General features: G+C 42.2%; 1 protein-coding gene across 3 annotated transcripts; it reads left to right on the top strand.

Annotated features, from left to right (window-relative positions):
- Positions 1 to 31,662: 31,662 nt before the first annotated feature.
- LOC125464991 (protein tyrosine phosphatase type IVA 2-like) lies at positions 31,663 to 142,030 on the top strand. Of its 3 annotated transcripts, XM_048558006.2 has the most exons (7): positions 31,663 to 31,852; positions 104,474 to 104,846; positions 104,930 to 105,049; positions 114,293 to 114,385; positions 135,438 to 135,568; positions 138,757 to 138,831; positions 141,536 to 142,030. In XM_048558006.2, the coding sequence occupies exons 3-7, from the start codon at positions 104,954 to 104,956 to the stop codon at positions 141,645 to 141,647; spliced, it is 507 nt and encodes a 168-aa protein (XP_048413963.1). In that variant the 5' UTR covers positions 31,663 to 31,852; positions 104,474 to 104,846; positions 104,930 to 104,953; the 3' UTR covers positions 141,648 to 142,030. The 3 variants fall into 3 exon arrangements, with proteins under 3 accessions (XP_048413963.1, XP_048413961.1, XP_048413962.1); XM_048558004.2 differs by having other exon boundaries at positions 31,672 to 31,852; positions 104,474 to 105,049; XM_048558005.2 differs by lacking the exon at positions 31,663 to 31,852 and adding an exon at positions 103,150 to 103,251 and having other exon boundaries at positions 104,474 to 105,049.
- Positions 142,031 to 144,179: the final 2,149 nt, after the last annotated feature.

Below are 144,179 nucleotides of genomic sequence, written 5' to 3'. Positions count from 1 at the left end.
AATGCTGTTAAATGATTGGGCCTTTACTCATTAGAAATTAGGAGAATAAGAGACAACCTTATTGAAACATAAAGGATTCTTAAAAGGACTTGGTAGGGTAAATGCGAAGATGTTTACCCTTAGAATCAGAGGGCATATTCTCAGAATAAGGAGTTCCACATTTAAGATAGAGACAAGATGGAATTTCTTCTCTCAGAAGATAGTGGGTCTTCAGATTATCAGATCAATCATGGTCTCATTGAATGATTCAGCAGAGTCTGATGGGCTGAATGACCTACTTTTGCTCCTACACCCCAAGGTTTTATACTACAACCTCAGTGTCATCAAGGTTTACATACCATTTAAAAGTAAAATACTGCGGATGCTGGCAATCTGAAATAAAAACAAAATGCTGGAAAAACTCTGAGTGGTGGGTGAGGGGGAAAAAATTTAGAAAAAAAATAAAGGACCTGAAGGATACATTTTCATGGAAAGGGTGGTGTGTGTCTGTAATAAGGTGTCAGAGGACGTGGTGGAGGTTTGTTGGACTAAAAGGGTCTATTTTCATGCTCTATGACTCAAAACCTTGCAGCATCTGAGGAGTGAGAAACCGAGTTAACATTTTGAGTCCAACACGACTTCCTCTGAACAGAAACGGAGTTAATGTTTCAAATCTAATATCTTTCTCTGAAGAGGAGTCACACTGGTCTAACCATTTACTCTGCCAGATCTACTGAGCTTCCCCAGTACTTTGTTTTTATGTGCAACATACATTTGCCTTCCTGCTCCACTTGTAGAATAACTTCCTGTGATTTTATACTAACGAAACAAACCCAAACCACTCATTTGATTGCCAATATTTACTCAACTTTTACCTTGCAAAAACATCTGCTTTTTTTTTCTCCTATCTAAGTGAACAATTTCACAAATCCTTACATTATATCGACCTTCTTGCTCAGTTACCGAACTGGTCTATACATCCTTGGCAGCCTTTTTGTGTGCCCCTCACAGTTTACTCTCCAACCTGTTTAGGCCAGTAAACTTAGGTGCAGTTCTCTCAACTATGTCGTGTTACAGATGGAAAGAAAAAAGGCTGAAGCACTGATCTTTATGGCACTCCACTAGTTTCATCCTGCCACTCTGAAAAGGACGAATTATACAAAAAAAAAGTCAAACCATCCCTTTTCTGTTGAGTCCAAGTCCTATATAATTTGCAATTTCCCTCCCATAAATATTTATTAAACATGGAAGTGAGTTTGCTCGCTGAGCTGGAAGGTTCGTTTTCAGACGTTTCGTCACCATACTAGGTAACATCATCAGTGAGCCTCCAACGAAGGCTTCGTCGGAGGCTCACTGATGATCTTACCTAGTATGGTGACGAAACATCTGAAAACGAACCTTCCAGCTCAGCGAGCAAACTCACATTCAGAACCTCAACCTGCGCTACAAATCTTCTCACAATTTATTAAACATGTTGAACTCATTTTCCAGTTTTGGAAATACACCAAAGCTTTATCCTGCACAAGTTTCCAAATATTAATGCTCTTATTATGTTGTAGGATAATGTAGTGGACTGTTTAATTATTAAAAAAATTCATTCACAGTTTGTGAGCATAACTGACTAGGCCAGCGTTTATTGCCATCCTTAATTGCTCTGAGGGCAGTTGAGAGGCAATCACATCGTAGGAGGGCTGGAATCAAATGTAGGCCAGACCAGGTGAGAATGGTAGATTTCCTTCCCTAAAGGACATTACTGAACGAGATAGGTTTTTCTGACAATGAATTGATGGTTATCATTAGACTCTTAATTCCAGATTTTTTAATAGACCAAATTCAAACTCCACCATTAGTCCTTACTAGGGTCTCTGGATTAATGGACTAGCCTTCATACCACTAGATCATTGCCTTCCCCACAATATAATTTTCTTATCCAACACAGATTCGCATCACATTTTTAATAGGTGTACGTTACTAATAATTTTCATAGCGTAATTACTTGTGCATGAAGGAACATACCTGTTATTCTTTAATATTACGCATTTCCTAATCTAGCAGAAAGAGTAAAGTCTGTTAATCTGTGCCAAAAAAAATCAAACAATTTAATATTCAAAATTATTCATCATGTGATTCAATGGAAGACTGTAACAATTTATAGTAATAGTCATGAAGGGAGATTAGGATGTGCTGTGACAACACTGATCTGCTAACTGATTTAGTTTCCTAATTACACTGAAAGTATTTCAGGTCAGCTGCGGAAAACCTTTGGTACAGGGAGTACAGTTTGTTCCCCTCAGCAAGAAATCAGAATGATCAAAAGGTAGGAACACAATAGCATCTAAGCTTTATCATTAGAAGGTTTAGTTTAAAGTACTCCATCAATTTGGCATCAAGAATGACAAAATTGATTACAAAGTTATTTCCTATGAAAATCTTGATGTAAATCCATTTTGCTCTGCTGTTTGATTCCAGACCTAGAAATAATCTTGATTTCTACTTCTTTCTAAGAAATTGAGTTTTCATCACTAATGCCACAGGCATTGGGCGCATCACTTTGATCACTTGTCATCATGACATCATCTACCTTAAATGATAAACACCTCCAACTTCCGAATGTTAACCCACAGAACACTGAACTGTCTCCAACTCATGCCTACACTGTATTGTGCTACTGTTAACCACTGTCCAGCAGCAGGGAGAAGGATAATCTTGATCAATATCAGTGATGAAAACATAACTGAGGTAGGGAGTATGTACTTTGGGAACACATACCCAGGCTGCTACTAACCAACTTTCAACCTCATTTGATGTCAGAGTTGATCACAATTTTATTTGTAAGGAAGAGCTCAGAAATACGTAATTCAGTAGCTCTGAAACCTCACAATCCCACACTAGCAAAGAGGGACATTTTGTGAGCAGCAAATAAATTATTTGGGCTTGTCCTAGGATTAAGGTAAAAGTCACCAATAGGAGTAGTTGCAGGTGGAATAAAAAGGAAATAAGAAACTTAGTCATGGTAACTTCTTAGTTCTTTTTGGGCAAAACAAAAAAATACATGGTTTGAAAGTAATAGTGTTAAAACTTTGACCTACTTGTGAAGTGGGCTAATTCGATGCATTTTATCTAAGCCAGCTTTTAATGATCTTTGTGGGCTCCCAATATTATATGACTGTTGCATCAGATTGGGAGTTTGCTATTTGAACCAAGTGGGTGCTGGTGAGCCTTTGTAGAATTTCAATGCTTGCTACAGTTTAAAGGAGCCAGAATCAAAACTATATTGGCTCTGAAGCATTTTAGGATGCTGTCAGGTCATGACAGGAATAAATGCAAATTGCAGAAGAGGTTCATCAGGATGTTGCTTGTGCTGGTCCATTTCAACTAAGAAGAGAAAGTAGATAAACTGGGCTTGTTTTCCTTACAGCAGAGAAGGCTGAGGGGAGACCTGTTGAGGTGGACAAAATTATGAGGGATACATACAGGGTCAATAGAAAGAAACATGTCCCCTTTCTAGAGGGATCAATAACCCGGAAATACAGATTTATTGAGGACAGGAAGTTCAAATAGCATTTAAGGAGAAGTTTTTCCCTCCGACAGGGTGATGTGTATCTGGAATTCACTGCTTGAAATGGGGCAGGTGATCATTTGAAGTTCCATACCATACAAAGCTACCTGCTAATTACAAAAACAAGGGAACAGAGTAGGGTGAGAGATAATAGGGACTGCAGATGCTGGAGAATCTGAGATCACAAGGTGTGGAGCTGGATGAACACAGCAGGCCAAGCAGCATCTTAGGAGCAGTAAGGCTGACCTTTCAGGCCTAGACCCTTCATCAGAAATGGGGGACGGGTAGAGAGTTCTGAAATAAATAGGGAGAGAAGGGAAGGAGATGCGGTGGGGGGGGAGGTGGGTTGGAGATTTTAAAACTTGTGAAGTCCACATTGATACCATTGGGTTGCAGTGTTCCCAAGCAGAATGTGAGTTGCTGTTCCTGCAATCTTCGGGTGGCGTCACTGTGTTACTGTAGGAGGCCTAGGATGGACATGTCGTATGAGGAATGGGGCGGGGGGGTGGGAAGTTGAAATGGTTCGCAACCTGGAGGTGCAGCTGTTTATTGCGAACTGAATGTAGGTGTTCTGCAAAGCGGTCCCCAAGCCTCCGCTTCGTTTCCCCAGTGTAGAGGAGGCCACAACGGGTACAGCGGATGCAATATACCACATTGGCAGATGTGCATGTGAACATCTGCTTGATGTGGAAAGTCTTCTTGGGACCTGGAATGGGGGTGAGGGAGGTGGTGTGGGGGCAGGTGTAGCACTTCCTGCAGTTGCAGGGGAAACTGCCGGGTGTGGTGGGGCTGGAAGGGAGTGTGGAGCAGACACGGGAGTCACGGAAAGAGTGGTCCCTCCGGAAAGCAGACAACAGTAGGGAGGGAAAATGTCTTTGGTGGTGGGGTTGGATTGCAGATGGCGATAGTATCAGAGGATGACGCATTGGGTTTGGAGGTTGGTGGGGTGGTATGCGAGGACGAGGTGGATTCTCTTTTGGCGTTTATTGTGGGGACAAGGTGTGGAGGGATGAGTTGCGGGAAATGTGGGAGACAGGGTCGAGGGCATTCTCGACCACTGCGGGGGTGGGGGGTTGCGGTCCTTGAAAGGCGAGGACATCTGAGATGTGCGGGAGTGGAATGCTTCATCCTGGCAGCAGATACGGCGGCGGCGAAGGAATTGGGAATATCGGATGGCATTTTTGCAGGAATGTGGGCAGGAGGAGGTGTATTCTAAGTAGCCGTGGGAGTCGGTGGGCTTTAAACGGACACCAGTTTCTAGGTGGTTGCCTGAGATGGAGACAGAGGGGTCCAGGAAGATGAGGGATGTGTTGGAGATGGTCCTGGTGAACTTGAGGTTGGGGTGGAAGGTGTTGGTGAAGTGGATGAACTGTTTGAGCTCCTTGTGGGAGCACAAGGCAACGCTGATACACTCATCAATGTAACAGAGGAAGATGTGGTGTTTAGGGCCAGTGTAGGTGCGGAAGAGGGAGGTTCCATGTAACTTACAAAGAGGCAGGCATAGCTTGGGCCCAGTGGGTGCCCATGGCCACCCCCTTTGTCTGTAGGAAGTGGGAGGAATTGAAAAAGAAGTGGTTGAGGGTGAGGATGAGTTCGGCTAAGCGGGTGAGGGTGTCAGTGGAGGGGGACTGGTCGGGTCTGCGGGACAGGAAGAAGCAGAAGGCCTTTAGGCCATCTGCTTGGAGAATACAGGTGTAGAGGGACTGGATGTCCATGGTAAAAATGAGGCCTGGGGGCCAGGGAATTGGAAGCTCTGGAGGAGGTGGAGGGTGCGGGTGGTGTCATGGACGTAGATAATGAGTTTTTTTAGATTAGATTTACTGCAGTGTGGAAACAGGCCCTTCGGCCCAACAAGTCCACACTGCCCCTTGAAGCATCCCACCCAGACCCATTCCCCTATAACCCATATACCCCTGAACACTACGGGCAATTTCCCATGGCCGATCCACCTAGCCTGCACATCGTTGGCCTGTGGGAGGAAACCGGAGCACCTGGAGGAAACCCACGCAGACACTGGGAGAACGTGAAAACTCCACACAGACAGTTACCTGAGGCTGGAATCGAACCTGGTTCCCTGGCGCTGTGAGGCTGCAGTGCTAACCACTGAGCCACCGTGCCACCTTAAACTCCTGGACTAAGGGGGAGAAAATGGAGTTCAGATATGTGAAGATGAGTTCGGTGGGGCAGAAGCAGGTGGAGACAATGGGTCGAACAGGGCAGGTTTGAGGATTTTGGGAAGGAGTTAGAAGCGGGCAGTGCGGGGTTGGGGAACGATGAAGTTGGAGGCTGTGGGTGGGAGGTCACCTGAGGTGATGAGGATGTGGATGGTTTGGGAGATGATGGTTTGATTCTCGGGGGTGGGGTCATGATCCAGGAGATGGTAGGAGGTGGTGTCAGAGAGTTGGCACCTGGCCTCATCGATGTAGAGGTCAGTGCACCATACTTCAACTGTGCCTCCCTCGTCCGCGAGTTTTATAGTGAGGTTGGGATTGGAGCGGAGGGCTGTACGTTCTGCGGGGGAGAGGTTGAGGCAATTGATGTCTCAACGACAGTTGGAGATGTAGAGGTTTCCCCACAACTCATCTCTCACACCCCGTCCCTGCAATAACAACCAAAAGAGAATCCCCCTCGTCCTCACATACCACCCCACCAACCTCCGCATCCAACGTATCATCCTCCGACATTTCCGCCACCTGCAATCCGACCCTAAAGACATTTTTCCCTCCCCACCATTGTCTGCTGTCCGAAAGCACCACTCTCTCCATGACTCCCCTGTCCGCTCCACGCTCCCCTCCAGCCCCACCACACCCAGCACTTTTCCCTGCAACAGCAGGAAATGCTAACCAGTCCCCACACCTCCTTGCTCACCCCCATCCCAGGCCCCAAAATGATTTTCCACATCAAGCAGAGGTTCACCTACACATCCGCGAGTGTTGTATACTGCATCCGCTGTACCTATTGTGGCCTCCTCTACATCGGGGAATTCAAGGGGAGGTTTGGGGACCACTTTGCAGAACGCCTACGCTCAATTCGCAATAAACAGCTGCACCTTCCAGTCGCAAACCATTTCAACTCCCCCTCCCATTCCTCAGATGACATGTCCATCATGGGCCTCCTGCAGTGCCACAACGACGTCACCTGAAGGTTGTAGGAACAGCAACTCATATTCCACTTGGAAACCCTGCAGCCCAAAGGTATCGATGTGGATTTCACAAGCTTCAAAATCTCACCTCCTGCCACTGTATCCCAAAACCAGACCAGGTCGTCCCCTCCTCCCTAACCTGTTCTTCCTCTCACCTATCCCCTCCTCCCACCTCAAGCCGCAACCCCATTTCCTACCTACTAACCTCATCCTGCCCCCTTAACCTGTCTGTCCTCCCTGGACTGACCTATCTCCTCCCTACCTCCCCACCTACATTCACCTTTCCTGGCTCCATCTCCACCTCTTCAACTTGTCTGTCTCCTCTCCAACTATCTTCTGCTCTATCCATCTTCAATCCGCCTCTACTTCTATCCCAATTTATTTCAGAACTCTCTTCCCCTCCCCCATTTCTGATGAAGGGTCTAGGCCCAAAACTTAAGCTTTCCTGCTCCTAAGATGCTGCTTGTCTTGCAGTGTTCATCCAGCACCATACCTTGTGATACTACAATAGGAAGGTGCTAAATGACCAACATGGACCCAATAGACCGATGGGTGCTTTTTGTGCAACAAAACTCCACAACTACTGGGACAAATCCTACCAACAATGTTAGTGATGATACATATAAACACGCCAAAACTGATGTCTCAGCCTTTGTGGCAGAGGTAGTGTCCCTACCTATGAGCTAGGAGGCTTGGATTCAACTTTCACTTGCTTCAGAAGTGTGTAGTATCAGCTCCGAACATGTAGATTCAAAAATAATTGCAAAACTAATGAACAGGAAAAGACCAGCTGCTCCATCAAGTCTTCCCGACACCATGATAGACGCAGCATCACGGCATCTCAGGTTACCTCTAAGTCTTCACCTTTAAATTTAAAAAAAACCCAACTCATTGAGTTGAAGAAATCATAGTTCTTCAGGCTGAATTATTTTTACAGTTTGTCTCTAGATATTTTCAAGGTGACTGTATCACCATGTAAGGGGACCCAAATTATGAGCCAAGTTCCAGATTCAGTCTGACTATTGCTGTCCTTTGTGTTACATTGAATGGCTTGGGTAATAATGTTAACTCCCCTTTATCTTTGTTGGCCATGAACCCTCTGTAATTTATGTACAATAAAACATCGATCTTCACCTCTCTCAACCTCTTTCAGTATTCCTCCATGCAGAGAACAGCTAGCCAGAAGGGTTCAGCTCATCCCCCTTAAATTAATCCAATGCAAAAGAGAAGCAAAGAATTTGCCCACAGGGTTTGAGCCAAGAGAGATGCAGGCAGCAGTGTCAGGAAGTAGCCAGTACTGTGAATGGTATATAAATATGGTTATCGGCACAAGCAAGGCTAGAAACGTTAAGCAAAGCCTTACAAGATTACATTTATAATAGCCATCAGCTATTTATTTGTTGAAGTCAGGAAATTGCTTTTGATCAGTGAAACAGAACATTGCCATTTGTAAGATTTAGCTGGAAGCAATTCTAGCCTTACAATTATATTTACAGTCCCCTAAGATACTCACATTGGCTCGAAGTATAAAATGTGTGCTCCTATCAGCAAGACAACTGCATTTACTTAACAGCTTTAATGTAATAAAACATCTAGAAAGTCCTTCACTGGAACACAGCAAGATGCACACAATTAATGGAAAGAAACCTTGGAGTGCAGGTTCATAGTTCCTTGAAAGTGAAGTCATACGTCAACAGGACAGCGGTGGTGTTTGGTATGCTTGCCTTTATTGGTCAAAGTATAGAAGTTGGGAGGTCATGTTGTGACTGTATAGGACATTAGTTAGGCCACTTATGGCATACTGCATTAAATTCTGATCTCCCAGATATAGGAAAGATGTTGCAAAACTGGAAAGGGCTCAGAAAAGATTTACAAGGATGTTGCCAGGGTTGGAGGGTTTGTGCTACAGGGACAGGCTGATCAGGCTGGGGCTATTTTCCCTGGGGCGTCAGAGGGTTGACCGTATAGGGGTGAGCTAAATGGCCCCATTTAGAATACTGCGTCCAATTTTGGGCCCCACACCTCAGGAAGGACATACTGGCCCTGGAGCGTGTCAAGCGGAGATTCATACGGATGATCCCTGAAATGGTAGGTTTAACGTATGAGGAACAGCTAAGGATCCTGGGATTGTATTCATTCGAGTTTAGAAGGGTTGAGGGGAGATCTAATAGAAACTTACAAGATAATGTATGGCTTAGAAAGGGTGGACGCTGGGAAGTTGTTTCCGTTAGATGGCAGTAGGATCTGTGGGCACAGCCTTAGAATTAGAGGGGGTCAATTTAGAACAGAAATGAGGAGACATTTCTTCAGCCAGAGAGTGGAGGAGGCCGGGACATTAGATGCCTTCAAGGCAGAGATCGATAGATTCTTGATCTCACAAGGAATCAAGGGCTACGGGGAGAGTGCAGGGAAGTGGAGCTGAAATGCCCATCAGCCATGATTTAAGTGGCGGAGTGGACTCGATGGGCCAAATGGCCTTACTTCCACTCTATGTCCTATGGTATAGAAGTTTATAAAATCACAAGGGACATGGAGAGGGTGAACAGTCAAGGCCAGGGAATCCAAAACCAGAGGGCATTGGTTTAAGTTGAGAGGGTAAAACTTTGAAAGGGACAACTTTTTCACACAGAAATGGGTGTGCGAATGGAACTATCTGCCAGAGAAAAATGGGGGAGGCTAGTACAATTACAACATTTAAAAGGCATCCGGATGGATACATGAATAGAAAGGGTTTAAGAGGGACATGGGCCAAATGCTAGCAACTGGGGCTAAATTCATTTAAGATGTCTGGTCAGCATGGCCTAGTCAGAACAAAGAACTTGTTTCCATGTTATACATCTCTATGGCTATTAGGAAATAAATTTTGAAACTGAATCATATTTGAAAATATTATACCTGATGACTAAAAGCTTGGTCACCAAATAGAAGATTTTCTTTTTGTCTCAAAAAGGAGTAAAGAGTAGTAGAGAGTGGAAATTTATTTTTCATTATTGATCCAGCAATTCCATAAGGAATCTTCCTACACTCTTGTTAATTTTCTCCGGTTGTGGAACTTTCTTGATCTATGCTCTCATAATGGATTACTTAAAGAAAAATATGATACTTATGGAAGGATACTTTCTTGGACTTGGTGAGCAACTCTCCCTCAGAACAAATACGTTAACATGTCAGCAATGGGGTAAATTTAATGTCCTTGTGCAGGAACTTGGATATGAGACCAAGTATGTACACGGTTTAAATTGTGACCCTGAGGAATCTTGTAAATTTCCACTATACAAAATAGTTTAGTTATGATTGTAACCGCAGAATGATGACTGTTGGAAACTGTTCCACCTGATGTTTGATCAACCGCATTCAGCAAGTGTTGCCATGGTGAATAATCATAAAGCTCTATTTGACCCATATTCTTATGTTTCCTACATTACTGAAGTTGCTCTGCAGCTAAAACTAATGAATGCAGACAAAAGCCACGAAAGAAGTCTGCATCACGACTCAGGTTGCTTGAATTGACATGTCTTGATAGCAATGTAAACGTCAAGGTTACTTACCAGTAAATTTCAGGCTTCCAATCTTGCTCGCTTACATTTGAGTATTTGGCTATTTATTTGGTTAAAGGTGACAAGGCTTGAAAATACAGCATGTAATGAGGAGGTAGTAACAGACGTCAGAGAACAGAGACACAAAGTCACGTGCCTGTCTATGTTACCAGAGCAAAATAGAGTGTTACATTTTGTAACGAAAAATAAAGCCAGACACAGAGATGAAATGGTATGAATGCTAAAGGGTGCAGAAACAGAGACACTTGGGGGAATAGTTTTGCTACATACAGGCATCAAGGAGAAAAGCAAGGTCGTAATGCTGATACTTTATGAATCACTTCTTAGACATTGCTGCAGCATTGTGTTCAATTCAGGGTACTACACTTCAAGAAGAATGGATATCAAGGCTTTGAAAAGTGAATTTACCAAAATGGTTCCAGAGGTAAAGGGACTTTGGATAATATGGAAAAGCTAAAGAAACTGAAATTATTCTCATAGGGCAGAGAAGGCTAAGCGAAGGCTAATACTTGACAGAAATATTGAAACAAAAACTGAAATTGCTGGGGAAGCTCAGAAAGTCTGACAGCATTTAGAGAGAAAGTGGAGTTACAGTTTTGATTCAAGTCATCCTTCTCGAGAACTGAACATTTTCAGGAATTTTTATAGTGTTAACAGGGAAAAACTGTTACCACTGACATGAAAATTAGTAACAAGAGACAATCCAGAAGGGATTTATGCAGCAAATGATTATCATCTAGAATTCACTGCCTAAAAAGGTGGTTGAAGCAGATTTAGTAGTGACTTTTGAACAGAAATAGATACATACGGGAAAAGGCGACATTTGCAAGGCTTTAAGAGGAGGAGAGTTGAACTAATTGGATAGCTCTTTCAAACAGTCACCAAAGGTACAATGGGTTGAATGGCCTTTTTTCCCTACAGTAAATTCTGTGTGGCACATATGCATTGTTAACTGAACACTAGGTGGTCAGGGGTATCACTAAATTCGACCATAATGTTCAATAGGCTTTGGAAATAAAAATACTAATCCCGCAATTTTAAGTGGTTGTTAAGATATAATAATCAGAAGCTTCCAGCATGCAATGGGAATGTGATTGCACAGGATGGCAGAGAACGATTTTAGCATCAATTGTTGAAATCACCTTGATTCTAAACTTGTCTTTAGCAGGTAGCTAATGCCTTCACTGCCCGTTCTTCACTACATATTGTCATCCTATTCAACAGTATTTCACAATTAATACTCAGCCTACTCAAAGATAGTAAACAATGACAATAGTTTAAAATAGCCTGAAAGTTGTTTTAGGAAGTACCTTTAAGGTTGATATATTTGTTGATTTTCAGGTTGGGTGTGTAAAGGTGGGCAAAATTCTGGCTCCACAAATCAAGCCTTTAAAAAATGGCTGCCTGCACTTCCTGTTTTTGGCTGTATTGGAATTTGGGCCAGGCGATCCAGGAAAGCTGCCTGGATTTTGAGGCAGACTGGGTGGCCCTGAAGCTCCAGCACCGCATCCATAATTTAAAAGAAAGTAGAATATAAAAATATTCCTACAGCCCTCATCATTCATTCTACACATCCGAGATGCCCCATCCATGACACCCCATACAACCTAATGTTCTCTGTCCATCCCCATAGCTCCTCATTTCCCCCGTGAACTTAACTTCAGCTCACGTCAACCTATAGTTCCACCTTTTTCTCCTCACACCGCATGCCAATTAGTACCCAAGCATACTAGGCAAAGAATAAACTTCTGTTACTTAACACTATTTTGTAGGCTACAGTCTGTGAAAAGCACTCTCATTCATAACAGTATTTTGACAGTTCTTAACAAATTTGAAACTTTGTTGAAGGCTTTACGGTTGCATCCTTTAGACACATTGACACATTCTTCTCTGCTGTCAACAATTCCCAAAGAATATCTGATGCACTGTTTCAGTCTTTCAGCTACATTATTGCTTTCTTCTTCTCTTTCCTTTACTCAAAAAGAATGTCATGTTTTGACTTTGTTTTTAGAATTGCTCACTATATTGTTAATGTATGTTAGAGAACAGGGTTTAAATAGGTTCTGACAAAAGCCTAAAAATTGAGCAATGTTTTGGCAAAAGCTAACTTGACATAAACCGCAGTGTTTACACCAATGTTATTGTCCACAAAACAACACCAGTTATTATCTTAGATTAGATTTTGCTGTCAACTTTATAAATAATAGGTCACAAGTACCAATTCTCCTTACTGTCTTTAAAACCCACAATAATTGATAAACTACAATGATAAATTGAGGTTCCGAAGAAAGGGGACAATAATTAATTTTACAACCGATTAACTAATGCCACTTGGACATTGGCCTCTCTTGAATGATACTGTCAGTTACTGTAATAGTTTAAAATGATTTGGGTTTGGCACTCATAGCTTATGAGGAAATGAGGCAAGCCAAGTAGATCAAGTTTCACGGGGAAATTTAGGAGACAGTGATAACTGAATCAAAGTTTAGAATGACAAGCAATTCAGAGGAAGAATAATTAACTGGGGGGAATAGACAACTTCAACAGGGCAAGAATGAACTGGGACAAAGGTTGACAGGATAAATGGTACCTTTGAAGAGATAGTTCAGGTGTATCTTGAATGTATAATACTCCTAATAAGATGGGTGAACTCGTGGCATAAATATAAGTGAATGTATTTGGTTTAACAGCCATTATCAAGATATGGACCAGTATCTTGTGAAGTCAGTCTTTGCTAGAACAATTGTACTATTTTTGTGTCACTAACTGGTATGCTTTGCTTTGGTTCCTTCATTTGAAAATGTAATAAGAATGCTGTCACAACTTACCTGACAAATTAGGGAAGGTGAATTGGGGGATCAAGTGCCTAAAGCAACAACTATGGATCTCTATTTAAGGGGACCACTGCAGGACTCAATAGTAGCAGTGATTACAGCATTGGGGGCACCAGTGGGAAGATGCACAGGCCTGTGGAATGATTGGAAAGTATGGAAAGACATACCTCCCTGACCACCCTCTTGGCTCTCAAGACTTATTCCTGAAGGTGATGATTGATGCACTAAGGAGATGAAGAAAAGTCCTATTTCATGACTGTGACATGGGGAAACCAGCAGCCAGCCTCAACTAGGTACAGCTACAGATTGCAGAGTCTGTCAGGATTGAACGTGTTGTCCAATCAGCACTAGAAGAATGGTTCAATAACCTCAAGGTCCAGCAAGGTGACTGTCCTGAAACTCTTAGATAACAGACACAACGCTCTCACCTCCCCTATGCTTCTGCACATCACTGCTTTGATTGATACTCACTGCTATCTCACACATTGGCTTTGCTCCAGTCTGCTCCTCAAATCTCCATTTTAACAGATGACACACGCAAGTTCCCCAATTTATTGACCCCTCACTCTCACTGCTCAGTGTCTACACTCCATCAGCAGAAATTGGTCTAATTCTTCAGTATAATAATAACAGCACAGGTCGATTTAATCACACTGTGTTGGATAGTGGTTGCACTTTAACAGTATATGAACAAACTGTTTAAAATAGGGACAGGCATAGGTCTTTAGTGCAGGAATAAACTTAAGTCCTGTAAGACTGCTTTGCCATTGAATAAGAGCATGACTGACCTAAGTGTGGTCTCAAACCCACTTTTCCATCTGCCAGCCAGATCCTTTGACTCTTATCAAAGCTCTACCTCACTCATTCTTGAATAAATTCAATGGTTCAGCCTCCAATGCTTTCTGAGTAAGAGAATTCAACAGAACAATAACCCACAGTAAAAAAACCTCACTGCTTGTGGACAAAACACATTCTTGGTACCTGCTTTATCAAGTCTCTTCAGGATTATGTGGCCTTAGTGAAATGCACACAAGAAATAGGAGGAATAGATAATTTGGCCCCTCAAGCCTGCTTCTATTTAGCAAGATCATGAGTGATCTGTCTAGCTTCAATTCCTCTTTTATGCAGCTCCTCATAGCGCTCAACTCCCCAATATTTTGAAAAACTACCTCCTCTTTCAAAACTTCATGATTTAGCCTCTACAACTCTCTAGGCTAATGAATTCCAGACATTCATGATCCTCTGGGAAAAGAAATTCCATACTGTCCTCAGCATGGACTCCACTTCTGAAGCGAACAGCCAACACTTGCTGCAATTGTGGTCACCATGGATTACACTAGTGTCCATCAGTATCACGTGCTAAAGCTGCCATCTCTATTCTATGTAATTAATCAATTTAGGTAATAACATGCTGATTTCAACAATTTGACCTAAATGAAAAGAGACACAGAAGAAGCACCTACAAATTACCTGTTTTCCTGTTACATCACACATCTGACAGATAGAAACAAGTCTAAAGAGCTCTCTGCCACAGGTTTTTTACTCTCCCAGTCCCACTACCCTTCTCATCCTTCTACTTGTCTTTATGAGGGTGCTGTCACCAGTGTCTCATTTTTTGCTTACTCCATTGTCTTTCCTGCTCTTTATGAAGCTGCTGTGCCTGCTTTGTCAATCTTGCACACTCTTTACAAAGCCCCATCTCTGCTCTCACCCACTGATTCAGAACATCAGGGTTGTCTTCCCACTCTTCCTTTAAGGCATTGGTGACAATCTCCAGGTCTTCCTCTCTTTTAGGTGACGGTAATGTGTGATTGAGGAAGTGCTCTATAAGATCTTAGCCAAGCAACCAAATACCAAGTTATTTCTGAAGAATCACTGGACTCGAAACATTAACTCCGATTTCTCTGCACAGGTGCTGCCAGATCTGCTGCGTTTCACCAGCAATTGCTGTTTTTGTTTCAAATACCATGTTAAGCTGCCAGATTTACTGGGCTTTTCCAGCAACTTTGTTTTTGTTCCTGACAGTGAAGAAAGGCCTTTCTTGATGAAAATTTCCAGCGTCATCATCATCTTTTATTTAAGATTTCCAGCACCCGTGTTTTCTGGTCTTGCATCGTAAAAATGATAAGCTGACCCTTTTTAAAGATCATGATTGAGGACAAAGTATTGGACCAAAACAAAAGCAGAAATTGTTGAAAAATCTCAGTAGATCTGGCAGCATCTGTAGAGTGAAATCAGAGTTAAAGTTTCGGGTCCAGTGACACTTGTGCAGAATTTCCAGCAATTTCTATTTGTGTTTCAGATTCCCAACACCTGCAGTTCTTTTGTTTTTATTTTGTCAAGAATTGGTCAGACATTATAATAACTACCCTAGTCTTCCTCAAAGTTTTTTTGGGAACATTTATGATCGTTTAAGAGGACACATGGGAAACTGGTTAACATCTTAATCTGAAGGTGTTGCCTCTGATCATACAGCATTCTATTTGTTCTTAAATGTCACTGTAGATGATGTGCACAATTCTTTGGAATAGGACTTAAACAATTTTCTGAGCCCACTGGACAGCTACCAAGCACTACTACTGGTTCTTCCTGATCCTACTATTCTTTCCAAAATATATACAGCCCTGGATGTGAGTTTACTCACTGAGCTAGGTTAGTTTTCAGACATTTTGGTCACCATTCCAGGCAACATCATTAGTAAGCCTCTGACGAAGCGCTGGTGTTATTTTCCGCTTTCAATTTATCTGGTTAGGTTTCCTTGGGTTGGTGATGTCATGTCCTGTATTGGTGATGTCATTTCCTGTATTGGTGATGTCATTTCCTGGTCTTTTTCTCAGGGGATGGTTGATTGGCTCCAAATCAATCTACCATCCCCTGAGAAAAAGAACAGGAAATGACATCACCAATCTACCAACCCGAGAAAAAGAACAGGAAATGACATCACCAACCCAAGGAAACCTAACCAGATAAATAGAAAGCGGGACATAACACCAGTGCTTTGTTGAAGGCTCACTGATGATGTTAGCTAGAATGGTGACAAAACATCTGGGAACAAACCGGCAAGCTCAGTGAACCAGCTTACATCTCGAACACAATAAAGACCCACTCTCTTGTGGACTGAGAGGACGAGAGTGCAGTCTTGGAGGTGAAAGGAGGACGTCAGGTTGGCTGTGCACCCTTGCGACCAGTGGATCTTAATGCTGGCTTCGGCCTAACGCTGGTTCAGGGGAGCAGCCAACCTGCAACGATGGCTGCGGCAAGTGCTCGTGCCCCAGGTCAGGGGGTCCGGAACACCATCCGTGTTTCCGTAAAGAAGGTGGATGAAGGTGCACCTGTGGACCGCACCTTCTTCGTGAAGAGGGTCCTGTTGGACTGTTGTGGGTTCGCTGCTGCGGACATTTACTGCCTGCAGGATTTCCCCGGAGGGGGTTTTTACGATGTGACCTTCCGGAGTGCCAAGCTTTGCGAGCGCTTCCTGGAGGTTTTCAAGGAGAAAGGAGGTGAGGGCCCCCTCTCTGTATTGACCGCTGTCCCACTGTTTGTGATGCCAGCACAGAGGAGCCGTATGGTGACTGTACACATGTACAACCCACATGTGCCAGCAGTTGATGTCCTGACCTTCCTCGGAAGGTATGTGAAGGTGGAAGGGGACCTAACTGACATGGTGGACCCCTTTGGCATCTGGACGAGTAAGAGGCAGGTCAAGGTGACGCTGAGGATGGGCGCAGACGGGAATGTCGCACACCCACCGTCCAGCTTCGCGATCGGCGGGAGCAGGGGCTACCTGACCTATGCAGGGCAACCTAAAGTCTGCCATGCCTGTGGTAGGTCAGGTCACATGGCGGCCGACTGCAAAGTCACCATCTGCAGGAACTGCAGGGAGGAGGGACACCTTGCAAAGGATTGCCCACGAGAGAGAAGCTGCAACCTTTGCGGGGAAGCGGGCCACTTCTATAGGGCATGCCCGCGGCGGGGTACCACCTACGCCCAGGTCGCCGGCAGGGGAAATGCGGGGCCAGCCCCCCCGGAGGAGAGGAAGGCACCAGGGCCCAGCAAGGACCCCACTAATGTGCAGGAGGGCCAGGCCGTGCAGGAGGGCCCAGCCCTGCAGGATGGGCCCGAGGCCAGCAAAGCACCTCTGCAGGCTCCAATCCCCCCCGACAACCCGGAGCCAATGGAGGCGGCGACAGGCGACCCAGGGGAGTGGACTACAGTCCGGAAAGCGAGGAGGAAGGTGCGTCGACGGGCCCAGGAACCGCAACAATCAGGAGGGAAGAGACAGCTACAGGGGGGCTATAAGAGCTCCTCTGACGAGGAGGATTTGGAGAGGGCCCACCCGAAGCAGAAGTTAAAGGTCTCGAGGGGGAAGGAAAGCAGCACCCCACTTCCAGGTGACGGGAGGCGTCCTGAGGCTCACTCCGACACCCAGTCAAGTGCCGCTGGAGCACTGGAGGGCCCCCCGGAACTTCCAGGCGGGAAGGAGGAAACAGCACGTCCCCAGCCTGATCCGGAGCCGGACCCTCCTGCCTCCGCACCCCTGACGGGGGGATGCCACCCGGAAGGCAGCACAGACGGTTTCCTGAGCCCAGAGAGCGTCCAGCAGTTAGCCCGGGCAATGGGCATGAAGGGACAGATGGAGGGGCTGGACCTTGGACTCGGGGAGGGTACTGCGGTCACTGCCCACAATGGGGGTACGAATTGCGAGCATTAATGTGCGCAGCGTCAAGTCAACCGCGAGATGTGTGTCCACGTTGGCCTACCTGACCACCATCAAGGCGGACCTCCTGTTTCTGCAGGAGTGCGGGATACCGCACCTCGGCAGGTACGGGAAATGGTCCGGCGCCTGGACCTGTGGGCCTTCGATCTGGTCGGGGGGTAACGACTGTCGCTCCTCGGGCCTGGCTATTCTGCTGCGGGGGCACAACTTCACCATCTCTCAAGTTCAGGAGGTGGTGGGGGGGCGCCTCCTAGTGGCTGACATCACCTACAGGAACGCTCCCCTGAGGCTGATCAACGTGTACGCCCCAGTGGTACGGAGTGAGCGGTTGGACGTCCTGCAGCGGCTTCCACCCCTGCTGGCTACGTCCAGGCCGGTCATCCTAGGCGGAGACTTCAACTGCATCATTGATGCAGATGGAAGATCCGGCGTGGGGACAGCGGGTGGGGGGAGTCAACTGGACGTCACGTCCAGATTCCTGATGGGCACGGTGAAGGACGCCAAGCTGCTCGACGTCTTCAGCACCCCTGCAGACTGAGCGCAGCAGAGGTACACCTGGTCGCGGCCAGACGGGTCTATCCGCTCAAGGATAGACTTCCTGTTTGTGTCACGGACGTTCTCGGTCAGATCCACTGGTGTCGAGCCGGTGTTCTTCTCTGACCACTGCCTCCTGTTGGCCGACTGTCACTTACAGGACGACCAGCCGGCCGGCAAGGGGACGTGGAAGCTCAACACGACTCTGTTGACCCCAGAGAATGTCGAGGAGCTTAAGAGGGAGTACACCGGTTGGAGAACCGTGAAACCCCTCTGAGTCTCCAGGCGACTGGTGGGAGACGGTGAAGGAGAACATCAAGAGGTTCTTTGTCCTCAAGGGTGTTCAGAAGGCAAGAGAGAGGCGGGGAAAGCTGTCGCGACTCCAGAAAAGGGTGCAGAACCTGCTCCTTCTGCAGTTGATGGGGGTCGATGTCACGGAGGACCTCCGCGAGGTGAGGGGCCAGCAAGCCTCGCTCTTCGCCGCGGAGGCCTCCAGGATAATCTTCCAGTCCAGGGTCCGCTCTGTGGAGCAGGACGAGACGTGCTCGCGTTTCTTCTTTCAGAAGGTGCACAAAGAGAGCTCTGTGCTTAGCCGGCTGAAGGAGGACGACGGCTCGGTGACGTCGTCTCGGCCCGACGTTTTGAGGATCAGCAGATCCTTCTATGCCGGACTGTACGACACGAAGCCCACGGACAGCACGGCCTGCGAGTCGTTCCTGTCGTCTATCACGGAGGTCTTAGACGACGGCACGAGGGAGTGGCTGGACCGGCCGATATCCCTGGACGAGCTGACCAGAGCCCTCATGTCCTTGCAGAGGAATAGGACTCCCGGAAGCGATGGCTTACCAGTCGAGCTGTATTCTGCTCTGTGGGGCCTGGTCGGCCAGGACCTGCTGGAGGTGTACGATAGTGCACTTCGGGCAGGGGAAATGTGCAAGTCCATGAGGAAGGGCATCATCACCCTCATTTACAAGAGGAAGGGGGAGAGGGAAGAAATTAAGAATTGGCGTCCCATTTCACTTTTGAACGTGGACTACAAAATCCTGGCCAAGGTCATTGCCAACCGGGTCAGGTCTGTCCTGGAGTCGGTGATTCACCCTGACCAAACCTGTGCTGTGCCGGGCAGGAAGATCGCTGAGAGCCTCGCGCTCATCAGGGATACGATCGCCTACGTACAGGACAGGCGGGTGGACACCTGCCTCGTCAGCCTGGACCAGGAGAAGGCCTTCGACAGGGTCTCTCATGCTTACATGAGGGACGTCCTCTCCAAATTGGGGTTCGGGGAGGGCATCTGCAATTGGATCCGGCTGCTCTACGCCAACATCGTTAGCGCAGTCTCGATCAACGGGTGGGAATCAGACAGTTTTCCTGTTAGATCTGGAGTCAGGCAGGGCTGCCCGCTCTCTCCTGCCTTGTTCGTGTGCTGTGTGGAGCCCTTCGCCGCCTCCATCAGGAAGGACGTGAGCCTGAAGGGCGTGACTATCCCAGGCAGTGGAGGCCTTCAGGTCAAGACCTCCCTGTACATGGACGATGTCGCCGTCTTCTGCACCGATCGTCGGTCGGTGAGTAGGCTGTTGGACATCTGCGGCCAGTTTGAACTGGCCTCGGGTGCCAAAGTCAATCGGGGTAAGAGCGAGGTCATGTTCTTCGGGAACTGGGACGACCGCTCCTTCATCCCCTTCACCGTCAGGACAGACTACCTGAAGGTGCTGGGTGTTTGGTTTGGTGGAGCTGGGGCATGCACTAAGACTTGGGAGGAGCGTATCTCCAAATTTAAGCAGAAGCTGGGCAGGTGGACGCTCCGGTCCCTCTCCATCGCGGGTAAGAACCTGGTTGTCAGGTGCGAGGGGCTTTCGGTACTGTTGTATGTGGCACAGGCCTGGCCTATTACCTGGACCTGCGCCGCTGCGGTCACCCGGGCCATCTTCCACTTCATTTGGGGGTCGAGGATGGACCGGGTCCGCAGAGATACCATGTACAAAGACCTGGGAAATGGGGGAAAGGGCGTACCGAACGCCACCCTCACCCTGACGGCTACCTTTGTGTGTGGCTGCATCAAGCTGTGCGTAGATCCTCAGTACGCAAACACCAAGTGTCACTACTTACTGAGGTTCTACCTGTCCCCGGTGTTGCGAAGGATGGGCCTGGCCTCGTTGCCGCGGAACGCTCCGAGTAGTTGGACCGTTCCGTACCACCTGTCCTTCGTGGAGAAATTTTTGAAAGGAAACACCTTTGACCACAAGGCCGTCAGGCAGTGGTCAGCACGTAGTATCCTCAGGACCCTTCGGGAAAAGGAGAGGGTGGATCCCGTCGTGTGGTTCCCCACGCAGACTGCCAAAGTCGTTTGGCAGAATGCCTCATCGCCAGAACTTTCAAACAAGCACAAGGACATTGCTTGGCTGGCGGTGAGAGGGGCTCTGCCAGTGAGATCCTTTATGCATGCCCGGAATCTCTGCACCACCGCACGCTGCCCTCGAGGTGGCTGCGGGGGGGACGAGACTGTCGATCACCTCCTTCTGGAGTGTGCCTATGCGCAGGAGGTCTGGAGGGGGATGCAGTGGTATTTGTCGAGGTTCGTCCCGAGCAGCTCCGTGACGCGGGACTCCGTGCTCTACGGGCTGTTTCCGGGGACGCACACCGAGACCAACATCAACTGCGCCTGGAGGACCATCAATGCGGTGAAAGACGCTCTTTGGTCTGCCTGCAACTTGCTGGTCTGCCAGCTGAAAGAACTGACCCCGACCGAGTGTTGCAGACTGGCGCACTCCAAGGTCCAGGGCTACGTGCTGAGGGACGCGCTAAAGCTTGGGGCAGCCGCCGCCAAGGCGCGGTGGGGAAAGACCACCGTATGAGCCCCCTCGTCCAGAAAAGGGAAAAGAATCCTATCTGGTAACTGGGCCCAGCTGGCGCCTTCCCCAACTGGTCAGGGGGCAAACTGGGACTGTGCGGGGTGACGACTGCCGGGGCAGTTTCTTTGCTTGGTTTCTTTTTTCTCTGTTTTGTTTTTTTTTCCCTTTAGTTGGTGTACGTACCCCCAGGTAACCCGGAGTGGCTTGCATGACTGGGTAGGTGTATAAATGTTTTATTTTTTTGTACATTCTACGAATAAAGTATATTTTTTCAAATAAAAAAAAAGGTGACAAAACATCTGGGAACAAACCGGCAAGCTCAGTGAACTAGCTTACATCTTGAACACAATAAAGACCCACTCTCTTGTGTGCCGAGAGGAGGAGAGTGCTATCTTGGAGGTGAAAGGAGGACGTCGGGTTGGCAGTGCACCCTTGCGACCAGTGGGTCTTAATGCTGGCTTCGGCCTAACGCTGGTTCAGGGGAGCAGCCAACCTGCAACAATGGCTGCGGCAAGTGCTCGTGCCCCAGGTCAGGGGGTCTGGAGCACCATCCGTGTTTCTGTAAAGAAGGTGGATGAAGGTGCGCCTGTAGACCGCACCTTCTTCATGAAGAGGGTCCTGTTGGACTGTTGTGGGTTCGCTGCTGCGGACATTTACTGCCTGCAGGATTTCCCCGGAGTAGGTTTTTACGACGTGACCTTCAGGAGTGCCAAGCTTTGCGAGCGCTTCCTGGAGGTTTTCAAGGAGGAAGGAGGTGAGGGCCCCCTCTCTGTATTGACTGCTGTCCCACTGTTTGTGATGCCAGCACAGAGGAGCCGTATGGTGACTGTGCACATGTACAACCCGCATGTGCCAGTAGTTGATGTCCTGAACTTCCTCGGAAGGTACGTGAAGGTGGAAGGGGACCCAACTGACATCGTGGACCCCTTTGACATCTGGACGAGTAAGAGGCAGGTCAAGGTGACGCTGAGGATGGGCGCAGACGGGGATGTCGCACACCCACCGTCCAGCTTCGCGATCGGTGGGAGCAGGGGCTACCTGATCAATGCAGGGCAACCTAAATTCTGCCATGCCTGTGGTAGGTCAGGTCACATGGCGGCCGACTGCAAAGCCACCATCTGCAGGGAGGAGGGACACCTTGCAAAGGATTGCCCACGAGAGAGAAGCTGCAACCTTTGCAGGGAAGCAGGCCACTTCTATAGGGCATGCCCGCGGCGGGGTACCACCTACGCCCAGGTCGCCGGCAGGGGAAATGCGGGGCCAGACCCCCCCGGAGGAGAGGAAGGCACCAGGGCCCAGCAAGGACCCCACTAATGTGCAGGAGGGCCAGGCTGTGCAGGAGGGATGGGCCCGAGGCCAGCAAAGCACCCCTGCAGGCTCCGATCCCCCCCGACAACCCGGAGCCAATGGAGGCAGCGACAGGCGACCCAGGGGAGTGGACAACAGTCCGGAAAGCGAGGAGGAAGGTGCGTCGACGGGCCCAGGAACCGCAATCATCAGGGGGTCTATAAGAGCTCCTCTGACGAGGAGGATTCGGAGAGGGCCCACCCGAAGCTGAAGTTAAAGGTCTCGAGGGGGAAGGAAAGCAGCACCCCGCTTCCAGGTGACGGGAGGCGTCCTGACGCTCCCTCCGACACCCAGTCAAGTGCCGCTGGAGCACTGGAGGGCCCCCCGGAACTTCCAGGCGGGAAGGAGGAAACAGCGCGTCCCCAGCCTGACCCGGAGCCGGACCCTCCTGCCTCCGCACCCCTGACGGGGGGATGCCACCCGGAAGACAGCACGGACGGTTTCCTGAGCCCGGAGAGCGTTCAGCAGTTAGCCCGGGCAATGGGCATGAAGGGACAGATGGAGGGGCTGGACCTTGGACTTGGGGAGGGTACTGCGGTCACTGCCCACAATGGGGGTACGAGTTGCGAACATTAATGTGCGCAGCGTCAAGTCAACCGCGAGATGTGTGTCCACGTTGGCCTACCTGACCACCATCGAGGCGGACCTCCTGTTTCTGCAGGAGTGCGGGATACCGCACCTCGGCAGGTACGGGAAATGGTCCGGCACCTGGACCTGTGGGCCTTCGATCTGGTCGGGGGGTAACGACTGTCGCTCCTCAGGCCTGGCTATTCTGCTGCGGGGGCGCGACTTCACCATCTCAAGTTCAGGAGGTGGTGGGGGGGGCGCCTCCTAGTGGTATGACATCACCTACAGGAATCCTCCCCTGAGGCTGATCAACGTGTAGGCCCCAGCGGTACGGAGTGAGCGGTTGGCCGTCCTGCAGCGGCTTCCACCCCTGCTGGCTACGTCCAGGCCGGTCATCCTAGGCGGAGACTTCAACTGCATCATTGATGCAGATGGAAGATCCGGCGTGGGGACAGCAGGTGGGGGGAGTCAACTGGACGTCACGTCCAGATTCCTGATGGGCACGGTGAAGGACGCCAAGATGCTCGACGTCTTCAGCACCCCTGCAGACGGAGCGCAGCAGAGGTACACCTGGTCGAGGCCAGATGGGTCTATCCGCTCAAGGATAGACTTCCTGTTTGTGTCACGGACGTTCTCGGTCAGGTCAACCGGCATCGAGCCGGTGTTCTTCTCTGACCACTGCCTCCTGCTGGCCAACTCTCACTTACAGGACGACCAGCCGGCCGACAAGGGGACGTGGAAGCTCAACACGACTCTGACCCCAGAGAACGTAGAGGAGCTTAAGAGGGAGTACGCCGATTGGAGAACCGTGAAACCCCTCTGAGTCTCCAGGCGACTGGTGGGAGACGGTGAAGGAGAACATCAAGAGGTTCTTTGTCCTCGAGGGTGTTCAGAAGGCAAGAGAGAGGCGGGGAAAGCTGTCGCGACTCCAGAAAAGGGTGCAGAACCTGCTCCTTCTGCAGTTGATGGGGGTCGATGTCATGGAGGACCTCCGCGAGGTGAGGGGCCAGCAATACTCGCTCTTCGCCACGGAAGCCTCCGGGATAATCTTCCGGTCCAGGGTCCGCTCCGTGGAGCGGGACGAGACGTGTTCGCGTTTCTTCTTTCAGAAGGTGCACAAAGAGAGCTCTGTGCTTAGCCAGCTGAAGGAGGACGATGGCTCGGTGACGTCGTCTCGGCCCGACATTTTGAGGATCAGCAGATCCTTCTATGCCGGACTGTACAACACGAAGCCCACGGACAGCACGGCCTCCGCGTCGTTCCTGTCGTCTATCACGGAGGTCTTAGACGACGGCACGAGGGAGTAGCTGGACTGGCCAATATCCCTGGACGAGCTGACCAGAGCCCTCAAGTCCTTGGAGAGGAATAGGACTCCCAGAAGCAACGGCTTACCGGTTGAGCTGTATTCCGCTCTGTGGGACCTGGTCGGCCAGGACCTGCTGGAGGTGTACGATAGTGCGCTTCGGGCAAGGGAAATGTGCAAGTCCATGAGGAAGGGCATCATCACCCTCATTTACAAGAGGAGGGGGGAGAGGGAAGAAATTAAGAATTGGCGTCCCATTTCACTTTTGAACGTGGACTACAAAATCCTGGCCAAGGTCATAGCCAACCGGGTCAGGTCTGTCCTGGAGCCAGTGATTCACCCTGACCAAACCTGTGCTGTGCCGGGCAGGAAGATTGCCGAGAGCCTCGCGCTCATCAGGGATACGATCGCCTACGTACAGGACAGGCGGGTGGACACCTGCCTCGTCAGCCTGGACCAGGAGAAGGCCTTTGACAGGGTCTCTCATGCTTACATGAGGGACGTCCTCACCAAATTGGGGTTCGGGGAGGGCATCCGCAATTGGATCCGGCTGCTCTACGCCAACATCGTTAGCGCAGTCTAGATCAACGGGTGGGAATCAGACAGTTTTCCTGTTAGATCTGGAGTCAGGCAGGGCTGCCCGCTCTCTCCTGCCTTGTTCGTGTGCTGTGTGGAGCCCTTCACTGCATCCATCAGGAAGGACGTGAGCCTGAAGAGCATGACTATCCCAGGCAGCGGAGGCCTTCAGGTTAAGACCTCCCTGTACATGGACGATGTCGCCGTCTTCTGCACCGATCGTCGGTCAGTGAGTAGACTATTGGACATCTGTGGCCAGTTTGAACTGGCCTTGAGTGCCAAAGTCAATAGGGGTAAGAGCGAGGTCATGTTCTTCGGGAACTGGGACGACCGCTCCTTCTTCCCCTTCACCGTCAGGACAGACTACCTGAAGGTGCTGGGTATTTGGTTCGGTGGAGCTGGGGCGTGCACTAAGACTTGGGAGGAGCGTATCACCAAATTGAAGCAGAAACTGGGCAGGTGGACGCTCCAGTCCCTCTCCATCGCGGGTAAGAACCTGGTTGTCAGGTGCGAGGGGCTTTCGGTACTGTTGTATGTGGCACAGGCCTGGCCTATTCCCTGGACCTGCGCCGCTGCGGTCACCCGGGCCATCTTCCACTTCATTTGGGGGTCGATGATGGACCGGGTCCGCAGGGACACCATGTACAAAGACCTGGGAAATGGGGGGAAAGGGCGTACCGAACGCCACCCTCGCCCTGACGACTACCTTTGTGTGCGGCTGCATCAAGCTGTGCGTAGATCCTCAGTACGCAAACACCAAGTGTCACTACTTACTGAGGTTCTACCTGTCCCCGGTGTTGCGAAGGATGGGCCTGGCCTCGTTGCCGCGGAATGCTCCGAGTAGTTGGACCGTTCCGTACCACCTGTCCTTCGTGGAGAAATTTTTGAAAGGAAACACCTTTGACCACAAGGCTGTCAGGCAGTGGTCAGCACGTAGTATCCTCGGAACCCTTCAGGAAAAGGAGAGGGTGGATCCCGTCGTGTGGTTCCCCACGCAGACTGCCAAAGTCGTTTGGCAGAATGCCTCAATCGCCAGAACTTTCAAACAAGCACAAGGACATTGCTTGGCTCGCGGTGAGAGGGGCTCTGCCAGTGAGATCCTTTATGCATGCCCGGAATCTCTGCACCACCGCACGCTGCCCTCGAGGTGGCTGCGGGGGGGACGAGACTGTCGATCACCTCCTTCTGGAGTGTGCCTATGCGCAGGAGGTCTGGAGGGGGATGCAGTGGTATTTGTCGAGGTTCATCCCGAGCAGCTCCGTGAAGCAGGACTCCGTGCTCTACGGGCTGTTTCTGGGGACGCACACCGAGACCAACATCAACTGCGCCTGGAGGACCATCAATGCGGTGAAAGACGCTTTTTAGTCTGCCCGCAACTTGCTGGTCTGCCAGCTGAAAGAACTGACCCCGACTGAGTGTTGCAGACTGGCGCACTCCAAGGTCCAGGACTACGTGCTGAGGGACGCGCTAAAGCTTGGGGCAGCCACCGCCAAGACGCAGTGGGGAAAGACCACCGTATGAACCCCCTTGTCCAGAATAGGAAAAAGAACCCTATCTGGTAACTGGGCCCAGCTGGCATCTTCCCCAACTGGTCAGGGGGCCAACTGGGACTGTGCCGGGTGACGACTGCCGGGGTGGTTTCTTTGCTTTGTTTTTTTTTCCTCTTTTTTTTCCCTTTAGTTGGTGTACGTACCCCCTGGGTAACCCAGAGCGTCTTGCATGACCGGGTAAGTGTATAAATATGTTTTTTTTTGTACATGTTATGAATAAAGTATTTTTTTCAAACTTTAATTGACAAAACATCTGAAAACTAACCTTCCAGCTCAGTGAGCAAACTCACATCCAGAACCTCAACCTGAGCTACAAATCTTCTCAAAACTCGCTAATATACAGCCCTACGTCCAGGTAGACAACTACCCCACCTTGCAAACACGTCTTTACAATACACATGGCTATCAACTTTCTGGAGAATCGTCCCTTATATTAATAACTTATTCTCACTTCAAGACTGCATCTTTATACCACCATTCCTTCTTCAGTTTCAAAATTGTTTCTTCTGTAAATTCAGACAATTTATAAATATTAGTTCTACCGGCCTTTTGCTTCTTTTCCAATAATATTGGGACAAGCGGGCAAACAAACATTCAGCAAGAATGTACAGAACTGGAAAATACAAGACTAGAAGACAAACAAGCAGATAAAGGCCATTCAATCCATAGGGTCTGCTTTGCCATTCAATAACAGCAGGGCTCAGACAATCTTTAACTCCACTTCACTGTCTTTTCCCCGTAACTCTCAATTCCCTTACTGATTAAGAATGTCAGTAGCGAATATACTTAACAAGCATTCTCTACAGCTATCTGTGATAGAGAATTCCATAGATTCACTACCCTCTAAAGGAAGAATTTCTTCTTCATCATTGTCTTAAATATGCGACTACTTATTCTGAGGCTAAATCCCTGATCCTAGACTCTACCAAAAGAGAAAACAACCATTTTGCATTTACCTCTAAGTTCTCTAATAATCTTGCATTTTTCAATTAGATTGACTCTCCAGTGAGTACAGACCCAAAATATATAATTTCTCCTCATAAGATGGTGTATCCATACCTGGAATCAGCTTCGTGAATTTTCTCTGGACTGCTTCCAATACTAGTGTATCTTTCCTTGGATGAAGGGCCTAAACATGCTTACAGTATTAAGAAAGAATTAGCTATTCTTTAGTTTATTTCCTTTGAAAGAAAAGCTAACAGTCCATTTGGCTCCCCATTACCTGCTGAATAGGACGCTTGCTTTTGAGTTTCACGTATATGGATTCCCAAATCCCTCTGACTTATGGATTTCTTCAGTCTCCCTTCATTTTAAATAACGTACCACTTCTCTATTTATTGTAAGAAAGTGCATAACTTCAGATTGTCCCCACATATTATTAACTCAAGCCAAGTTTTTGCTCACTCACTTAAATCTGCCTATATCCATCTACAGACATGGTGTAATCCTCACTGCGAAGCTACTTTTGTGTCATCTGCAAACTTGGTGATTGTACATTCACTTTCTCTAAACAAATACTTTATATAGTAAATAATTATGGCCCAGAATTGAACCCTGTGGCACACCATCCTCCATATGAGCCCCTTTATCCTGACTCTCTGCCTTCTATTAGCTGAACAGTCAGCTGTCCAAGGTAATATTTTATCCCCAACACTATCCTACCTCATTCAGTAGCCTTTGCAATGTGGTACCTTATCAAGTGCCTTTCGAAAACTAAACCTACACTGCAACCTTAAACTCTGAAATTGATCTCTAGTACGCCCTCTCTTCACTGTACCTTTACTGTTGTTTAATGAAATTCACCACAATAGGAATTTCCTTTTGGATCACTTCCTGTCCTCCCTACCTTTTAGCACCTCTTTAAAAATCCATCTTTGGCCAATCATTTAGTCATCCTTTCTAATACTTTTGCTCTGGGTTTATTAGTTACGTCTGTCAGATTGCATTGTCCTGGTCAGAAAAATTTCTTTGGTGTTTCCATTACAAAGGTTTTAAAACTTTTTTCCCTTTCAGGTGCATTGATTACCATTTGTTCCAAATGGACTATCATAATTTTGCTTCAGCTACATGGCTAAATGCCTTGATTTAAGTGGCTGACACAGGACAATTTTACAACTGAATTTGTAATTTTTTAAACTTCCTATCACCAAAGTGGATAAATGACATTCAAATGGTAGGAGCAGTGTAACAATGGTAGCAAGTGATAAGGAGCAAGAAATTATATAGAATATTCAGTATGGAGAAATGCCTTAATAGTCTTCACACAAGACATTAGTAATATACTCAGAGCAGAAGTGAGGTGACACTTGAAGGGTCTCCAACATTTCTGCTTGTGGAAACCGTCTCTATTCACTCTAGCAGAATCATTGATGATCGAGTCATAGTCACACAGCAAAAACAAAAACAGACCCTTCAGTCTAACTAGTCCATGACAACCGTCATCCCAAACTAAACCAGTCCCACCTGCTTGCACTTGGCCCATATCCCATTCAACATTTCTTATCCATTTACTTACATACATATCCTTAGAGTTGTAACTTTAACCCTATGCATGATTTCCTCTGGAAGTTCATTCCATACACAAACCATTGACTTAAAAAAAAAATTGACCCTCATGTCTTTTTGAAGTCTTTCACCGTGAAATACTCCACCCACGGAAAAGACACTTGCTATCACCTTGTCTACAACCATGATGATTTTATCAACCTCCTACATCCTAGATGATCCAGCGTCTCCTTACAACTCAAACCTTCCATTCCCAGCAACATTCTGGTAAATCTCTTCTCCCCAGCTTAATAATATCCTTCCAATAACTGGGCAACCAAAACTGTATCAGTACACAAGAGGCCTCAGCAACATTTTGTACAACATCAACATAATATCCCAACTCTTCTACTCAAAGGTCTGAGCAATGAAAGCATACATGCTAAACACGTTCTTATGTGTGATATAAAGCTCAAAAGAATTACTTACATGAACCCCTGGGTCTCTACCACACTACCCAAGGCCCTATTTTTAACTGTATAACTCCTGCCCTTGTTTGGTTTACCAAACTGCAATACCTCACATTTATACAAGTTAAACTCCAGCTGCAACTCTTTAGCCCATTGACCCAACTGATCAAGATTTCTTTGTAATCTCAGAGAACCTTCTTCAATGTCCAATTTGGGTGTTATCCACAAACTTGTTAATCATACCATCTATTTTCTCATCTAAGTAACGTATATTAAACAACATAAGTAGACCAAGCACCAATCCCTGTAGAACAACGACTAGTACCCAGTCCAGAAAACAACCTTCCACCATCACACTCTGACTCCTGCAATTAATCCAATTTTGTATCCAATTGGCAGCTCACTCTGAATTCCATGTGATCTAACTTTACTAATCAGTCTACCACACAGAGCCTGTCAAAGGCAACTAAACAATGTCTACTACTTTGCGCTCAATCTTCCTGGTTCCTTCCTCAAAAAATTCAATCAATTTGAGACCCATTATTTCCCCCACAAAAAAAATGCCGACTATCACTAACCATTCACTTCCTCTCCAAACGTATATAAATCCTACCTTCCACAATCTCTTCCAACAACTTACCCACCACTAAAGTCAGCCTTACAGGTAGTTCCCAGGCTTCTCCTCACGTGCCTTCTTAAACAATGGCACAACATTAGCCACTCTTTGGTCATCTGGCATCTCATCCATTGTTATACATGATACAAGTATTTCTGCAAGGGGCACTGCAATTTCCTCCCTAACTTCCCATAATGTCTTGGAGATTTTTAAACCTTTATATTTTCTAAGGCCGCCAACATTTCCCCTTCTGTAATGTGAACTGGGTTCAAAATATCAATATTTATTGCCCAGTTCTTTAGCCTCCATTTCTTTCTCCACAGTTAAAACTGATGCAAAATATTCATCTCCCATCTCCTGAGGCTTAATACAAAGACGATCTCTTTGATCTTTACAGGGTCCTACTCTCTCTCTCTCTCTCTCGTTGATGTTTAACCGCACTAACCTTCTTTGCTCTACTCTAAGGTGAGCAAAGCAGCGCTTCTCAAACCCATCCATATGACTGGAGGCCCTGATCCCCAGCAGCATTCCAGTTGATAACGAAGTTTGGAGCTGGATGAACACAGCAGGCTAAGCAGCATTTTAGAAGCACAAAAGCTGACGTTTTGGGCCTAGACCCTTCACCAGCTCATCCCTGCCTCCCTAATCTGTTCTTCCTCTCACCTATTCCCTCAAGCCACATCCCACCCCCTTGACCTGCTTGTCCTCCCCAGACTTACCTATCCCCTCCCTACCTCCCCACTTATACTCTCACCTTTACTGGCTCCATCCCCACCCCTTTAACTTGTCTGTCTCTTCTCCACCTATCTTCTCCTCTATCCATCTTCAATCCACCTCCCCCTCTCTCCCTATTTATTTCAGAACTCTCTCCCCGTCCCCCTCTCTGATGAAGGGTCTAGGCCCATAACATCAGCTTTTGTGCTCCTGAGATGCTGCTTGGCCTGCTGTGTTCATCCAGCTCCACACGTTGTTATCTTGGATTCTCCAGCATCTGCAGTTCTCACTATCTCGCATTCCAGTTGATGTTCCTTTTAATGCCCTCTCGCGGGTGTTGTGAGCGACAGGGAGGGCCTCACACAAGTAGCAGTCTTTGCAGTGACTGATTCCCATCTTAGGCCTCAAGCTCTCAGCAGGAAAACCATGCGTTTAGGCGGGAATGTATCAACGCCATTTGCAAAGGCGGTCCTGACACCCTGGCGTAGACAAAAGCAGTTCTAACTACCATACCCACCACTGCCACCGTCCTTGCTGACAGGCGACCCTGAGATAAATTTGAGGGAGGTCAACAATTAAACTGGAAACCTTTCAATCAAATACTGGAGCGCGTTCCCGACCTTAATCGAGTTGACATGCGCCGAGTTTGACAGGCAACCACGAGCATCATGCCGACTGTTTCCGAGTGCGTTCGGGAAGACACGAGTCGTTCGGGGGCAGGTTCGGGTTGTTCGTGGGGGCTCGGGTGCGGCTTGGGGCGTTCGGCAGGACTCGGGAGCAGTTCGGGGTGTTCGTTGGGAGACTCAGGAGCGGCTTGGGGCGTTCGGGAGAGGTTCGGGTCGTTCGTACGGGACTCGGGAGCAGTTCGGGATGCCTCGGGAAGAATTCGGCCCCGGTTCGGAAGTACTCGGTAGCTGTTCCGGGGGACTCGGCAGCCGCTGGTAGCCGCCAGTCTTCCTGAGCGGTCAGAGAGAGTGTGTGAGGTGGCTGCTGTGCGAATCGTTGTTCGAAACCGCACGGTGCTCAGCAGTTTTCAATGACTGGCCTGATTACTGTGAGTATCGTTGGGCTGTGCATGTGCTGGTTTTTAGGCCTGAAGGAAAGGCCGCCGTTTGTCCTGAGACTTTCTCCTGTCCGGAGCCTTTAGCTTTTGGCGTGGGGTGCCGGTCAGCCCGGAGAAACAGGCCCGTGTTATCGGCTTCCGGAGAGTGGAGGGTGGCGGCTGCTTGTGGAACAGAATCCGCGGGTATCGAGTGAGTGGTTGTCTTGGGGGCCTGGGCCCCGGCCGAGGGAGGCTGTGGGTAGCGCGTCCGAGAGGACACAGAGGCCCGGGAAGTCAGACGGAGGGAAGGTAGCTCTCGTACACTACCGGTCGAGAGGAGTTCATTTTGATCGCTGCTCGTTGCAGTGTATCTCCGGATCGCGATCCGTGTTACCGGGGAGTGAGTGATCACTAGCTGCGGCTTGGCCATGGAAAGGGAAGAGGATGTGGATTAGCTAATATTTAATTTCTGTGGCTGGTTGAGAGACGGTTGGTAAGGAAGTCAGGAAGGAACTAGAAGCGGGAGAAATCTGACTGGATCGGGGCAGAAAGCTTCGTGGCGAATGTATTGTGTGTTTGGCAGGAATTGGTGACTTTGGATCTATGTTTCCCAAAGCTCTCTACCCTTACGATTTTCTCATTTCGTGCCTGAGTTCTCTTGATACAGATTAATTGCAAGGATAACTCAATAACTTCATGTTGTATCATGTACCCACTAATACGGTAGAAGGGTAACGAGCAATTCCAGTACTACAGTTTATGTGGGACCACGTGTGAAATGTCGGCTGGATTGGTGAAGAAGAGCATGCGGGTATGTCAGCAGGAAACATGAAGTTGGGTATAGAGGAACAGACGTGCATGCAGTGATTAGATAGGTTCCACCCATGTTTGGTGTAATACAGTTGTAGAATATTTATAAAGAGTGGATTTATAACTTTTTCAGTGAATAATGCATAGAAGAAATCTATCAATAATGCAAGGGAGGGAAATAGTTTTATAATAAGTGATGAAAGGAAGTAGTGGTACAGGGTCAAGGTCATGCACTGGGATTGAGTATGCACGTGATAACTGAGCTCCTGAGCCATGTCCAATGTGGAACAAGATCTTTGCAGGGGAAAGCATGTTCAATGAACAGTGGCCTGGAATAGAGAAGGCAAATGCACAATGACTGTTGAAATTTATTGCCTAATGTATATGCAAAGTAAATTACAAATCTATAATGAGAACATCCTAGTGTAGGGGAAAGTGTGTGGTGAGATGATTTGGAACAGAGGGGGTTGAGTCAGTGTGGGATGTCCTGAGGGTTGGTGTGGACTTGTTGGGCCAATGGGCCTGTCTCCACCCTAGGGATTCTATGAATTATAGCTAGGAGTTCATTATTAAGGGAAAATGTGTTTTTAAACAAAACGAAGGCATAAACTAACGTTGAAAAGGCCCATTTTTAATCTTTGAAAGAAATTTAACTGTATATTTTAAGGATGTTTTGAGTGTCATTTTAATGTAACCAGTTTGATATGTATCTAAACTTAATACACTTGAAGATGCTAATGGTTGCTTTATTCTCCATTGTTATAGAATCTGTTTTATTCCAAACTGTAAATATCTATAACCCTGATGTAAAATTATTTTCAACATTCAATTTTTAACAATAGTGTTATGGTGTGGATAAAACTGGTGCCTTGTATCTCTATGTATTTTATGTCATTGATTCACATAGATCAGAAGAGATTTCCTAACAAACCAGTTCAGGTATCTCAAAAACAGAAGTTGCAGGAAAAGCTCAGCAGGTCTGGCAGCATTTGTTCAGAAAAAGTCAGTATTAACGTTTCTGATCCGATGACCATTCCTCCAGAATTGGAGTTCAGGACCCCAGGTCAACCACTCACTCGACACCTGCGGATTCTGCTCCAGTTTGGGGACTGCTTTGTGGAAGACCTATGCTCGGGTTTGTGACAAACAACTCCCAGTTGTGAACCATTTCAACTCCCCCTCCCACTCCTTGGACGACATGTCCATCCTGGGCCTCCTGCAGTGCCACAACGATGCCACCCAAAGGTTGCAGGAATAGCACCTCATATTTCGCTAGGGAACCCTGCAGCCCAGTGGTATCAATGTGGACTTCACAAGCTTTAAAATCTCCCCTCCTGCATCCCAAAACAAGCCCAGCTCATCCCCACCTCCCTAACCTGTCCTCCCTCCTCCTATCCCAAGCCCCATCCCCATCTCCTGACCAGCCTCATCCCGCCCCCTTGATCTGTCTTCTCCTCTATCCATCGCTGATCTGCCTCCCCCTCTCTTCCTATTAAGTTCAGATTCACCTTCCCCTCTTCCATTTTTGAAGAAGGGTCTAGACCCGAAACGTCAGCTTTCTTGCTTGTCTAATGCTGTATGGTCTGCTGTGTTTATCCAGCTCTACACCTTGTTATCTCAGATTCTCCAGCATCAGCAGTTACCACTATCACTGCAAGAACTCTGTTTTTTATTCAACCTATTTTCCTAACCAACCTGATCAAAGATGTTATTACACACATTTAGAGCAGTTGTGACTTGAAGCCAGATGTCTCGATTCAGGGGTAGGGATACCCTCTGTGCACCCCAAGAGGGCCCCTGTTTTCTAACAACCTATTCTTGTGTAACATAGTACACCTGGTCACTCTGCATCCCAAATTTCTTTCAAGTAATGGTGCTATAATTGTGGTCCTGCATTTTATATTGAGGTCTGTCTGCTGAAATGAGTTGCTGGGTGGCCTTTGTGTGAAATGGTGTACTTTAAATAGACAGAAACAAGATGGCAGGCAGAGAATCCAGAATTAAAAGCAAGACTTGATTCTCTATAGAGTTTACTCAAGTGATAGTACACTAAACTGCTTTCTCCAGAGAGTTAACATGAGAGTATAATAGAGGGTGGTTGTTTAGTGATTTCTGGTTCAGATGAGTTTATGGACTGTGATCATAAAACACTTGTGGTTTTTAAAACAAAATTTATATTTTTATGATGCCTTTCTCAATCTCAGTGTGTCTTAAAGGACTTTACAGCCAGCAAAGTAGTTTGAATTGTCACCCTTCTAATCTATGTCCCAAGATTACACTGACTTTTTATTCTTCTGCATTGAAGAGTATAAACAATATGTTGTGAACTGAGGTTAGCTAATTTACTCCTAACATTGAACAATTGTCAACAGTCATTATTCTTTATGATACCGTGACACTGCATTTGCAAAAGTTGATGAGTAATTGAGGTTGATGTGAGCTTATCAAATAGAAATGTGTAGTTGCTGAGGAAGGGTGGTCAGTAAATTGATTCCCTGTAACTCATGAGCAGCAGCTACTTAAGACTTTCCCTGAATGTAAGTGTATTTTTTGGATCTGGTTATCATTTACCAAAGGGGAAAACCTGATTGTCAATCTAACTATATAAAGGAAAAAAGACGATGGTCGAATGTGGTATAACTGCTATCGTAACAAACTGCTGCTTTGTCTTTCAATGGCTCTAAATCTTTCGAAGAATTGTTTACTGCTCTAAATAATTGTCAATGTGTTTGCTACAGGGACCTCTTTTTGACTCCATTATAAACTGCTTACTTTTACTTATTTAATAGGAAAATAAGTAATGAAAGTTACAAGTTCTACTGTATTTTTGTGCTAAGAGGTTGCAGCTGCACTTAAACTCAAACTTGTTCTTAAGGTTAACAAGATAGCAAGGTGTAGAGCTGGATGAACATAGCACGCCAAGCAGCGTCAGAGGGACAGGAAGGCTGACGTTTTGGGCCTAGACTCCTCTTCATTTTTCTGAGGAACACTTCATGCACCTGAGGGACTGGGTAAACAGTTAGCTTCTTGTCCTCTTTGATATGAGAACTTCTACAATTTAAAAAAACATGTAAACAGTCAACTTCAGCACAGATGAAGTTAAATTGAGGTTAGAAGGAAGCTCTGACTGTAATGCTATGTATAAGCCAGTATTAACAATGTGTGGAGATGCATAATGCTGGATTCAGGGTTTTGGATGGCTCAAGCTAATGGCATGTTACTGACCAAAGTGTATGGGAGCTTAATGCTTATCAGCTGCCTATATGTTCTCTGCACAGCGAAGCACAGGTTTGCGAGCTACTGTCTTGTGTGCCAGACTCTGTTATTTTAGTGGCCTATAGTCTTCCTCCGCTCAATGATTGTGTGGAAATACTCTTCCAATGCTTTATGCATTGGCTTCTTCTAATGCGTTCTATTATGAAGATTCTAGAGGAAAGTGGGTGGGCGCTGTCAATAGTAGAATTTTCAGTCTAGAAAGACAATCAGCAAAATGAATAGCATATGAGATCTGAGAAATCCCTTACCTAAACTGGAATATTTTGGGATTTAAATAAGAACAAAAAGAACCCTCACATCAGGTGGTATCTGTGGAGAGAAAAAACACTAATGTTTCAGGTTGACGATCTTGCGCATTTTTACCTCTGGCTAGTTTTTCATGTATTAGAATTAAGATCTGTTATTGTAATTTCCCTACAGTGAAGGAAAGTAAAGGCTTAGGTTAGGAAGAGTTGGGGAGTGAAAAACAGGATATAGCATGTTCCTGGAGGAACTTATTGTATAAAAGTAACCTAAATCTAATTTAGGATTACCAGCTGTTGAAAACTTACAACTTGACACTTTTTTAAGTTTGCTGTTCGTTGCAAATTTTTTTTGGCTTAACATAATCCGTTGTCTGCAATGAATTACTGGAAAAAATGAAAGTTTGTAGATGGAATACCTTTAGTGTTTTATGAATGGCATGATAAGCTATCTTTGGAGCCAGATGTTACAAAGGTGGGAGAAGTGAGGAACTGAAAGCTTTTAATATAATTCAAATATAATTCTGCATTTTTGATAGGATGTTGCCATTTAAGTTTCCTTGTCATAACCTATTTACATTGATCACATTTGTTTACTATAAGTTTGTGCCTTGTTTTTACTATCTTCTGGTGGAACTTGCATGAAGGAAATTTCTAATAAGAAAGATTGAAAATAGCTTAGAGAGATCCATAACTGTAAAATGCTGTTTTTGTATGCCATTGTAAAGCTTTCAGCCAGAGGGTCTAGCACTAATAACTGCCAGTTTCGTAGAAGGGAGAATGCGCTGGTTCCGTGCTAAAGCTGGTAAATGGTGAATATAATTGGTTTCTTGTGAGTGCTGTAATAAAAGCAGAAACCAATCTGATCTTAATCAGACTACCTTGGTGATGTGTTTTAATAAATCACCTGTGTTGATAGTCATGTGGTATTTTAATACAACCATTTAAATGTTGTTTTGGGCGCTAGCATAGCCAGAGTTTTTGAGGAGGATTGCAATAACTTGTATGTCTCTTGTGCGTTTAAATGTTGCTTCTGGAAATGTTTCATTGCTTTCTTTTTTGTGCAAACATGACTTCATCCAGCTTTACCTAGTTAAGAGAGAGCCAAAATAAGAGTGGGATAAATTGTTCAATCAAAGGCATGACCTTGGTGACAACTGAAGCACTGACCAAAATTCATATTCAAAATCTAAGAGATTGCTTAACATTGTGTGACATATTTGCCAGTGCAATCAATTAGTAAGTTAGCTTGGAGCATAATCTTTAAAACTGAATCATATTTTGGATGCTAAGCATGCATCATAGTGATGAGAAAAAGTTGGGGGTCCATTGATATTCTAGATAACTTTTAGGGAGTCAGGCTTGCATTTCAAATATTTTCCAGCTGTTATACTGAAACTCTGTTTTAAACTTTTATTGTCCATGCATTGTTAGCTCCGGTTGCAGAACAGTTAAAGAAGAAGTGCTAACTTTTGAGTCCTCATCTTCCACTGAGTATACTTAAGCTTGTTTGAGGAGCTTTACCAGGCCATCCGACATTTAACTGTACAGATTAATTTCCAGCAAGTATGTATGCCTTGTAGATTCATGCAGGATTTGTTTTTAAGTACTCAGTGAGCCATTTCAAACTCTTACACCCAACTGCCAGAAGTGGAAGTGGCTTTTAAATCTCTTGTTGCTGATACAGCTTTGAACAACAGATTAACATCTCTCTCTGTTAGAGCAAAACAACTGCATTTAGCAATATTATGGTTTTGCCTGCAGTCTCATCTGTCAAATGGAGCCAGCTAGATCGGTGGAGATAAGATTATATGTAATTATTTAACTCGTATTGAAAATCCACTGTCTGGAAGATTTAATTCTGTCCAATGACAATTCTTGAACACCTAAAATATCTTTTTGGAAAGTATAAGAATAATTAGTGTTTAGTGACTGCTTTGTATTTGTGTTCTCTTAAGTTTAGTTGGCTGGATGTCTGGTATATACTGCAGAATGATGCCAACATGTGGGATCAATTCCCACACCAGCTGATGTCACTGCAAAGGTCCTAAATTATCAATTGCACTCATCGCCTGAGTCGAAGTGACCCTCAGGTTAAACCACCTCCAATCGTCTCTCTTAGAGCAGTTGTGTGGCCCTCTGGGACTTATGGTGTTTTTCTTCAAGTTTTTTTTATCTTTCACAATCACAGAATCTTGTGTTTCTTTTTATTGTGCTGTGGAATTTGGGTATCACTGGCAAGGCCAACATTTGTTATCCATCCCTAATTGTCCTGACTGGTTGCTAGCAACTAATTTATATACCATATTGCTACATCTTGTGGAGGCCAGACCAGGTGATTTCATTCATTAAATGGCGTATGTGAGCTTCTTCAACAAGTAACAGTATCATGGCCACCATTATTGAGACTAATGTTTATTCCGTTTAACTTCCACCAGCTGCAATTGTGGGATTTTAACCTGTGTCCCTAGAGTATTAAACTTAGCCTCCAGATCGTTAGTGTCATTGCCACGATGTTACCATCTGAACCTGAGTGGATCTAATGTAATAAAATAATTCTTAACTGAAATGTGTTGGGACTTGATGTTGAGGATGTGCAGGACATTGGGGCAACTTTTGGAGTACTGTGTACAATTCTGGTCACCTTGCTATAGGAAGGATGCTATTAGAGAAGACTCAGAAAAGACTCACGAGGAATCTACTGAGACTGGAGGATTTGACTTATCGAGATAGGCTGGGACAAAATTCCACTGCATGGGAGGTTGAGGGGTGACCTATAATATAGAAGTTTGTGAAATCGTAAGGCGCATAGATAAGGCAAATAGCAAATGTCTTTTCTCTAGAGTAGGGGAGTTCAAAACTAAAGGCCATTTTTTCTGAGGATGAAAGGAGAAATATTTAAAAGGGACCTGAGGGGCAACTTTACGTACGAACTACCCTCTGCATGCAAATGAACTGTTGGAGGACCTGCTGGATGCAGGAGCAGTTAAAGCATTCAAAAGACATTTGGTCAAGTATGTGAATAGGAAAGTTTTAAGAGGGATATAGGCCAAACACTGGTAAATGGGACTAGATATAGTGTCATGGAATTGTACAGCATGGAAGCCAGACCCTTCAGTTCATGCCCCACTGCATTCCCAAACTTAAACCAGTCACACCTGCCTGCTCTTGGCCCATATCCCTCTGAACCTTTCTTATTCATGAATTTATTGCAGTGTCTTTCAAAGATAACACTACCTGCATCCACCACTTCCTCTGTTAGTTCCTTCCACACATGAACCACTCTGTATCAGAAGGCTGCCCTGATCTCCTTTCTAAATCTTTCTCTTCTCACCTGGTAACTGTTTTCTGAACCCTGTTCTATTTAGTAATATCCTTGTCATAACAGGGCAACTCGAACTGCACACAGTCCTCCCAAAGAGGCCTCACCAACATCTTGTACATCCTGAGCACCATGTCTCAACTCCTATACTCAAAGGTCTGAGCAATGAAAGCAAGCGAGCTAAACACCTTGGCTTCCTGTGATGCAAATTTCAAAGAATTATATACCTTTCCACCTCGGGCCCTGCCATTAATTGTTTAAGTTCGGCTGCTTGTTTTTTGTACCAAATTCAATACCTCACATTTATCCAAACTAAACTCTGCCTGCCACTCAGCCCACTGACCCAATTGATTAAGATTTCTTCATAATCTTAGATAACCCTCTTCACTGTCCACTATGTCACCAGTTTTGGTGTCATATGCAAACCTACGGACCATGGCCCCCTAAATTCTCATTCAAATCACTTGTATAACAAGCAAGCAAAAGTGGACGCAGAGATAATCAGGTGTAGAGCTGGATAAACACAGCAAACCAAGCAGCATCAGAGGAGCAGGAAAGCTCATGTTTTGGGCCTAGACCCTTCTTCAGAAATGGGGAGGGGAAGGGATTCTGAAATAGAGGGAGAGGTGGATAGAAGATGGATAAAGGAGAAGATAGGTGGAAAGGAGACAGACAGGTCAAAGATTGGGGGTGGAGCCAGTAAAGGTGAGTGTAGGGAGGGGCTTGTTTAGTCCAGGGAGGACGGACAGGTCAAGGGGGCACGATGAGGCTGGTCAAGAGATGGGGATGGGGTTTGGGGTAGGAGGAAGGGATAGTTGAGGGAGGCAGGGATGAGCTAGGCTGGTTCTGGGATGCTGTTGAGGAAGGGGAGATTTTGAAGCTTGTGAAATCATTGATACCATTGGGCTGCAGGGTTCCCATCGGAATATGAGGTGCTGTTCCTGCAACCTTCAGGTGGCATCATTGTGGCACTGCAGGAGGCCCAGGATGGACATGTCGTCCAAAGAGTGGGAGGGGGAGTTGAAATGGTTCACGACTGGGAGGTGCAGTTGTTTAGTGCAAATCAAGCGTAGGTGTTCTGCAAAGCGGTCCCCAAGCCTCCGTTTGGCTTCCCCGATGTAGAGGAAGGTACATCTGGAACAGTGGATACAGTATAGCACATTAGCAGGTGTGCAAGTGAACAGATGTGGAAAGTCATCTTGGAGCCTGGGATGGGGGTCGGGGGGAGGTGGAGGGGCAAGTGTAGCACTTCCTGCGGTTGTGAGGACAAGTGCTCGGAGTGTGGAGTGGACAAGGGAGTCATGGAGACAGTAGTCCTTCCAGAAAGCAGATAAGGGTGGGGAAGGAAAAATGTCTATGGTGGTGGGGTCGGATTGCAGATCCAAGTATGGGAGGATGATGCGTTGTATCCGGAGGTTGGTGGGGTGGTACGTGAGAATGAGGGGTTTCAGTTTAGGTTGTTACTGTGGGGAGGGGTGTGAGGATGAATTGTGGGAGACGTGGTCAAGGGCATTCTCAACCACTGCGGGGGGTGAAGTTGTGGTCCTTGAAAAACGAGGAAATCCAAGACGTTCGGGAGTGGAATGTCTCATCAGGCGAGCAGGATGCGGTCGAGGCAAAGGAAGTGAGAATAGGAGGTGGCAGTTTTGCAGGAAGGTTTATGAGAGGAGGTGTATTCTAGGTAGCTGAGAGAGTTGAGAGGCTTGAAATGGATATTGGTTTCCAGGGGGCTGCCAGAGATGGAAACAGAGGTCCAGGAAGGAGAGAGAGGTGTCAAAGATGGTCCAAGTGAGATTAAGGTTGGAGTGGAAGGTGTTGAAGTGGATGAATTGTTTGCGCTCCTCATGGGAGCACGAGGCGCTGCCAATACAGTAATCAATGTAACGGAGGAAGAGGTGGGGTTCAGGGCTAGTGTGGCAATGGAAGAGCGATTGTTCCGTGTTCCTACAAAGAGGCAAGCATAGCTTGGGCCCATGCGGATACCTATGGCCACCCCCTTTTTAGGAAATGGGAGGAATTAAAAGAGAAGTTAAGGGTGAGGACAAGCTCAGCTAAGTGGACGAGGGTCTCAATGGAGGGGGAGTGGTCAGGCCTACGGGACAGGAAGAAATAGAGGGCCTTTGGCCCATCTACATGGGGACTGCAGGTACATAGGGACTGGATGTCCATGGTAAAGATGAGGTGTTGGGAACTGGGGAATCGGAGGAGGTGGAGGGCATGGGTGGTGTCATGGATGTAGGTGGGGAGTTGCTGGACAGGGGGGGAGAAAATAGACTTGTGATAAGTAGAGATAAGTTCGGTGGGGCAGGAGCAGGCGGAGACAATGGGTTGCCTAGGGCAGTCAGGTTTGTGGATTTTGGGAAGGAGATAGAAACAGGTAGTGCTGGTTTGGGGAATGATGAGGTTGGAGGCTGTGGGTGAGAGGTCACCTGAAGTGGAAAATGTGGATGGTTTGGGAGATGATGTTTTCATGATTGGGTTGGGGTCATGATCAAGGGGGATGGTAAGGGGAGGTGTCAGAGAGCTGGTGTCTGGCCTCGGCGATGTAGAGGTCCATGCGCCATACTACAACTGCGCCTCCCTTGTCTGTGGGTTTTATGGTGAGGTTGGGATTGGAGCAGGGGTGAGGGGGTGGAGAGGTTGTGTCGATTGATGTCTCAGTGGCAGTTGGAGACGAAGAGGCCGAGGTAGGGTAGGAGGCCTTGGATGCAGTACTCGTCCCTTTAGTTTCGGAAGATTGGACAGAATGGACAAGTTAGACGGGTTGGTCTGTTTCCATGATGTATGACTCTGATTAAAATATGAAACTGCCTCATCTTAAAGATGAGGCAAGTGACCAAAAGCTTGGACAAAGTCAGATTTTAAGTGTGCCTTAAATGAGAAAAAAGCAAGCTGGAGAGGTGAGGAAGCTGAAGGAGGTAATTGCAGATTTGGGACCCACACAGTTGATGTAATAATTAAAATCTGGGATGCTTAAGTGTGTAGAATTAGAGGAGCATGGATTTCTTGGAGAATTATGACTGGAGGAGATGTTCAAACTGGGGAAGCACAGGCTATGTTGAGTTTTGAAAGCAAAGATGAGAATTTTGAAGAATTTTAGATGCTTAGATGATATGTGAGATTTGACTTCACACCTAAATCTTCGATGCCAACTTTCTGAGCCAAGTATGTCAGCTGAGAATGTAAGAAACATATGTCAGAACTTAAGAATCAGGAGCACGAGTAAGTCATCTGGCCCCTTGAGCCCATTTTGCTGTTCAGTAAGATCATGGTTGATCTTTTTGTGGCCTCAGTTCCACTTACCCACCTTTTCACATATCACTTAATTCTTCTACTGTTCAAAAAATGATCTATCTTAGTTTTAAAAGCATGCAATGAGGAAGCCTCAACTACTTCATTGGGCACGGAATTCTACAGATTCACAACTCTTTGGATGAAGAAGTTCTTCCTCAATTCAATCCTAAATCTGCTCCCCCTAATTTTGAATTGATGCCCTCTTGCTCTAGTTTCACCTGTCAGTTGAAACATCGCTCCTGCTTCTATCTTACCTATTCCCTTTATAATTTTGTTTCTGTAAGATCCTCCCTCATTCTTCGAAATTCCAATGAATATAATCCCTGTCTACTCAGTCTCTCCTCGTACATCAATCCTCTCAACTCTAATCAACCTAGTGAATCTCCTCTGCACCCCCTCCAGTACCAGTAAATCCTTTCTCAAGTAAGGGGAGCAAAACTGCATGCAGTACTGTAGGTGTGGCCTCACCACCCTACATAGCTGCAACAGCTGCTTTTAAACTCAATCCCTATAGCAATGGAGGGAAAAATTCCATCTGTTGTACCTGCAAACTATACTTCTGCGATCTATGCACAAAGACAGTCGGGTCCCTTTGCATGACTGTGTGCTGCAGTTTTTTACTGTTCAAGTAATAGTCCTTTTTATAGTTATTCCTACCAAAATGGATGACTTCTCATTTATCTACATTGTACTCTCACTGCCAGACCTTTAATTGAGGTGGAAAATAATGTACATTCCTCTGTAAACTTTACTCTACCACTCATCTCAGTGCCATCCGAAAATGTTGGCACTATGTGGTCCCCAACTCCAAAACATGTATGTAAATTGTAAAATTGTAATCTGTCAGAATGCAAATGTTTTCAAAATTGGTTGTCCTCATATAGATGTGTGACAATGATTATCCCTGAAAACATTCTTGTAAATAAGCCTTTGTCCCAGATCTTGACTCCGACCTTGTGAGTTGGCACCAGTTAACAAATGCATTCTAAGTGGATAAGCATACTTAGTTGGAATGGGCTTTTTTAAATTCACCTGTGGGATGGGGTCGCTGGCTGGTCAGCATTTATTACCCTATCCCTATGAAGGTGATGGTGAGCTGCTTCTTGAACTGGTCCAGTCCATGTGCATTAGATGTACACACAATGCAGGGAATTGCAGAATTTTGACCCTGAAACAATGAATGAACAGCCATATATTTCCAGGTCAGGAGAATGTCTTGGAGGGGAATTTGCAAGTATCTGCTTCTCTTGTCCCTTTTGATGGAAATGATCATGAGTTTGGAAAATGCTCTTTAAGGATTTTTGGTAAATTTCAGTGGTGTATCTTGTACATAAGCATTAATGTACACTAAGTGACAGTGGTGGGGGAAGTGGATGTTTGTGGAAGTGATGCCAGTCAAGTGGCTGTTTTGTCCTGGATGGTGTCAAGCATTTTGAATGTTGGAGCTGCACCCTTTGTGTGGCAAGTGGGGAGTATTCCATCACACTCCTGACTGATAGATGGTGGATAGGTTTTAGAGAGTCAGGAGATGATCACAAGTATTTCTGGCCTCTGACCTGCTGTTTAAGCACTATTCATGTGGTGAGCCCAGGTTAGTTTGTGGCAACCCCCATGATGTTATTAATTGGTGGGGGGGGGGGCGGATCTTCAGTGATGCTAACAACAGTGAATTTCAGGAGGCTGCAGTTACATTGTCTCTTATTGAAGATGGGGAAGGCCTGGCTTTTGTGTAGCACAAATGGTACTTGTCACCCCAGACTTATCATTTGTCCATATCCCCTATTGAATTTGAATGATCTACTGCTTCACTCTAAATGTGGCCTTGACGTCAAGGACTGTACTCACCGTTGAAGTTCAGCTCTTTTTTTGCCCATGTTTAAACCAAGGCTGTAATGAGGTCAAGAAACTGGGCAGTCCTGGTGGAACCCAAACTGGGTCTCACTGAGCAAGTTGTTCCTTAACGGATGCTGCTTGCTAGCACTGTTGATGACCCCTTCTACCACTTTACTAATGATCAAGAGTAGACTAATGGGGTGGTAACTGGTTGGGTTGGATTGTTTGAGATAGTAGGAACTGTAGATGCTGGAGAATCCGAGATAACAAGGTGTAGGGCTGGGTGAACACAGCTGGCCTAGCAGGCAAGCTGACATTTCAGGCCTAGACCCCTGAAGAAGGGTCTAGGCCTGAAATGTCAGCTTTCCTGCTCCTCTGATGCTGCTTGCCCTACACCTTGTCATCTTGGGTTGGATTGTGCTGCTTTTGGTATACAGGATGCAGCTGGGCAATTTTCCACATTGTCAGGTTGATGCCAATGTTGTAACTGTACTGGGAGAGCTTGGCTCAGGAAGCAAGTTCTGGAGCACAAGACTTCAGCACAATTGCCAGAATGTTGTCAGTACACATAGCGTGTATGCTTTATAGTGTCAACAATCATTTCTCAATATAATATGGAGTGAACGGCATTGGCTGAAAACTGGCATCTGTGAAATTGGGGACCACTGGAGAGGCTGACATGAAATCATCCACTTAGCACTTCTGGTTGAAAATTGTAAGAATGCCTCAGCCACATCATTTGCGCTGATGTTTTAGGCTCTTCTATCATTGGGTGTTCTTGTGCTGCCTCCAGTGAGTTTAATTGTCTGCCGCTATACATGGCCAGATGTGGGAGGATTATAGAACTTAAATCTGATCCATTGATTGTGTCTGCTTAGCTCCGTTACTTGCGAAAGGTGCTTGGTATGAAAGTAGTTCTGTTTGGTGGCTTTGTGAGGTTGACACGTTTTTAGATGTGCCTGTTGCTACTCCACTCCTCTTAAGACAGGGGATTAACCCTACGTCAGATGGTAATGGGTGAGTTGGGGATATGTTGGACCACGAAGCAGGTTGTGCTGGAGTACAATTCTGCTGCTGTTGATGGCTAAGGCATAGTGCCTCATGAGTGCCCAGTATTGAGTTGTTTGGTATGTTCAAAGCACGGTGTTCGTGCCACACAACATGACGGAGGGTATTCTCAATGTTAAGGCAGGCTTTTGTCTGTTGTGGTTACTCACTGTCGTGCACAGATGCATCTTGTTTTGCTGATTTTGTTGGTTCCCTCAGCTGCTTTATATCCAGTCTAGCAGCTGTGTCCTTTTGTTCTAATCAGATCCCAACCATTTGTGCTGCTGCTGAACCACTCTTGGGCATTGAGATCCCCCACCTGGAACAAATTCTGTGCTCTTGTTATCCTCAATACTTTCTCCAAGTGTTGTTCAACATGGTGGAGTATTGATTCATCAGCTGAGGGAGGATGGTTCTTGGTAACAAGCAGGAGGTTTTCTGGTCCATATTTAACTTGAAGCCATGAGATATCATGGGGTTCATGAAGACTCCCAGGGCTACTCCCTCATGATTTGTGTATCACTAAGCACCACCTCTGGATCTGCCCTGCCAATGGGACAGGACATATGCAGGGATGGGAATGGTGTTGGCGATTTTCTGGGATGCTGTCTGTAAGGTATGATTCCATGAGTATGACTCTGACTGTGTCATGCTGCTGCTGTTGTTTATGAGGCTGATCTCCCAATTTTGGCACTAACTCCATATGTTAGTGAGGAGGACTTTGCAGGGTCGACAAGGCTGTTTCTGCCATTGTCTTTTCCAGTGTCAAGGTTGATGCCAAGTGATCTGTCCGGTTTTCACTTCTTTGAAACTTTGTAGCGATCGATATAACTGAGTGGCTTACTCGGTAATTTCAGAGGCAAGTTGTGATTCACCCACATTGCTGTGTTTTGGAGTCACATGTAGGCCAGACCAAGTGAGGATCATAAAGTTATAATATCCCTAAAGTGTGAAAGCAAGTTGTTCAGCCTATCAAGTTAATATCTATTTTCCAAAGAGCATCCCACCAATAACCATCCCTACCCCCTCCCAGTAGCCCTGCATTTCCAGTGGCCCATCCACCTAACCTGCACATCTTTGGACTGTGGGAGGGAACTGGAGCGCGTAGAGGAAACCCCCATAGGCATGGAGAGAATATGCAAACTTCAGTGGGTGGTAGGTTGCCTTCCCTGAAGGACATCAGTTAGCCAGGGAGTTTTTTTTTATGATCAGCAATGGTCCATGGTCATAAGTAAATTATTAATTGCTGATTTTTAAAAATTGAATTCAAATTTCACCGTCTTCCATGGTGGGCTTTGAACCTTGATATCCAAAACAGTAGTTGAGTTTCTGGATTCATTGTCTAGTCATATTTTGCCTTGGCCATCCCCTCCAATGCATTTTTGGCAGAGTGGTGGTGAACCTACCTCTAGACCAGGAGGCCTTAAAAGCTATAAGCCTCTAGGACAGCTTGAGCAAAAGCTTATGTTTGGCAACAAAGTAACAACTAGAATATTTGTGACACTTGAGTTAGGGAAATATCTTTCTAGTGGCATCCTTCAAATTGGTCCAGCTGCAGTTTAAGACCTGTGAGTGCAGTGCTGCCAGAGATGTTGAGAAGCCTGGTACGAAGAACATCCCTCTCCCATCCTCTGTGTGAAAAGTCAAAAAAACCCAGAAGAATTTTAATATAATTAAAGACATAAATCCACTTGATCAGCTATTGAATCAAAGATCAACTATTGCTTGGCAGATGGCATTATTTCATTATTGCTAAAATCAAAGAGCTTTGAGAAATAATCTGTAGCTTGTGGTCTAATCTGCAGAATTTTTCTGTCCACACACAGTATTTGTGTCAAATCGCTATCTGTTTTATTTACGAAATGATTGATTGTGCATGTATTGGGTTTAAAGCACTCTGGCTTAAGCAGTGTAATGAACTCATCAAATTGTTGCCTTTGTTGAAAACTAGTTTTGTCTGCAATAAATAGTGAGTTTCCTGTTAATGATGAAACCCAGTGTGAATTACGGTTGCCCTGAGCAGCAGTACATCAAACAGATTGATCATCTTGAGGGTTTAATTGGGTTTTTGGAGTAGACAGCATGATTTGTTTAAAAGATTTATTAAAAAATGTTAGTGGCATATGGATGTTACTGGCTAGGCCAACATACTGCCTATACGTAATTGCCCTGAGCGCAGTTACTAGTCAGCAACATTGCTGTACATCTAGAGTCATGTGTAGGTTCAAGTTGGGTGGTAGGTTTGCCTTTGTAAAAGACATTAGATTGGCCTTTACAACAAATGACAGTGGTTGTGTAGTTGCCTTTCAGATATCTTTTAAACCATTCTTTTCCATGAAATTCAAATCTTGCCATTGCCTTGGAATTCAAATTCGTTCCAATTAATCTGGGGTTCTGATTAACTAGTTGCATGAGATTGCCTCTACACCACTGCTTCTTTAACGCATAAGATTTAACTTGCTGTTGGTCTGATGTGCAAATAACAGGTTATAGAGCATAGAACATTACAGCGCAGTACAGGCCCTTCGGCCCACAATGTTGCGCCAAACTTTGGCCCTAAACCTAAGGTCTATCTAACCTCCACCCTTACCTTATACTATCATCCTGATGCCTATCTAATAGCCGCTTAAATGACCCGAATGAGGTTGACTCCACTACCCTCTCCGGCAATGCATTCCACACCCCACCACTCTCTGAGTAAAGAGCCTACCTCTGATGTCTGCCCAATATCTACCTCCACTCACTTTAAAACTATGTCCCCTCGTAAAAGCTACCTACACCCTAGGAAAAAGTCTCTGGCTGTCTATGTCATTTGAGTTTTTCTTATTTAAAATGTAGTTCATGATTTTAGTTATAACAGCATCTAATTAAATTGTGGAAAAATTTGATTTTGGCTTTGCTTGTTATCTCATCTATTTTCAGGGCCTTATGTAGTTATTGGCTGTTAACAGGAATAATAATTGGTATTGACCAGTCTTGCGTCTGTTTCCAAAAGCAGATTTGGGAAGACAGGCTGGATCTAACTGAGTGAAATTGAATAGCAAACTATTATAGGAATAGTGCCAGATGACTGGAGGATAGCAAATGTGGTTCCCCTGTTCAAGAAGGGGAGTAGAGACAACCCTGGTAATTATAGACCAGTGAGCCTTAGCTCAGTTGTTGGTAAAGTGTTGGAAAAGATTATGAGGGATAGGATTTATAATCATCTAGAAAAAAATAAATCGATTAGGGATAGTCAGCACGGTTTTGTGAGGGGAAGGTCGTGCCTCACAAACCTTATTGAGTTCTTTGAGAAGGTGACCAAACAGGTAGATGTGACTAAACCGTTTGATGTGGTGTATATGGATTTCAGCAAGGCGTTCGATAAGGTTCCCCACAATAGGCGATTGTACAAAATGCGGAGGAATGGAATTGTGGGAGATAGCAGTTTGGATCGGAAATTGGCTTGCTGAAAGAAGACACAGGGTGATAGTTGATGGGAAATGTTCATCCTAGAGACCAGTTACTAATGGTGTACCTCAAGGGTCGGTGTTGGGTCCACTGCTGTTTGTCATTTTTATAAATGACCTGGATGAGGGTGTAGAAGGATGGGTTAGTAAATTTGCAGACGACACTAAGGTCAGTGGAGTTGTGGATAGTGACGAAGGATGTTGTAGGTTGCAGAGAGACATAGATAAGCTGCAGAGCTGGGCTGAGAGGTGGCAAACGGAGTTCAATGCAGACAAGTGTGAGGTGATGCACTTTGGTAGGAGTAACCGGAAGGCAAAATACAGGGCTAATGGTAAGATTCTTAGTAGTGTAGATGAGCAGAGAGATCTCGGTGTCCATGTACACAGATCCTTGAAAGTTGCCACCCAGGTTGACAGGGCTGTTAAGAAGGCATACAGTGTTTTAGCTTTTATTAATAGAGGGATCGAGTTCCGGAACCAAGAGGTTATGGTGAAGCTGTAAAAACTCTGGTGCGGCCGCACTTGGAGTATCGTGTACAGTCCTGGTCACCGCATTATGAGAAGGTTGTGGAAGCTTTGGAAAGGGTGCAGTGGAGATTTACGAGGATGTTGCCTGGTATGGAGGGAAGGTCTTATGAGGAAAGGCTGAGGGACTTGAGGCTGTTTTTGTTAGAGAGAAGAAAGTTGAGAGGTGACTTAATTGAAACATATAAAATAATCAGAGGGTTAGATAGGGTGGATAGGGAGAGCCTTTTTCCTCGGTGACGGTGAGCACGAGGGGGCATAGCTTTAAATTGAGGGGTGAAAGATATCAGACAGATGTCAGAGGTAGTTTCTTTACTCAGAGTAGTAAGGGAATGGAACGCTTTGCCTGCAACGGTAGTAGATTCGCCAACTTTAGGTACATTTAAGTCGTCATTGGACAAGGATATGGACGTACATGGAATAGTGTAGGTTTGATGGGCTTGAGATCGGTATGACAGGTCGGCACAACATCGAGGGCCAAAGGGCCTGTACTATGCTGTAATGTTCTGTGTTTTATTATAATTGCTGTGATTTAGGTCAAACTCTAAGCTCTGGCATCTTAAAGGTGTTTGAATGGAGTTGACAGTGTCACTTGTCAGGTATAAGTAAGGTTCTCCATTTTGGTTAAGGAATAGAAAAGCAACTTACAATCTAATTGAAGAGAAGCTTCAATATCCTTTTGAAGCAGTGTGATCTGGTATCTTTGCATGAATCACAGAAAACTAGTATGCATGTGCAGCAGGTCATAAGGAAGCCAAATGGAATTTTGGCATGCATTGACAAAAGAATAAAGTATAAAAGTTTTGAACTGTTGCTACAAATGTGCAAGGCATTGGTGAGACTGCACCTGGAGTAATGAATTCCATTTTGATCCCCTTACTTGAGGAGAGATGTATTGGAGGTAGTTCATGGCGGGATTCACTAGATTGATTCCAGAGACAAAAAGGTTTCTTAAGAATGATTGAGCTATTTGGACCTGTACACTCTAGTGTTTAGAAGAATGAGAGGATACCCATTTGATGTATAAACAAAGTGGTTGCAGAAAAGATGTTGCCTCATGTGGAAATCTAGAATGAGAAGTCTAGGATAAGGGGTAGGAGATTTAAAACAGATAAGGTCAAATTACTTCTCTGAGGATTGTGAATCTAGGAATTCATTATCCTGGAGTGTAGTGCATGCTCGGACGTTGAATATATTTGAGGGGGACATTGCCAGATTTTTAATTAGTAATGGATTGAAGGATTATGGAAAGTGAAAGTGAAGTTGCATTTGAGATGGGATTGACCAGGATAATTTTTTTTATATTCCCCCTCTCCCCCTCTCCCCCTCTCCCCCTCTCCCCCTCTCCCCCTCTCCCCCTCTCCCCCTCTCCCCCTCTCCCCCTCTCCCCCTCTCCCCCTCTCCCCCTCTCCCCCTCTCCCATAGGTATGCTTCTAGTTCTTATGCCCTGGGTTTACAGTCAGTTTTATAATAGAATAGAAATTTAAAAACTAAAATATTAGTTCTAACATTTTATAACATTTATGATTCTCCGTAACCACGTTACCCAAGTCCTGTTTATAAAATTGTTGGACTGGCTGGTGGCTGCTCTGGTTGATACATCAAAAGGCTATAATTATTGGCTCATTGGTTAATTTGCAGCCTGATCTGCCAAATCAGAGTTATTTAAAGCTTGTTCTTCTGTAATTTACAACAAAAGATGTCTGAAATAAGGTATAGCAGTGCCCTTTTTTTTTTGCTCACTTAAGGCTGTCCTCTGTGACCTATGTAATTGAGCAAATTTATGGAATTGATGAAATAAGCAAGGTTTTTGGATCACTTTTCAGTTAAAATGAAAACAATAAACAGTTTCATGCTTTCAGTCTTTGCTCTATTTCGGACTGGACATTTATGGTTAGGAACCGGTTCCTGTCCTTTTAAGAAAAATATTCCATCAACAATCATACCACCTAATTAAATCTATTTCTGATTCCCTCATTCCTTTCTGCTTGTTGACACTGAGTCAGTACCACTAAAATGACAGACAGGAAAAATGACTTTAGTGCTTTATTTTACATTTTGGGGTTTGTGGATTATGTTTGCTGAAGGTGAAGTAAACAATGTGCATATGAATTCCTTTTTGGGTGGTGAGGTGGTGTGGTGGTGTTCAACACAAGATCTACAGAAACATCAGAGAAACTGCAACGTTTTCTTGTCAGTTTAACTTGAGTAACAGTAAACCTTTTAGAAACTGTCATCCAGGACTCAACTGACAGGTACTTGAATGAGTGTGCATTAATTAAGGAAAGACAGGATTTGTTCAAGGCAAATGTTTTGTCTTAATGATCTCCGCAGCAGCTAACAGCTTTTTAAAAGAATTCCCAGTGACTTTTTTTATAAAGAAACATTGCAGGACAGGTGTTAGCTAAGGATAGGTCCTTCAGGGACTAGCGCAGTGATAAATTTTGTTAGGAATAATGAGGCATGGCAATATAAAATAAAGGATATAAACTGTATGGGGAGGTACAATAGAAGAAATGTGGGCTATATGTACACACATCTTGATGAAGATATTGCAAGTTGAGAAAGCAGTTTGAAAAACATTTGGGTTCCTGAGTTTTAGTAAAACGTGGATTACAATAAACCTCTACTAATTCCAGATGTGGCCTCAGCTGAGGGGCCTTGAAGATGCAGAGAATGTTTGTTTGCTAGAATGCTACCTTGGTTGAAGGACTTTTGGGGAGACTAAAGAATTTGGGATTGTTGCTTTTAGAGAAAGTTAGGGAGATTCAAGGAAATGTTCGACTTGTGAAGCATTTTGATAGAGCAAGCAGGATAAACCTTTTCGTTGGCACTAGACTTGATAACCTAAGGTTGTTGATTAATGGTAATTGACAAAAAAGGACAGATATGTAATGAGAGTTTTATTTTGCATACTTAGTTATAATCTTGAACGTGCTGCCTGAACTGGTGGAAGACAAAGAATCAGCAATAACTTTAAAGTGGAATAGGAAGCAGGATTATGGGGGGGAGAAGTGGGGGGTTGGGGAGAAGAAGCAGCATGGGACTAAGATTAATAAGTATCTCTTACAAATAGTCAGCATAAGTGAAAGGGACCAAATGACTGAGCTTTAAAGCTTAAAAGGCTATAAAGTTTTAAATTAAGGTCTGCTCCGACAATGAAAGCTTGTATATGAGAACTCGTTTTAAAAAAAAGTCTTTTTTTAGCCATTCTCTTTGTCTCCTGTGGTACAATTTTTAACCAATAAATAGTAACCAGTATTGGTTGATTTGGTTTTCTCTCAAATGTCCCAGTTGTTAAGTTCTTCGGTGCCTTCCTCGTCTGACCATTCTTTGAGCCCACTCTAAGAGTGATGCTGAGCTTTTTGACGCTGAACTGAGAAGCACAGCTGTGGCCAATCTGTCCTTGTGTAACACGGACACTTGCATACTTTCCAACAAACTAGGGTCTCCCTGCCTCCACATCTTTCTCTTTCTCTATTCTCCCCCAACAATCCCCTCTGTCATTCACAGTTCCCCCGTCCCTCCATTCACACTCTTCTCTTTGTCTCTCTCGATGCATTTTGACAATCAGTATCTTACTCAAAACAGGCCTCAAAAGTGACTGATCAGGCAAAGTGAAGTGATGTTATTGTAAGATAACAAGGTGTCGAGCTGGATGGACACAGCAGGCCAAGCAGCATCAGAGGAGCAGAAAAGCTGGTGTTTTGGGCCTAGACCCCCCTTCAGAAAAAACTTTTCTTAATTTTTTTTTCATTTTTGTTTTTTTTCTTAGGGGTTGAGGCCCGAAACAGCAGTCTTCCTGCTCCTCTGATACTGCTTGGCCTACTGTGTTCATCCAGCTCTACACCTTGTTATCTCAGATTCTCCAGCATCTGCAGTTCCTACTATCTCTGACAGTATTGTAACCCTGACTCAAAGTATTTTATTCTGACACTGTCCAGTAGAAGCAGGGGGACCTTCACAATGATACGTGCAATCTATCATTGCATAGATTTTCAGTCTCACTAGAAACTTCACAGCTAAAAGCAAGTCTTGAATTAGGCCACATCATTGTCTTCAGTTATTTGGAAGAGGTGGTTCTTATTTTATCACACTGGAAAGAACCAAATTCCCTTGTGTTACCCTGACTCAGTAATTCCAATACAAGAAATGAAAGTAATCTAAAACTGAAGTGCTGTTTAAAAACACCTGTTTTACGTGCCTACTTAATCCCCTTCAAAGGGATGTTTTTATGAATTCAGAGGCAGGATAAATACCACAACTATGACAAACTTGCCTGAAGACACTACTTGTTCTAAGAGCTTGACCTAATAATATTGTCTGGAGACCTGTAGATATTGCAGTAGTCAGGTAATAAGACGACATATGATTGTGCAATCTGCAGCTCATGCATGTATGTCTCCATTCAATGTGTTTAATAGTATAGATACAATGCAATTTTAAATCCTGTGGAGACTGGGGACCTTTTGTTTGTGTCTGAGAATTGCGAAGGAAACCATTCTCGCAAATATAATCCAGGAATTTCATTCGCAATATAGAAAAAGAATTTAATTTCTAGTGTTTATCTGGTGATATTTTGTGTAGCTTGCTAAGAGATAAAAAAGAATTCAACTTTATTCATGTGAAAAGTGCAGCTGAAATTTGTTAAGCATTTGTAAACTTTGTAATTTGTGATTTGTAAACTTTTTTCAAAATTGTGGATAACTTACTAGTTATATTCCAAATCCAATGAAAGTTTAGACAGACATTTCATGAAAGAGTTATCACTGTCCTGTACTTTGGCGACTAGCATCCACTTAAATGAACACTGCTGATTTTTAAGGCCCAACAATGCATTCGTGCAGATTATGATTCAAGCATACAGATTTCTCAAAAATTTTGTTGAGCACTAGTTGTTGCCCTACTTCTGAGCCAGGAGGTCTGGATTCAAGTCCCACCTGCTCCGTAGGTGTGCAACATCATCTCTGAACAGGTTGGTTAAAAAAATTTAGATTTCTCTATCTGTTGCTGTTATGACATTTCAATACTACCCATGATGATTAAAATAAAGTGATCAGTGCTCCTCTTGTATGCAGTTGCTCTTTCTTTAGATTCTGTTTGCCCTCCTCTATCCCAAAAACAGAATAGCTATTTAACATGATCTCTTCAAAGCAGAGACCTGCATTTAAACTAACACGTCTCATCCAACTGCGATAACTGACAGTTGGCCCAAAGATCTAAACTGTTAATTTCCATACTGGGGGATAAACACTGTTATTTAATGCCAGTTGGAATAATTATTCAATTATTATTGAGAAAACGTATTACTGCTCCAGCAGCATATGCCTATTTATTCAGCAGAATAGTGGTTCGCACCAGGGATTGAAGGAAACTTTGCTACCTTTGTTGTGTAAATTCAGGTGTATTTTCCCATCAGACTATTTCTCATCACGCTACTTGAGTCATAATTGTTGCTTTCACTGAGCAGTGTACACATTTTAACGTTTAGGTCATTTTCTTAAAGCAAAAATCATTTTAGCTGTTGTACTTCTATTTCAATAACTTAAGTATTATAGCAAATGAAACGATGCAAAACTAGAGTCAATGGAGGTTGGGGGAAATTTCTGTTATAGAATCATAAAATCCCTACAGGGTGGAAGCAGGCCATTCAGCCTATCAAATCAATTTTGAACCTCTGAAGACCATCCCATCCAGACACTTAATGCCTTATCCTATCCGTGTAACCCTGCGTTTCCCATGGCTAGTCTACCTGGCCTGCACATTCCTAGGCAAAATGGGAATTTAGCATGCAATCCGTCTAACCTGCATATCTTTGGACTCCATTGGTGGAGTTGTCTGGAGCTTGTAGTAAATTGATTGTGGTTGTTGGCAGTCAGTCATTTCAGCTCCAGGACATCTCTACAGGAGCTCCCCACAGTAGTGTCCTAGGTCCTGCCATCTTCACTGCTTCAATAAGGACCATCCCTCCATCATAGGGTCAGAAGTAGGAATGGTTGCCTGTGGGTATACATTGTTCAGCATCATTTGCATCTCCTCAGATACTGAAGTAGTCCATGTTCAAATGCAGCAAAACCTTAATAATCAGACTTGGGCTGAAAGGTTGCAAGTAACATTTATGCCAGAAAAGTGCAGGCAATAACCATCTCCAATATGAGACAGTCTCATAATCACCCCTTAAATTCAGTAGCACTACTATCACTGTATCTTCTGCTACCACTATCCAGGAGTTATGACTGACCAGAATCTGGACTGGACTTGCCATATAAGTACTGTGGCTGCAAGAACAGATCAGACGTTAGGAATCCTGCAGTGAGTAACTCCCCTGATTCCCCAAAGTTTGCCCACCATCTACAAGGCACAAGTCAGGACTGCGGTGAAATACTGTCCATTTGGCAGGATGCATGCAATGCTCACGAAGCTTGACACCATCAGAGCTTGCTTGATTGGCACCACATCTACTCCCTCCACCACTGGTGCTCAGTAACAGCAGTGTGTACAATCCGCAAGATTCACTGCAGAAATTCACCAAAGATCCTTGGGCAGCACCTTCCAAAGCCATGACCTCTTGGATTAGGACAAAGATGCATGAGATTGCCACCACCTGCTGCAAGGTCCTGACTCGTGCGCAGATGCCATTTCTTTTGTGTATTTGGGTCAAAGTAGAATAGAAGAATGTCTACAATGTGGAACCAAGCCCTTCAGCCCAACAGGTCCACACCGAACCTCAGAGCATCCCAGACCCATCCCCTTGTAACCCACCTAATCTACTCATCCCGAAACACTATGGGCAATTTAGCATGGTCAACCCACGTAACCTGCGCATCTTTGGAATGTGGGAGGAAACCCACGCAGACATGGGGAGAACATGCAAACTCCACAGACAGTCGCCCGAGGCTGGAATTGATCTTGGGTTGCTGGTGCTGTGAGGCAGGAGCGCTAACCACTGAGTCTTCTTGGAATTTCTTACCTAAGGGCATTGTGGGTTTGCCTATGGCACATGGACTGCAGCAGCAGCAGCAGCAGCAACTCACCACTGCCTTGAGGGTAACTGGGGATATACAATGAATGCTGGCCCAGTCAGCAAAATAAAATTAATTTACAGTCGTTCCAACTGAAGCTTGCACCCATATGTGATTTACAAAGGAAAACCATTGATTTTTCTGTTTATTTGCAAAGATAAGCTTGAGTTCTTCATTGAAGAGCTTACAGATCAAGCTGTGAATTCATAATGTCACAATTAGACAGAGATAAAATGTATTCCTAACATTTTGCTCATGTCCAATGTTTTGTTTTCTTGTCCACAAAATAAATTAAACTTAATTCAACATAAAAGTGCATGTCATCGCACCAGTGACAATTACCCATTAATGCTTGATCAGTTGTCAGTTATATTGAAACTGTATCAAGAGGTAGTGACTAGCACTTGTTGTAGCAAACGATGAGTTGATTTGTCAACACTTTCTTTCAGCACTGTTCTATACAAATAAGGGGATATATCTTAATTCACTGAACTAGGCATTAATGTTGGTTGCTACAGTACTGGTAACAGTGCATCACAGGTGCTTAGCTTTAGGTTGTGTTTCAGGCTCTTGGCTTCTTTAAATTTTGTTTTTCTCATTTAAATTTAAGAACATTGGCATAAGGTATAGTTTTGTAGTTTTCTTGCCTTTCATTTGTACTGCAGGGATAAAACTTTGCCTATAAAATTGTTGGTCACTTGTATGCTGCCTTGTACGTGTTTAGTTCAAACATTTAATGAAGAAATCACAAGGCAAAATTCATGGAGAGGCTTTGAGTTTCTGCAGTGAGCACACGGATCATTTTATTTATGTTGTGTTTATTTTGTGGACCAACTTCAGAAAACTTTGATAATATTGACTGTGGCATTTTGTGCTGTGGGATCCAAATCTGTTTTGCGTGGCAGATTCTGTGGCAAAGCAGCAGTGAATGCTGGTGCCTTCAGTATGCATAATTAAATTTAATTTGCTTATGCTTAGTTCTGGCTGGCCAAGTGACTACAAGGGTAATTTGCCTGTTTTAAAGGGAAGACATTGTTTGTATTCTTACAGCATGAAAGCCCACTTCTTTCAGAATCAAGAAGTTACCAGAGACGTAACGCCTTAAAACAAAATGGAGGTATTGGATGCCAAGTACATATGGCGTGACTGTTTTAGATCAGTGTGAAAAGTTTTAAAAGTTTAAAAATATTGATTGAAGCCATCATAATAAAATGTGAGGCTGGATGAACACAGCAGGCCAAGCAGCATCTCAGGAGCACAAAAGTTGACGTTTCGGGCCTAGACCCTTCTTCATCTGATGAAGGGTCTAGGCCCGAAACGTCAGCTTTTGTGCTCCTGAGATGCTGCTTGGCCTGCTGTGTTCATCCAGCCTCACATTTTATTATCTTGGAATTCTCCAGCATCTGCAGTTCCCATTATCTCTGATTGAAGCCATCAGATTGGTTTTGCATTTGAGATGGTGTAGCAATGCCAGGTGGTATGCTATCTGGGCTGTTGAGTTGAAATAGATTTCTAAACTTTTCAATGCCTAAGTAATCAAGAGTTAGATGAAGAAGGATGTGATGATGCTTATCATTGCATTGCATTTTAATCTAAGCGATTAACATTGACTTGATGGTTGAGCTTTTACTTAACAATCTCCCAGCCTGGATAGGATCTTGTGGGACAGCTGTTACTTGTAGGATAAGGTGCTTTAATCCAGCATCCCATGACTTTTATCTGGATGTCTGTCTGTGTATGTGGAATTAAAGCTGAGGTATTCCAATGTTTGGAAGTTTAATATTTTACAGGTTAACTAGCTGAGTCTAGAACCAAGGGGTATAATCTCAGGATAAAGAGTGGACCATTGAAGACTGGAATGAATTTCACCACTGAGGAAGGTGAATGTTTGGAAATCTCTAACAAAGCTTTGTAGAATCATAAAGTAGAGACATGAGTGTTAGAGCATGGAAAGAGGTCCTTTAATCATTCTGCCCGTGCTGGTTATTAAGTACATACCTAGTCTGTGAGGCTGGATGAACACAGCAGGCCAAGCAGCATCTCAGGAGCACAAAAGCTGACGTTTCGGGCCTAGACCCTTCATCAGAGAAGGGGATGGGGTGAGGGTTCTGGAATAAATAGGGAGAGAGGGGGAGGCGGACCGAAGATGGAGAGAAAAGAAGATAGGTGGAGAGAGTATAGGTGGGGAGGTAGGGAGGGGATAGGTCAGTCCAGGGAAGACGGACAGGTCAAGGAGGTGGGATGAGGTTAGTAGGTAGATGGGGGTGCGGCTTGGGGTGGGAGGAAGGGATGGGTGAGAGGAAGAACAGGTTGTGGAGGCAGAGACAGGTTGGACTGGTTTTGGGATGCAGTGGGTGGAGGGGAAGAGCTGGGCTGGTTGTGTGGTGCAGTAGGGGGAGGGGACGAACTGGGCTGGTTTTGGGATGCGGTGGGGGAAGGGGAGATTTTGAAGCTGGTGAAGTCCACATTGATACCATTAGGCTGCAGGGTTCCCAGGGGGAATATGAGTTGCTGTTCCTGCAACCTTCGGGTGGCATCATTGTGGCACTGCAGGAGGCCCATGATGGACATGTCATCTGAAGAATGGGAGGGGGAGTGGAAATGGTTTGCGACTGGGAGGTGCAGTTGTTTGTTGCGAACTGAGCGGAGGTGTTCTGCAAAGCGGTCCCCAAGCCTCCGCTTGGTTTCCCCAATGTAGAGGAAGCCGCACCGGGTACAGTGGAAGCAGTATACCACATTGGCAGATGTGCAGTCCCCATTTAATTGCATTGGTCAAACCTCACTTGCAAAGCTTCAAAGCCATATGAGTTTTGTACATCTTCATGTATATTCCGACAGAGCAATGGAAATTGACCTCAGAGTCATTTGATGGCTGCATCAGTGGTTTCTGAAAAAAAAGTTCTATAGTTGAAAGGCAAGTTGAAGGACAGAATGAAGTTGTACAGATTTTTAAGGGTTAATCTCCAGCCTCTGATGGAAAGTTTACAACTATACTAGTTGTAGCACTCCACTGAAGGTGGTAACTGCCTGAATCCTCTAAATTTAAAGTGCTGAGCGAAACTTTCCACTAGAAATTCAGTTTTTATGCACATGGTGACCTTGGGTAAGAGTGAGTGTGATACTGTTGGAGATTATATCGTGGTGCGACTTTCATGGCCTAGTTAGCAGAAACAGGAAATGACTCACCAGCATGTGTTGGATTTAGTGTGCAGCCACTGGGTAGTTTGCTTTGAATGAAGAGTCAAAGAATTGTTACAAAAGCCAAAAGGGACAAAGCATTTGGGCTATCATTTGCTTTGTTGCCTCATTGGTTTGCATGTTTTCATTATAACTAAAAAGCAAGTTTCCACAAACATAGTTCAAACTGATTTCTCTGCTAAAATTGCTACATGTACTTCACTGAGGCCTAGACTGTTCATCAGGGTTAGGCCAGAAACATCGACTCTCCTCCTCCTCTGGTGCTGTCTGACCTCCTGTGTTCCTGCAGCATCTGCAGTTCTTGCTATCTCCTTGTGTAAGGTATTCCTGTGTGGTTATTATTTGGTATGAAAGTATGTTTGCAATCTACGCCAGTGTCTGCTTCTAACTAGAACCTCTAATTGTCACATGAAAAGCTTGTACAAAAGTACAAAAACACAATTTCATGCTATATGGATTTAGGAAAGAAGAGGGTTCCTCATTTGGTACATGATCAGGCTATATCACATCTCAATTTGTTCAAAACTTGACAGCTGCTGCCCACTCCTTCTAACCAGTTGCCCTTCCTTCTTCAGAACAGGCCATAGGTTGACTCTACCTGTTTGAAAGCTGTCCAAGTGATTGAGTATTGGCCGATGAATTGAATTGACCTTTTTGGAGAAGGTTACTGAGTCAGATTCAGGATTTACTTTGCCGAGATTAATAGGGTACTTCGCAACCTTCCCGCTAACTTGCGCAACTACATAGCAACCCTGAACTCCCACACTTGCTGTAAACCAGTTAGCTCCTTTTTAAATTACTGCAGTTAAAAATGGTTGCATTCTTAAATACATTTGCTGCTCTCTCCAAAAGAAAATAGGAAAAATGTTGGTAGGCCCAGTTTTTGCTGATTTGGCGAGTTTCTGGTTTGTGTTCTGGTGCCTGTAACTTTATTTTTGGGTCAGTTGTTAGTTCACACCCTTGCTTGCATTCTGTTGTACAGTTTCCACAGTACTTGAACTTCAGTACTGTCAGAAGTTTGGAGAACTTCTCAAATTCATTTGGCTGTCTAAAAGTAAAGATTTCATGAGCTTGTTCATGGAAATATTAATTATAACTAATTTTCATATCAAATGATAATGGTCATGCCAAATAGCTTGCATTGCAGTTTACAAACTAAACAGACAGGAGAAATTCAGCCGGGCTGGCGGTATCTGTGGAGATCGTCCTATTGGACTCAAAATCTTAACTGTCTTTCTCTCTCCACTTTGCTGCCAGACCTGCTGGGTTTCTCCAGTATTTTGTTTGTTTCAGTTTTCTCAGATCTAGTATTTTGTTTTCATTTTACAGTTTAACCTTTAATTATATTAATATGTTGTTTTTAGCAGTACTTGCTGCTGCATGAAGGTTTCTGATTGAATATGTGACCTTAATTGATTAAGTCCAGCTCGCTTACATGTGTGACTGCATTGAAGTTCCAATTGACAAGCCACATGGTTACCAGTGCAATGTGAAGGCAGCAATGAGCCACAGTAAGTCACTGAAACAAAACAGGGTAATACCCCTGATTCCAGTTGAACATGTACATCAGAGCAATGATTTTTGTTTTTGAATATTTAACAACTAAAATATTGCCTTTTTGGTGGGGAAAATAACTTTCCTCCTAAATATTATGTAATCAAATGTTGACAAATGGAAGACCATTTTGAATATGAAGCACCTATGTGAGACACTGTTAAGTTCAGGAGTTACACAGATTGCCAGTTGCAAAGTAACCTGCCCTTTTTGTCCACATTCTTCCAGAATTTGCTACTTGTACCAAAACCAAGAGGAACACTCCTACTGCATTGTTTGATGGCGACAATCGTCAATTTTTAACAAGTGAGGATGGCAGTTGGTGTTTGAAGCAGTCTTGTGCTACCTATGGTGTTGGCAACTAGATTGGGGCACAAGCTCATTGTGCACAGATTGTAGTTTTTTAAAAAAAAATAAAAGGAATTGGTAGCATGGAGGTGGCATGTTGCTTTTTTAAATGTTTTGACACGATGACTTAATTTAATTTGCATTCTCAATTATTTAACAGATTGAGCCAGTCATAGAGGCTATAAGACAAAACCAAATTTAAATTATACCAGAAATTAGAAACTGAAACAGATTTGTCTGCTGTTTGAGTTGGGGCATTTGTGCTGAAGTTAGAGAGTCAATTTTGGATTTGTTACCAGCTTTTAAATAAGTCAGCGCTCTGAGTTAGTGGTGAGTTGGCAGTCTATAAAAGGAAGCAATATTCTTTTTGAAGGTCATTTGTTCTGCTTAGAGAGATGGTTTCTACAGTCACCTCTAACAGCAATGCTGTTTTGAACAGCACCAACAGAATACTGGAAGTAGACATGTATTTGCATTTACTGACTAAATTGGACATCACCCCTTGCCATTGCTGCAAAGGTTGTGAATCTCATACTCGGGGGAAATCGCAAGTATAAACCATGCAACCTTCATTGTGCCTGACCAGCAGAGCTGTGTTGCAGAATGCTTTGAAAATGTGGAAGCCAGCAACTCTGTTTGAGTGTTCTTAAGAAGGGTTGTTAGATCTGAAGTGTTAACTTTGTTTTCTCTCCACAGTTGCTGCCCGACCAGCTCAGTTTCTCCACCATTTTGTTTTTGTTTGGTGAAGTTATCTAGCTACATAGCGGCCATGTCACTTGTAGCGGAAAGGTTGCCCTGTGGTCAAACGTAATATTTGTTATAGTGTCAATTTTGATGGCTTGATTCTGGTGAAATTTTAGAATTTCCCAATAATGGGTTTAATCTTGGATTGGATCCATAAAGCAGTGTAGCAAATTGTCAATTGAACTTTACATAGCTTGCTATGCAAACTAAGTAAATATACAAAGCATGTTAAAGAGCCCCAGTGTTTCTTTAAATAGCTCAAATGGAATGTATGAATGCACCAGTGTTGGTTATAGTTGAAATTAATAGTTTCAGATCTGATAGTTCATAGAGAAAAGGTTTTGAATAACTTATGATATGGCTTTCTGGATTTGTTTCAAATAAAAAAGTTTTGCTCGCAGGCCATTCTTTAGTACGTGGAATTCAGGGCAGGACTTCTTACAGTATGGTGTATCTGAAGATGAATGGCAGCCCTTCGTCTTACTGATGTGCTTTTCATGAGTATGGTTTGTGTTGAGCTAGGATTCCACAGGTTCTGCTAGCTTCTCCATTTGGTAGCAGAAATAATAATGTTTATTTCTATTTCTGCCTTCTCTCTTCTTATAATGAAACCCTCATTCAAACTTCCAGTCTTGATTATTCAGATGCTGTCTAGTCCTGCTTCCCATCCCCTCTCCTGTACAAACTTGAACTCAATCTACAGTTATGCGTTGTCACCTGTGCAAAAGCCTGCACGTACATCCAGCATGGCATTCTGACTATCATCTTATCAGGTTTTGGTTCACCAATGTCAAAAATGTAAAAATTCTCATTCTAGTGTTCAGATGCTTCTGTGGAATTGCCTCCCAGATATAATCTGTTCCATCTGTATAATCCTTGTAAAACACTCATATGTTTCTTACTGCTCCTCTTTAAGACTCTCCATAGGATTTATCTCTTTCTCCATTTTAGTCACCCTTGTTATGGAGCAGAGCAGAGACACCCTCAAAATGTATGAAGATGGTAACTTTCTCCTCTTTTACAGGTAAATGCAAACTGCTAATTCCCAGATGCAGTTTGATTGGCCTGACTTCTCAATTTTAAGAAAATCACAATTTACTCCAACACTATTGTTAAAATACAAAAATGGAAAAAAAAAGGAATTGAAAAACTTTTAGAAAATTAAGAGCAATAGATACAGTAACAATTGCTGACTAACTGTTCCAATATAGTATCATTCCATAAACACACCCCAGACGAAAGGCAAATTTAGAACGCAGATTGTCTCTCTCACAACTCCCATAGCAGGTAGAAAACCCTGGCTTTCAGCTGTAACTGAAAGAGGGAAAAATGGCTTGCTCTTCAAAATCCCAACAGCAGCAGCTAAAAATTCTGGTTCTGTGGCGGGCACTTGACCACACCCATTCAGGCTGTTTCTGTTGTTCCAACTTTTAAAAAGAAAGCACTCAAGGCTTCACAAGTTGTTTACCTTCTCAGAGATTGATCGCCACCTGTTCCGTAATCTTCCCCCCAATCTCTCTCTAAAAGAAACCAGAGTGAAGTTCATCTGTTAAAGCCATATTTTCATCACACTTTCCCAAAATCTCCTTCTTTTGCTTAAGCATTTTTAAAATCTAATTTATATTTGTGTGAGATTCTGTGAAATACTTTTTCATGTTGAAGATCCTATACAAGTTGATACCTTCCTTATTGACGTCAGCTGAAATGGCTGGTCAATGAGTAGAGCATTATACATTCCTTTAAATATCTCAAGAGGGCAACATTCAAAGAATTGTCGGTGTGAAATTTGTTAAATCTACCAATTATGTTACTATAATATTTTAATTTTTCCTTGATTTGAACTGACATAATTGCTCATATTTCGCTCCTAATCTGGTGCAATTATCTGCTTTGTATTTTTATGTCCCATGATTTTCTGGTACTTGGAAATAATGATTGGTCTTCTTCAAACGATCACATCTCGAAGGCTGTTCACTAGCAAAACTAAAGGTACAATGTCGGAGTTACTTTTTCAGAGTACTGATCTAATCATTGCCCCTTGACTTTCAATGGTGTTAGCATCACTGAATCTGCCACTGTCAACATCCTTGAGGTTGTCATTGACCAGAATCCAATCTGGACTCGCCGTACGAACACAGTGGCTATAATGGTAGGTTAAATGTGAGGAACACTACAGCGAGTAAATCGGTCCTGACTCTAATACATGTCCTCTGTGTACAAGGCATAAGTCAGGACTGTGATAGAATATTCCCCACTTGTTGGAGCTGCACCCATCCAGACAACACTTAAGAATCTTGACAATATCCAGGGCAAAGCAATCCAGTAAATTGGCACCATGCTCTCAAGCTTCCAATCCCTTCACCAATGACACTCAGTAGCAGCAGTGTGTATTGTCTACAAGATGCACTGCAGAAATTTACCGAAGATCCTTAGATAGCACCCTCCGAAAACATGGCCACTTCCATCTAGAAGGACAAGGACAGCAGATAGTGGGAACACAACCTGTGAGCTCCCCTCCAAGCCACTCTCCACCCTAACTTGGAAATAAATGGCTTTTCCTGCATTGTCTGAGTCAAGGTCCTGGAATTTCCTCCCTGTAGTGATTGGAAGCAGGTGGACTTTGACTGAGGTCCTTGATCAACGTGGGTTAATAACTCCAATCAGGAAACCCTAGCCACCCAAAATAAACAGTAAACAAAATAAAAAGCTCTCTGATGAAGGGTCTAGGCCCGAAACGTCAGCTTTTGTGCCCCTGAGATGCTGCTTGGCCTGCTGTGTTCATCCAGCCTCACATTTTATTATCTTGGAATTCTCCAGCATCTGCAGTTCCCATTATCTCTCTCTCCCACCCAAAATAAACAGTTGACTTAGTCCCTGAACTGAGAAGATGCTGACTTCAGGCTGGCTGGCCACAACCAGTGTGCTGTGCGCAAGTATTGATTTGAGTATAGATTTGGGAGGTTATGGTGCGGCTGTACAGGACATTGGTTAGGCCACTATCCGGACACTGCATGTAGTTCTTGGCTCCCTGCTAAAGGTAGGATGTTGTGAAACTTGAAACAGTAGTTTACAAAAGGTTTACAAGGACGTTGCCGGGATTGGAGGGTTTGAGCTATACGCAGAGGCTGAATAGACTGGAGCTATTTTCCCTGGAATGTTGGAAGCTGGGTGGTCTAATTGAGGTTTATAAAATGAGACTAGATTTATTTAGGATACCTGATCAGCCTGGATGGGTTGGACCAATGAATATGTTCCATGCTGTAGATCTCTGACTCTAAATAAAGGATGACTTTGTGACAGGATACCGGTCTCTCTGCAGCTTTTTCAATCCCTAAAGGTATTGTGGGTCAACCTATGTCATGTGAAATGCAATGGCCCAAGAACATAGCTTACCAGTACCTTCTCCAAGTGCAGTTAGGACGGGCAATAAATGCTGGTCAGCCAGTGATGCCCACATCCCCCAAATGGATACAAAAAGCTGTTGTAAATACGGAATATCTGTATACTTTGTGGAGTAGTTTAACAAATTCTGGATAACTTACATGAATGTTTAGGTTCTCTTTTAAATGATCTGATGGCAGTTTACATTTAATACAATTTTGGCTACAATGTTAGAAAAAAGCATCTGTTGCATTCAGGTTGCAATTCGTTGAATCTTTAGAGCCTTTAAAGGACACGAAAAAGGGCACAATATTGATGACAGCATAAAGACTGTCTATCAAATAATTCTTGTATCAAGTACTTCATAAAGAAGTTGTCACACAGGTTATTGTCCTGCAAATAGGAATGACTGGCAACAAATTTTAATTTTTCAATAGTGTATACCACTGATAGGACAGTACCTATTGCCCTGAGAACAATATTAGACTTGACTATAATGTGACACTGTAGTAGCAGTGTTTTTCCCTGAAGGGTATTAGCAAACTATATCTAGTTTTAGACACCTTGACATCGACAGCACAGACACGTTTTACAACAATACTGCAGTTTTCTTGGCTGTTTTTGTTGTAAGCTTACAACTTTACCATGTTCATTGTAGCACATTGTAAATGCCACAGAATCCATTTTGCAATCTCAAACTCTGATGCTCGTCAAGTGTTACAGCCACTAAGTTACTCCAACCCAAGTATGCTTGCTAACTTCAACAAATTCCATGAAAAGCAGTCATTCCTTTTCCCCTTGTGAACTTCTTCATGCAACAGATTGTGATATATGGTGAATTTCAGCATTTGATCAGAGACTAACCAAATTAGATAGGAACAGATTGGTAACTAGACAAACTTCAAACAGGATGTGGGGAGAACATAGGTGCGACTGAACTCATTTTACATGCTTTTCATTTCTCAAATACTGTACAAGATAACCTTGTGGACCTATTGATAGTGATGTACATTGTACCCTTCGCTGTGTCCTGTCATGTTGCTTCCCCACACGTGTGTACTTGGGCCATGGTGGGATGGATCTGTATTAAGTTGCTTCACATGTACAAAGCATTTTAAGTTTGAGGGTGGGAGCCAGTCCTGGTATTTTTTCTGGCAACACCTAGGATCCTTTTGGATATTGGGGATCCTGTAAACAGATTCTTTAATTTCACCGGAGTTTAGCAGGCTTGTGGTGCAGGGAGTAGTGAGGCCACAACACCCAAGTGTTGACTAATTACGATATAGTGAATTTGATTCTTTGCAGTCTGACCGTGAAGAGGCCTGTGCATCAGCTCTAAGTTGCTAAGAAATTATTTGCAAACTTAGGGTAACGAGTGAGTGAGTGGTGAAAGGATGGTTCAGAAGAAGTGCCACTCAGTGAGTGTGGGTTGCTAGGGTGTTTGCGGGTGGTGGAGCTAATTTATAATGCATTTGGGAAGTAAGATGCCTTTTGAAAATATGAATTAGAAACAGTAGAAGGCGTTCAGCCCCTTGCCTGCTCCACTAGTCTTTGTTTGTGACTTCAAATCCATGTTCTCACCTATCCCAGATAACCTTTCAAGCTCTTGATTAACAAGAATTTACCTTTATAAGGTGTTTGGTTTCACCTTTGTTCCGTTTTCTGGAAGAGCATTCAAAGAATCATGATGTGCTGAAAGAAAATCTTTGTTTTAAATGGGTGACTCCTGACTCTTAAACAGTGACCTCTAGTTTTAGATTCTCCCATAAGATAAACATCCTTCCCTCATCAGTTGTCAAGTATCCTCAGGATCTTAGGTTCAAGCCAGTTTCTCCAAGGCTTCTAAACTCCAGCCCAAGGGCGGCACCGTGGTTAGCATGCAGCCTCACAGCACCAGGGACCCGGGTTCGATTCCCGCCTTGGGAAACTGTCTGTGTGGAGTTTGCACATTCTCCCCGTGCCTGTGTGGGTTTCCTCCGGGTGCTGCGGTTTCCTCCCACAGTCCAAAGATGTGCAGGCTAGGTGGATTGGCCAGACTAAATTGCCCGTAGTGTTCAGGGGTGTGTGGGTTATAGGGGGATGAGTCTGGGGTGGGATGCTTCAAGCAGTGGTGTGGACTTGTTGGGCCGAAAGGTCTGTTTCCACACTGTAGGAAATCTAAATTTAATCAAATGCAAACTTACCCTGTCCAAGCTTTCCTCATATGACAAAATCGTCACCCACGTATTTCTGGTATTAGTTTAGTAAGCATTCTTTGAACTGCTTCCAATCCATTTACATCCTTCCTGTGCACAGCACTTCAAATGTGGTCTCACTGGTGCTCTGTATAACTGAAACATCACCTCCCAGCATTTTTATTCAGTTTCCATTGTGATAAATGATAACATGCTGTCAACATTATAATTACGTGCTGTAACTGCATACTAACCTTTTCTGATGCATGAAAGCAGACAGATCCCTCTGCAGTCTCTCGCTATTTATATATAATATGCTTCTTTTTAGTCAAAGGGGGCAATTGCACATTTTTATCAAAGCTTTATCAATTTTTTTTGTAACCACCTTGTGTTCCCTTTACAACTTGACTTCCCTACTTAAAATAAAACAAAAAAAAGCAGTGTGTGGAGATATGAAACAAAAACAGGAAGTGCTGGAGAAACTCAACAAGTCTGGCAGTGTCTGTCAAGAGAAAACAAGTAATGTTTTGAGTCCAGTGACCCTTTGTTAAAATTGAAAGCAGCTGGAAAATCGTGGCATTTATGCTGATGGCAAGTTATCGGGGTAGAGGTTTAAGTCAAATGGATGGAGTTGGTACCCAGAGAGAGAAAGGAAGAAGCAGCAGACAAGGGGATTGCGATGATAAGCTTGGAGAGAGTTAAATAATGAATGGGTGTGAGTGAAAAAAGTTTCTAGTTTACATTTTCAATAATTACATGAACTATTTTTCTCTCCATAATGCTGCCAAACTTCTACATTTTCTGTTTTTTTTCCTCTCCATGCCAATTTGTTACTACGTTATGCCATGAGCTTTCATTTTCCACAATCGAGTGCTTTCTGGAAACTTTTAAATACAATACATCCACTAGTTTCCTTAAGTCCAAAGCACACATTATGTCGTCAAAAAACACCAATAGATTGGTCAAAAATGATTTCCTTTTTACAAAACCTTGCTGTTAGCCACATGCCTTGCTAAATTACTTTAATAATGGTTTCCAGCATTTTCTCTGTGACTGATGTTAAGCTAACTAAACTGTAGTTTCCTAGTTTGCCTCCTTCCTTTTTTTTTACATAATAATTGTTTGCTTCTTACAATTCCAGTACGACCTTCCATATTCAAATAAATTCAGAAATTTGGAAAATTGAAATCAGTGCAACAACTATCTGACTAGCTTGTTCTTCAACTTAGGGTCTTAAGTATATCAGGACCAGGCACTTGTCAACCTGGAGCTCCAACAATTTATTCCAAAACTCTTGCAGTGATGGATTTTCTGGAGTTCCTCCCTCTCACTCCCTGACTTATCACTACTTCTGTGAGGTTTCTTGTTTACTGTGTAGTGAAGACTGATATAAAATAACTGTTTGATTAAATCTCCCATTTCCTTAACCTTTTGTTAATAATTCTGCAGTCTGACTTTCAATAGAATCAATGCCATTTTGTGAACACTTCTTTAAATATTCATAAAAACACTTACTATCTATTTTTGTTTCTCTGGCTAGCTTTCTCTCATTCTACTTTCTTTGTTATTTTGTGGAGTAATTTCTTTATTTTCTTATTATTCTTTGCATTTCTTTTTAAAAAGAAATGCAATCTGCTCACCTGGCACCTGTCTTGGCGCAATTTTATGTCATTTCAATAAAAGATTGATGCTATCCTTAACATTTACATGGATGGTCGGTCCGTCACTAGGAAGTTTTCTTACTCATTGCAATGTATGCATTCTGTGTACCTTCCAATGCCTGTCACTGCATCTGAATTGACCTATCCTTTAATATAATTTGCTAGTTCACATCAGCAGGCTCTACTTTCATGCCTTCATGATTGGTCTTATTAAATTTTAAAATGTAATCTTCGTTCCACTCTTCTCTCCCTCAAGCTAAATGTAAAATTCAATTATAATATAGTCTCTGCCAAATAAGGGCAACTATGCTAAGAATTCAATCACATTGACCAGTATACGCTATATCAGGCCCAGAATGGCTTGTTCTCTGGTCGTCTCCAGAACATACTGTTCTAAGAAACTATTCTGAAAATGTTCTATGAACTCATTTAGGCAACCATTTATTTATTTATTTATCTGAATTTTCCATTCAATATGTTGATTAAAATCTCCCATGATTGTTTGTGTGCCTTTCTGATTTTTTTTTCCATTTGTTCAGAGAATATGGGTTTTGCTGGCTGGATCAGCATTTATTGCCCATCCCTGATTGTCCTTGAGAAAGTGTTGGTGAGAATTTTGTTTATTAATATAATACAATGTTGAAACATTTGGCAGCATCTGTGGAGAAAGAAAGACTTTCTATTCCAGTATGACAGCTTTTTATGCAGACCATACTCTGTGGATGCTGTTATGGGATTTGTACAGGTATTTCTGCTATAATGCGTGTTGATGGATAGTGTTTGGATAACACTAACTTTCTGCTGTACAGGTATAATGATTTAAAACGGCACTTTTCTGTTGTGTAATTTTTCTATCATGTGAGGTCACACAACGCAACTGTTGCATTATACGAGAGATACCTGTACGTCACTCCAAGTGAAGACTGTGAAATATTTTCTCTATGTGAATTTATAAAACTTTAGCTAAGTACTTTTAAAGCCTTTCATATCTATAACTATATATTGATCTATAAATTAAGTGCAAACTTTGGTTATTTTGCTGTAAGATGTCAGTGCTTTATTGTTTTGTTTTTGCTGGTGTCTGAACCCGAGGTAATTTTTCAGCAGTTCAGTAGTCATTCACCAGATCATCATTGGCTATGATAGCATTTGTTGCCCACTGCTAATTTCCCTTAAAGTGCTTAAGGTGGTAAGTTTAAAATGGATCCCATTAAAATAAAATTGTAAATTGGTGCCATAGTCCATTTGCTTTTCATGTACATAATCCAGCAAGGTCTTATTCTGTTGTCAGAATGGTGTTCATCCTGCAGTAAATGCATCAACAGGAAACAGATTAGGAATAAATGAGTCATTCTCACATTGGCAAACTGAGATTTGTGGGGTACCACAAGAATCAGTACTTAGGTCCCAGATGTTGACAATATATAAATGATTAGTGGTGGGGACCAGATGTAATATTTCCAGACTTGCAGGCAATACAAAGCTAAATGGGAATGTGTAATATGAGAATTTATGTTGATGATGGGACAGTCCTATTCAGAGACATTGAGAAAACTGGGCCCGTATTCTTGACAGTTTTGAAACTTGAGGGATTATCTCGTTCCAACTTCTAAAGAACTCAGGGATTGGCAGGTTAGATGCAAACAAGATAGTCCTTGGTTGAAGAATCTAAAATCTGGCACAGAATTTTAAAATAAGATCTGAGATAAATTAGGTCTAAGATGAGAAGAATTTTTTTTCATACTGAGGCTCACGAATCTTTAGAACTATCTGCTGCCGACGGCTATGGAACTCCAGTCTTTGAATATATTTAAATTAGAGGTTGAAAAAGTTTTGATTACCAATGGCATGCAGGGTTATGAGAGCATTGTGAGTGAAAAGCAATGAAGTTTTTAGATAACCATAGTTCCCTGAAAGCTGTCATCCAGGTGGATAGATTTGTTAAGAAGGCATATGGTGTGTTAGCTTGCATTAATAGAAGGATTGAGTTCCTGAACCGTGAAGTTATGCTCCAGCTATACAAAAACCTGGTTTGGCCACAACTCGAGTATTGTGTCCAGCCGCCTCATTACAAGAAAGATGTGGAGGCATTGGAAAAGGTGCAGAGGAGATTTACCGGGATGTTGCCTGGAATGGAGGGAAGGTCTTAAGAGGAAAGGTCGAGAGAGCTAGGGCTTTTCTCTTCAGAACGACGAAGGATGAGAGGTTACTTGATAGAGGTGTACAAAATGATCAGAGGTATAGATAGAGTAGACAGCCAGAGACTTTTTCCAAGGGTGGATGTAGCTATTACGAGGGGCTATAGTTTTAAAGTGAGTGGAGGTAGATATGGGGAAGACATCAGAGGTAGGTTCTTTATTCAGAGAGTGGCAGGGGCGTGGAATGCATTGTTGGAGAGGGTAGTGGATTCGGCCTCATTAGAGGCATTTAAGCAGCTATTAGATAGGCATTTGGATGATAGTATAAGGTAGGGGTGGAGGTTAGATCGACCTTAAATTTAGGGTAAAAAATCGGCACAACATCGTGGGCTAAAGGGCCTGTACTGTGCTGTACTGTTCTATGTTCTATGTTCTAACCATCACCATGCTGAATGTTGGTGCAGGCTCGATGGACTGAATGGCGTATTCTGTTTCTATGTTCCTAACTATATTGTGTGTCTGAAATGCTGAGGTCAATTTAATGGTTAAATACAACTACATTGGCCCACTGACTTATTTCTTGCTGGAAGATGAGCAAAGGGAAAACTAATGTTTCTAATTGCTCAAAGTTTAATAATTCCATCCATTTGAAGTAACCTAGAAAGATTTGCACTCAGTACGGATCATAAAAAGCTATAACAAATTATTTGAGTCCACGTTTCATAGATGTTCAGACAGTTTTGTTTTTGACTGTTCTTATCCTTGGGAAAAATTGCTGTCCAGTGACAATTATGTGGCTCTAAGAGGTGTGTTTTGCCCTTTTTGGAGAAAGGTTCTGGAGAGCAACCTGCTCCAAAGTCAAGAAAGTAAATGGCTTGAGAGACCTTGAGTTTTATTTTTAAAGTTGGAACAATTGAAGCAGTCTGAATGGATAGGGTCAAGCTCAGTTTTTTTTTTAGCTTTAACCTTCATTCGCAGTAGATGGGGTCGGGAAGCCAGATGTAGAAGCTCTTATTTTTCTATCTATTACAGTTAAAAGCAGGATATTCTCTTCCTGCTGCTAGAATTGTATGTGAGACAGTCTATTTTACTGAATTTGCCTTTGCCAAGGGTGTGCTTAAGGGATGTTACCATATTGGGACATTTAATTAGTACTGGTTAATGTATATTATTTTGTTTAGCATTTCAATAAATATAGTTAAGCCAGTTTTTTTGTCTGTAATTTTAGATGGTATATGAATAGTGTGTTTTGTTTCAACCCTGGTAGCTTGACCAATCAAATTGCATCCAGAACACCTTTTGAAATAAGGAAAAAGTTAGGGCCTGGACTATCTAAGTACAACTTGAGGGGGTTTGGCCCGATACATAACATGCGTCACTCCTTCGTTACAGATGTCCAGTTTGAGGACAATGACTCGTTATTCTGGATTTCCCTATCCAAAACTTTCGGCTTGTACCCTTTTTGAGTCTTTTTGGGAAAGCTCAACCCATGTTTACAGATCCTGTCCTGATCATGTAATCATTTTAAGGCCTAATTTCTTTCCAGGGGGTGTACCCTGTAATTCTGTCCAAACCAGTATTTATTTCTTGATTTGATGCTCAAATCTCTGTTCCCACCTGCTATACTAGAGGTAACAAAAACAGAAATTGCTGGAAAAACTCAGCAGGTCTTGCAGCATCTATGAAGAGAAATCAGAGTTAACATTTCAGGTCTGGTAACCCTTCCACTTGCGACACTGGAGCTTTGTCTCTTAACAACAATGGTTCACCAGTTCAAAAGGTGACTCATTGCCTTCTTCTCAGGGAAGGGAAAAAGCCCTGTTCTTCTTGAAAGTGCGAGCACTGATTACAAATATATTTGCTGTTGCAGATGAATAATTTCAATGAGAAAACCTTGGCTTCTATTGATTTTCAACATATGCTGCAGCAGAACGGTTTAAAACGCAATGATTATTTTAAGAGACAAGTTTGATGGAGGACGGCTTCCCTCTGAAAAGTATAGAAATACATGTTTCTGTACTAAAAATGGTTTTCAGTCTTTTAATCTTCTCTGTCTTTGATTAACTTTTTTTTCCCCTACCCCTTCCAAATAGCGAATTCTCATTGGCACGAACAATGATCAGAGGAGACATTACAAACTGCTTTCACTGAAAGATCTGGCTCACGTTTTGCTGCTGTTAGATTCCATCAGCCCACAGTGGCGGCTCAGACAGTTCTTTAGATTTGCTCACACTGTTCAGACTGTCTCGGCTATTTTTGTACTAGTGATGAGCTCTATTTACTCTGTAATTTTGCTATTTTAGTGTCCGTGAATTGTTCTGTATGAATAGGGTTGGTGTGGCTTGGCGTGTCTATTGTGCATTTACACATAATTAAGAATCTGGTTCCAGCAAAGCAGTCACTGCAACTTCAGACTCTCTTGAGGTTCTTTCCCTACTCTGAGTGATTACTTTATTGACTGTTTCTCTGGAGGTGTGGTAGGTCTCACTCAGTTAATGATTTTTTTTAAAGCCATAAGTTGTCTACTGACAGGTTATAAATGTGACTTTTAAAATACAAGATGAAACTAAGTCAAGAGAAGGACTTTGTAAAGTTTTGACTAGTTTCTATATATTATGTTAATTGGTAAAGTAAAATTTGAAAACGTTGGTAATGGCGTACTTAAAAGCATAACCAAAAACAATGCTAGATCTACAATCAGCATACACATTGTATCTTGGCAACAGTGTCATCATTTATGATAAATTATGTTGAGTTTATACCAGAAGGTCGTCGTTATAACTTATCAGGTTAACTATGGCTTTTTAAAATCTGTATTTGTACTCCAGTGTTGGTGGGTGCTAATTACATCCAGTTTGAGTACACTGGAAAATACACTTTTAGTTTTTGTATGCCCACAACTTGAATGCAGAATTCAAAGTACGTGGATCCAGGTTGACTACTATTATGTATATGGGAAATTTGAGATTTTCAACCCATGCATGTAGAATTTTTAAGTAATGATTCAGCACAGCGTAATCTTTCTGTCTCTTTGAACTTTAACTTTTGTCTAATGTCCTTTTTAAGGAAGGAAATCTGCCATTCTTGTCTGGTTGGTCCTTCATATGACTTCAGACCGACAGCAATATGTTGACTCTTAACTGCCTTTAGATAGCTTAGCATCTTAGTTCAAGATCAATTAGGGACAAGCAATAAATGTTAGCCTTGCCAGTGATGCTCACATCCCTTGAAAAGAAGGAAAACAAACTTTTCAGTTTTAGTCAGCAAGAGAAAATACCACTAGACCAAATGTTGCCCTCAACTCTTCATATCTAATTTCAGTCAGATTGAGTCTGTTCCTTTCCAGAAACTTGACTGCAGAACCTAGGCTGACTAATCTGTGAAGTACTCAGTGTCTCCATTTTAGAGAGGGCTTATCCCAAAGCTCTCTTACGTGAAAGATTTTATGGTATTATTTGAAAAGGAGTTGGAGAGTTCTCCAAATCCTACCGTACATTTATCCTTCAATTTCTATGCTTATTATCTTATTGTTATGTACATTTGCTGTTACAAATGCTACTGTGACTTTGTTTTCAGGGGCTTTGCCTATGAAGTGCTTTATGATGTACTAAGGTTGTGAAAGATGCTATATAAATGCAAGTTTTACCATGGAAATTTAGATAGCCTTGCCTGAGAGCCTGATTGTGAGCTCTGCAATTTCAATGTTGATCTGAGGATCTCAGAACTTTAATTTTTTGGATTTGAATTGCATTTTACAGGTTACTTGCATTGCCTTTTCATTTATATAGAGAAGTTTGTAACAGGTTATAAGAGGATGCCCTTATATTTACAACTTTACAATAATTGACATATCAATTTCAAAATAGGTGAGTGAGGTGTTACATATTACTAAGAAAATGAGCAGGTCACATGTTTGAAAAATAAGCATCTAAATAGGCTTAGAGAGAGGCAGTCTACAAGAACAAATACACAGATTGTCCTAAGTGGCAATGCAGTTCAGCAAGATCATACCAGAATTTTACAGTTTATTTCCAAAGGCATAGAATTGAAAAGTAGAAGACTATCCCAAATTTTAATTTAACCTTGCTTACATAGCCGCACCTGAAGCACTATATGTAGTGCCGATAGTCTCATAAAAAGTAAAAAGTCTGTGGGTGAAGTGGATGCAAGAAGCTTTAGAAGGATATGACCATAACCATATGGTTATAACCCGTTAGAAAATGCTGTGTCTCTTGTTAAAATAGCCGAGAGGTGACTTAGTGGGGGTCTTCTAAAATTATTCAAAGGTTTAATAGAGTAGGTGCAACATGTTTCCACTTGCAGGGAAGAGTAGCACTGAATAGAATGTCGTTACCCAGAAGTCAACTGAGGAATTGAGGAAAAAGTTGTATACCTAGAGAGTATGATAATGTGGTACTTGGTACTTAGGGAGTGTTTGGATGCAAATTGTGTAATGCATTTAACAGGCTAATCAAGCAGATTGAACTGAAGTGAGGCAAGGGTTATTCTGATAGTGAAGGATGGAAGGAAGCTACACTAAAGCATCGCTGGGCTGTTTGGGCCAAACAGTCTGCATGCTCAGTCACAAGTAAGCCAGTGCATTTTAAAAATACTTAAGTAATTTATCCTGAGTACTCCTCAATCTGCAAGTTAATGCTTATATTTCTATATTTTAAGATCACAAATTTGCCTTACTGACTTTTGCATTTTAAAGGTATTTTTCCCACATAGTTTTTTTTCCAGGAATACACCAGGGATTCCAATTCCAAATTGATATTTAACCTTTAAATTTAAAAGTTGTCAGTAAAGTGATGGATGGTGTCATGAACTGCGCTATCAAGCGGCACCTGTTCAGCAATAACTAGTACTCAGTGACACCTAGTTTGGGTTCTGTTAGGGCCACACAACTCCTGACCTCATTACAGCTTTGGTCCAAACATGGTCAACAGAGCTGAATTCCAGAGCTGAGGTGAGAGTGACAGTCTTTGATATCAAGGTCACGTTTGACTGAGTATGACATAAAGGACCCCTAGCAAAACTGGAATCAATGGGTTTCGGGTGGCAAGTTTTCTGCTGGTTGGAGTCATACGGGGCACTTAGTAAGATATTCGTGGTTGTTGAAAGTTGGTCATCTCAGCTGCAGGCTATCTTTGTAAGAGCTATTCAGGGTGGTGTCCTAGGCCAAATCGGTTTCAGCTGCTCCATCAATGAGTTTCCCTCCATCAGAAGCGAGGATGTTCACTAATGAATGCGCAATGTTCAGCAGCATTCACGACTCCTCAGGCACTGAAGGAGTCCATGTTCAAATGCAACAAATTTTGGACAATAGCCAGGCTTGGACTGATAAGTGGTAAGTAGCATCTGCACCACACAAATGACAGGCAACGTCCATCTCTGAATAAGAGACAATCTAGCAGCTACCTTGTGACATTGAATGGTGTTGCCATCACTGAATCTCGCACTGTCAACATCCTTGGGGTTACCATTGACCAGATACTCAGCTGGTCTCTATATATAAACACAGTGGCTTCAACAGACTAGGAGTACTGCATGATTAACTCATCTCATTCCTCAAAGCCTGTCCATCATTTACAAAGCATAAGTCAAGGTTATGATGGAATACTCCTCACTTGCCTGACTGGATGCAGCTCCACAACACTGAGGGAGCTTGAGAGCATCCAGGACAAAGTAGCCCACTTGATTGGTACCACATCCACTCCATCTACAACCAATGGTCAGAAGCAGCAGCATGTACTACCTATCAGATGCACTGCAGAGATTCACCAAAGGTCCTTAGATAGCACATTCCAAATCCACGATCACCACCTTCTGGAAGGGGAAGGACAAGGACAGCGGACACATAGGACCACCACCACTTGCAAGTTCCCTCCAAGCCACTTCCCATTCACTGGACTTGGGATATGTATTGCTGTTCCTTCACTGTGGCTTGATCAAAATCCTGGAAATCCCTCCCTGAGTGTGTTGTGGGTCTACCTACAGCATGGTGGAAAGCAGTGGTTCAAGAAGGTAGCTCACTACCTTCTCAAGGGTAACTAGGGATGGGCAATAAATGCTGATCAGCCAAGGATGCCCAACTCTCAAGTGAATTTAAAAAAAAATTCTAATATTGTATCTGTGAAAGTAGTTGGGAGACTCCTTAATCCTGAGTTGCAGTTTCGAACTCTTGCCCATTTTTCCCCATCAAAAGACTATGTCATGAATTATTTTTGAAATGTATTTTGAGCATAAATGTTGTGATTTCACAAGTAGGTGAAGGGTTAGTGATACATGTCTAGGCTGTCAGGCAGTTGATTAACAATGAATGTCCAAAAAGCATCTAACATCTACTGTTGACAAGTGGAGAAAAACAAATGGCTTTTAAAAATCAGGTCTAAGGCCAAAATGGTTAGCCATGGCAAGCTGAAAGGCTGTCAAGATTTCCCTGTTTAATGGGATTTTTTTAACATGAGATATTCGCAGTAAAATAACAGAATTTTGTCTGTGGTAGTTAAGATGTTAATGGGTTAACATCCCATGAATTTTTATGCTCCTTCTCTCCTCATTCAGGGGTATGGGAACATTGTTTCAACTTCCTGCCTGAATAGGATTGGGTGTGAAACATTGTAAAAACAAATAGCATTAAGCTCTGTAATCTTTATGGCTCTACCCACACTGCTGCCTACCCCTGTTTCTGCTGAGATGGCCAGGTCAATGACCTTTCATCAAGCCAGGCAGTTGTCGTCACTTGAAATTGCGTCCTGTCGTTATTATACACTTTGTGATGATCAAAGCTCTATCCTGGTCTCAGATGTAGTACTTGTTTTATGTATCTGTCAATTCCAAGGGTATGAAAGCGGCGACTGCCCCCTGTTCAGAGAGAATCGCTCACGATACTCAGCACTCTGTGCCGGGTTGCGTACAGTGATCCTCCACAGTTTGTACTTGCCTAATAATAAAGGATTGTGTTTTTGTAACCCAGGTCAATGTCATGCTGTTGCATCAAGTCCGTGAGGGTCTCTGAAAAGCGAACCTAACAGTAGCCTATTCAGCGTATTCTCTGTCTTGCCTGGTATGGAAATCAAGCCGTTCCCATAGGCAAAATGATATTCAGTTATATTAGTCTATCCCTACTTTTGAGGTGTTAAAGAAATATGCAAATATGGCATGCAAAATTTTGATCCAGAGGACAAGGAGGTTTCATTCTTAGAATCCTGAATCATGCTGCTATGTTTATGTACAAGGGAGTGGCAATGGGTGTCAACTTCTGTAAGAAGCAAGTCAACAGGTGTCTGTATCATTGAGCCTTGTTAGATATCTCAGATACAGCTGAATTTGTAAAACCCTTAAAAAGCACCTTTGGCACTGAATTCTGGTCTTTGTGTCCATATATCCCAATTTAGCATTCATTGTTAATGAAAACCTTTTTTTCAATAACAATATACGGAGAGGTTTTGCTTAGAAATGGCTGCATCCTTTAAACTGCGCTTAAAATTGTCTCTCACAGCAAATGAGTCCAACTCTAATCTTCACACTTTCTGAGAACGTACGGTGGAGGAAGAGGTGCAGAGCTCCTGAAAGACCTGTGCATGACGGCATTGATAGAATATTCCTTTACGTTCCTGTAGGGCCGATCTTATTGGGACTCAAATTTTTGATTGAAAGCTTTCATTAGTTAGCTCCCAATGCAGCAGATATTTCACTTCCCAAAGGGGCACTCAATGCTCATAGGCATACTCCTGTGTGCAAGGTTAGAAACATGGTGTGGTGGTGATTGAATCATCAGATTCACCGCTCACTATTCCATTAGTACAATTGAGACAGTTTAGATGGTAGTATTTCTTTGCACAGGAGATATGTTTATAGTGAAAACAAATAGTTAAGCAAATTAATAAACCTTTGGCCATCAGCTAGAGGGCAGAGCAGTTGGAAAGCACCCAAAGTGCATTCAGTTCTTAGAACTGCACCAAAAAGGTGATTTGTCTATGAATGGAGTTTAAAAGCAAAGGCAGCAGTGTGGGGGGTGTAGGTTACTTATACCAGCTCTCCAAATGTGCATCTCACCTGGTGTCATTCTTGGGCTGATTCCCTCCTGAGTGCCTCAATCGAATCTTTTACCACCACAATATCAGGTATTTGACTCTTGTTGCTCATAAAATTTTGCCTCCTTATGTCTTTTGTTTCTTTAAACCTGTATTCCCCTTCCTGATCTTTCTACAAGTGGGAATGTTTTCTACCACTGAATCTCTCCAGAATCCCTCAAATTTGAATACCTGAATCAGAACTTCACTCAGCCTTCTCTTCAGCAACAGCATTACAACTTCTCAGATCTATCTTCAAAGCTAAAATTCTCCATCCCTGGCAATATTCCCATAAACCTCTTCTGTACACACTCCAATGTGTTATGTTTTTCCTTCGGTGTAACTCCTAGAAATAGATGCAAGATAATAGCTGACACTGAGCTGCTGTCTTCTAAAACTTCAGCATAGACTCCTTGCTCTTCTACTGTGTCCCTATTATTAAAATTTGGAAAACTGTCTGCTTTAATCAACTGCCTTCTCCATCTGTCCTGTCACCTTTTATTGAGTTATGTACATATTCATCCACCTTCCTCTGATCCTGTTTTCCAGTTGTAATGTAAACAACATTAATATGTTTTGTCTTTCTGTTCTTCCAATCAAAATGTATCGCTTCACGTTTTGCATTGAATTTCAACTGCTACCTATCTGCCTGCACTTCATCAATATGTCTGTGTTTTGAAGTTCTCTCCACAGTTTACAATACTGGCTTGTAGAAGGCTGAGGAGCAATCACTAGAGGTTTTAATGGTTTTAATGGGGTGTGACAAAGTAAATACATTTATTACACTAAGAGAGCCCAGAACTCTGGGATAATTCTTAAAATTATAGCCTCAACACATAGGAACAAGTGGCAGAAATTTGGTACTCTCTTCCAAGAGGTGGCAGATGCTAAGATAGTTGAAGTTTTCAAATCTCAAGATTGATTAGTTTCTGATGGACACAGTCATCAAGGGATATGATGCCAGGGCTTGGAAATGGGATTGAGGTTAAGATCGGAACAGCGCTGAGAAGCATTTTCCTTTTCCTGTGTTTCTAGTCAATCTCCACTAACTGTATGTGGATGCTAGATGTTGCTGACGATCACAATCACTGCCATCTGAATGAGAGATTTAATTTGTCAGCAACATGTATCATTTTAATGACTGTTTTGAGAAAGATGCAGCTGGAATCTTATCATTGTAGACCTGTGCTGTGTGTGAATGCAGTTATCAGTAGAAGGACTGGAAAGACTGGATCTGTTGCGGCATTTGTGTTATGTAAAAGTTTGAAGTACCGGAATGGAGCATGTACCACTAGACAAGTTGTAACTTGTTCTTTGCCAACCTGTGTAACCTCAATTCTGCTGATTTAAGTTTCTCTAAAATATTACCATTCGGGCTTCTGGCTAGTGCTACTTCTTTTGGCAAGTGGTGTGTACTTGAGAATTAGAAAAATTTAAGTGCAGCATTTACCCATCAATTATGGTGTGCTGTTACGTATTTTCCAAAAGTCTAAATTTGTGCTCCACAGCAAGTGGTAATGACCTGGAAAGATGCTTTGGTTGAGGGTGGTGGAAGTAGAGATAATCAATGACGTTGATAGGAATTGGACAGGCATTTAAGGAAAACATAATTTGTAGAAAAAACAGTGGGGAATGAGGGTGACTGAAATGTTGTACTGAGAGTTGTTATATATTCTGGGCCAAATGGCCTTCTATGCCATTATGATTTTGAACTCTGTCCATCAACAGTGAGTTGAAGATTTGTAGGTTAGCTATAACTGCTAAAATTAAACTCTGCTTCTACACGCGTACAGTTTGGTACAGAGAGTCTGTCATGGATCTGACAGGTGGCATGGGTGGGCTCAGTTAGCACTGCTACCGCACAACGTCAGGGACCCAGATTCTATTCCACCCTTGCAGGTTGCACATTCTCCCCATGTCTGCATGGGTTTCCTCTCTGTCCAAAGATGTGCAAGTTAGCTTGATGGGCCATGCTAAATTGCCCATAGTGTCCAGGGATGTGCAGGCCAGGTAGGTTTGCCATCGGAAATGTGAGGTTACAGGGATTATGTAGGGGTGTGGATCTGAGTGGGATGCTCTTCAGAAGGTCGATTCAAACTCGATGGCTGAATGGTCTGCTTCCACAGTGTAGGGATTTTATCATCTAAGGATCTGCTAGGTTGCGAACACACCAGTTGCTGTTGGAATCTGAAATACCCATTCCTTTAAACAAAGATTCATTGATTCTGTTGTGTGAAACTCAACTCAAAATTTTGTTCAGTTCATTTTTTTTTAAACTTGGTACTTGTCCTTAAGAAGTACGCCTGCCCAGTTCCGTTTAAGAAACTGCTTAGTAAATAGACATTTAAAAGTTCCATGTTTCCTGTTTAATTCTCATTTATAAATAAGTTAGTAACTGCTTATTTTAATTGAGTTATACCTGTTCTGTTATGCATTCCCTGAGTGCACTTGGGATCCTTTTTATACTATTTTTGCATGTTGTCTATATCGCTTTCTGTAATTGTTAAAATGTGCACAAACGCCCACACTTATAACTCCAGAGTTTTAATTGGGGCACTGACTCAACTGCCTGGAAAGAAAAGCTGAGGATGAATTACCCCATGTTTGAACAAAGTTTCTATTGATGCCTGTTTTGTGCAGTGAGTTGGAGGTGGGGTAGGACTTGCAACAGCATTCTAAGTAAACAATTTCACAGCAAAGTCTGTTTAAACAGCACTCTACAGCAAAATAGTCTTTTTAAAAAATGTCTGAACTACAGCAAAAGAACTCTTGACTAAAACTGCATCAACAGAGTTGAGGTGACTTTCTCCAACAAATTGCAATGAAGGGAGGAAATAAATTCCACTTCGAATGCATATGATTAAACCAGTTTCTCCCATATATTTCCATACCAGCTGGGAATGTTGCTGTCTGTCTGCAGCCTTTGAAATCTTTACTAATATCATTGCTGTTTGTACTCAAATTAATTGTTAAGCTGATTACAGAGATAATGAAGCAACAACTTGAGTGCATGGTTCAGTGGGTCAATGGATATGTTCTAAAACAGGTGTCTACTTACAGCATTACACTCAGCTGTGTTAAACACAGTGACTTTTCAAGGTTTGTGTGCTGAGGTGGTTATTTTTCTCATGAGTTGATGCACTTAATGCTTTTTAAAATTTTGAGTCTCTGGGTGGTGATGTGCCAATGAGCCTTTAGTACTTTCAAGTAAGTGCTTTATATCATGAGAAAATATTTAGTGTGACAGGCTTCTCAACTCTGGCTAACACTTTTCAAAAGCTACAGTACACCATGAAGTAAGTTAGGACTAAGTGCAATCAATTTCATTTTTAAGTGTAAAAAATAGTTTCATGATCTTTGCAAAAATTGAAATACTTCTCAGATTCTATCTTGTGACTTGGTGCTCTTAAAGATGTCAAAACAGTTTTTAAAAAAACTGCATGTTCAAGCTGACTTGGGCTCAAAATCCTGGAGCCACCACATAACTATGTTTTAATTGCTGTTTGCAATCTGTGGCCTGGAAACTCTAGGTGAACCCCTTTTTTTCAAGAACTCCACACAGTCCTCTTACTTTCCAGGGATGCTCTTCTACATTCAGTTTTATATTTATATGATATTCCTGGCCTTAGATTGCATCTTTTTCACTTGCTACAAATAGTACCATGGGAGGTTTTCATGTAAAGAATTAAAAATTATATAATCTGCAAAGATTCTACTTGAGGACAGGCAGCAATAATATCACCAGATTAGTGATCCAGCAACCCAGGCATATTCTAGCTCTGGGGGGAGGGCATGGATTCTAATTCTCACAAAACAGCTGATAGAATTTAAAGTGAGTTTTCAGGCGAAAAATAAACAACCCTGGATTTGAAATCTAGTCTCTATTGTGATGACAATGAGACTAATACTGATTGCCACAAAACTCATTTACCACAGCTCCTTAGGTAGCACCTTCTAAACCAATACCAACTACAACGGCAAGTGTATGGTATACATGGGAGCATCACAATTTACAAGTTCTCTTCCAAGCTACTCTTCATCCTGATTTGCAAGTCTTATCACTGATCCTTTTTTAGTTGCTAAATCAAAATTGTGGAACTCCCTCCCTAATTGCACTGCTGATTTTACTACATCAAGTGGACTGCAGTGGCTCAAGAAAGCAGCTCACCACCACCATCTCTAAGGCAATTAGGGATAGGCAATGAATGACAGTCCAGCCAACGCAGTCCATGTCCACTGAATGAATTAAAAATACATTCCTTTTAGGGAAGGAAATCTGCCATCCTTACTCAGTCTGGCCTATGTGTGACTCCAGGCTAACAGCTGTGTTGCTGATTGTTCAGTATGCTCTGAAATGATCTAGCAAGCCATCTGGTGAAGGACATTTGGGGATGGGCAACAAATGTATGCTTTGCTAGCAACGATCACAACCCATGAAAGAGTAAAGAGTTAAAATAACAAGGTGAAACTAATGTGAAGGAAACTATGATGTAGCTTAGACTGTGATAATATTAAATTATCTACATTAGTCCTAATATAGACATCCATAGCAATTTATAGAGTATTGCTCTACTATTTAGTAGTTTCAGTGAGAGTTGTGTGGAAGTCTAATCCTTCTCTTCCTTTTACAGTTCTGTATTTACAATATGCATTGGTCAGGTTTCCAGCAGTGAGATTGGATAACGAGAGTCTGGAGAATTAAAAGAACTGTTAAAGTCTTTGAATGCTGTGCTGTAGTCCTAATGGCAGTTGTATTCCGGCTCTGTACAAACTACCTCCAATAAAACTGGAACGTGAGGTGCAATGGGTAAAAATTTTGCAAATGTTTTCGATTATTACCAGCCTAGTGCCTTCAGTTGGATTCTGGGTTTTTGAACCTTAACACACAGATGCTTAATAGTACTTAATTGTGATGCTTCTTGCATTCTGTATTTGTTTGGCTCAAAGCCCATATTGATTTCACCAAAAGTATCAGGAATTCTATATTGATTTAGCACAGAAATTTAGAATAAATGGTTCAATTTATAAAGTGTCTTTTTTTAAGGTGTCAACATAGCTAAAATAATTGGAAAACATCGTAAACATCAAATGTGGTTTTGGTTTGTTAATTAAAATTGTATAATTTATCACATTGATCTAAAAACTTCACATAGTTAAACTGTTAAAAAGAAGTTTGTATGTGTTGTGTTGTGACAGTAGGCTGAGTGCTGTCAAGTAGAGCAACAGAAACACGTTTTCACAACTTTTTTGATTGGGCGTTTCTCAAGGTCCCTCATTTAGCCCCAGTGAGAGCACAAGTCTTTAACAGTGAATAAAGACAGCAACACGTTCTGATCTGTGAACTGTCCTAATTAGCTCTTCATTGCTGTTTGCTTTGTGTATCTGTCTCTGCCCTCCCACCAGGTCCAATTCCATTGAAGCATTAAATCCGGTTCAGCCAAAAAACTGGAAAATGTTGCCTAATACCATGAACCTGTGCTTGTCAGAATGCCAAAATGCATCATGCTCCTGATTTGCAATCAGGCTTCTCCTCTTCGTAGCTCTTCCATGTTTTTTAAATAAACAGGCTTAATGTGTTTATTGTGAGCTCCGTGAGATGGAAATCAGTGTCTCGTTCTATTTTACACAAACTACGTTAACTCTTTCTTAGAGAACTGGAGCTGGCAACATTTTAATTTTAAAGAAAAGTGTTTGAGTTGAGTTTATAAAACAGGCTACTTGGTGTGTGTTCGTAACAATGCTTTTGAACATTTTTCTGAAGAAAGAACTTTTAAACACTGACATCACTGAGCTGTCATGCACAAATATCTTATTGTGTAGTTTCCAGTCTTGTTCAAACTGGACTAAAGTAGTAAAGCATTCTAATCAAAAAAGGAAAGTGAAAGACAAGTTTTACTTAACGTTTGATCAACTACCACAATTTGCCCTTTAAACATCCTTATTGCATTTTTAAAAGTACAACTTAAGTGTGTCAGACCTTCTTGTCATAAATGAGAATGCAAACTGGAGTCTCATTGATAGGTTTCTCCCCGATTCCTCAAGGATAATCACCCCTCCCACACCTGCCCTGCCCTGGCAGCTGTCTTTCCACAGTCTCTGTTAACCGAAAGTGGAAATTTTCAGTTATTCTGACTGTAGTCAGAATAGTACTTCTGACCATTCTGTGTAGCAGGCAGGGCTGATTTGGGAATCTCCCAAACTAATTTACTAGGTTGCAGGCAAACCTCCAGATAGTACTGTTCTATTTCTGTACTGTGATGTTGGCATGAAAATGGAAATTACAATGTCAATCCAAGAAGCCTTATAAATTGGTTGAGTTTAAGACAAAAACATGGTGGCTCAGTGGTTAGCATTCGGCCTCAATGTTAAGGGCCCAGGTTCGATTCCATCCTCGGGCAACCTCACTTATCTAAAAACTTCACATAGTTAAACTGTTAATAAGTTTGTATGGGTTGGTGTTGTGTTGTGACAGTAGGCTGAGTGCTGCCAAGTAGAGCAACAGAAACACATTTTCACAACTTTTTTGAATGGGTGTTTCTCAGAGTTTGCACAATCTCCCCATGTCTCCATGAGTTTTCTCCTATAGTCCGCAGATGTGTGGGTTAGGTGGGTTGGCCATATTAAATTGCCCATAGTGCCCAGGGATGTGCAGGCAAGGTGCATTAGCCATAGGAAATGCAGTGTTATGGAGATAGGCTTGGGAGATGGGCCAGCGTGAGATGCTGTTCAGAGGATTGGTGTGGACTCAATGAGCCGAATAGCCTGATTCCACGCTGTAGGGTTCTATGAATCTAGCATTAAGTACAGTGATGCATGATATAATCCATAATGGTGGGGTATTTGATGTGGCAGATTACCTTGTTTTCTTTTGAATGAAAGCTGTTAGTCAAGTTGACAGAGATCATTACCATTTTACCTCTTCATTCTTGATGCTTTCTAAAACCTAATGCCCCTAAAATTTTAACTACAGCTTTAAAAAATGTGACTCTACTTTGCTTACACAAAGTCAGCTGCAAATGTGGGGGAATCCCAGCGTGTTCAAATTACACAGTGGCTGATTTTGCTAATGTGTTTAGTTACTGAAAACACCTTGTGGCAAGCAATCTGGGTGGGAGGGGGGAGGTTCTTGGAAATTAGCTTAATTTATGCAAAAGCCTAGAAATTTTTGACATCTTGCTTCTGATGAATTAGAAGATTTTAGCTATCTTACATAAATCAAAGTTTGGATTCTGTTTTTAAAACAAGATTTTAAACAGATTTCTTGCTGAGGTCTTGAGCTGCCTACAATTGATGTCTACGAGCTCAGAACTTCCTTTTCTGTATTCCGTTGAAGTATCACGGAGTATGGACAGAATTTTTGATAATTGCTCTTCCTGAACTTATACCTAACTAGATAATGCAATTCTGCTAAAATCGTGAGAAAATCAACTCAAATTGGCAAGGAACTCAGCACAAGGTGTCTTGCTGATTGCAACTAAATGTCACTTAAGGTGACATTGCAAAAAGTAAAGATCCATACCACTGAAGTAAGGTGTAATTGTTCTGTAACATGTAAATCAGTAGGCTGCTATCATGTCGAGTGGTTACAATGCAGTGAAGGCTGTTTGGTCTGGAATGTCTGTGCCAGTTCTCTGCAAGAACAGTTTAGCTTGTCCTATTCCTCCAACTTCTCCTGCACCCTTACAAATCTTTTTTCTTTCTTTAGGTGCTTATCTAATTAATTTTTAAAGCTGCATTGAATCTGCCTCCATCACACTGTCAGGCAGTGAATTCCAGATCTTAAACCCTGGGTTGTCCCATATGTCACAGCTAATCTTTTGTTAATCATTTCAAATTGGTACCCTCTGGTTTACAATCCTTCCACCCAATACAGATATTTTCTTCCTACCTACTCTGTCAAAGCCTTTCCATTTTGAACATTTATCAATCTTGATCATTTCTTAAGGAGAAAAGCCCAAGCTTCTCGCGTCTGCCCACAAAAATGAAGTCTCTTGACCCTTGACCCATTCCAGTGAAATCTTTTCTCCACCCTGTCAAAAGTCTTCTCTTCGTTCCTCAAGTGCAGTGCTTGGAATTGCATGTGAAACTCTCGTTTTCTTTATATATAACATTTCAACATAACTAAATTTTGCTTTGCTTTGAATTCTGTGCCTGTTTATCAAACCTATGATCTCATGACTTTTCATCTTTTCTGTTATTCCAGCCTGGCCTACAGCCTGAGTTCTTTGTGTTCATATGTCCATGGATGTCACTATTCTTGGACTGTCTTTTAATTTGTACCCTTTTGATATATCCCTCATTCACCTTAGCAAAATGTAGTAGTTGATACTTTTCTACATTAAATTGCATCCCAGTGTCTGCCCTCGTGAAGTATATCATTGTTCTCCTCTGTTTTCATACTTTCAAGTCTTGTCATTTACAAATTTTGACATTTAGCCCTGTAAACACAAGCCAAGTAACCAAATTGATAAACATGTCAGACCTATCCTACGTGCCCCCAATGCCCATCATCCTCTAGTCCAAAACAAAATTATTCATTGCTACTCTGTTCATTGTGATTCAGACAACTTGCTATCCATGCACTATCAACTATCCCTTTTATTTTTCAACTTCACTGCATGTCTGTAGCATTTTATCTGATATCTTTTAGAATTCCATGTAAAAGCATTACTGTCATCAGTCCTCTCTTGCCTGTTCAAATTCAGTCAAGTTAATTAAGCACAACTTCTTTTTAACATATCATGGCTGGTTTCTCTTAATTAACCCATATGTCTTGACTGACCCCCAAAACCACACGGCTGGTCTTGTTATCTCATAGCCTGCCATTACATGCTACCCATTGTTAGCCACCAACAGTCTCCATTAACAGCTATTCACTCTTCTAGCCTGATCGTTATCCACTCCTTTGTCTGTCCTACTGTTCTTCTCTCTCTTTGGGCCCTTTTCCTATCTCTTGTTACTCTTTTCTCCACTCTGTTTTCTGCATATACGGCGACATTTTCCTGGCTATCATCAGTTCTGAGGAAGGGTCACTTGACCCAAAATGTAAACTCTGATTTCTCTTTGCAAATGTTGCCAGACCTGCGGAGCTTTTTTCAGTAACTTTTGATTTTGTCACTAATTTTATTGACCTGGTTTATCGGTTTAAAAGCCATTTCACCATTCAAGTTACACTGGCTTGGAATGGCAGACTTTTTGAAGGCTGTAACATTGCAATGTTCAGGTCCTCTGAAACCACTCCTGTATCCAAGAAGTGAAAAATTACAGCAGTGCCGGTGTCCTTCCCTCACACTCATCCCCCAACCTAAGCACGTGCGCACGCACACATTTCTCAACTTTAAAGTATACACATTCTGTCAATTATATTTGCTTTTATCCATTTTTGTTCCATCCATTTTAATAATATTGTTCTTTTATGGGATGTGAGCTTCCTAGCATTTGTGTCCCTTCACTCAGTTCAGGGCAATTAGGGGCTTTGCGGGGCCATTTCAGAGAACAGTTAAGAGTCAACCACATTTTGTAGGTGTGTAGTCACAAGTAGACCAGACCAGGAGAGGATCACTGATTTCCTTCCCTGGAGGGCTTTGTGAGCTAGATTTTGTTCTTATTATAATCTGAAAGAGTGTCATGGTCGTCATTGTTGTGACTAGTTTTCAATTCCAGATTCATTAAATTGAAATTAAATTCCTCCAGCTGTTGTGGTGGGATTTGGACTTAGTCCTCAGAATATTTGCTTGATTCTTTGGGCTATGAGTGCACCAGCATTAGCATTACACTCCACCATCTCCCCATCTTGATGAACTCCTCTTTCACTGTGACTTTGGTAATAACATCATCCTTTGTAAAGATCGATGCAAAGTACTTACAAATTACTTCAGCCTTCTGGATTACCTTTTACGTTTAGCAACCACTGTCTTCCCTTACTATCGCTTTTACTTGTGCATGTTTCACTTCCTCTCTGAACCTTCTCTTTTCAATTTAATCATCAATGGTAATTTTCACCAGGTATTGTCTGGTTTACAATATGCACCTGCCTCTACTTCATCTTACTTCCAAACTGCTGCTTTTAACTGTATTGCATCCCAGTCGATGTTAAGATATTTAAGTCCCTCATTGTCACCTATTTTATTTCATACTATTCTGTGTTTTGCTCCTTTTATGGCTTTCCTCCAAGTTGGTAGGATTCACCCTGTAACACGTTTTTAATGTTATAAATGTAATGTGTATGTCAGATTATATTGTAAATCTTCCTATACATAAGAATTTGTAAAAGGACATAGGGTGGCAAGCATAGAGGTGCACAGTTTAGAAAAATATATTCATTTTTAAAATTCAGTTTATTAGGAATTGACCAGCACTTGTTGCTCGTCTCTATTTAAGATGGTAAGAAGCCACCAGCTTGAATAGCTGCTACTCCTGTTGATTATTTGATAACTGTAAGTTTGCCCACTTTTCGGTGAATCAATTAAAACTCATGACTTGCTAGTCTGTTTCAAAAGGCAATGAAGAGTCAACTATGTATTTTTTGACTATCTTGAGTCAAACCCCAGGCCAGACGATAGATGATTTTCCCACAATCTAATGGTTCATGATCATAATAATTGAGGTGAGCATTTTTTACAATTTTACTAACGTCAAACTTCTCTTAGCCGCTGTGGCTGGATTTGAATACATCACTAAAACATTAGTTTGGACCCTAGGTTACTAGTCCAGCTACATAATCAGTCTACCATCCCAGTGTATTCTGCAGCTGTGTGTGAGGTGCAGGTAAATGATAGGGCTATTCACAAATGGTTAAGTGCTATTAAAAGTGTGAAAAAATGTATGTCATATTTAAATCAAGGAATTAGATTGCAAATATACGTATGGTAACAAAGTTCAGATATCTAGACAAGCAGACCAGCAGGCATCAATTTTGCTCTGCTCAAAGTGGAATTTCAAAGTAGCTTGAATTGTAGTTCAAGAAACCTTTTTGAAGTATAGTAAATTTTTTATTCCAGGAATAGGAGTAGCTGTGCTGAGTGCTTCTGCATCTCCTTAGTCAGCTGCTTCCTGAGCACAAGATACCAAGAACTAAGTATAGCTGATTAGGAAGAAACCAAAACATTACTTTGGAGAACTGCTTAAATCAGCTTCATTGACATTCAAAAATTCAGATGTACCCAACTCACCAAGGACTTTGTATACAACTGTAGAGAATATTGCTGTTGCTTTAGTGGTTTATAAACAGACTGTACTTGGATTCAAAATAGCTGACCTAATTGAAAACTGCATAGGTAATGAATTACTGCAAGAAATACACGTGTATTTCAAATTCCCTTTATTTCAACTAGGCTGTAGTTATTTAAATCTGGGTAAGTTTTTATGATGGAAAATATTCCAACTCGGCAATTAAATCCCTTCCATTTATGTAACACCTTTAAGACCACATGATGTCCAAGAGCACTTTATAGACAATTATATATATTCATGAGAATTCAAGTATTCACATTTTTAGTCCATTATTTTTGAGGGATGAGGGATTATTTTTGCTATTTGATTTGGCATCCAAAAGGTTATTTCAATGGAATAATGTTTAAAACAGCAACTGTAAGAGGTACAATTTATTCCCTAAAATGTATTCATTATATAACATTGTTTTAATGTAAATTTCATCGAACGTGATGTATCTGTATGCCCAAACTTAACTAAACACTTTTTTCCTATTGAATTTCTTCAAAATTAATCCTTATTATTAATGTCAGAATTTTTCCCTGGTTTGTGGATCCTCATTATTGCCATGAATATTAATGAAAATTATTCCACAGATGATTGTCATCTGTACCATCAAGTGCATTTGACATTCCAAATTTTAAAAATGATTTTCGACAATGTTGAGAAAAAGTTCATTGCTCATATCTAAGACGTATTGGCAAAAATGTTACTAGTGAGGGTGCTGGCATCTTTCCACTGTTAGTGTTTTATCTCAATTTCCAGGGCCCTTTCACTGTGTTTTCATGAATCTTCTGCATCACCGAGCACTGACTTCTAACTGAACACCACCTTTCTCTCTCTTTGGGGGGCATAAGGATCAATAGTATCACAAGTGATAATATGACCATTTTGCCAATGCTTGTTAACCCATTATGCTACCTTTCTCTCTAGTTCAAATTGAGCTGCATACTTTTTACTTGTCAAAGACATCATGATAGATCATGTGGTGCATATTAGACTTATTGACTGAGAGTTGGCCACTGCAAAGGATTTCCATGTTTCGTATTAAGTTCACGAACAATGATGCTTGCAGGTAAATAATTAGCATCTGATGGATGAGCACAGTACCAGATGTGGGCATTCCCACAACATTAGATAATTGTAGTGTTAAGGTATTACATTTAAACCAGCTACTCTTTTTATTATCATTACTAGAAATTCCATGAGCCCAGACAAAAGGCCACCCTTTACACAAGAAGAAAAAAAATTTGTCAAAATTCATGGACTCAACTTTTACTTTCCTGAATTTGCTGGACTCCAGCAAATTGGAAAACAGCAAATGTGATGCCAAAGGAGGTTGACAAAAGACGGTGGAATTATGGGCCGGTTAGCTTAACTTCTCTAGTGGGGAAAATGCTTGAATCTGTCAAGGAAGAAATAGCAAGACATCTAGATAGGAATTGTCCCATTGGACAGACGCAGCATGGATTCATGAAGGGCAGATCCAGTTTGATTAATTTACTGGAATTCTATCAAGACATTACGAGCATGGTGGAGAACAGGGACCCAGCAGATGCAGTGTATCTAGATTTCTAAAAGGCATTTGACAAGGTGCTGCACAAAAGGCTGCTGCATAAGACAAAGGTAAACTGCATTACAGGCAATATATTAGCATGAATTGAGGATTGGTTAAGGAACAGGAAGCAAAGAGTGAGGATAAATAAGTGTTTTTCTAGTTGGCGATCTGTTGCTAGTGGTGTGCCTCAGCGATCAGTGTTGGGGCTACAAAATTTACATAGATTTGGATCTGGATGTGAGTTTGCTTGCTGAGCTGGAAGGCTTGTTTTCAGACGTTTCGTCACCATTCTAGGTAACATCATCAGTGAGCCTCCGATGAAGCGCTGGTGTTATGTCCCGCTTTCTATTTATCTGTTTAGGTTTCCTTGGGTTGGTGATAGAACATAGAACATAGAAAAATACAGCACAGTACAGGCCCTTCGGCCCACGATGTTGTGCCGTGGAATAATCCTAATCCAAAAATAAAATACCCTAACCTACATTCCCCTCAATTCACTGCTGTCCGTGTGCATGTCCAGCAGTCGCTTAAATGTCACTAATGACTCCGCTTCCACGACTACCATTGGTAAACTATTCCATGCGCTCTTAACTCTCTGGGTGAAGAACCTCCCTCTGACGTCTCCTCTATACCTTCCTCCTGACACCTTAAAACTATGACCCCTCATGGCAGTCAATCCTGCCCTGGGGAAAGTCTCTGGCTATCGACTCTATCCATGCCTCTCATTACCTTGTACACCTCGATCAGGTCACCTCTCTTCCTCCTTCTCTCCAGAGAGAAAAGTCCAAGCTCAGTCAACCTCTATGACCAGGAATAGGCTGCCCCGGGATTTGAATTCAGATCCCAGCGGCCAGAAACCTGCACGCTCACCATTACGCCATGGCAACCAGAGCCATCTATAGATTGATGGATATTCAGCTCCTATTGAAATTGTCAGTGAGAAATTTACTGGCCACCAATACGCCAGATGGTATCTCCTACAGTGTGGCACTTCCTCAATATTGCACTGGGATTATTTTGATTTTATACATTGGTTGATGTCTTCTCAAAACTCGCTAACATAGATTTGGAATTGGGGGCCATGTGTAGCCTGTAAAAGTTTGCAGGTGACACTAAGATAAGTGGTAGAGCAAAGTGTGTAGAAGACTGAAAGTTTGTAGACGGAAATAGATTGAGTGGGCAAAGGTCTGGCAGGTGGAGTATAATGTTGATAAATGGGAAGACATCCATTTTGGTAGGAATAACTGTAAAAAGAACTGTTATTTGGACAGTGAAAAAATTGCATTGTGCTCCTGTGCAAAGGGACCTGGGTGTTCTTGTACATGGCTTGCTGAACATTGGTTTGCAGGTGCAACAGATAATTACGAGGGCAGATGGAATTTTGTCCTTCATTGCTGAAGAGATTGAGTTTAAAAGCAGGGTGGTTATGTTGCAGCCGTATAGGGAACTGGTGAGGCCACACCTGGAGTACTGTGCGTCGCTTTGGTCTCCTTACTTAAGAAAGGCTGTACTGGCAATAGAGGGGATGCAGAGGAGATTCACTAGGTTGATTCCGGAGTTGTAGGGGTTGACTTATGAGGAGAATCTGAGTCGACTGGGATTATATTCATTGGAATTTAGAAGAATGAGGATGGATCTTGTAGAAACATAAAATTATAAAGGGAATAGGTAAGATAGAAGCAGGAAGGATGTTTCCAGTGACAGGTGAAACTAGAACAAGAGGGCATCAATTCAAAATTAGGGTGAGCGGATTTAGGACTGAATTGAGGAAGAACTTTTTCATCCAAAGGGTTGTGAATCTGTGGAATTCCCTGCCCAGTGAAGTAGTTGAGGCTTCCTCATTAAATGTCTTTAAAGGCAAGATTGATAATTTTTTGAGCAGTAAAGGAATTAAAGGTTGTGGTGAGAGGTTAAGGCCACAAAAAGATCAACTATGATCTTATTGAATGGGTTCAAAGGGCTCCTGGTCCTTGTGTTCTTAGGAGTATACGTGTTAAATACTTCTGAGGTATGACTGTTGTAATCAAGGGAAATATGGCACTTGATTTACATAAAACAAGTTCCCAGAAAGAACAGTTGAGATTCATGTTTTAGTTGAATACATGAATACAAGGAGCTTCGCTCGAAGTGCAAAATACTGCCATGTGATCATCTTCATCCACCTGAGGAAAACAGATGGGATCACTGTTCATCTCTTCATCTGAACATCAAAAGAGGAGGGGTGTGGAGTATGGCAAGTTGTTGTGTTTGGGTCATTTAAAAACTTTGCACTAACAGCACATAAAGGCAGGACAAAGTGGTGTATATACTAATAGCAATGATTGGGTTATAAATGCTTTTTAGTGGAAGAATATATTTTTATAATACGTCGTTTCTTGTTTGATGGCCAAACAGCACTTGTAGTTGCCTCAGTGTATTTTTCAGGCAATTGTCAAGAAGACTTCCCTGTGTTCTTGAATGGCTTACCATGTTGATTTCATTTTGCAATAAGCGTTTGTCTGTGTTGGGTGATGGTAGTCAACTTTAAGGCAACAAACTCCATTTTAAATCTTCTCACAATATTGCACTACTGTTCAGAAGTGAAACTCACTCCTGGCTTTGTGTGAAAAGTGTGTAAAAGAGCAAATAGAATTGCACAGTGAGCAGATATCAATTGGCCATTCTTTTAAACTGTATAGTGCACTAGTCTTAGCAAAGATTGTGTTGTGGGTGAGATTGTTGACTTGCTCACTGACTTGGTTTGTTTTTGTTCAGAAGTTTCATCACCATGCTAGGTGACATCATCAGTGGAGCCTCCAATGAAGTGATGTTCTTCAACTCCACTTGAAACTTACACTGTCTGGTTCGTTATGGTAAGTAGTGTCGTTTCTGGTTTTGATCTGTATGGGTTTGTATATGGGGTCCAATTCTATATGTTTGTTGATTGCATTATGGGTGGAGAACCATGCCTCTTGGCTCAGTGATAGCCTTCATTGTCTGAGTGCACCAATATTAACTAGCAGCAAAAGGGCACAATGAATTCTCCTTAATATCGAAAATTTGGACAATGAAGGCCATCAGTTTAATTGGGGCAAGCTGACCATAGTAGCCCAAGTCAAACATAGATACTCACGGGCATTCCTAGAGGCATGGTTCTCCACCCGTAATGCAATCAACGAGCTCATAGAATTGGACCCCATATTCAAACCCATACAGATATAACAGGAAATGGCACCATTCGCCAGAACAGACTGGACAATATAAATTCCAAGCGGAATAGAATAACATTGCTTAATCGGAGGCTCCACTGATGATGTCACCTAGCATGGTGACAAAATGTCTGAATGAGAACAAGTCAGCTTGGCAAGCATGTACAGTGCACAAACTGGCAGGGCTGAACTTCCTGAAAAGTCAAAGTTTTGAATGTGAATATAGCAGAGGAATTTCAAAAAATTGCAAACGCAAATTTAGTTTTTAAGAAGGTCAAGTGGTATTACATTGAAACTGGAATATAGGAGCAGAAGTAGGCCATTCAGCCCTTCATGCCCGCTTTGGCATTCAATATGATCATGACTGATCATCCAACACAGTACCCTGTTCCCACTTTCTCCCATTCCTGTGATTCCATTTGTCCAAAGAACTTCTGCATCTTTCTTGAAAGTTTGTAATGTTTTGGCCTCAACAGTTTCCTGTGGTAAAGAATTCCATGGACTCACCATGCTCTCTGGGTGATTATCCTCAGATTGTGACTGATGGTTTTGAACTACCTGGTCATCAAGAATGTAATTCCAGCATCAATCCTCTCCAATCCTGTTGGAATTTTGTATGTTTCTGTGAGGTACCACCTCATTCTTCTAAATGCTGGTAAATATATACACCTAATCAATTCAGTCTCTTTCCCCATACATCAGTACCACTAATCCAGGAATCAGTGTGGTAAACCTTCTTTGCACTCCCTCAATAGATGGAGCATTCTTCCTCAGATAAGGAGACCAGAACTGTGCACAATACTCAGTGTGGTATCACCAAGGCCCTGTGTAATTGCAACAAGACCCCTGTTCTCGAATCCTTGCTACGAAGGTGAACGTATCATTTGCCCTTTTCTCCAGCTTCGCTTTGCATGCTTGCTGATGGTTGAAGAAATCTTCGAAATGCTACTAAAATGCCAACTTTTTGAACTGACATGTCAGTTCTTCCTCATAACTTCATAGCGATCTGATTTAACTTTCTACATTGGAAAAGGTTTGGTTCTGATTTTATGATGCACTCTCAAGGCTAGAAATTACACAACACCATGTTATAGTCCAACAGGTTTATTTGGAAGATAACAAAATGTGAGGCTGGATGAACACAGCAGGCCAAGCAGCATCTCAGGAGCACAAAAGCTGACGTTTTGGGCCTAGACCCTTCATCAGAGAGGGGGATGGGGAGAGGGAACTGGAATAAATAGGGAGAGAGGGGGAGGCGGACCGAAGATGGAGAGTAAAGAAGATAGGTGGAGAGAGTGTAGGTGGGGAGGTAGGGAGGGGATAGGTCAGTCCAGGGAAGACGGACAGGTCAAGGAGGTGGGATGAGGTTAGTAGGTAGCTGGGGGTGCGGCTTGGGGTGGGAGGAAGGGATGGGTGAGAGGAAGAACCGGTTAGGGAGGCAGAGACAGGTTGGACTGGTTTTGGGATGCAGTGGGTGGGGGGGAAGAGCTGGGCTGGTTTAGGGATGCAGTAGGGGAAGGGGAGATTTTGAAACTGGTGAAGTCCACATTGATACCATATGGCTGCAGGGTTCCCAGGCGGAATATGAGTTGCTGTTCCTGCAACCTTCGGGTGGCATCATTGTGGCAGTGCAGGAGGCCTATGATGGATATGTCATCGAGAGAATGGGAGGGGGAGTGGAAATGGTTTGCGACTGGGAGGTGCAGTTGTTTGTTGCGAACTGAGCGGAGGTGTTCTGCAAAGCGGTCCCCAAGCCTCCGCTTGGTTTCCCCAATGTAGAGGAAGCCGCACCGGGTACCGTGGATGCAGTATACCACATTGGCAGATGTGCAGGTGAACCTCTGCTTAATGTGGAATGTCATCTTGGGGCCTGGGGCATTCCGCATGGAGATGGCCTCAAGGCCCTCCGCTTCTTCCTGTCCCGCAGGCCCGACCAGTCCCCCTCCACCGACACACTCATCCGCCTAGCTGAACCCGTCCTCACACTCAACAACTTCTCTTTTGACTCCTCCCACTTCCTACAGACTAAGGGGGTGGCCATGAGCACCCGCATGGGCCCCAGTTATGCCTGCCTCTTTGTAGGTTACGTGGAACAGTCCCTCTTCCGCACCTACACAGGCCCCAAACCCCACCTCTTCCTCCGGTACATTGATGACTGTATCGGCGCCGCCTCTTGCTCCCCAGAGGAGCTCGAACAGTTCATCCACTTCACCAACACCTTCCACCCCAACCTTCAGTTCACCTGGGCCATCTCCAGCACATCCCTCACCTTCCTGGACCTCTCAGTCTCCATCTCAGGCAACCAGCTTGTAACTGATGTCCATTTCAAGCCCACCGACTCCCACAGCTACCTAGAATACACCTCCTCCCACCCACCCTCTTGCAAAAATTCCATCCCCTATTCCCAATTCCTCCGCCTCCGCCGCACCTGCTCCCACGATAAGACATTCCACTCCCGCACATCCCAGATGTCCAAGTTCTTTAAGGACCGCAACATTCCCCCCACAGTGATTGAGAACGCCCTTGACCGCGTCTCCCGTATTTCCCGCAACACATCCCTCACACCCCGCCCCCGCCACAACCGCCCCAAGAGGATGCCCCTCGTTCTCACACACCACCCTACCAACCTCCGGATACAACGCATTATCCTCCGACACTTCCGCCATTTACAATCCGACCCCACCACCCAAGACATTTTTCCATCCCCTCCCCTGTCTGCTTTCCGGAGAGACCACTCTCTCCGTGACTCCCTTGTTCGCTCCACACTGCCCTCCAACCCCACCACACCCGGCACCTTCCCCTGCAACCGCAAGAAATGCTACACTTGTCCCCACACCTCCTCCCTCACCCCCATCCCAGGCCCCAAGATGACATTCCACATTAAGCAGAGGTTCACCTACACATCTGCCAATGTGGTATACTGCATCCACTGTACCCGGTGCGGCTTCCTCTACATTGGGGAAACCAAGCGGAGGCTTGGGGACCGCTTTGCAGAACACCTCCGCTCAGTTCGCAACAAACAACTGCACCTCCCAGTCGCAAACCATTTCCACTCCCCCTCCCATTCTCTAGATGACATATCCATCATAGGCCTCCTGCACTGCCACAATGATGCCACCCGAAGGTTGCAGGAACAGCAACTCATATTCCGCCTGGGAACCCTGCAGCCATATGGTATCAATGTGGACTTCACCAGTTTCAAAATCTCCCCTTCCCCTACTGCATCCCTAAACCAGCCCAGTTCGTCCCCTCCCCCCACTGCACCACACAACCAGCCCAGCTCTTCCCCCCCCACCCACTGCATCCCAAAACCAGTCCAACCTGTCTCTGCCTCCCTAACCGGTTCTTCCTCTCACCCATCCCTTCCTCCCGCCCCCAGCCGCACCCCCATCTACCTACTAACCTCATCCCACCTCCTTGACCTGTCCGTCTTCCCTGGACTGACCTATCCCCTCCCTACCTCCCCACCTATACTCTCTCCACCTATCTTCTTTACTCTCCATCTTCGGTCCGCCTCCCCCCCTCTCCCTATTTATTCCAGTTCCCTCTCCCCATCCCCCTCTCTGATGAAAGGTCCAGGCCCGAAACGTCAGCTTTTGTGCTCCTGAGATGCTGCTTGGCCTGCTGTGTTCATCCAGCCTCACATTTTGTTATCTTGGAATTCTCCAGCATCTGCAGTTCCCATTATCTCTGATACAGGTTTATTTGGAAACAAGCTTTCAAAGCTTTGCATCTCCTTCAGGTATGAGTGAGAGCGGCAATATCTGATAGAATTTATAAGTAAAAGCTCCAAGAGTCTCACCACTGATGTATTAAACAAACCTAAGATGCTGTTAAATCTTTATTCAGTTAGAAGGTTTTAATTGATTAATATGTACTTGTAGATCCCCAGATTTCTTTTACATCACTGTCCTGAGAGAACTAAAGGTTTTATCAGTGTAAAACAGAGGTGACAATTTAGGTCAGACGATGCATGTTAGGTACGAGGCCTTGTTTGGAATCTGTTTGTGGTTTGGTTTGGAGTCAGATTTGTTTTATTTCTAAAGCAGGAATTTCTAAAACGCCACAACGACTGTCTATAAATTGTGTGCTTTTTGACCAAAATAGAAATTCACCCCATAGATTTACATGTATTATCTACACTTTAGCAATATTGGTCAGCTAACAGAATCATTCTCTGATGCAGAAGGAAGCTGAGGCTAGGCATCTTTCAGACTGGAGAGTGTGTTTGCAAAGAGCTTCTATATAGGTCTCTGCCTTCAGTGAAATTTAATTACAATAGTTTTCAGTATTCTAGTGCATAAAAATAGCAGTCCTGTTATAAATGGCATTCCACTAAGTGGACCAATTCTTCATTTGGGAATTGGTTGAAACAGGCTTCCTGAAACATTGTTCTATGGCATTTATGTAGAAAGTCTATGCAGGTGAAGGTTCATGCTGATAGGCTGTAGAACAGTGTCTGTGGCTATTTGGTGAAAGGAAGAATTGTACTGATAAAGTATTTAAGTGCTAAATGTGAAAGGCTGCTGATTTGTTTTTGAAGTGATTTTGCAATGTTCTGTTTATTTGTGAATAGTTGTGAATTCTTGCAGTTTTGAACCATATTTGCTCACGTACACATTGCAGTTTTTTAAGAACAAAAATTTTAAATTCTGATTGTTAGTCACAGTCAGTATGCAAGTTGCCAATTTCCTTTACCCCTCCCAGCCCCCAAAAAAACCTCTGGATAAGATTCAATTTTGGAGTTAATTTTTTTGCAAGATCATGCAATTGTAATAAATCAAACAAATAACTGTGAATGTTGGAGGCCTGAAACAAACAAGCAAAAGTTGATGGAGAAACTCAGCAGGTCTGACAGCTTCTACGAAGAGAAAACAGTTAACATTTCAGGTCCAGTGACCATTCTCCAGAACTATGTTTATAACTTTTAATCGTCTAGGCAGTTCAGTTTGCTTGTGTATCTCCAAAGGGAGAAATGTTTAACCATTTTTCATATTTAAGATAATCTTGTTTAAATATTTGTGCACTTAATTCCAGTAAAATATTTTTGTATTGGCTTTCGTACCCTTTCTGGACATATTGACATATCCAGTTGGGTGAAATAAAAGAGCAGAATCATGTCACCTTTTGGAATCAACTGTCACAAAAATGACTTCTCTTGTTTTAAAGATTTTATTTCCCCCTCTTTCCTTTCCTGAAGATGTTGACGTCCTTGGGACATTCAGAATGGTCCCTAAAGGATATGTGCTGTAGGTTATTGAACCATGAAATTCACCATAGTTCTGTCTCGTGATATTCTCATCTCCTCATGAATCAGAAGATAATATCACGTGTCAGGGTTTTTGACAGAATTTGTTTTTTTTTCTGGGATCAATTATAATTCACCTGTCAGTGCCGCAGAGATCAGCTAACAGTGCAGACAATGAGTCAAGTCACTTTGTGAATTGAGAAGCACTAACCAAGAAGTTGTTTATGAAATGCCTGCTAAATTAGCAAGGAAAGACGTAGATTATTAGAAGAAAGGCTTCTTCAGTCTTTGATTTATGTAGGATTATTTTGAAACTAAGGATTAAATGTTGATTGAATTAATTGTGGTTTTCACTAGTATATGCTGAACTACTTATAGGAAATTGTGTACAAGTAGGTAAATTGGTATATACACCTTCATGGAAACGTAAAATGGTTACAGCACAGGAGGCTATTTGGCCCATGTCATGCTGGTCTATTGCCAGAGCAATTCATCTATTGCCGCTGCCTTGCCCTTATTCCCGTAGCTCCACTAGATCCTGTAAAGCCAATCCCTCTTCAAAGACTTGATTGGATTTGCTTCTACCACACTCTTGGATAGTGCATTCTAGATACTAACTAACTAGTTACTGCATCAAGAAAGTGTTTTTAAAAAGTAACCGTTACTACTTTTCACAATTAAAATGTGTGCCCACTGGTTCCCAATGCATCTATCATTAAGACTCTACACTGTCACAACCCCTCATCTCCCCACACCCTTCTCTTATTGAACAGTCGTAACTTTTTCAATCTGTCTCCATAACTGAAGTCAAAATCTGACATGAAAATTTCATCTCTTCAGTAGCTGCTTTGGACTTCTGTGTGATTTCAATTTGGAATTTAGAAACTGGAGAAAACCTAATTGCCAGTTACAATAGTTGAATCAGGATGTACTGGATTTGCAAGAGGATAGGGAGGTAGCAAAATTACCATTTATATTATAACCACTTAAGTCTGCAACAGCCCAAAAAGAACAGAAAAATAATGTGTAGATTTCGCCATTGAAGAAAACATTGTAACCCAAAATTCATCTGAGTAAATTCGTGGTCCAGACACTTTCAGTTTAAAGCCAGGAGGGCTCAACATTGGGGCAGCACAGTGGCTCAACCTCACAGTGCCAGGGACCTGGGTTCGATTCCACCCCCAATTGACTATCTGGGTAGAGTTTGCACATTCTCCCTGTGTCTGTGTGGAATTCCTCTGGGTACTCCGGTTTCCTCCCACAGTCCAAAGATGTACCGGCTAGGTGGATTGGCCATGCTGAATTGCCCGTAGTCTTCAGAGATGTGTAGATTAGGTGGATTATGAAAGGTTGGTCTGGGTGGGATGCTGTGAGGGGTAGTGTGGACTTGTTGGGCTGAAGGGCCTGTTTCCACACTCTAGGAATTGTGATCTATGATTGCTGTTCTCAAGGCAGCTTTCATGCAGACTGGAGTATCAAAAATCAGCTTTCCACTGTGGCTCACTCTCAAAGAATCACTGTTTTATACAAAAAGACATTTACAAAATGATACTTTTCCTGATTTTTAAATCAACACTCGTCTGTGTGTTAATTTGCACACAAACTCCTAGGATCTGTAAAAATTCAAGCTCAACTTTGGAGTAAGCATGTGTCTGATTTGAGAAGTCCACCGTTGAATTTGAAATTTTGTTCTGGTATGAAGAATATTTTGAAAACTGATCCTCATAACCTTTTCTGAAAGCACATTTGTAACATGAGTAAAAGGCACTCAGCTGTTGTTGCCACTGTTTGTGGGCCTTCTGAAAGCCCAACGGTAGTGGTGTTTTGAGATATGGAATCTAGCCAAGAGTTCTGAGCTCCAGTTTACAACTTGTGCTGAAACGTTGTGTGCGGTATGTATGTGGAATGCATGCACCAAGACAAGATCTTGCCTTGCCACGTAATTGCAGAACTTGAGCTGCCTTTCAGATGTGCAGCAGCTCTCTGAGCTGGGTTGCTGGGAGGGTCTGAACTTCAGCTTAACTGTGAAGCTGAGCCCCACCACAGATTGGTGTCATTAATACTAAACTTTGAGTTCTGCTACTACTTTGAAAACAGAAGAGAAATACAGGTACTTAATTTCTGGTCTGAACCCAGTCTATGAAATAGCTTGATTTTTTTCAGCAGAAATTGGCAGACCTTTTAGCTATATTTTTGAGGATATGTTTGTTTTTAATTTGATAGTTATTAATATGTTTATGCAGTAGAATTTTAGCTACTACAGCAGTGTACCCATACAACTCCATTGCACTGCTGTGGAGCATCTGTTGCTTGGTTTATGAAGGACATAGCAGGTTTGCACTGGATGTCATTAATATGTATCTGTCTAATGCTCAGCTCATTCTTAGCTTACCTTCAAGCACACTTTTCCCTGTTATTCCATGAAGGGGAAAAGTGGTGGAAAGATTAACAGGCCATACAGTCTGTTGAACCCTGTCATGTATGATCCTTCTGTAGCGAAACTAAGTAGGGTGGGGTTTATGAATCAAAGGTAGAGATGCCACTACTGTGTCTCGAGGCCTCCATAAGAGTTGTATGCATTCAACAAAAACACGAAGAACAGGGTTAGATTCCAGGTTGATTTCAGTTAATTGATTGGAGTGTTCTCAGTTTCAATTGCCGTTTCTGAGGATGCTAATGAAGTGTGTTCTTCTGTAATGAGGACAGGTATACCTAGGTTCTGCTGCTACTGAAAAGCTGTCTTACTCCCAGGATCCTCTATTCAGGCTACATCAATAATGACCAATTTGGACAAGAAATAGAGAATCTTGTGGAATGTTAAGAATCACAGCTTTCAAGGGAGGCCAAAAGGGGGATACAGTTAAAGGCTCAAAACAAATTTTGTCACCTTGCCAAAGATCAAGGCAAAAGTATTTTCTGACTATGTCCCCTTAAGTGCACAATAGTGAGCTTGGTTAATAATCCTGGACGGGCAAAAGCTCTGTGAAAGCATCAGACATGATAACATTCTATCAGGAACTCTTGGAAAAAAGGCAGTTCTGAATCTGAAGAGAGATTTAATTGTTTAGATATGTATAACAAGATTTTTGGGAGTGCAGGGGAGAGTGAATGCTAATTTTGTAGTGGAATTGGAGTGGGGAGAAAGTATATGCATAACTGATGGTGAAGGAATGTGAAAAGCTGCTTTGTATGTGGAATATGTATTAATGTTCGGGTTTAGTGCTTTTTGTATTGAATTGCATCAAAAGTACTTGATTATTATTTTGGTTGCACTGTTTATTAGTTGTCATCCTTAATTCAGTGATTTCTCCTTTTCTCTTTTTCTTCAACAGAAAATCAGTGGCATTTCCGGTTGCTCATTTATGGAGTTTCTGAAGGGCAGCAGAGACTATTGCCAGGCACAGCACGGCCACCTCGCAGACAAGTGAACTCCAGGTCTCTCCCATTTCATCTACTCCACGAGGAAATCATCTTAAATGTAAAAGTGCCAACAGCAAACTGGGATTCGTCTGGATACTGGATTTAAAAATTGGATAGTTTGTGAGAAACAGAGGACATTTGTTCTTTCAATGACCTAGCCTGGATGGGGTAAATCTGCCTGTGTTTTGTGCAGTTGGATGCTGTAAGAAGCACCATTGCTTAGAGACGCCAACCGAAACGTGCCAGTCTGAATTGGATTTCACATCAAGTGTGTTGAGTCCAATTGTGAGTGGAAATTTTAAAAGCACAAGTACCAACAACGAAAAGGAATACGAGTGCTGTTTCAGAATCTCCCTTTTTTTATACAGATTATTTTTCAAGTTGCAACCACAATGAACCGCCCGGCCCCTGTAGAAATCATCTCCGAGAGTATGAGGTTTCTCATCACACACAACCCAACCAATGCTACCCTCAACAAATTCACAGAGGTAAAAACAAAGTTATCTTCAGGCCAACTTGTAAATAATCTAATCAACATGGAAAATGATGCGATATTTTCAGTGTACTATGCAATATTCCCTGGTTCTTTGGGTTGAAATGTGCCCTTGAAGGACAGGATAAAGCTTCAGGAGAAAACAAATGGTATTATGATGAACTCTTTCATCTTTGGTATATCAAACTGAATTCAGGGCATGACCATCTTACAAGTTCTGCCCACCCATGCCATGCAAACCACTAAAATCCTAAGCAAATATATTTGTATATTCTTGTCCAGTGACCAGACGTTCATAGAACAAAACAGGCTTTGCATTCAGGGTTCATAGGCAGCCAGTGGGTGGTCTTGTTGAAAGATGACGGTGGATTGAGTATACATGATTTAGCTTCAACTCGCACAAAGTAGAGGTTTTTTTTTCGGGTGCTATTGTCATATCAATAATGCTGACTTGCTGGTCATTTACTGGTGTTTTTTCAACCTGCCCTTAAGGTCTATAGCATCAACAATGTCTACATGGGTTTGTTTAATTTTGGAAATAAAAAACTAGCCTCATTGTACTGTCCCTAATCATCTTCTAAACAGTAAGTTACTACAATGCAGAAATAAGAAAAATGGTCTGAATTTAATTGTGAAGGATTAAAAGTCACTGAAGTTAATTGTAAAAATGTAGTAGGCAGTCTTCAATTGTTTAAAACTTCTGGAGTAGATGTGATTTTGTTCCTTGTTTCTAATGCAGGTAATGTTAGGTGTTCAATGTCACTCAATTGGCTTTATTTTAAGTAGATGTTGAAAAAAGCACTCTTTTGCACCGTCACTTGTTTCTACGTCTAACAGAAAAGAAATCGTTCCACTTAATCTACTACAAGGTCTTTTTTGCCCTAATTAAGGCAGTCAGTAACTTGCTGCAAAATTTCTTCTGTCTGCCCCTCTTCCCCTATCTCCCTCCGTCCCTCCTCTTTTACTGCTTTTCTTTCTCTCTTGCTTGTCTCTCAATGTATGGGGATTGCATGTGAATCTTTACCCTACTACTCGGTAGTACAATATGGTGCAGGTGCTATTTGTGGTTACCATACTGAAGCTTGAAATTGAATGAAGCATGTTGGGATAAAGCAAAGCTCCTTTGACTGCATCTTCAGCTCTTGACCAAGTACTTTAGACTCAACTGAGTGAAAAATGTTCAAAATACCACTACGAACAAGAGCCAGCAGTGTAATGTGAGGAGCGACTTGTTCACGTGAGTTGATTGTAAATGAATAAAGTGATTTTGAGGTTTACATAGTGGAAATGTCTGCCATTTGATTGCTTTGTCCTCAGCGGCTACAGGCAATCACTTCATAATGTAGTGAAAATAGCATTTAAAATATTTCAAGATAATAAAATGTGAGGCTGGATGAACACAGCAGGCCAAGCAGCATCTCAGGAGCACAAAAGCTGACGTTTCAGGCCTAGACCCTTCATCAGAGAGGGGGATGGGGGGAGGGAACTGGAATAAATAGGGAGAGAGGGGGAGGCGGACCGAAGATGGAGAGTAAAGAAGATAGGTGGAGAGAGTGTAGGTGGGGAGGTAGGGAGGGGATAGGTCAGTCCAGGGAAGACGGACAGGTCAAGGAGGTGGGATGAGGTTAGTAGGTAGCTGGGGGTGCGGCTTGGGGTGGGAGGAAGGGATGGGTGAGAGGAAGAACCGGTTAGGGAGGCAGAGACAGGTTGGACTGGTTTTGGGATGCAGTGGGTGGGGGGGAAGAGCTGGGCTGGTTGTGTGGTGCAGTGGGGGGAGGGGATGAACTGGGCTGGTTTAGGGATGCAGTAGGGGAAGGGGAGATTTTGAAACTGGTGAAGTCCACATTGATACCATATGGCTGCAGGGTTCCCAGGCGGAATATGAGTTGCTGTTCCTGCAACCTTCGGGTGGCATCATTGTGGCAGTGCAGGACTGCCGCAATGATGCCACCCAAGGTTGCAGGAACAGCAACTCATATTCCGCCTGGGAACCCTGCAGCCATATGGTATCAATGTGGACTTCACCAGTTTCAAAATCTCCCCTTCCCCTACTGCATCCCTAAACCAGCCCAGTTCATCCCCTCCCCCCACTGCACCACACAACCAGCCCAGCTCTTCCCCCCCACCCACTGCATCCCAAAACCAGTCCAACCTGTCTCTGCCTCCCTAACCGGTTCTTCCTCTCACCCATCCCTTCCTCCCACCCCAAGCCGCACCCCCAGCTACCTACTAACCTCATCCCACCTCCTTGACCTGTCCGTCTTCCCTGGACTGACCTATCCCCTCCCTACCTCCCCACCTACACTCTCTCCACCTATCTTCTTTACTCTCCATCTTCGGTCCGCCTCCCCCTCTCTCCCTATTTATTCCAGTTCCCTCCCCCCATCCCCCTCTCTGATGAAGGGTCTAGGCCTGAAACGTCAGCTTTTGTGCTCCTGAGATGCTGCTTGGCCTGCTGTGTTCATCCAGCCTCACATTTTATTATCTTGGAATCTCCAGCATCTGCAGTTCCCATTATCTCTGATACTACTTTAAAATATTTCAGCCAGGAATGCAGAATTGAAACTAGATATTTAATCAAACGTGACTAAACTTATTATTTCGTTACTGCCCAATCATGCTCTGTCTTCCTTCCAAGCACCTCTAAATATAAGCAATCCAAGATATTGAGGATGTTGACATTATACAAATTTGGTTTTTCATCATAAAACTTCTAAGATAATTAACAAGTGCCTTTGCAATTTATTAGAACTATCCAAACACAACTTCAAATCTGAAACTTAAAGTATGCTGTATCATGTGTGCTGTCCTCTACAAACATTAGAATCCAGTCAAATGTAAATGGGCCTTATCCTTACTAAGACCCACAAAATGTGGGAGCACAAGTTGGCTGTTTGACCCATTGAGTCTGCTCCATCATTCAGTGAGATTTGGCTAATCTGATAATCCTCAACTCTACTTTTAGATAGCAAGAACTGCAGATGGTGGAGTCAGAGATAACAGTATGGAACTGGAGGAAAACAGCAGGTCAGGCAGCAATCGGAGGAGCAGGAAAGTTGATGTTTCGGGTTGGGACTTTTCTTCAGAAATGGGTTTCTCTGCCTTTTCCCCACAACCCTTGATTCCCTCACTGACTAAAAACCTATCTCAATCTTGAATACATGTAACAACTCAACCACCCTTTTGTGGTAAAGAGTTACATAGATTCACCACCCTCTGAAAGAATCAAGTCCTCCTCATCTCTGTCTTAACTCAGCGACCCCTTATTCAGAGATTGTCGTCTGGTCCTAGACTGTTCCAAAGTGGAAAGCCACCTATCCGCATCTTAGGGCATCCCTGAAGTGTCAGAAGATTGGAAGTATGGATGAAAGTTTCCGTTCTGAGTATACTTTGTTCTTTTGCATACTGACCTCCTGAGTTAAAAGTGGCACTTAACTGAGTCTTTTAATGGAGAATTACTTCAGTGGAAAATATCAGACATTTTATTAAATGAATAGTTGCCTATATAATCACCCAACAGTTGAATTTCATCATTGAAGACATTTTTCTCACAATGCCATTGCACCTGATAAACTTCTAAGGCATCCAATTTTCAGTAATAGACATTCGGTAACCTGGAAACTGAACCTGTGCCCAACTTGTTATCTGTAAATCAGACTTTATACGTGACTCAAATATTACACCTGCTTAAAATCATAACAGTCATGTATCAAGGATTCAGCCATGTTTTGTCTGGATGGATGAATGTTTTTTTATTCAATTAGTGTGATTCATACAAATCCTGGGTTTAAAAAAATACAGTTGGTAGGAGGGGAAAATGTATTGCCAGGAGCACCAATATGATCCGCAGAAAGCAGTTCCTCCATTCCCGCTGCCTTGCTAATCTTAACTATACTACTACACAGTCTGCTTGGTTTTCTCATGATTACAGCCTGATTTAACCAGGCTGCATTTTGTATACCATAACCAAAATGCACCAAATCTTGGAAATAGTCACCAGTGCAGTGACATCACTAGAGGGGGAAAGAACTAAGGTAATGTTCAGGTTGACAAGCTTTTGTGAGAACCAGTTCTGACAACCAGTCACTACCTGAAATGTTACCTTTGCCCATCAATATTGCTGGGCTTGCTTGTTTTCCCCTCGTTTTCTGTTTTACCATTTTTTTTCCACTGAAGTTTTGTGCCCTGTGGAGACTATAAGAAAGCGTTTCAGTGATAAAGCAGCTACTTTTAAAAGAAAGCAATGATTTAAAGCATACAGATTGCTGCTGTTTACAGTTAACTTTGTATTAATTATTTGGGACAAAAAACTGCAGATGCTGGAATCTATGGTAGACAAAGAGGAGGCTGGAAAAACACAGCAGGCCAGGCAGCATCTGCAGGAAAGGAGCAGTCAGTGTTTCGGGTATTACCCCTTCTGCAGTCCTGCAGAAGGGGTAATAGCCAAAACGTTGACTGCTGCTTTCCTGCAGATGCTTCCTGCCCTGCTGTGTTCTTCCAGCCTCCTCTTTGTCTACTTTGTATTGTGTCTGAGACAAATAGTATGATGTTTCTCTTTTCCAGAGATAATGTAATCATGAAGTTTTATCCTGAACCCCCTCAACCACCGACAAAATATCTTGTTATTCTTTCAAGGTGAAGATGGTCATGTTCATTATCTGGGGTATTTGATAAAGTTCTGCTGGATAAATAGGCGACTCTACTAGGAAGGGTTTTCTGCAGACAGGAAAGATACTGCAGCTTCGGACAGTACTGGCTCGGGATTTCTTCCTTTGCATTTCTGTATGCTTCTGATGTGCACTGCCTTTGCAGCAGATGCTAGCCTAAGATTGCAGTTTCTCCCAGGACTCGAAATTAGGGTCAAAACTTTGGCCATGAAAGCACACTTAGATTCTGACTGTCTTGAGGGCGGCACAATGGCTCAGGATCCGGGTTCAATTCCATCCTCGGGCAACTGTCCATGTGGCATTTCCACAGTCTCCCCATGTCTCCTTGGGTTTCCTCCATGTCTTCGGGTTGCCTCCCACAGTCCAAAGATGTACAGTTTAGGTGGTTTGGTGATGCTAAATTGCTCATGCTATCCAGGGATGTGCAGGCTAAGTGGATTACCTGCTACTGTCTAACTATGCAAGGTTAATGGATAGGGTAGGTGGGTCTGGCTGGGATGCGCAGGGTCACTGTGGACCCAATGGGCCGAATGGTCTGGTTCCATGCTGTAGGGATTCGAAGATTGCTTTGGTGGGTAAGTGCCAGCTGTTATGGTTACATGCCAAACTTAATCAATTATAACTCTTAATAAGCTGCGCCTGCTTGCCTTCAAGTGGTTGAACTTTTTGACACAGTGCTGGTACACAATGCATGTGCAGAGTAACTTAGATAGGACGGTTCCTCTTCAGCTTTCAGTTTGATAGGCAGACATATCCCTCTTCATTTGGACACTAGCCTTTGGCAGACTGCAAACATTAAACCTGAGGAATTTTGTCATGTGTTTCATTGTCTCTGTGGGCATTTTGAGAGTGTGTGCTGCCAAGATATGTGAACTTAGCTAATGCCAACCGGTTTTAGTCATCAACTGAAAATTGGGCTCAAAAAGATTTCCTGAGCAAGCTAATCACTTTTTTTCTTTCTGCCATTCAGAAGGTTGAAGTTGTGATGTTACATTGCACTTGCATCTCTGAATCAGCAGCTAGCACACAGTCATAAGTAAACAGGAAAGCACAAAGCATATTCGTGGAGACCATAGTCTGAAGCGGAGTTGTCTCGGATTGAGCAGCTGCAGATCTATGCAGCGTCTGGTTTTCATGCCAGAATCACCACCATGGAAAGCATGGGAGAATATGTGAAGATAAAACCTGCTGGCAGAACTTGACAGAATAAACTACTGGTCTAAACTAAAGAGTGCAAAATTTTAGTTCTTTTGATGGAATTGACTGACAAAACTGTTAAATCAAATGACCATCTTGATGCTGAACCAGTTGAATGAAAGCAATGAGAGCATTATGCTTTTGAAAAAACTTGCATTGAGTCATTGCAGCACAGTGGCAATGCCTTGCAGGTTACTTAAACTAAATGTTAAATGCAGTTTTTTTCAAAAAACACTTTAAATTCTTAGAATTACAGAAATTCTACTGAGTTACTGAATTATTTAATTTGCATCAAGCCCACAGGATGCAGTAGAAACAGCCAAACTCGAGTCAATCTTGCAGGTCTGTGCACCTAATTGCCACTGCAGTATTCACACCACGAGAGTCCAGTTGCCATCGTGGAATAATTTATGTCCAAATTGCAGCAGTGTGCATTTCTTCAATCCTGAGGGGGTTTCTTTTATGTTTACAGTAATCCTGGTGAAATTCCAACTGGGAGCAAAATTTGCAATCTGTGTTGACTAATTAAAATCTCTCAAGTCTTGATGTTTCTGCCTTTGATGTAGTTCAGGTTTATTACTGTTCTTGTACTTCAGTAAACTTTTAATTTTTCCTTAGCTTTAACATAGAAACATAGAAGATAGGAGGCGGTCATTCAGCTCTTTGAGCCTGCTCCCCCATTCATCACAATCATGGTCGACGTACAACTTGGTAGCCTAATCCTGCTTCCTCCCCATGTCCTTTTGATCCCATTTGCTCCAAGTGCTATATCTAGCTAACTGTTGAATGCATTCAGTGTTTTGGCATCAACTCCTATCTGTGGTAATGAATTCCACAGGCTCACCACTCTTTGGGCGAAGAAATGTCTCCTCATGTCTGTCTAAATAGTCTACCCAGAATAATAAGACAGTGACCCCCTGGTTATGGACACGTCCGCCATTGGGAACATCCTCCCTGCATTTACCCTGTCTAGTCCTGTTGGAATTTTGGGTCTCTGAGATTCCACCACTCTCCTTTTTCCCCCCCCCCCGCCTGAAAACAATTCTAACCTAGTCAATCTCTCCTCGTACGTCAATCCTGCCATGCCTGGAATCAGCCTGGTAAACTTACACTGCGCTCCTTCAAGAGCAAACGCATCCATCCTCCAGAAAAGGAGACCAAACTGCACACACTATTCTAGGTGTGGCCTCACCAACCTGTATAACTGCAATAACACATCCTTGCTCCATTACTGAACCTCTTGCAATAAAGGCTAACCTACAATTTGCCTTCTTTATCACCTGCACCTGCATGCTTATGCACCAGTTGCTGAAGATAAGGATACCCAGGTCCCACTGCACACTTCCCTCTCCCAATTTACAGCCTTTCAGGTAGTAATCAGCTGCCTTGTTCTTGCTTCGAAAGTGAATAACCTCACTTACCCAAATTATACTGTATCTACCTTTGATTTTCCCACTCACCCAACCTGTCCAGATCATGCCGAAGGATTTCTGCATTCTTATCACAGTTCACCTTCCCACCCAACTTGGTATCATCCACAAACTTGGAGATGTTACGTTTTGCTCCCTCATCCGAATCATTAATATATTATTGTGAAAGCTGAGGCCCCAGCACCAATCCCTGTGGCATCCCAGTATTTACTGCCTGCCAACTTGAAAAGGACCAATTAATTCCTCTTAATAATTATCTTGGAATTCTCCAGCATCTGCAGTTCCCATTATCTCTGATACTAATTAATTCCTCTTGTTTGTTTCCTTTCTGCCAACCAGTTTTCTGTCCATCTCAAGACGCTTCACTGAGTCCCTGGCACTTTAATCTTGCACAATAATCTCTAACCCGGGACTCCGTCAAACATTTCCTGAAAGTCCAAATGTACCATGTCGATTGGCTGCCCCTTGTCAATGCTACTTGTTACATCTTCACAGAATTCCAACAGATTTGTCAAGCATGATTTCCCCTTCATTAACCCGCACTGACTGTCTGATCCTGCCACTGTTATCTAAATGCTCCACTATAAAGTCCTTGATATTGGATTTGACAATTTTACTGTTGTTAGGCTTACTGGTCTATAATTCCCTGTTTTTTCTCTCCTGTTTTTGAATATTGGAGTGACATTAACTATCCTCCAATCTGCAGGGACTGTTCCAGAATCTACAGAATCCTAGAAGATGACTGCCAATGCATCCATTTTTTTTCTAGAGCCACTACCTTAGATACCCTAGGTTGTCGATTATCAGACCGTGAGGATTTATGCACCTTCAATCCTGTCAATTTTCCCAGCACCATTTCTCTACTAAGATTGATTTCCTTCAATTATTCCCCTCTCACTAAATCTTGCATTCTCCATAATTTCTGGTATATGATTTGTGGCCTTTTTTGCAAAGCCAAAACCACTGTATGTATTCAGTTGCTCAGCTATTTCTTTGCCCCCTTTTATACATTTCCCCCATTTTCTATCTGTAGGCGACCTACATTTGTCAACACCAATCTCTTTCTCTTTACATATAGAAATTCTTAGTGTTAGTCTTTATGTTCCCTGCAAGCCTGGTTTCGTACTGTATTTTCCCATTCTTAATCAATCCCTTGGCCCTTCTTTGCTGAATTCTAAACTGCTCCCAATCCTCTCATATCATTTTTCTCAGCCAATCTGTATGCTCTTAGTTTCATGGGATACTATTTCTAATTTCTTGTTGTAAGCCTTGGATTGGCCCTCTTACCCATTTTGCTTTTATGCCAGATAGGAATAAACAGTTGTTGCAGATCTCCTATACATGCCTTGACTGTTTGCCTATCCACTTGCCATCCCTTTACTAACTCTCCGCAGCCTATCGAGGCCAACTTGCCTCATATCTTCATAGTTTCCTTTATTAAGATGCAGCACCCTAGTCTCCTAGTTCCTATTGAAATAAAAAAAAAACAGCTTTCGTAAGAAAGAATACGAAGTGATTTAAAAGTAAGGCCCGTGATTAGTTCATTTTCCAAAGGAGCCCAAAGGCCCAGGTTGTGTAAGCCTTTAGTTACTGGTAGCATTTCCCACCTCCAAAGCAGAAGTTAAGGGTTTGATGCTGCTCGGGGTCCGAAACCATACCAAAGTTACAGCTGTGGATTGATATCCAGCAGTTGTTTCGTCTGTAAGCCCATAAACCCCAAGCTCCTACCTGTTGTGTTGTGTGGGAACCCACATAAAGACTTCCACAATAATAAAATTGACTATCCTCCATTGTGACATTATCTTTATTTTCTTACTCACAGTTGACTGTCGCGATAAATGTACCAGGACTACCATTCAAACCAACCAATCGGTGAAAGCAGAAACTTAAAAAAAGTTTTCCACAAGAATCGTTTTAATGCACATTATTGCTGTTTCTTCCCAGGAACTCAAAAAGTATGGTGTTACCACACTGGTTCGAGTTTGTGAAGCCACCTATGACAAGGCTCCTGTTGAAAAAGAAGGCATTCAAGTTTTGGTAAGTAGCAATTAATTATAAACAGACTCCAGATTTTGGACATTTTCTGTTGACAGTGCCCTCAAACTGTAGATTGTGGATTTTTGTCTCAGATTTGCATCTCCATTGGAACAACCTGAAAATGCAATTAAACAAACCCAGAAAAATGTATGCATGTGAAAAGGTCATTTGATCCATCCAATTGAACATTATGGTTTCTGTTGAGCAGGAGAGGATCTGCTGAGAGTGCCTTGCTGCTGCTGACTTAATTCTTGCCAGATATTCTGTAAGTGTGGAGACAGAACACCTCTATGCTATGCTTTTCTTAATGAAAGAAAAAAGCGGAATGATAGGTAAAAGGACAAGTTGGGAGATAGTTGAAACAAAACTTGGGATTTCATTTGTTTAGTGGTAACAAAAGGTATCTAAGCCCTGATTTCATCAGTTGTGCAGGTTTTAGGGCTACAAATGAGCATTTTCAAATTGCTGAAATGAGGCAGAACTAGGGTGCCACATTTGAGAGGCAATAGTGGTAAAAACAAACCTTTCCAGACTTGCAGCCCTATAAAATTTGTAGACAAATGAGAAATGGAACTGTAAAATAGGATTCAGATGACTTGATTTCAGAGTCTGGATTGCAAGTGCTTTGGGCGCAGCAAGTTAGACATACCTGATAGAAAATGAGATTTGTAGGAAGAAATTTCCATTGCATGAAACCATGCAACCAGTTGTCACCTAATACTTTGTTTTTGTGAGATATTGCAAATCCTCTAATGGATTTTTTTGCCAGAAAAAGGTGCAATTTTCATTTAGATCTCAGATCTGAGCAAAAGTAGATAGTGACCAAATGGAAGACTTCACATGCTACGTCTTCTCAGGCATCGCATTGTAGCTCAAGTTTACCTATTTGTTGTGTTCAAAAGTTACATATGACTTATTGAATGATCATTTATCATGGCTTGCTGTTTTATGTTCTTAAACCAAATTTTCTTTATCCAAACTGAAGCTGACCCTCCTGTTCCATGAACCTCAGTTTAATAACCAGCCTTTTATGTGGTAGTATGTCAGAAGCTTTCTTAAAATCCTTCTGCACAGCATCCATTGTTTTCCCTTCAACTTTGGCTATCACATCTATTGATGTTAAATTGGCCAGCCTCCGCTCCTAAAAATGTCCTCGTACCACTCCTTGAATAAAGGAGTCATTTTTCTAACTCCAGTCCTCTGATACCTTCCCTTATTCGGGACGCATGCCATCTGGACTAGGTGACTTAGTTATCCTGAGCATAGCCAAAGTCTCCAGTGATCTGCTGCCTGTAACCTTTGTTTTAAAATTCATTCATAGAATGTTGCCTGGGCCAGCCTTTATCGCCCAAATTGCTCTGGAGAAAACAGTGACAGGTAGCTAACTTGTTGCTGCAGTTCTTGGTCTATAGGTGGACCATAGTCCTATTAAAAATGGAGTTCCAGGATATTGACCAGACACCACTGTAGGAATGGTGATATAATTCAAAGTCAGAATGGTGTATAGCTTGCATTAGACCGTGGAGCTGGTGGAATTCCTAAGCATCTGCTGTCATTGTCTTTCTAGGTGGTGGGATTTTAGGTGGTTGAGAAGGTTCTTATGAAGCAATCTTGATAGACTGGTACCATTGTGTATCAGTGGTGAAGGGTATTGGATGTTGAACTTCATGGGTAGGATGCTAATAAATTAGGCTGTTTTCTCCTGGATGGTGTTGAGCTTCTTGTATTGTTGGAACTGTGTCCTCATCCAGGCATGTGGGGAACATTCCATCACACTCTTGACTTGTGCCTTGTAAATGTTGAATAATCACAGGGGTGACTTGTGGCATGAATATTAGTTGCCACTTATCAGGCCAAGTCTGGTTATTGCCATAATTATTGCCATAAAAACATGTGTTTCTTCAGTGTCTGAGTCAGGAATTATGCTGAACATTATGCAATTATCAATGAATATTTTCATTTCTGACCTCTTGATGGAGGCATGGGCAACTGAAGATGGCTTTACCAAGGACTCTACCCTGAGGAACATCAGGCAGTGGTGCCTGTGGACTGAAGACTTCTGACATTGCTGATTCTGTTAATATTTTGTCAGTATCCTTTTCCTTTAAAACATGAGAGCACTGGCTAAATATTCAAGCATTGTCTTGCTTGCTATGCATTTCTCATCCTCTTTGCCCCTAACAAGCCCAACTCCCTATCTTACTATTATTATTTATGAATCAGTTAAAACAAAAATTTCTATCTCTTTTTTTTATGTGAACTGCTGTTTAATGATTACGTTTTATCTTTGCTGGCCTATTTTCCCTTTTGCTCCCATTCGATTACTTTTGGCTTGGTTCTGATTTAAAGAATTCACCTGAAATACGACATTCATATTTTGTTTTGACCATATTTTCTATCTCCTTTTGTCATTCAAGCAGCCCTAGCTTTGATTCTCTTTCCTTTCATCATTATTGCAGCACTCACAATCTTGCTTGAAAAATCTGCTCTTTAAAATCACCCATTGTTCCATTAGTTTATCCTATGAACATTTTTTTTTCCCTATCTTGCTCTGCTGGATCTCTTTTGAAGGAAACCCTTATCCAATTCTGAAATTCTACTTTAGATTGTTCTTTGCTCCTTTTTGTTACCAGTTTAAACTTAATGAAAGAATTATCCCTCCCACTCAAGTGTTCCCACATCAGCATTTGTTGACATAATTCCTCAGCACCAGATCCTGCAATGCCTCCTTCCTAATTGGACTGAGAAAACAATGCTTAAGAAAATGCACTTGAACTCACTCCAGAAATTCCTTTCTCTTCACGATTAGTATTTATCAACTCAATCCATGAGTAATGCAATTCCCCAATATCACCACTTAATCTCTAATTTCAGTGTAGGTTTTTCCTTCTACCTCTTCCTTGATATTCAGAAGTTTAGCAATATGTTCTTATCCTTGTTCATATTAAATCTAACAAAATTGATTTGCTTTTTCCTTCTCTGTCTTTTCTATTCACATTGTATCAATGAATATTAAGCGCCCACTCTTCACCACCTTTTAATCTATTTTTCTATTATACCGCTATATCTTAGCTCAACATGACTATTTGTGCATGTAGCTTATCAATCTTGTCCATGCATGGAAAAAGCTACCAAAAGCAGTAGTACCATATCAGATAGAGGGAATCTAAAGCTGATCAAGAATACAATGCCAGGTTAACAGTTCTATTCAATACACTGAACAACCTATATTCCTGTCTTCTTTCCCTACACACTGGAGCCCATTCTCTGCTGATTTAGTTTGAAACCTCCCTAACCACACAAGTAAACCTTCTGCCCTTTTTGAATAGGTAGATCCCGCTTGCCCCAGAACTGGTCAAAAATGTTTAAGAATCTAAAGCCCTCTGTCCTACGTTAGGTTTCAAGTCATGTAATGTCCTTTCCTTATCTTCCTGTTTCTAGTCTCTTGTGCATTTGACACGAGGATTACTTTCCAAGGGTTTCAACTTGCTCCTTGCATTTGAAAATCAGACCATAAGACTTCAATCCCTCCCACTGTGTCATAAATACTGACATGTCACAATCTCTTTCCCATTGAAAACATGCTGCACTCTGTCCTTGATGCCCTTCACGCTGGGACCGAGGAACTTTCCAACCATACAGGACTCAGTTTAATGGCTAGAGAAATGTGGAAATTTCTGCCTGTCTCTCCTTTTTTCCCCAGACTGTAGAATCTTCGGTAATTTCTGGATTTCTCCTGTTTGATGTTTACTCCTTGCCAATTGGTGCCGGATCAAGACTACATTTTTCAAGGTTCAAACTTGCTAGGTTTGAACATGTGCTGAAATCCAAACTGACATGTTAGTGTCATACTGACAGTATTGCCCTTCCAGATAAACGTAGATTAACTGAAGATAAGCTAATGCGTTTCCACCTTGTTCTGATCAATATTTATTCTCCGCATAATTGAAACAAAATAATCAGTTTTATTAATTTAGTATTTGAGGAACCTAGTAGGTGTAATTTGATTGCCACTTTTCCTACACTGCTACAGTGACTGCACTTCAAAAGTGTTTCATTGGCTGTGAAATACTTTGCCATGTTATGTATGAATGTGAATTATTTGTTTTTAATGTCAGTTTTTAGTTTTTGTCTTTTGAGGATAGAGAATGAGTGTTAACCCTAAGCACCAGAGACTCATTCAGTTGGTTCTTGATAATCTGATAAGGTATCCCAGTAATTGAATTGAGAAATGACATTTCTATAACAAATAATCTGTGTACGAGCCTGGAACATCGTTTTGGATCACTGAGCTTCAGTAGATAATCCGTTGCTGTTGAATTTCAGTTCTCTATCTTAATCCTCGTGTTTACAGGTTATTCAAATGATTGACAATTAGTGGAAAACTTTAAAGTCCCACCTGCTCCAGAGGTGTATAATAATGCCTCTGAATAGTTTGATTTGGAAATTATGCATGACTATCTAGAGTCTGCCCAGCAATTGAATGGTTAGTTATGTCCACGAGGTTATATGTCGTGAAAGTTAGATACTGAATTACATTGCATTCTCATTTTAAGATAAGAATGTCTGCTACGTGGGGAGGTCAGGCAAAACAAGTAAGTAATATTTTTCAGTGCAACTTTGATACAACTGAGGTTTTCATACCTATACTGGAAGGAATGGCTGCTGCAAGTTGTATCAGAGCCTCATTCACGCATATCTTCCCTGAACAAATTCTGGTGGCCAAACTGGTACCACTACTCTCTGCCTGGCTTAATTGAGTTTTGACAGTGGCAGTTAGCATGCAAGCGAATTGAAACTTAAAATAATGTAAATCTATTAAGTAATCATATCTCCATTAAAAATTTCACTGTACCAGACATAATGCTACTGGGAAGCAGAGACAGTTGAAACCTTTTGTCCACTGATGCCTGGAGTCTAAGGCTATGGCTGCCATTCCAGTCAGTACTAGTACAATTAAGATTATATTCAGTCATCCAAGAATGAAGCCAAGTTTTTGTGTATTGAGTTATACCCTGCATTAGTTTAACGGAGGAAATAACACGTTTACTGAGGACAACTGCGATGGGCAGAATAGTATAGTTCTCTTATGATTTTAGTAAACTAGAAGTTGAAGTCCTGAGCTTGACAACTGATGAGTGCTTCAAAAATATTGTTTAGATGCTGTTTGCATGATGAGATAGATGAGATTTCGCTTCTGCAGAGGCCAGCAACTGTTGTCTATCACTAATTTCCCTTGAACCAAGTGGCTTGCAAGTATTTAAGAGGGCAATTCAGAATGAACCACATCGATGTGCATCTGGTGTCACATAGGCTAGGGCAGGTGGAGTGGTGATCATTCCCAGTTTAAGGCTGTTGGACTAGTAGTTCTGTATATACAACACTTTCTCCGTGATCAGGGAAATTCCTAGTTGATAAGGTTAATAGTCAAGCGCTGCAGACTTTGTCCGTGTTAAGGACCCATATTCTGTTGTCATTTGATGACCATCTGAGCAAAGTACAAGGAGCTGCAATTGCTGCCACTGCTGAATTGATGCACTTCAACTAGTGACAAGGGTAGAAACAGATCACCCAGGGATGCATTTCCTGGTTAGAGCTGGAGAAACACCTTTTCTTGACTTGCTGCCTGACCATTGAGATGTTGCTATATGATGAGGTGGTTTAATTTCAGCCACGGGATAGTTGATGCCTTAAATTGACTGTCATGTCTGTTTTTGAGTTGAAATGGACAACTAAAAGATTCAGCATACCTAGTAATTTTCTGTTTTTGCTGTGCATCTGAAGTGCATTTTCTGATGTTCAATCCTTTGAATTGGAACTATTTGATTTCATACAATAGTAATGGCTGAGATCTCCAATAAACTTAATTGAAACAAAAAGATTCAGAATTTCATGATACCTAGAGAAACCCCCTCATTAAATGGGTAATTTTTGGAGTATATCCAATTGCCTGTCTGATGGAAGAAAAATAAAAATATCCAAGTAACTTTGGATCTCCTAAGTTAATGCACTGATGCTTCAATGTTACTAAACTCTTAGCTGAAGTTGTCTTGTAGTTTCCTGAGGTATTGGTGCTATGGAATCTCCCCTACTTGCATCATTGGCAAACTCCAGGTGCCTGAAAGCAAATTTGTAAGCATTTCTGGCTATAGACCTTTCTGATGGAAGATCATTTAAAGTAGTAGTGCTCAAGTGATATTAGCCAGAGAACCTAACCCAAGCCATGATATCACAGACGTAAAATTTGGTGGCTTTCCTTCCACCAGCAGTGCCTCAGAAAACTGCTTCATGGGGTGATTTTGATTGTTGCATTGCGGCAGTGACTATGTTGATTTCCATTTCAGTACTCAAGTTGGGGATTACTGTCAACAATAATATAAAATATCAATAATCAATAGTATAATCAATAATATAAAAATGAATTAAATATCCCATTGTTTTGACTGAGCTTTAGCCATTCCAATAAAAATTCTGCTTCTATCCCTATTGACCTAATGTGTTTTAAAAATGCTTAAATTTCTATAGGTTTAGCCAAATCCTGAATTGGATTCATGGGTTTCCACAGTAAGGGTGATTTCTACCATGTTGATATGGGGTACTTCCAATTTGAATTCTATTTCCAATCTCTGTCTAGAAGAATAAAAAGTGACAACCACTCTTCTCATGGCAGCAATGCCTGTTGAAAGACTGCTTAGTAATAAAAATAATGGGCATACATTATGTGGAAACTATAAGCTTGTAAGAGTTGCTGAAGATGAGTCAGAAGACATTTGTTGTGTTTTTAATAACTGCAGAGACATGGAAAGTGGGTAATCATTGCCGCAGATTATTTGGGAAGAGGTTTGAGGGAGCTATGGTCAGACAGTGAAGTAATTGGTTTGATTGCTTCCTGAAAAATAAACAGCATTCTTCTTTTCCATTTTCGGTAAATAGATAAGTTTAGACTCTTGTGTATTTATCAAAATAAATCTGCTCCTCAACAAGGGAGAGAGGGCTCTTACAGCAACAACAGACAATTGACTTCCCACAAGGGTAATCTCGGATATGTTTCTATCATTAACTTCCTCGTCTGACTCCCATGAGTAAGCAGGTGTACTCAGCATTTCAAAACCAATTTGGGTATCATGTCAAATGCACAATAACAGTATTTCTAATAAAGTTTGAATGCTTTCTTGTAAGCAATCATTTAATGATTTTTGTGAGGATTTCCATTTGTTCCTCATTGGTAGCTTTTGCTAATTCTTTTGTCATTGTGACCCTGAGAATGTTTTGGACCCTAAATTGGTTTTGCCCAATTTTCCTGTGCTTTGCAGTTTCAGGAATGTGCAATTTCTGCTGAACATGTGAAGAGGAACAGATTTGCAATGTAATATTGCTGTACATGTTACTACATAGCTTTTAACGATCTTTAGAGTGTTCTGTTGCAGGAGGCTGTTGGGTGGAACTGGGTACAAATGCCCTCTTATAGTAAAGGAATGCGTTAAAGCAGTTGTTAGTCGGTATTTCCAATTAGGTTTGGTTGAATTGGATGGGAGGATTGGGTAGTGATAATATTTTCCTCAACACACTATGTTCAAACAAAACAAGACCTATACAGCGCCCAGGCTTGGGCTGAAAAGAGGCAAGTAACATTCACGCCACATGTCAGACAATGACCATTCAAAGTGAACAACCTCACCATCACCCTTTAACATTCGGTGATGTTGCCATGACTGAAACGCCATCATCCTCATCCTCAAGGTTACCATTGACCAAAAGTTGAATTGGATTAGTCCTATAGATATGGTGGCGACAAGAGCAGATCAGAGGGTTGGAGTTTGCAGCAAGTAACTCACCTCTTGACTCCACAGTTTGTCCAGTATCTCATGGCAAAATTCAGAAGTTTTGGACTTCTCATGGAATTCTCCCCACATTGCCTGGATGAGTGCAGCTTGACACTCAAAGCTTGGTACTATCCAGGATAAAATAGCCCACCTGATTGGCACAACATCCACTCCCTCCACCAGTAAAACTCAGTAGCAGCAGTGTGCGTCATCTACAAAATGTATGGCAGAGCCAAAGTTCCTTAGACACTACCTTCCAACCCCACAACTGCTTCCATCTTGAAAGACAACAGTAGCAGATACATGGGAACCCCACAAACTTAAAGTACCCATTTAAGCAACTCAGCATTCAGACTTTGATATATATTGCCTTCCTTCACTGGCATAGTGGGTGAACCTACAGCTCAACTCAACCATCTTCTTGAAGACAGTGAGGGGTAGGCAATAAATGCTAGTTTAGCCAGCAATGCCTAAATCCCATGAGTGAATTTTATTATAAAATACTGTATTAGCCTTCATTATCCTCATGTACCTTAGCTACTTGCATATATAAATTTCCTGTAAGGGCTATAGTGTTTAATTTTTCTGTTTTTTTTTAAGACTGTGCTGTTATAACAAGGTGTGTGCATGTGTGAAAATACCAAAGCAATTTCCGCGCCTTTAATTAATATCAGCAGAACAGTTATTAATAATGTCAAATATGTTCAAATTCAAGCTGCCAGAGTTAATAAATTTCTACTATTGGTTTTTAATCCATTTGTTTTACTGGCTATTTGTGTTCTTTCTCACGAGAGAAATCCAGCCAGTGTTGTTGTTTTGTGTACATGACTAAACAAGAAGACTGTACTATGTTGAAAATCAAATTGACAAGCTGGTCTTCAGTGGTGTAACACTTTTTCTGTTTAATTAACCAGCCCTTGGGTGTTTTACCCAACATTGTGTTATTTTTCAATGGCCTAGAGTAGGCTTTTGTGAAAAACACATGTTCAATATGTTTGCAGAACACCTACACTCAGTTTGCAACAAACAACTACACCTCCCTGTTGGAAGCCATTTCAGCTCTCCTTCCCACCTCCCAAAACTCGGATGACATGTCCATTCTGGGCCTCTTGCATTGCCACAATGACGCCCGCCGAAAAGATGGAGGAACAACATCTCATATTGCACTCTGCCCTTGGGCTGCAGGGTTCCTATGCAGACTTGACAAGCTTCAAAATCTCCCCTCCCCTGACCACATCCCAAAACCAGCCCAGCTAGTCCCCACCTCCCTAACCATTCCTCCCACCTCAAACCCACCCCATCTCCTACCTACTAACCTCATCCCGCCTTCTTGACGTGTCCGTCCTCCCAGGACTGACCTATCCCCTCCCTAACTCCCCACCTATGTTCACCTTCACTGGCTCTAGCCCCGCCTCTTCGACCTGTCTGTCTCCTCTCACCCTATCTTCTCCTTTATCCATCTTCTATCCACCTCCCCATCTCCCTATTTATTTCAAAATCCCCTGCCCCTCCCCCATTTCTGAAGAAGGGTCTTGATCCGAAACGTCAAGATTTCCTGCTCCTCTGATGCTGCTTGCCCAGCTGTATTCATCTAGCTTCGCACCATGTCATCTCTGTTCCATTTGTTTCATGGATTACAGCCTCGGTATTTATTCTGCACAATTTTTTAACACTATGCAGGGTTTGAGAAAAGTGATTTTTAAATTGGCCGATGAACTATTTTTAAAAATCTTCAAGCCTGTCATCTTGAATTCTCAGTAAACTCTCAAACTACGTGCATACTATGCATACTATAAAATCTACTTTACTGAATATCTTCAGTTTGCAGCGCTTACTTTTAAAAGCCCTTTGAATTTGACCTTCAGGTTTGACTTAGCTATGTCTTTAAAATGTGCCAAATATTACAGAAGTATAGAAAATAGAACCTGGAGTATTCGTGGCTGATCTTCTCTTGATGCCACACACCTGCTCTCCCTTCCCATATCCCTTTATAACCCCTTGTGAATATACTGGCAGCAGGATTTGCATCCCACCAAAACAGATATTAATTATTATGGGAAAGTATCAGGTTGGTAGAAGCATAGAAAAAAATAGTGTTGCCAATCAATCGAGCCTGTTTCTCTGTTCATAAGATCGTAGCTGATCACCCAACTCTGTGCCCTGCTTCCACTTTCTTCCCATACCCTGTGATTCCTTTAACTCCAAGAACTATATCTAAACTCCTCCTCCTTGAAAGCATTCATTCTTTTGGTCTCAACTGCTTTTTATGGTAGAGAATTCCCTCATATCACCACGCTCTGGGTGAAGAAATTTCTCTTCACCTTAGTGATATACTTAAGGGAAAGAATCTGCAGCCCTTCCATTTCCTGTTCTACATATGACTGTATGCAAACAGCAACATTGTTGACTCATAATTGCTGACTGAATGGCCTAATGAGCCACCTAGTTGTATCGAAACTGCTACAGTGTAAAGTAGGGAATTAAGCCTTTCACACAACTGAACATCAACAGGCAGTGGAAATGACAACAGCAGACTCAGCCCCCTCAATCTTTCTTCGATATCTGTGGCCTTGTGCCAAAACTGGGAGAGCTGTCCCAGAGAGTAATCAAGCAGAAGCCAGATATTCTCTGTAATGACTCAGTCCCAGATATTGCTGTGGACATGTCTGGGCATCGGACAGATCTAGCAGAGATCAATTCAGTGTGCTCCGTTTTATGCCTAGGGTCCATAAGTGCAAGTAACATTTGTGCCACTCAAGTACCAAGCGATGACAATCTTGAATAAGATGGAGCCTGACACTCGAGCCTTGATGTTCAATGATGCTCAATGATGAGCCCTCACTGTCAACATGCTGGGGGTTTCATTAATTAGAAACTGATCTCCTCTGAATACTGTGGCTACAGAAGCAGGTCCTTCTTAGGGACCTAGGGATCCCTAGACCTCCGAGGGATTCTGCAGCAGGTGACTGACTGCTTGACTCCTTAAATTTGTTTACAGGCACAAATTAGGTACGTAAAAGAATACCCTCCACTTGCCTGGTTGCTTGCGGTTTCAACAACAACACAAGTTTGATGCCGTACAGGAAAAAGCGGCCTGCTTGATTGGTACTCTGTCCACCATTTTCAGTGTATGTTCTGATGCACAGTTGTAGTCTGTACCATTTCCAAGATGCAATGCAGTAAATTGCCAAGATTCTCCTCACAATGTCTGCAAACCTTAGACCTACAAGGCAGCAGACGAACGGGAACACTATGATCTACAAGTTCCTCACCTAGCCTCTTGCTGTCCTGACTTGGGACTACATTGTTGTTTCTTCATTGTCCCTGTGCAAAATCCTAGAACTCCGTTTTCGTTTTTAAACAACAGCATGTGTACTCTCACTTCACAGACTTAAAAATTCAAGAAAGCAACTGATTCCCAACACCTTCAGTGCAATTAAGGATGGTCAGTAAATATTAGCTTCACCACCAATGTCCACATCACTGGATGATAAACAAAAACCAAAAAAAAGTCCTAATGTAACAATATTGAGGGATCTTTTTGTTACTATAATTAGTCTGCTGAATTGTTGAATTTTGCATTGTCATGGTTATCAGGTAACAAAACAATAAACTCAAACAACATAATTTCAACTGCAACGTGAGTTTTTAGTCAGAACTTTAGCAGCAATTGACTAATCCAATACTAAATATAACCTAATTCTTACAATTCAATCTAAAGCTAATGCGTACATTTAAAACTTGAATGTGAGGTTTTGCCAAAGCATTAATGGAGTCCTCAGGTCTTTGTGATCTCAATAAAAATAGAAAAGCTGTCTGATTTAACTTCAATTTGAAGAGTGCTTGCCAACAGCTCTCTGCTAAGTGGAGTTTGAACTTCAAACCCCTCTCCTGTCTCCAGGCATCCAAGTCTAAAAATTAGTTTAATTTAATAAACCAATACTGCAAGTGGGTATCAGCAAGAGCCACTAATGAAATCAATGCCACAAGTTAGCAATTAAGAAAGAAAACAAAGTCAGCCAGTGTCTGCACAGCATTCTGTGCAGCAGCATCTTTAGTTTATTTTCTGGCATTTACCAGCAACAACTTAGCGAACAATAATTCAAATTAGCTCCACAATCACGTTTTATTGATTTTTTAAAAAAATATAAAAAAGCATCAGGATTTGCATTGAGAGAACTCATTTGTCACAGTCAGTTTGATCTACCCTTTCAGATCAAGATTGATCAATTTAAGCTTTCACTTATTTCGTGCAAATAGATTTTGCAGCCGCTTTTGCACGTAACTTTTGGAAATTTCTTGCAGCAGTGATATTGGTCACGAAGCTCATAGATTAGACCATTGTGAATAAGTTTACTGTGCCAAATTTAGTAAAAAGTAATATGATTTGCCACAGTGAGGATGCTTTGAATCAAAACGTGCACAGGAAGTAGATACCTCTGCACTGAAGGCACAATGATTTCTGACAAAAATACTTAAGTCTCCCCACGGCCACTCCCACCCACCCAACCCGTGCAAAATTCTCGGCTACCACTATTTTGCCAATTTCATATCCCAGTTCTCCAGTCAGTTTCTTAGCGATGCAGTTGCAAGTGGTTAACTTCATTTGTTATCAATAAAGGAATCCTGTAATTTCTTGAAAACAAATGTTTCTGCTGTGTACCTTTTTTAAATCTCTGAACACATCTTTATGATTAAATACAGTAATGCATTCACTTTCATACAGAAATACTGAGATTTAATTTGTGTTATGAGAGCTAGCTAGATATCAACATAAACTTGCATTGTTAAATGTGTTGTAGATTGTATACTTGTTTGAAAACACTTGGTTGAAATTTATGTTTTTTAAACTAAAGGACTATGAATTGGAATTTAAAACTATTCCCATGAAGTCAAAGCCATCTGTGTGGCAGTTCATTTTGCATCCCTTCATGCAATAACAGCTTGAGGCTGTTGAAAATTATTTCTGCATATCAATTAATTTTTGCCTTGCTGCTTCTATAACAAAATTTTCACTGATGGGTAATAACTTAGATGCATTCTGGTTAGAGAAAAAAAAAGTTAATACAGTGTATTAAATAGCTAATTTAAGCACACTCCACTGCAATATAGTTGTCATTAAAGGTAAAGTTGCCATAGTCCCAGAGGACCATAGTGCTGCTCTCAGTAGACAGAAAGATGACTGGTGGTTTACCCTGAGGATCACCATGCCTCAGGCAAGGGGAGAAGTTGAGAAGGCGACTCTGTGGTAACCTCAGCTAATGTAGGGGTTGAACCTGCACTGTTAGCTGTCCTGCCGGCCGAACTAATTGACTCTCTTCTCCATTATGTTATGTGTGATGTATGAAGTAATGTCACTGTTTTAATAGTTATCAGACAATATAACAACTATTGATGGTAGAAAAAACAAAAATTATAAAATGCAATCTAATTTTAATCATTTTAATGTTAATTTTAAAGGATATTTGTGCTGTCTTTAATGAATGGATACATGTTTTTCTCTTTCTCCCTTTTTCTGAAATATGTTTTAGTTGGAGGCAATTGAGTGACTACCCAAACATTTGCCACTGCTCATCAACTGTCCTATCTCTTGGTCCACAAGGGCCAAATCTATCCTTGTATCCACATAATCAACACTCTGGAGTTAAATGTAATGAAAGAATCTAGTTTCTTGCCCTCCAACTGAATTTGAAATTCTAGTATGCTATGATCGCTCTTCCCTTGAGGATCCCTCGCTATAAAATCATTCATTAATCCCACCTCATTACACAGTGGCAAACCTAGAATAGCCTGGACCCTGGTTGGTTGCGCAACATATTGCTCTAAGAAACAATCTCTAATATATTCAATGAACTCATTCTTGAGGCTATCCTTGCAAATTTGAGTAATCAGTCTATAAACCTATTTAAATCACCAATGATTACTGATGTACTTTTTTTTGCAAGCTCCCAGTATTTTCAAATTTATACTCTGCTATACTGTGGGACCACAATTTGGGGGACACAGATCACTTCCACCAAGGGCTTCTTTACCTTGCTGTTTCTTATTTCTACCCAAAGCTGTTCTACGTTTTGATCTCCAGTGCTGGGATCATTTTTCATTACAGCTCTGATGTACTGCTTTACCACAAAGGTACACCACCTCCTTTTTCTTCCTGCTTATCTTTTTAAAACAATGAATACCCTTGGATATTTAATTCCAAAACCTTGTCTCCCTGCAAGTAGACAGGAAGCAAGAATCTTGAACCTGTTGGACAAGGACAAGGGTTGAGTCTCCTATAGCACTATCTCCTGGATCCCTCGACCTGCCTCATTCATAGTCATACTCTCCTGTCCCTGACCACTGACAGAGTTTGAGATAATTCATCTAAGAAGTGTATCTGGCTCCTGAAACACAGCATCTAGGTAGCTCTTTCCCTCCCTTTGAACTTTGCAGTGTTCAAAGCTCAGACTCCAGCTCGTCTGACCCAGATTTTCTCAAAAAAACCAATACAATAGATGTGGTCACTAGGAACTCCAGTGGGGTCCCACCAACTCCACTGTCCTGTAGATACAACAAAAAAAACAGCAAATGCTGAAAATCTGAAACAAAAATAGAAATTACTGGAGAAACTCAGCAGTCTGGCAGCAGCTATGGGCCGAAAGCAGAGTTAATATTTTGGGTCCAGGGATCCTTGTTCAGAACTGTAACTAGTTAAAGGTTGGTATAAATACTTAAGATGGGAAGGGAGAAATAAACAATCAGTGGAGATGGAGCCTAGAGAGAGACATAACAGCAATTGGGCACCAAAGGAATGGGTAATGCTTGGCCTAGGAGAATCAGTAGCTGGTCATGGGGACCATTAGCTGAGAAAGGGATGGTTGTGGTAGCGGCCCATGTGATGAGAGCCTGGGGCTGGGTAAAGGACATGGAAGAAGATGCTCAGACCCTAAAATTATTAAACTTGATATTGAATCCTGAAGGCTGCAGGGACCCCAAACAGAAAATGAGATGCTGTTCTTCCAACTTGTGCTGAGTTTTTCAGCAAGCCTGAAACAGATGTTTGCCGGGGATCATGATGTGTTGAAATAGCAGGCAACTGGAAGCTCAGGGTCATTTTTGCAGACGGAACTTGGGTGTTCCGCAAAGTGGTTGCCCAGTCAATGTTGCCCCCCCCCGCAGTGTAGAAGAGACCAGACTGTGAGCGGTGAATACGTTGGGCTGGAGGATGTACAGTCCACGTAACTGGGAGTGAGAGGGTTTGTAATCTCTCCACAGATGCTGAGCTTGCGATTTTGTTTTTGATGCTGGTACAACATGTCGTCTGGCCCTGCATCTCTATTTTACTTACTCAGTTCTTAACTTGTATTTTTGGTAAAGTTTCCTTCTGGTTTGTACTTTTATTTGTGTAAAATATTTCTTGTATTTACCTTTTTAATCTGAAAGCAATGGTAATCAAATTAGCAGCTATTACTATCCAGTGAACATAGTTTTCCTGTGATGTCATTCTTCATTTTATGCTGAAGCCTCATCCTGGGTTTCAGTTTATCCTGTTAAAAGACCTTACAAACTATGAATCAAAAAAAAACAAGTAGTACCTCTACCACGCTGCTCCAAAATCTCAAACAAAACATCCATGCAAAGCTTACTGGCATATTGATCCTTCAAAACATTATTTGTAATATTTGATAACTCGGTGCTTTCAAATGTATTGTAAGTACTTTCTAATATAATCTGATGAGCATGATCAAGCCTAAAAGCAGCTGAGAAAAGCACTCTTAAATTAGAAGCGTATTGAGTACTGATCTGGCTTTCCAACCTTGTGCTGGGAAACCATCAAAGAGCAGCCCTGAGCCTTGGGACATGAGTATCACGTTTTATGAATGGACACAGGTTCAATTTGAGGCATTGAAGAAGACGTTCAACAATATTTGCATAGAAATAATGTACAACAGTGTGGAGATGAAGCAAGAGATTGGCACTAGATAATATTCATTTGAAGAGTTGGTGCGAGCGCAATAGACCACATGGTATCCTGTGCTCTAAGACTTGTATGATTCTGTGAAATGGGTAGCAGACAGGGTGGAAAAGAGCAGCAGAACGATGAGCTATTCATACAAGAATGAAGCCATACATTCGGGAGGATACTTGTGTAGAATGACTATTTAATGGGATAATTGATGCGTGGAGATCAACTGATTTGGGGAAAAGTTGTAAGGGCAGCCTCCTTCATGTTATTTCTCACTCCAATTTCCTGATGGATGCAGTCCCAGCAACACTAAAGAACCTTGACCTGAACCAGAACAAAGCAACCTGCTTGTTTGGTGCCACATCCACGAGCATACACTGCTGACGTCCTCTAGCAGCAACGTACAAGATGCACTGTAGAAATTCAGCAGATTCCTTAAACATCACCTTCCAAATCTACAATCATTACCGCCTAAAAGGTCAAGGGCAGCAGATACAAGGAAACACCACCATTTGCAAGTTCCTGTCCAAGCCCCTCGCTATCCTCATTAGGAAATACATCACTCTTCCTTCACTGTTGCTGGGTTACAAAGTGCTGTAAAGCAAATGACAGCGAGGAAGAAGTGAATGAGCAGACAGTTGGACATGTTGCTCCAGTTATAGACATGATTTTGATGTTATTTTACTGTACCTTCTCAAAAATCTGTATACTTTCAACCATAATCACATTACATTCTATTTCTGGTTTTGTTCTTACAAAACAACGTCCGGGACCTTTAGTTATTCCTACTATTCCAGCTTATCCATGGTAGTCTTAACATTAGGGTATAATTTGTACCTGCGTACTATCATGTAACTAGTAAACAGAGGCCGACGGTCTCTTGGTAATGTTGTCTCTATGCCACCAGTTTAGATAGAGTTGTTCTCTTTCCTGGTCACATGTCACAGAACAGTCTTTGTACCCAAATCCAAGAGGAGTTGTATTTGTCCAGTTTCACTTGGTGTACTGTGTAGATTATACCTGGACTTACGCTCACAGCAACTCTGGCTGTCAGGTTTTTCTTCATTTTACACATTGAATGCTGTTAAGACTTGCATTGAAGAAAACTAACAGGAGGTTTTAATCAGTTTATTTAAACTATTATGTAAATAGAGACATGCCTGATCATGCACAAATCTAACATAGATTTAATGTAATTTCTCAGTGAAAATCTGTTCTACCTGTTTATAACTTTTGAGCATATGACCCATATTGCATTTCTGGTCCCTTGCTTCATCTGACCTAAGTGGTCATGCTGTATACTCCTTGAAGTCTGATTAAGAGTTGATTTCATTGTTTTTCTACTTGAGCGTAACTGACTTTTTAAAAAAATCTGAAGATTAATGCCTCTGAAATTTCCTGCAAAAGCATCCCAATGTGGTTTTACGGAAAATGTAAACTTAACAGTTGAAACATTTTCACAAGCGAGATTTTTGAATGTTGTACTTCTGTGTTCCTTCTTTCCCTCATATTTCTTTACTACGTCAGTTATGCTCTCTGTGCCCTCTTAAGACTCTGAAAGTAAAAACATTTTAAGTCTTCAGCCCCAAGATACTTGGTTCCATAAAGAAAACAGTGGTGGGTGAGTGCGTCCTTTGCATTGTACTACCTGCACTGAATAGAAGCCATAAAAAAGTGGAGTGGAAATGATGAGGTAATCATTGAAATTGTCCCATATGCCTCACCCACCTCTCCATGTCTGAAGTGTTACACTTTTTCTAACAGTTCTGAGAGTATAACTACATGGACAGCTACTCCTCCAGAAGGAAGCTGCCCACACTACCTTGAGGGTGATTAGGGATAGGCAATAAATACAGACGGTTCTGCTATAATGTGTATTGCTTCAATGCAAATTGGCTTTTATGTGATTGAACAATTTAGACCACAATTTGTAGAATGTGAATGTGAATGTGAACTTTCCTTACCTGTATTGGCTATAACTTGATTCCAGCCCCATTAGTTTAAATAGCTTAGCTATAGTGTGATTTTTCTTACAACGTGAGATTGCATGAGAATGGAACAATTGCTTTATATCAGAACCAACTGTACTGGCTTACTGAAATACTGACATTGGTCCCAACCAATAAAGAATAATTTTTCTAAGATATTTGGCAATATGCTGCTGCAGCCTGCCTTTAACTTTGACGGTATGGACCAGCTGTCACTTGATTTCATTGTTAGCTACCATGTCATAGGTGGGAGAGTTCTGGTGCAGCACTTAAAATGCGAGGAAGTAGATCTAAAGAATGTCATGTAGTCTATTTTGTTGATGGCATGCCTTTGCTGGAGCTGCAAGAGTAGTCTCTTACCAGTAGCACTGATTTCAATGATCATGATGTGCTTTGAGTGGTTGGTCATGGCCTACATCAACTCCAGTCACCCAACCTGCCTTGGTCTACCAACATAACTGCCTAACGACATAACAGATCCACAGATGATGCCATATCCCTAGCCCTGCACTCATCCCTGGAACATGTGGGCAACAAAGACACCTATGGCAGACTCCTGCTCATTGACTAAGCTCTGCCTTCAACACCATTATCTGCTCCAGAATGATCTCAAAACTGCACGACCTTGCTCAAGGCTCTGCCCCCTGTAGTTGGATCCTCAGTTTTCTGACCCCTAGGCTGCAGTCAGTGAAGATAGGTAACTGCACCTCCTCCACGATAATACACAACACTGGAGCCTCCCAAGGATGCGTCCTCAGCCCCTTGCTGTAATCCCCATACACCTGTGACTGTGCCAAATTCCGATCGAATGCCATGTACAAGCTCGCTGATGATGCCATCTATCTGATGACGGATATCTAATAATGACAAGTCAAAATACAGAAAGGAGATTGAGGGCTTGGTGATGTGATGCAACGAAAACAATCTCTTTCAATGTCGACAAAACTAAAGAACTGATCGTCGACTTCAGAAAGAAAGGAGGAGAACATGCCTCCATCGACATGGTTGAGAGTGAAGAGTGTCAATTTGACGATAACTGACAACCTGTACTGGACTTCCCTCATAACTGTGACAGTTAAGGCAGAACAACGCCTTTGCTTTCTCAGGTGGCTCAGGAAATTTGGCATGTCTCTCTCACCAGTTTTTACATTGCACTATTGAAAGCATACTGCCTGGATGCAAATCGGCCTGGTATAGCAATGGCTATCCAGGACCATAAGAAACCACAGAAGGTGGTGTGCACAGCCCAGACTATCACTGAAGCCAACATTCCATCTGTGGACTCCATTTACACAGCTTGCTGCTGTGGAAAGGCAGCCAACATCATCAAAGGCCCATCACACCCTGTAATGACCTCCTACAACCTCTTCTGTCAGACAGAAGATACAGAAGCCCGAACGCATGCACAAACCGGTTCAGGAACAGCTTCCTTCCAGCCATTATCGGACTCTAGCCTCAAATAATACAACCTGCATGCCTGTAGGTCTTTTTGATCTGTACATCCTTTGCTTGCTGTGATCTGCCTCTGCTGCTTATAAACAAAGCTTTTCACTGTATTTGGTACACGTAACAATAAAATTAATCAATCAATTCTTGTGCTGTTCCCTTGGTTTTGCTTAGCATGCCTTTCAATTAGGTGATTTGTTAACTCATTAAGTTAATAATGGACAGCTAATGACATTAACTATACACCATTCGACAAGGTATTGAACTAGAGCAAACTGTGGTGCCAAACAATCCGCCTTTTGAAATTTCACATGTAGGAAAGCCAGTTGATTTGACAGTCATTTTTACGAAGATTGAATTTTGGTGTTTATCCATCTTTCCTGGATAGGAAGTTGTGAAAATTCTGAACAGCACTGATTCTTCGGGTCCTAATACCGTGCCAAAATATTAGTCATGCGTGCTAAATTGAATCTGGTATTAGATTTGGGATCAATTCACTGAAAACTATAATGTTGCATTCTTTACAAAAAGAATCTGAGCAAACCTCACCTCCATTAATGTAAAATTGGCTTTCTCAAATGGAGAAGTGTTGAATAATGGAATTGTAGAATGGTTCAGAATAGAATTTAATCAGGAACATCAAACAACATGTAAGGACACAAAGTAAAGATAATGACGGTATTAACTGATGAGCCAGAGTAATGAAAAATTTGTAAAAGGAATTCAAGCAACAAAGAAAGACAGAGAAAGGAAGCTTGATGAAAAGAAAAATAATCACATGGCACATTATTTGGCTTTACTAAAACCCTTGAAATCCTACTCCCATGTTTGTTTTTAAGAGCAAAATTTGATATCCATGAATCAGTGAATGCTTACTGAGTGACTTGCCAAGTCTGTTTTTAGTCTTGTCATAAGTTGAACTGTATCTGCTATCTTTTTACCTTAACACTGATGCTTCTTTGTTTTTTGAAATAGTGTGGAGTTCCTGTTTGTTTAACAGTTTGAGAATTGAGACTTTGCTGAGTTCTTGTTTATTTGATAGGCTCTGAGTTGATCTAAAATGTGTTCATGAGGCTGATCTGGTCAAGCACAGAAGTTCTATTCCTTTCACTGTCTGACAGTAGTAATGCCAATTATATTCGAAGTTCTGTAAATGAGATTAATGGGGTGATTTATTGTGTGATGATTTGGTAATGCTTTGCCAGAACACAATCTCTGCCATTAAATTTTTGTGGTGGGCGTTGGTGTGGTGGGGAAGCAGCTTGTTGGGATACAAACATGGCTTGACTTTCGAAATTGTTTTCACAAAAAGTAATATAATGACATGAATAGAGGCTTCTCTTGGACTTGTGGTTTTCAACATCCTTCACTAAAATGTGGGTTTATTCAATAACCGTTCAGTCAATACAAAAATAGTGGGACTGTGATGAACTTGCTTTTTCTCTGTAGGACATTCAGCTTCATGGTCGCACATCAAAGGACGTTTGAAAGAAAGTACGTTATTTGGCAAATTAATTTCAGTTGACAGTTCAAACAATATACAATATGGTAGTATAGAATGTCTGTCTGATGGGAAGGTCTCTCCCTCTTATTCAAGATTATGGGTCCTTCATTTGAAGATGCTTCTAAATGTGCATGTTGCTTCTGATTGGTACATCTAGGTGATTGTCAGTTGTTGATATCTTGCCTTCCTAAGGGTTAATTGTAATAAGCAGCATTTGTCTCAACTGTACAATGATCTCTAATTTCTTGTGTTGCATACACATCAACAAAAAGTTTTGGCTTAAGCTGTTCATTGTGCTGTATTAGTTTTGTTATGAATATCTCTCATTTGTGTTCCATTTTAGGACTGGCCATTTGATGATGGAGCCCCACCTCCCACTCAAATTGTGGATGATTGGTTGAATCTGTTGAGAGAGAGATTCCATGATGAGCCTGGATGTTGTATTGCAGTTCACTGTGTTGCAGGACTGGGACGGTAAGGAAAATGCTGGTTACAATAATATGTTCATAGTCTTAAATACAACAATGTCTGGTACACTTGATGGATGACCATTAAAAAGATCAACACAGAAGAATCAGCTGGTAATACACCAGCCTCTTTGGTATTGCTAGGATAGAAGATAATATCATTGACAAATTGACACCCGTTGAATTTTATTTCCCTTTAAATTAGAAGTTGTCAGGTATTCTTTTAACTGTTATCAAAAAAATGTGATATTTTCTTTGATACTTCTGAAAATGGGTGAAAAAGGTTCCCGGCAAATTCTTTCTCCCCTTTATTACATATATTTGACTACAGACTACTGTCTGGAAACTGGCTATATCATCCATATATTTTGCACATCTGTTTAATATTACATCAGTTTATTTGGCTTTTGGCAGTTTCTGCTTTTTCATGAAATTGAGATTTAGGGGATCATCTGTGGCTGTCCCATTTAATGCAAACCATTTGTAAATTATGCCTGGTTAGCCTGCATGCCAACCTAGCAAATGGGCAAGATCTAACCATTACTTCCAAAAAAGCTGACAGAAGGTTAATAAACTGACAATTTGACAATAGCCATGAGGGCTGTTAGACTTTAAATGATAGATAAAATACAAATTTCATTACTTTTATCAGAGTGAAGAAACAGAAGTCCATGAAAACCTAAGGTGTAAATCCAAATAAGGAATTGGAAAACCAATTCAGCATTCTGTTCTGGAGAAATTTTTAACTTTCTTTTACAGTGCTTCATTTTAAGCATTTCCCCTCCCAAATTGGAAAAGGGGGAGAGAAATGAGTGACATTAGGAGAACAGTTTGTAATTGGGGGAGTAGAAAATTATGCTTTTGCAATTGGAAATTGGGGGACAGTATCAGCATAGGAGACAATGTCGAGAGTCTGAGTATAATGGGGAGGGAGAGTGTCACCTTCAGCCTTGGGCTATTCAGATGGAGAGATAAAGTTGATGAATTATTGGTGAAGTGCCAGTATAAATTGAGAGATTTGGGCAAATTTATTTTTGTTTTGGACGAAGAGAAGTATAATACAGTCTCCCCATAAGTTATAAGATGTAGGAGCACAAGTAGGCCATTCAGCTCGTCAAGTCTGCTTCGTTATTAAGTGAAATCATGGATGATCAGATTACCCTCAATCCTAGTTGCCTGCACTTTCCCTCTATATATCCCTTGATTTGCCTACTGATTAAACACCTGCAGCCTTGAATATATTCAACTCTTCCCCAATTAAAGTGGTAGAAGAGTGCCTAAGTGAAATAAATGTTGGAATATGCTGATGTGAATTAGATGGGAGTTTTAAGGAAAGAATGTTGCTACACTGCAACAAAGCAATTTTGCAAGTCACCTTTCACAGCACCTTCTAAGTCTATGTGAACTTTACTTCCTACACCAATGTCTGAAAAAGTCCTACCAAGTCATGCAACATCCTGCCTTGGGACCATATTGCCATCATTCCTCCATTGTCACTGGGTCAGAATCCTGCCACATCCCTATCAGCACTGTGGGTGCCTTTATACCCCAAGCATGGCATTTGTTCAAGAAGGCCGATCTCCATCAACTTCTCTAGAACAATTAATAGTTGGGTAGTCAATATGGCTCACGTCCATGAGTTAATAAAATCTCAACTTTAAAAAATCAAAACAAATTAATTAGATTGTTAATACACTAGAAGGTAAGCATTTAGCTAAAATTTACCACCAGCTGTTTGTTTCTCAAATCCAAACTTGCCTTGCACTGATTTGAAAAGACATATCTTGCACGTTCTTACACGTCATTCAAATTTAGTTCACAGGAGCTCACTGCATTCTATTCTCTTACCCCTCCCTTTCCTGCTCCTCCTCCACCCACTACCCTCCTCACCAACCATTTACACACTTGTTCACTTTGCTACAAGAACCGGCTAACTGTCTCCTGCCAACATTTGTCTAGAGTTTTGGCAAGGATTTTGCTATCGTTTTTGAGATTGTTCCAACCCACTGTACACAGAAGAGACAAACCTGTCACTGGTATCGAGGGACAGTATTGAAATAACAAAGAGAGGGACCCATACTTTTATGCATTAATTGACTTACTGAACCATTTGTGCAATCTCCATGATGGAGCATTGGTAATATTTGTTATTAAGTGTAGAGTAACTAATTGGGTTATCAAGTGTCTGATTTGTAGTTGTCAGTAATGGTCAATTTTTGAGAGCTAATTGTGAAATTGAAAAATTATTTCCAAATAAAAACAACTGTTTCTGTAAAGATGTGTAACAATCAAAGAATTTTGTTTTGGGTTAATGTTGATTTCTGACCCCAAGTTGTAGTTTATTTTTAGAATGAAAAGTATCTGTACATTTTCTTAAAAATAAAGCTTCACAATTTGTAACCTTGCATGATAGGTCTTGATTGAGCAAATGTTTTTTCCAAGCCCCTGCTAATAATATAGAATCAACTAGTTTTTTTAAACTCCTCCTGCTTAGGAGGAAAATAGTGTTGTTGACTCATCAGAGACAAATCACAGAAGTTTTATGGTGCCGAATGAGTAAGCCCGCTCAGCCCATCATGCTTACATCAGTCTTCAAAAGATCTTTATTACTTAGTGCTACTCTCCTGCTTTTTCCCATACCCTTGAAGATTTGTTTTTTAACCAAATAATTGCCCAGTTCTCTCTCAAATACCTCAATTAAACCTGCCTCTATGGTAGTTCTAGGCAGTGAATTCCATGCCATAACTATTTGCTACAGAAAATAATTTTTACGTCATCTTTTTCAAATCATTTTAAATCTAGGCACTTTTGTTCCTTTTGCAGCAGGAGCAGTTTCTTTTTATCCAGCCCACTCATTTTGAAAACCTCTTGATCTAAACAAGATTGGAAATTGTATGTTCGCCGCATCCTATCCAAGAGAAATCACAAAGAAAGCACTTAATGTGACACTTCATAATGTAAATGTTAAATAGTGTAAGTTAAGGAGCCCAGATTAAGTAAGGCAATGCACAGTTGAATACTGTAATGACCTATCTGTGATCCTATGGTTTGATGAATTGACTAGCTTTTGTTTGGTCCTATTTATTTTTCCTCCTCTTAAGTGTGTGCAAATGTGCAGCAAATATTGGTGCACAAAAAAAAACGCAGCCTTGCTAAACTAGTACTAATTCAATCTATTTTCCCTTTGCACTATAGAGCTCCAGTGCTTGTTGCATTAGCATTGATTGAATCTGGAATGAAGTATGAAGACGCTGTTCAGTTTATACGGCAGTAAGTACAGTGTCATTGTTACTTACAAAGCTGGCTTTATATTTTGTCTGTAGATAGTGACAGTGTGCATTAGAACGCTCTGCCCAATTGGCTCCATCAATGGGCTATCTATGGAAACGAATTGTCCAAACTATATAGGTATAAGACTTAACCCAGTTGCTGGATTAATTGATCACTCTCGATGCCATTTTTGTTTAAACTCATCCCAAAGATTTTCATAATAGAGCCTTTGGGATCAGCCTCAATAAAATAGTATAAAGAATGGTCAATGAGTCCGGCAAAGATTGAGTCAAGTCTAAGATGTTGCGATGCGCTCTAGTGACCCTATTTCAGCACCTATGAATGTTTTGTATATGGGTGGTGGGGAATGGAAAATCACCCATACTTGCCCAGTCTGGCTTTTATGACTGAAGACGAAAGTGTTATGGTTAACTTTTAACTTGTCTCTGGTCTAAGCACCAGAGAACGGCAACTTTGTACATTTTTCACTGTACTGCTATATTCGTGTACTTGAGTACAAGTGACAATAAAACCTAAATCTAAAAACAGTTATAGGTAATTCACAATGGAAAATTTATACTGGCCTTGTCTGCATCCTGTGAATGAATCTTTGAAATAGCAACATATGCTGTTGTGAAGTTTTTGTTGTTGAGAATTTTCTCTGTACAAAGACTAAAGTGTATTTTACTTATCTAAACAGAGTATCTACTTCAAAGCATTGGGGCAGTGTTTCATAAGAAATAGGAGCAGAATTAGACCATCTGGCCCATCGAGTCTGCTCTGCCATGCAATAAAATCATGGCTGATCTTTTCACGGACTTGGCTCCCCCTAACAATCTGCTCACCATAGTCCTAAATTCCGTTAATGTTCAAAAATCTATCTATCTTTGCCTTAAAAACATTCACCAAGATAGCTTCAATAGGCATGCAGTTTCACAGATTCAGAACCCTTTGGGTGAAGAAGTTCTTCCTTAACTCGGCCTCAAAATAAGGGGAAGATTTAGGACTATGCCTCCTAGTTCTAATTTCACCTGCCAGTGGAAACAACCTCCCTACTTTCATCCTATCTATTCCCTTCATAATTTTAATGTTCCAAAAGGTCACCCCTCATTCTTCTAAATTGTGAGTACAGTCCCAGTCTACTCGATCCCCCTCATTAGGCAACCGCCTCAAATTGGGAATCAATCTATGAACCTCCTGTGTAACCCCTCCAGTGCCAGTGGATCCTTTCTCAAGTAAGGAGACCAAAACTGTTCATACTACTGTAGGTGTAACCTCATCAGCACCCTATACAGCTGCAGCATAACTTACCTAATTTTAAACTCCATCCCCCCCTTGCAATGAAGGACAATGGTTAGCACTGTTGCCTCATCATGCCAGGGACTCTGGTTCAATTCCAGCCTCAGGCGACTATCTGTTTGCCGTTTGCACATTCTCCCCATGTCTGTGTGACTTTCCTCCGGGTGCTCCGGTTGCCTCCCCACAGTCCAAAGATGTGCAGGTTAGGCTAAATTTTCCGTCGTGTTCAGGGATGTGTAGCTTAGGTGGGTTATAAGGGGTTGGGTCTGAGTGGGATTCTTCAAGGGTCGGTGTGGACTTGTTGGGCTGAAGGGCCTGTTTCCACATTGTAAGGATTCAATGCTCTATGCAGGGATTGGGCAGGGGGTGGTGTCAGTGGGATGCTTCTCAGGGTTGGTGTGGACTCACTTGGCTGAATGGCCTGCTTGCATACTGTAGGGATTCTGTGAATATCCCATTTAACATCTTAATTACTTGCAAACCAACTTTTTGTGATTTATGCATGAAGATGCCCAAGTCCCTCTGCACAGCAGCATGCTGCAATTTTTCACCAATTAAGTAAGTCCATTTTACTGTTATTCCTACCAAAATGGATGTTGAGAGGGCTTTACTCTCTATCTAATACACACTTGCTCTTGGCCTGGGGATGCTTATTAGAACGTTGTAGAGAGGGATTTATGCTACATCTAACCCAATCTGGGAATGTTTGATAATACTGGAAGTTTAAAACTGAAATTGTATCGCACGGTGGCACTTAATCACCTTATACTTACCATGAGTGTTAAATAGTCAAGCAGGTAAATGACATAAATACAACTACAGTTCTGTGGCTGCTTGTTGATGACTTGGGCTTGGGAAGTCTGCTGCTCAGTTTGCAATTGGAATCCAATTTTATCATGTTGCTATAAAGCAGCTGTCTCAAAGTACATTTGGTTCTTCTGCATATATGTCTCTAATGGTCTGCCCCAACCATCCTCAAAACTGACTAAATCATAGAGAAGGATTAGTGTAATCTATAAAATTATCAATCTTATCAAATCAGACTCGTGCTGGATTTTCTTTGTTTACTCCTGTTTAAAACTAGTAGATTCCCATGCTAGTGTTGAGTCCTGCATTCCAGTAACATTGAGAGCCAATTAAGGGATCCAGAGTACAGAGCCCTCGGCCAACGTTCCAGCGTTTTCCAAAAAGACCTATAAAAATAAGTACTACAGATAGGAACTGTCAACTGTAATTAAGCAACTCGGACACATTAATTTCCAATGTTACCTAAAATGTCAGATGCGACTGTTGAAAGATATTTGTGATAGATACAGTTATGAGGTACAATTAAGTAAGTTACACATAAGTAGAGTTAATGCATCAATGTACTGAAACTTACCCATTCCTCCTTTATCCATTTCAGGAAGCGACGTGGAGCTTTTAATTCAAAGCAACTACTTTACCTCGAGAAATATCGGCCAAAATTGCGTTTGCGCTTCAGAGCCGCAAATAGCACAAGCTGCTGCATCCAGTAACAATCTGTCTCTGGACTGTAGATACCCTGGTGACGCAAACACAGAAAATTGAATATATTCACATTTGGTGAAGACAGGACCTTCAATCTTGAAGTGAATTTTTGAAAAATGAAATCTGTCTTTGTGGTGAAGGAATTGTGTATTTTTCATATGATTGATCTTATCAGGGAGGTGTTGCATCTTAAAATGGTCTGTATAGAAAGAATTCACTGCCTCTGTAAAAAGAGGTTAAGATTATGTCTGTGCAAAGTCCCGCTTTCACCTCACTTTGTAGACCTCACTTGCATTGCACAAAGACTTATTAAGGTTATGGTTCGATGCAATAGTTTATCCCTCTGATTGCAGCAGGTAGGCAAAATAAAAGATGGTATCTGGCACTGTAATTGTATTGTATTTGATTTCCAGACATGAGCAATGCCAATCTTAGTGAATAAGCTCTTTGTTTTGGTGTAATACTTAGGGTTTCTTTTAGAATTGAAGCGTTAAGTGTATAAACATCTTTACTTTAGGTTCTTCTAGTCAATTTTTCATCCGAAAAGTTGGAAGGATGAGAGTATGAGTAACTGCCCTTTTATTTAAATATTTTGCTTTGCAACCCTTACGCAGTGACAATCTGCAAAATGCACATCAGACATTTTCCAATATGTGGGGTGTCTGCTGCAATATTGGGTTTGCATACCCTTAGTGGCAAATGCTCCATCCTGAATTCTAATATTACCTTAATGGGTTTTATTTTCCCCAGCCACAGTACTATGTAGTGTTACACTATACTGCCTCTTTCTGGGACAAGACTTGGAGAGCAGTGGAAATAATAAATTGCCAAACCAATAGTGGCTCCTGTGACTGCTTTTATTGAACCCCCAGGATAGTTAATTACATGCGCTACCAGTTCTTTCCGGGAGGGTTACTGATCTAGAAGTATATCCCTCTGAATATTACACAGTATTTTATGAACCTAACAGCAGAAAACAATAGCACAGCAAAATCTCATCATTTTTTATAGATATCATCATTTGATATAGATAGAAAAGGGAAAAATTGAACAAATAATAGTCTGAGTCATAGAACATGCAGTGTCTGGATTTCTAATGAAATGTTAGGGTGAGTAAAAAAGTGGAGGTGAAAATCTAGAAAATGGTTAAATGAAGAATGCAGATGTCTGTCGAACATCTGGCCTTAAATGTTGCATTGAATTGTAAAACACGTATACAGCAAAGATGAATTAATATCTGCTTCCTTTTTTTCCCCACACTCTTATTTGCCTACAATGAACATTTGCCATTTTGTGTATGTTTTTGTTTTGGGTTTTGCACTGAACCCCTCCACAAAAATGTGCAAAATGTCAATTTCTTTGATTTTCTTGTAACAGTTTTCAGCTCTTTATGAAACAAAAAAGCTTATTCTAATTTTTATTCACTTTAAATAGAGATTAAGGACAGGAGTTTCATGAGCTGCGGATGTGAGAAATGAAACTGGTTTCTTCAGTAGTTAAGTAAAGGGGCAGCTTGTTGATTGTGTCCAATGATCAGACTGATTCAAGGAGAAATTGCTTCTGAATCATGGCTTAATATTTTTTTTTAAAAAAGATTTTCTTCTGATGTCATTTTTAAAAAAATAAAATTCACATTATTTCTGGATAAGCACTTGCTGCTAACCTAGTACTGCACAACAAATCTGGCCACCTTACATTGGTACACTGGCATAGTTGTTGCTGACCCATTTTGCAAATTTAACTGGGCTGTTTCTGATTCTACAGATGTGGCTCGTGCAAAAGCTCACATCATAGTCATAGCCAAATGTGTACAGAGGCACAATGTATCCAGAAAAGACGCTCAACACAAATGTGCAACATTTTCACTATTTAAAAACATTATCTCTCTAACTTTAGTTGGTACTAATTTTACATGAATGATTCTTTAATGCTCCTATCAAATGTGGGGTCAAGCTGCTATTTGCTGATGCAAAATGAATTAACCAGTGCCTGTTACTATAGATGGCACTAATGCCAAAGGACTTCCTGGTGTCTAAACATTTGAGGACCCTGCATGCTGCCCTTCTCTATCGCTGTGACATGACTTGTTTGTTTGCAGCATGTTTGTGGGCAGTGTCCAGCACAGAAAAGTAAGGTGCAACTTAATTTAATTCCCCTCAAAGACAGTAAATGCTTAAGTGTAATTCTGGAGAAATGGTTTTGTCTGCCCTCATATTGCAGATGTTTGCATTGCACAGGATGTGACAAAACAAGAAAGTGAGCTGACTAACTGGAGCATACTAGTTGTATCAGCAAAAATCTGGTTAATCTTTAACTGTGCCTGTCTATCTAGTATGATCCTGTGTTGTGTTAAACCAATTCCTATCTCCCAATCATTCCTTATCAAGGTTAAATCTAATATATCCTTGAAATAGTGGCTATAAACACAATCCTCCGTACTTCTGGTGTGATTTGCTATTTTCCACCATTACATGAGAAGCTCTTCAAGAATTTTCTAATTCAATTCTATACCTTTAGAAATATTTAATTGTATTATAAGG

This window comes from Stegostoma tigrinum, chromosome 24 (genome assembly GCF_030684315.1).
Source record: "Stegostoma tigrinum isolate sSteTig4 chromosome 24, sSteTig4.hap1, whole genome shotgun sequence".
Classification (NCBI taxonomy): Eukaryota; Metazoa; Chordata; class Chondrichthyes; order Orectolobiformes; family Stegostomatidae; genus Stegostoma; species Stegostoma tigrinum.
This window is presented reverse-complemented; position numbering and strand designations above follow the sequence as displayed.

Coding starts and splice junctions, on each gene's coding strand:
- LOC125464991 (XM_048558006.2), top strand. CDS start 104,954: ATGAACCGCCCGGCCCCTGTAGAAATCATCTCCGAGAGTATGAGGTTT. Junction 114,386..135,437: donor AAGAAGGCATTCAAGTTTTG/GTAAGTAGCAAT, acceptor GTTCCATTTTAG/GACTGGCCATTTGATGATGG. Junction 135,569..138,756: donor TGTGTTGCAGGACTGGGACG/GTAAGGAAAATG, acceptor TTTGCACTATAG/AGCTCCAGTGCTTGTTGCAT.